At 41.8% G+C, this 113465-nt stretch overlaps 4 protein-coding genes across 18 annotated transcripts; 3 read left to right on the forward strand and 1 right to left on the reverse strand.

Annotated features, from left to right (window-relative positions):
• The first annotated feature begins 7128 nt into the window (after positions 1 to 7128).
• CTDSPL2 (CTD small phosphatase like 2) lies at positions 7129 to 53571 on the forward strand. Of its 6 annotated transcripts, none has more exons than XM_074837562.1 (13): positions 7129 to 7149; positions 28981 to 29189; positions 33102 to 33240; positions 35280 to 35429; positions 35888 to 36103; positions 37034 to 37112; positions 37389 to 37500; positions 38381 to 38467; positions 43818 to 43880; positions 43975 to 44054; positions 46306 to 46432; positions 47281 to 47376; positions 47900 to 53571. In XM_074837562.1, the coding sequence occupies exons 2-13, from the start codon at positions 28998 to 29000 to the stop codon at positions 47963 to 47965; spliced, it is 1407 nt and encodes a 468-aa protein (XP_074693663.1). In that variant the 5' UTR covers positions 7129 to 7149; positions 28981 to 28997; the 3' UTR covers positions 47966 to 53571. The 6 variants fall into 6 exon arrangements, with proteins under 6 accessions (XP_074693663.1, XP_074693666.1, XP_074693665.1 ...); XM_074837565.1 differs by lacking the exon at positions 7129 to 7149 and adding an exon at positions 8016 to 8235; XM_074837564.1 differs by lacking the exon at positions 7129 to 7149 and adding an exon at positions 8610 to 8619.
• A 2903-nt stretch (positions 53572 to 56474) lies between these two features.
• Positions 56475 to 66533, forward strand: EIF3J (eukaryotic translation initiation factor 3 subunit J). 2 transcript variants are annotated; one of them, XM_074837763.1, is made up of 8 exons: positions 56475 to 56604; positions 56683 to 56783; positions 61746 to 61803; positions 62052 to 62143; positions 62629 to 62743; positions 63749 to 63907; positions 64882 to 64955; positions 65515 to 66533. In XM_074837763.1, exons 1-8 carry the CDS (start codon positions 56568 to 56570, stop codon positions 65644 to 65646), a joined length of 768 nt encoding a protein of 255 aa, XP_074693864.1. In that variant the 5' UTR covers positions 56475 to 56567; the 3' UTR covers positions 65647 to 66533. The 2 variants fall into 2 exon arrangements, with proteins under 2 accessions (XP_074693864.1, XP_074693865.1); XM_074837764.1 differs by having other exon boundaries at positions 65518 to 66533.
• Positions 60959 to 103010, reverse strand: SPG11 (SPG11 vesicle trafficking associated, spatacsin). 6 transcript variants are annotated; one of them, XR_012624903.1, is made up of 41 exons: positions 102732 to 103010; positions 101519 to 101703; positions 100490 to 100717; positions 99504 to 99702; positions 98802 to 98939; positions 97584 to 98047; positions 97195 to 97340; positions 95963 to 96095; positions 95435 to 95590; positions 93992 to 94170; positions 93650 to 93826; positions 93119 to 93190; positions 92557 to 92684; positions 91707 to 91885; positions 91032 to 91239; positions 90302 to 90505; positions 89269 to 89375; positions 88341 to 88486; positions 87385 to 87546; positions 86563 to 86629; positions 85945 to 86110; positions 84799 to 85004; positions 83908 to 84016; positions 83234 to 83393; positions 81776 to 82033; positions 81367 to 81567; positions 80942 to 81049; positions 79662 to 79824; positions 79048 to 79262; positions 77944 to 78688; positions 76939 to 77081; positions 75319 to 75517; positions 74101 to 74238; positions 72309 to 72442; positions 71600 to 71707; positions 70841 to 71009; positions 70012 to 70100; positions 69437 to 69592; positions 68834 to 68985; positions 68208 to 68451; positions 60959 to 61145 (listed from the first exon to the last, which is right to left on the reverse strand). XR_012624903.1 is itself a non-coding variant. In XM_074837758.1 (40 exons), exons 1-40 carry the CDS (start codon positions 102941 to 102943, stop codon positions 68271 to 68273), a joined length of 7290 nt encoding a protein of 2429 aa, XP_074693859.1. In that variant the 5' UTR covers positions 102944 to 103010; the 3' UTR covers positions 67154 to 68270. The 6 variants fall into 6 exon arrangements, 4 of the variants coding, with proteins under 4 accessions (XP_074693859.1, XP_074693860.1, XP_074693861.1 ...); XM_074837758.1 differs by lacking the exon at positions 60959 to 61145 and having other exon boundaries at positions 67154 to 68451; XM_074837759.1 differs by lacking the exons at positions 60959 to 61145; positions 80942 to 81049 and having other exon boundaries at positions 67154 to 68451.
• Positions 103011 to 103654: 644 nt separating this feature from the next.
• CIAO2A (cytosolic iron-sulfur assembly component 2A) lies at positions 103655 to 113123 on the forward strand. Of its 4 annotated transcripts, XR_012624831.1 has the most exons (6): positions 103655 to 103890; positions 107763 to 107924; positions 108442 to 108509; positions 109675 to 109724; positions 111503 to 111548; positions 112650 to 112690. XR_012624831.1 is itself a non-coding variant. In XM_074837327.1 (5 exons), exons 1-5 carry the CDS (start codon positions 103764 to 103766, stop codon positions 112745 to 112747), a joined length of 486 nt encoding a protein of 161 aa, XP_074693428.1. In that variant the 5' UTR covers positions 103655 to 103763; the 3' UTR covers positions 112748 to 113123. The 4 variants fall into 4 exon arrangements, 2 of the variants coding, with proteins under 2 accessions (XP_074693428.1, XP_074693429.1); XR_012624832.1 differs by lacking the exon at positions 112650 to 112690 and having other exon boundaries at positions 107763 to 107927; positions 108452 to 108509; positions 111503 to 111520; XM_074837327.1 differs by lacking the exon at positions 108442 to 108509 and having other exon boundaries at positions 107763 to 107927; positions 112650 to 113123.
• The last annotated feature ends 342 nt before the right edge of the window (positions 113124 to 113465 follow it).

The following is a 113465-nucleotide window of genomic DNA, read 5'->3' on the forward strand; positions in this document are numbered from 1 at the left end:
TTTGAATTACCCAAATCATTTTGCAACACACCATAACACTGCAGAAGTTTTATTATGGGGTGGCCCAAAGACTTTACTCTCCCTTTCCTTCCCTACATTTAGTTTTTCAAACTGCTAATCAAAATCATACCGAGAGCAGCAGTAAAATGGAAAGGCAGTTGTTTGAGAACAGCAGGCAGGGGCAGAGGCGTGCAGGCAGGCAGCGGCGCTCAGCTCGTTCCTGGTGCGAAGGCTTCAGGCACTCGCCACGGGTCACCCGTGGAGGCTCCCATTATTCCGGGTTTCTTCCTCCGGTCCGTGGAAAGGAAGAGGCTCCTCCAAAGAGCTCCAGCTCCTCTTCTCCACGAACACGTGAGTGAGGGATCCCAACTGGGACGCTGAGGCTGAACGCAGTGCAGGACTGAGCCCGGGCGGGTCTTGCTCTAGGGAGATGGCTCCGTTGGGCCCAGGTTGTGACACCCTCAGTAAGGGCATCCAGCACACCAGCTCCCACCAAAGAACCGTTCACCTCCTTCGGAGAGGCGCAAGAAGTAGCTGTGTTCTGGACACGTAGGCACGGCTGGAAGTTTTCCCTGTAATTCAACCCTCTTCCACTTTCCTCTCGTGCTGTTTCAAAAGCCAAGTCCAGGAACTGCCGTTGCGGCTGCTGGGTCCCAGCCCACAGCATGGGCACCTCCATGCTGAGCTCAGGCCGGTGGCAACCAAGAAGGTTTTTTTGGGGGCAAAACCCATGTTCAGAAACACCTGCAGTCACACCGTTACCTGTCTGCAAAACCTAGGGGAACCATGAGAGGCGTGGGGTTAAACAAAGCGCCCAACTCTTTGAGGGGACAGGATGGCAGCACAGCAAGGGCTGGATGTCCCCCTTCCGTAGGAACAAGATGCAAACCCCAGATTCTGGCCTCCAGCGGAATCACGGGGTAATTAAAAATCCGATAGAGACTGCAGCAGCAGGGTTACTGGAAGAATTGCTTTGAACCTATTGTGAATTATCTGCACCCATTTAAACACGGTGATCTCTACCAATTTTTTAATTAAAGAGTAACAACACTTTACAGCTTCAAAGCACAGTACAGATAGAAAACTAATTCACATGTAACAACTGAGTGAGGAAGTTTAGGAAAATACTGAATTCCTCAAACACCGAGAGCTGATACCATATCAAAGACCAAGAAAATTCTTGCAGTTGTCCCATTTCCTAAAGATTTCAAATGCAAAGTTACAAGAGAACAAAACACCTATACACTTTGCATAAATAACCAAACTTTAAAAACCCTAATTATAGAAGGCTATACTTTAAAAGCACTCACAAGTCCATGTAAATGAACACTCTGATGCCAAAAATATTTTGCCCAAGGTTAAACTGGGAAAATACATCTTCCCAAGTCATTTTTGATCAGCAAGCGATTGCAGTACTTTGTTTTTATGCCCAGCCCTGAAGAGAAATCCGACTTGAAGAGACATTAGCATACAAATGGGATATGAACTTTCAAAGCTTATGCAACTGTTACTCCATTACAGACAGCTCAAATCAATTACGTTGTTAAAAATCAGAGAATAAATCTTTGTTTCAGTTTAAAATATGAGTACTCCCTTATACCTCAGAGACAGACATGAAATTTGAAGCTGGTAAAAATTCAGAGGAAGGGAAAAAAAACCCCAACCAGAATTGACTTCATGTTCTCTCTGCCACTGTTATTTTCCTCCCTCCCCTCCTCCTCGCTTCACTGTTCCTTTCTCTCTCTCCCCCCAAAAAAGGGATGGAGAGAAGGAGACTCGGTTTTCCTCTTAAGATGACTTGATTCAGTCTTCAAACCTCCTAAGTGTGAAATCAGGGGGGTGTTTATCCTGCTTGGTGGGAAAAACCTCAGCATAGCCATGACTACATAAATTCCAGGTACTTCTGTAACGAGCAGAAGAAAAACAATTAACAGTAAGCTGAAGACTTTGCAGCCAAGACTGAAGGATGATTTCAACAAGTATGAGATATGTAGACACCTACAATGAACAGTCAAAGAAATAACTCAATTTATTCCACGTAGCCCCGACTGTCCAATTCTGTAGGTTTTCAGTAAACAGGCTTTGCCAACGCTTTCCTAAAGTTACATGGATCCCACAAAAGCTCAGACTCACGGATGAACCTGTTTTAGTTTAAACATCAGGAAAACCAAACAGATGGGTGGTAGCTCGCCAAAAGGTAAAAAATGGCTCTGTATGAAACAGATTAAAAATAACCACATTTTTCAGAATTTTAATAGCTGCAAAGAGCATTCTGCTCAAAACACTCTGAAGGCTCAAGTGACGAGATGAAAACAGACTAAATAACTGCTGGGGTATGTATTTTATTAAATGTTATCATTTTACATTTTCATATAGGCAAAATCATAAACAGTGAAAAATCCAAAGCCTGCAGAGCAGGAGATCTCTTGTAAGCAAGTACTTGGCAACAGAACATTAAATGTTTTCGGTGAATCACAGCATGATTTGCCTGGAAAACACAAGGTTGACCAGACTTTACACACGTCGTCACGCCCTTCTGCTTCAGTTATACATTAATACGTGTGGCAGACCCTCTGCACAGGCAGTTTATGAAAGCTCAGTTATAAAACGTGCCATTAAATCTCCCCCCCAGTTCAACAGACAACCTGCCAGAGGCCAAACCAGTACTAAGGGAGGAAGAGGAGCCTGGTCTTTATTGGCCACTGCGTGGTACATCCACTCCCTGGGCTCTTTTCTGCACAGGGAGCTGGTCGCTGCTCACTTCAAACCCTCCTGTTCCCCAAACAAACACCCGGGTGGTGTGTGCGGGCGGCGCGGGGAGAACTCGCCTCCGCTCCACAAGTTCACTCTTCCCCGGGTATCTTACGGCAACTGAAGAATTCACATACTTGCACGTGCCCCAACGAAGCATGAAAAAAGTGATTTCTTCAACTTCCACATGCCACAAGAAAAGCCTGAATTTTATTTGAACTCATGACATTTTATCACCCTGGCGTGGTTTAACCCAGCCGGCAACTAAGCACCACGCAGCCGCTTGCTCGCTCCTCCCCACCCCCTGGGATGGGGAAAAGAATCGAAAACAAGTAAAACACGTGGGTTGAGATAAGAACAGTTTAATAATTGAAATAAAATACAAGAATAAATAATAATTGTAATGAAAAGGAAGATAACAAAAAGAGAGTGAAATAAAACCCAAGTCAGACACGTGATGCGCAGTGCAGTCGCTCACCACCCACTGACCGATGCCCCAGCAGGGATCTGCCCCTCCCGGCCAACTCCTCCCAGTTTCTATACTGGGCTTGGTGTCATATGGTCTGGAGTAGCCCTTTGTCTAGTTGGGGTCAGCTCTCCTGGCCATGCTCCCTCCCAGCTTTTTGTGCCGCTCCAGCTTTCTCGCTGCCAGGGCATGAGAGGCTAAAAAATCCTTGACTTAGTATAAACACTGCTGAGCACCGACTAAAAACATCGGTGCGTTATCAGCATTATTCTCACACTAAATCCAAAACAACACTGTACCAGCTACTAGGAAGAAAATGAAATCTATCCCAGCCAAAACCAGGACATACCCTAAAACTGTGTTTTTCAGGTAGCAACAGTAAAATTGTTAGCACACGCAGTCCCTTACTAAGCTTGCTCAAAACACGGGATGTTACCAACACTGCTCGTGCATCCTCAAAACAGTGAATCGACAAAACTGATTAACAGCAGCCAATGTTCTTACATGTTCCCAAGACAGAGAAATGTGTATAATGGAGCATGCAAAAGGTTTTCTTCCATATAAATATATTTAATACCACTCTTTTGTCTGCATATCGGAGAAAAGCTGGATTGAAAAATGCTATTTTACTTGAAGCAAGGTTTCTGAGGTCCCGAGTTCTTAGCAGAATCCATTCCACTGTTCAACACCAGCCTCTGAAGAAATTCTGTATCTGACAACTTTCTACTTGATCCGTATTACAGAGAATTTCAGCATGCCATAAATCTAGCTGTCAACTGCAATCCTTATTCCAGGACATATACGGAACTTCAAGTAACCTGTGACCCAAGTACGTAACTTTAAGTTAAAGCTTAAGTAACCTGGAGCCCTTCTTCGAGGAGAAAGACCAGAATATTTAATAGGATCAAAAAATCCTGCTGCAGTAAACTAGAAAATGTGAGGTTGGGTGCTTTATATCACTGTGGAGAAACAGCAGAGTGTTGTGCACTAGCTAGAGCCTTCTAGCTAATTCCAGGACTAAGGAGACGACCGTATTTCTCTAATGCAGCACTGGTTTAAATAAAATAGAAAACAAAACCAGCTGAGGGCATATATACCCTTTTCTGAGAATGCAGTGGAGTTTTCAAGCCAGCCAGAAACAGAGTAATGCTATTTATGCAAGAACTTCATGCCAGTATAGAAACCGTAATACTCCAATTCCTCAACCTGTATCACACTCCCCATGTCACCACGGGACCGTTAGCACCGGCACTCTACCGTTTAACTTCCTAAAACCGGACTTGACCACTCGTGGATGGGTATTTTTCTTCCCAGAGGACTGTTTCATGACAATCTTCAACAACACACCCCGCTAGATCAAACACACAAAAAGGTTCAGGGAAATCTGTGCTCGCCTTTGTTTCGGTGGGGGGGATACAGCACCATATGAATTCCCGTTGCTGTCAGCTGAAGTGTCAGCAGCGAGAACAGCAAGTCTATAGCTGCTCCTGGACAGACAGCTTGGATCACAGACGGCCAGGCGCCAAGGAGCAAGCGCAGCCTGGGAGCTGCTTCTCGTTTAAGCCAAGTGCATGGTTCTGTTTACCTGTTAAACAGAACTTCTTCCCTTCAGATAAGCAGAAGAAACAACAAATACTGGAAACAGGTAGTTTTAAAAATATAAACCCAAACAAGAATCATTTTGTTTATACAACAACTCTCTCTCAGTCATGTCACAGTTGTTTTCACTTTGGCAAAATAAACTAGATTGAACTGCTGTGCTCAGAGTACCAAGTGGCATCTGCAGGAAGGATGCTGAAATACCAGAGAGAACCGAGAGACCCTCACCCTCCCAAAATATCCAGGGAATTAGACCCTTTCCCCCTGAAAAAGCAAAGCCCGCAAGGCAAGATTTAGGATTTCAGCTTATGAAACAGAACTCTGAGGGATGACCCGATCCCTACACATGGGTCCTGCCACGTGGAAGAGGAACTCCAGCAGCTTTTGGATCTTCATGAGAAGCGCCGGACGCAACAGCTGGAAGTTAAACTCAACCCCCTAACTGCAGATACTTGAAAGAGCCTGCCAAGAGAACCTGGTGGACTCACCAGTGCTCGATCTCTACAACAAACAGGGAAGTCGCTCTAAAGCATGTCATTTTAAATGAACATATAAACACAAAGCTAATGGATCAGCAAGACTTAGAGAAAAAAAGAGCAGAGAGGAAATCATAAAATATGAAGAATGGCCTTTCAAATGAGCACTCAGAGTATACCATTTCAAGAATGTGCAACGTTCTGGCAACTATACATTTTTCTCCTTCAGTTCCTCTGTAAAGTGAAGAAAACACACACCTAGAATATCTCAGTCTGCCAGTGCCTGAAATCCACTGTCAGGGGAAAAACCCGCTGCTGCCAACACACGAGCCTTTTCTTTGAGCCGAACACACATTCAAAGCCTCTAATGCTTCATGTGTACGCAGGCGGACGCCGCATTATTCAGCATTTTTACATTTTACACACGCAGAGCTAATGCTCTTTTCACAGTATACACTAGAACATGGGGAACAGGTTACAGCAGGTGGACCTTTGAACTTCTGCCTTCACAGCAACATCAATTAGCAACATGATTTTACATTTTCCCACCTGACGTGTGGCAAAGCTCACAATCCTGCTGGTCCAATAGCCTCTCCCTGACACGGCTCAGAACCAGGGAACGTGAGGAGAGCACAAGACCACTGGGAAAGATGTATTTTAATATTCTGTAGCGCAGAAAAGTACAGTTCTCATTCCCATAAAGATTAGGTTGAACCCTGAGACATATGCTTTAACCTCTCTTCTAAATGTTTTTTTGGCTTTCGTTATAAATGCACTCAGCTGTTCTGGTATTCACACAAATATCTGCTCACTTCGAATCCTGCTGAATGACTTCCTCTGGCAGCTAGTTTCATTCTAATTACATGGTTTGAAAAAGTATTTCCACCTACCATTTTTCAAAACTCCCACTTTCTAAGTATCAGCAAACGTCCTTTTGGGTTTGTACTATGAGACATCACAAAGTTATCTTGTCATACTAGTTCTTCTTAATGGACTGACAAACTTAATTAAGTTTTAACATGTCCAAGCTAACCTTTTTCACAGCTGATCATACAAAAAATATTCAAGTGCTATGGTTAATGAGCGTGTTTAGAAATACTCTAGTGCTCTAAAGGAATAAGGCTACCTGTTCTGAACGAGGACTATGCTGTTTCCACTGCCTTTTTACCACAGTTTCTTAAGAAAAGAGGTAATAAAAATCAGCTTTACAATGTCTTCTGCTAAAGAATATTACAGTCCTGTGATAGAATTCTAAAACAAATCCTGGCTTCACAGCAGCAGATGTGGTTCAGTTTAACAAGCCAATAAATATTTTAAGTGACTAGAGAGCTGGGACTCTTATAATATGATCCAGGTTTAAAAGCTAAGAAGGGAGTCAACAGGTACTAGAAAAAGAAAACGCACAATACCTGTGTGGGTTTCTGCCTACAGCTAAATTAGAGAATGCGGACACCAGCTACTTTTGCAAAAGCATTCCACTTTGAGCAATACCTTGAGAAGTTATCCTAATGCCGAAACATGTTAACCTGAGGACTGAAGGTTTCTGTTTAAAAAGCTCAGTAAATAAAAGTGATCGTCGATAGAAAAATTAGATATACAAGTTCAGTAGGATGCAAATTACAACTCTAACCTGGCTACATCCTCTTAGACTTTACTGCACGAGATGGTCAAGCTGCTTCATCAAATCAAATACTAAAGCACGCGGCATCCTCAACATTTCACACTGAAAGAGGCTGCCTAAAAAAAAAAAAAAAAAAGAGAGAAAGTGGAAATAAAACTTCACGCTAGCCTCCGCAGGCGTCTTAAAACTGCGACTCAGACCACAAAACCAGCACTGCCCGTGCTCTGGAGGGGAAGGTAAAGCGCCATAAGCCGAGCGTCCAAGGGCAGGGCAGGATCGGAACTGGCAGCCGCCTCCGAGCGGCCACTGACCGGCCGGGGGGAACGTGTCGAGGCTGCCAGAAGGGACGCGCGGCCCCCGGGGCAGGGGAGGGGGCGGCCGGAGCAGCCACCGGCCCGCGGCGGGGACGGGGGGCGGCCTCCCCCGGGCTCCCGGCCGCTTGTCTGGGCGCCGGCCGCCCGCCCCTCCGGCTGCAGCGGTGGCCGCGCCGCTTCCTCTCCGGGGAGCGCAGGAAAACGCTACTCCCGCCCGCAACCGCTTCGCCGCTCCGCCGGGAATCCCTCCCGCCCGGCCGCACCGCCGCCTCCTCCGGAGCAAGGAGGCCGGGGGAAGGAGAACCGAGCCGGCCCGGGCGCCCGCTCCCCCGGGAAGGGCCGCCGCGACCCGGCCTCAGGGCGGCCAACGGCGGGGACCCCCCTCAGCCCGCGGCGGCGCCCCGACCGCTCCCGCCTCACAGCGCCCCCCCGCCTTCGCTCGCGCGTTCCCCCCTTCCCCTCACAGCTCGCCCCTCACCTCACCTCAGGGCGCGGCGGGCCGGGCCCCGGCGCCCAGCGAGCGAGGCGGCCGTTGCCCCCTCAGCCTCCCGCCCCCCGGCGCCTTGAGGCGCAGCCTCCGCCCTTCAGCGGCGGCTCCCGGCCCGGGGAAGCGGCGGCCGGGCCCCTTCTCCCGCCGCGCCACGGCCCGTCGCTCTCCGCCCTCCCCGCCGGGCCGGGCCCGCCGCCTCGGGGCGCCGCTCCCCGCGCCAGGCCGCGGCTTCCCTCCTTCCCGGCCTGCCCCGGCGCCGCCGGCCCCAGGCCCCCCTCCCCCGGCCGGGCTGCGCCTGCGCGGCGGCCCCTCTCCCCATCCGGGTCCCTCCGTGCGGTGTAGCAGGTCGGTAGGCGGGAAATGGCGACTGGCTGCTGAGCGGCTGCGGAGCGCGGAGCCCCGGCGGCGGTGTAAACACAGCGGCGCCCGCCCGGCCCGGCTCGGCCCGGCGCGGCCCGGCCCGGCCGCCGGGGACCCGGACCCCGGGGGCCCGCCTCCCCGGCACCCCGCACCCGCAGGTAAGCGAGGCGGCGGCTGAGCCAGCGCGGGGTCCCAGCCCGGGATCAGGTGGGAAGGGAAGGGGTGGCCGCTCCGGAGTGACCGGCGGGAGCCTCCCCTCAGGGCCTGCCCCGCGGCGGGCCCCTGCGCCCCGCGTCCCCGCCCGCCCGCCGGGCTCCGCGCCCCGCTGCCTGTGGAGACACCCCGTCCCTCCCTCCTTCCCTCCCTCCCCGCTCACCTCCCCTGGCCGGCCGCGGAGGCCAGCCGAGCCCCGGCCGCGCCGGAGCGGGGGGGGTGCTCAGCCCTCCCGGGCCAGCCCCCGGAGGAGCGGTCGGCGCGGCTGTCACCCCCGCGCTGACCCCCTCCCCCCCCCCCGCGCCTGCCCCTCTAGGCCGAGGCCTGCGGTGAGTCTCCGCCGCCCGTCCCGCCCGTCCCGTTCCCCGGGCGGCGGGGGGGGGGGGGGGCTGCGCGGTGCGCCCCGGGGAGGAGGGCGAGGGGGGCGGCGGGGGCGCGTCCCGGGCCGGCGGAGGGGGCGTAGCTCCGCGGGCTGCATCCCAGCCCCGGCTACACACGGGCGGGCCATGCCCGGCGCTGGCTGCCGCGGGGCGCAGGTCGCGCCTGTTGCTGGCTGCTGCTGCCGTTGTTGTTGTTGTTGTCGTCGTCGACGGGGTGGCAGCGCTGGACGTGCCTGTCACCGGCTGCGGGAGGTGGGGGGACACGGCCGGGGGGCTGCCGCCGCGCTGCCTCCTCTTCGGGTGCCAGGCACCGGCGCGACGCCGCGGGGCTCCCGGGCGGAGGTAGGCTGGTGCGGAGGGTGGCAGCGCGGCTGGGCAGAGGGGAAAACACCAACTTTCTGCTGTCACTTGCGAGGGCAGGAGGGGCGGGGGCGGCCGTGAGGTACCGGCCAGGAGGGTGCAGGACCACCGCCATCTCAACCCGCTGCCGCCTTCCCCGTCAGTCCTGGGCACGCAGCGTAAGGTATTAGCATGTTGCATACCACATTGATTATCTGCTCGCTTCTGTGTTACTAAAGAGTACTGTACAAGCCTGTTACTCAATTTTATGGTACTTAGGAGCACATGAGAGGACAGGTCTTATTTGTGGCTGTTTTGGTGAGCTCTAGCCTAGATCCGCCCGGGATATTTCTTCCTCTGGGAGGATGATTATGGCACTTGTTGTGATCCCAAACCTATTGTTTCTGGTAGGGTTTTTTCATAGTCTTCCAGGTGCTTATGGTGCATTTTTAAAAGTAATTTTGAGACTGTAATTATTGGCTTTGTCTTTCTTGATAAGTTTCCCCTGTTACAATACAGTAGTCCGTGAAGAGGATCTCCAAGTATAACTATTACTCTGTTGCCTTGGGCAAATCACAACCTCTTTTGCCATTTCTCCATCAGTAAAACGGGGATAATAATACCTCGGAGAGTTGTTACAAGAAGTAGTTAATGTTTGTAGAGGGCTTAAAAGACCTAAGTGTTATTAATTAAGCCCCATGACACATTAAGGTAAGAGTTAGTGAACCAGGTTTACACATGGATGAACCGAGGCAGGAAGAGATTATGATTTAGCCAGAGTAACATACTGGATCTGTGACAATAGCAGAAAACAAGTTGTAACTACTTCACGCTGTAGGCACAAGCGAACAGTTCTATATAACAGATATGTTTCCAAGATTATTTGCCCATCCCTCACCCCCTCCTTCCAGTTTCAAGCTTTTCTACTTCAGAAGGTTTTGCCTCCTGTGTGACTTCCAGTTGACTGGATAGCTCCAAGGACACTTGTGGCTTGCCCACTTAAAAGTGTTTCAGCAGTTTTCATAACAAGATATATGTTCTAGGATGCAAGCCAAGTCCAGACTTAAATTCCATAAAACATTCTCCACTTTTCCCCTGAAAACATTATGTGGAACTTAGTTAAGACTTGATCCTGTTCCAGTCAGTGGAGTATGCACTGAAGCTGACATTCCTGTTTCATCTGAGAAAGTTCTTTCATTAAAGAAAAAATTCTCTTGTCAGTCTGTCCCAAAGATTTAATGGTACAGTTAGATCATTTTTCTAAAGATGTAAACATTCCACATATGCTGGAGCTGTACATGCATTTTCATAATTTAAAGGTAATTTTCCATCTTCAGACTTCCACCACAAGTGTTGATAACTTCCTTCCACTGGGTTGATTCCCCAGCACACTGACGTGACACTATTGCAGGCTGAATAGCATTAAGCAGTTAAAAAAAAAAAAAGTCTACTGAATTAAAAAGGAAACTTAGTCTTCATCTTACGAAGTTTTTCCATACTGTATTGCCTTTTATTTTCTTTGATCACTTGTAATGCTGCTGAGGTTGACACCAACAAAAATAGTGTTTGCAGAAGACACTAAGAATCACATTTTCTCTCTGACAGTTTTCTATGCAAATATTTCATTCCCGTGGAAGAAACCTTTTCATAGGTGTAAGTGGAGTAATAACTTGGAGTACTTGCACATTTTGGTAAGAACCAGTGCTGAAAGTCAGACTGAACTATTTTGGCAAGACCTTGGGAGAGAAGCTTGAGCAGGGGCTTGGACAAGATGACCTCCAGAGTTCCCTCCAACCTCGACCATTCTGTGAGTGTGTGAGAGCAGCATGTATTAAGTAGGACTGGAATTTGGCAGAAATTTGAAGTTAATGTGCATTTCTGGATGTATGTATACTTTGACAGAAAGAAGCTTGAGATTTCTTGCCCTTCTGAAGGAGTAACTGGAAGCTCCAGCACATCATCATGATCATTTCAAGATCACCACTGAAGTCAGTGTAATTGTAGAACTCTAAAATTGCCTTTTCCAGTTTACGGGTTTGCAGCTTCTCCCTGTTCAAACCCTGTACAAGTTCTTCCCTACCCACGTGTTTTCAGCCTGGTCTCCCTAGGGGAGCCAGTTCCTCCGTATCGTGGGTTTTGGACTTTGATAATGTCAGCACAGGACTATTAGGATTATCCCAGATGTAAAGGCTGTTGTCTGCCCCTCACACTCCCCCTGTGACTGCGTCCTTACTCCGTACTTTCTTAGGAGCATTCCTCTCAGACAAGTGCCTTTCTCATTCATTACTGTGAGCAGATCAGATATGATGGTTCTTACTCTTATTAGCCCAGAAAGTAGAGGACTAAGTCTGAATGAAATTCTTTCATTCGCTGGCAGCTTACATTACCACTAAAGTGTTGGCCCCAATCTCTTGTAAATTTTAAATGGAAGATTGTTTTTCATCTGTTGTGTATGAAAAGTTCATTTGATGTTTATACATCCTGGATAAGTCTTCAAAAACTGCAAATATGCACCATAAATGCATAGTTGACTAATCAAATTCATAATGGATTACAATTTTAGGGGCAGACTATTTAAATTGAATCATGCCGCTCTGATCCGGTAAGGGAACAGTAAGCTCTTTACAAGCTTGTTTAAAAAGAGTAGCTGTCTCGGGTGGGGATTTTGACAGCGTCAGGCCTTGCAGCGTACTTTAAACACAGGTTAATTTGCAGAAGTGGTGTTAGTTGCAGTGCAGTCTATCTCTTCTGATTGCTTGGAGGAGAAACTCACATGCACTGAGATGCTTGAAAGCCAGTGTAACATGTTGTTTACATGTTGAGTTGCCTAGATGGCCATTATTTAGTATTTTAGAAAAATAAATATTTTACATTCACAGGTGAAGACATTTTCAACAGCACTTGAAAAATTAAGTGTGAAATCATCCACATCTAAAGCAATCAGTTTCAGAGGTTGGATAGTAGCTTCCCAGTTGGCAGTCTTAACTTTTTCTAAATAGATTACTTCCCAATCAGATCAGTTTCAGTAATTACTTTGATTAAGGTCCTCTTAACTATGGAAAATGAGAAGTTCTTTCATCATACCTCGTGATCCAAGGAAAACACTTGTCAGGACAATCTAGTGTAAGAAAATAATGAGTTGAGTATCAGCCTGAAGTGTCTTTTCACCTTTGCCAGGATGTGCGATCTGACATACATCCCTTGTTGCCTCGGTTTCCCTCTCTGATGGGTCAGTATTTATGGGAACACCGAGATCTGTGGACAAGCCAAAGGGAAGGAAACATGCAGCCGCTGGTGGACAGGATTAACTCAGCAGCCGCATTGATCTCTGCTGTATTGTGACATAAAAAATACAGCTCCCCGTGGGGAAAGTTTTATGAGAGTCCAGCCCCATCAATCAGATTTCTATGCATCCAGCTAAAAATAACCCTAAAGCCAACATTTAGGAAGCCGCGTGTCTGTTGCATTAGATCTAATGAGGATCCTCTGTCCACTCCGTGGCGTGGAAGCCAGAGTCATGTATAAAAGAGATGATGGAAATTGAAGTTATCCCTAACAGTCCAAACTCCTGCCTGAATTCAGGATTTCTTTTTTTGGGTGAGGAATCTAGTTAGAAGGCATGAAACGCTTCTAGATTTAAATCCATAATATTTATTGTAGCAGTGCAGGTTTAAGTGTAACATTATAATGAAGATAAGTTTAACTGAAAGGAGCTGTTAACTCCCCAGCATCTGGAAAACAAGCTATGCATACTGAAAGCAGCACAATGCTGAAGAATATATCCTATTCATTGCCAATATACCAAGTGTAAGTGGGAGAAAATCTCTAAAACGTTTGGATTGGAATTTACCTATAAATAAATTATTTTATATATATAAACACACACAGTGGCAACACAGCAGGAGTGCCATTATCAGCAGAGCGAGGCTGGGAAGGTGATACTGTAGGGCATGTTAGCATCCTTGGAGCCTCGTATGAAAGAAAAGGAACCTGTCCTTATTTAGGCTATGTTTAGGAATAGCTAATTTAAGTTAATAAATTAACAGGAACTCAGATCAGATCAGAGCAGTTGTTCTAAGCCATTTAGCTTTAGCTGCACTGATTCAGTCTAAATCATAACTCAGTTTACTTTGGGCCATTCTAAAACATGATTGCTTTGGTTCACCCTATGTTTTAGAAGGTGCTAATTAGAGGAAGGTAGGTAATTCAATCTAAGGATTAGACTATACCACAAGGACTTTACTGGCACAGCAATCCCAGCCTAGTTAGCAGTAAAACCCCTACACAAAGGGGTTCCTCTGGCCAGCACAAGTTGCGTTTGCACTTACTAGGAGGCTTGTTACCCTGGCTGTATTTGACTAGGGAAAAACAGTATTTCCCCTTCCTTTCACATTTCCATCAGGTGGTATTGTACTGGTAAAGATTCTGGTTTAGACATAGTCTAACATAGTTTTCCTTGGTCTAGACAGGGCTTCAAGGATACTCACTATCTTTGGCTTAGTATGCAGGGGCTGAAGGTGCCAGAGCAAAGAGTCTAATACAGGTGTATTTATTTCTTACCCTCTGTGGTGGGATTTTGCATCATCTGTTGTAGTTTCCTCTAGGCTCGCTCTTCTGCGGTTTACATCTCATAGCTGGTGTTTTCAGAGTATTTGCTATTTCAGGAAGGGGTGGGCTGGCTTGAGTTAACAGCTTGGCTACAGTCTCCTTTGTCCTTGCTTCATTTTCCAGTAGCCTTTTCAGATGTGATAGCACTACCCAAGTTGCTTCTCTTTTCTCCCTTTCCCAGGAACTTCTCTCATTTTACTATCCTAGGGGAGCTCATTTAGGTGCAGCAGGCTTCCTTTTATATGAAATAATGCCTTTGGGCTGTCGTGTGATGCCTGGTCACCTGATTCAAATCCATCACCTGGGAGGGAGATAAATCCTAGAGGTGAGAGCTGAGCTCCTTTGCTTTTGAAAATGTGGCTGTGGCACACTGCTTGTACTGCAGTTGTGTGTCTGAGAAATGATGAGAAAGAATGGCTGTCAGAAGTTAAGAAATAAATAAAGAGGATAAGAGAAAGCTAGTTACTAGTAGTATAGGGGCAACTGTTAGATTGTTTCTGTGTTTGCTAAAGAAAAGCATAATATGAACTGAAGTTTTAAGGTTTGCTTTCAGAGGGGGGGAAGTGTAGAAGAAGTAAAGGAGGTAATTTATAAACAGCAGGAATATCTTCAAGAACATTAAAGGTATTTATGGGCTTTGTGTATACTAGATTTAAATATAGTATATTTGATTGAATTACCTAGCTCAATATATTTGATGCCTTAAACTCGTCAAGACCAAGCAGCTGGAATTAAATCGATTTAAATATGTTTGGAAAACCTTGTTTATGTTGCTTATCAAGACAGAACTGATGAGTATTAAAAAAGAAAACAAAGAAGTTAGTGGAATCTTGATACTTTTAACTTATGTTCTTAAAAATACAGATTTGGAAGAAACTTTTGAAGACTTGAATGTAGCTAAAATGATATTCTCAAACAGCTGTAATGACTGGATTTAGAGTTCCTTAGTTTTGTATTGCTTAGGGACTAGAAAGCTTACCAGCACTCTTAGGAGAAAGTCTTTGAGAGTTCACTTGGAAAAATGGGCTGTATAGATACGGTTTTAGGTGAAGAGGTGTCATGCTTAATTGTTATGCTTAATTACCCTGTCGGACTTATTTGAAGATAATTCTGGTTTGATAGGAGACTGGTTTATTATATACCTGCAAAATGTTTCATCATGTTCAATCTCAAAGATTAATAGTTAATATAAAAATGTCCTGAGTCAATTAACATAATAGGGTTCCAAACCATAAAGTAGTTTAAGATTAGGAAATAAACATTTGTCATCAGTGGTCCATGCTTTCAAAATTAAAAAGTTATTTCAAGAAGATTGCTCTTTGCTCTTTCTCCTCTTTATGCATTTTCTGTCCCCTTTCAGTTTAGGTGCTGTAAGGTTAGAGGAGTAGGTGTAGCTGTTAATGTGCCATTTACTTTGTTGCTGGGAATTTGAAAGGCTCTGTGCCTTTCTGTGCTAGAATTACTAGGGTAAAGGGCTTTTTTTTTTGGTTTGTCTGATGGTTTAATTTTATTTTTAAACTAAAGTAACTGTGCTGATAAACCCGCTGCTGTTATATCAGCTTACTCTCAGAGTGTTGTCAGTCTTCATCTCTGTTGCTGAATAGTGCGATGCGGTAGGAACAGACCTGTGGAATGTGTCTGTTGGTGTTGAGGACTTGATGTCCATGTTGTTTGCATTTCATTTTAACTCGGTCTGGTTCCATGTCCTTTAGTGGTTGAAGTGTATCTTCCAGTTTTATTTCAGAGGACTCCAGTTGGTGTGCTCTGAGATGGCTTTGTCACGTGAACCGAAGCACTGTGACTGGGACGATGAGGAGATCTGTTTTAAAAACTCACACTAGATCCAAACTAAGAAACTGGTGCAGAATTATGATAAACAACATCTTGCCTTATGAGAAGGCAGAAGATGCTGTGTCACTTGCAAAGTTTTTGTTTGCGAAAGGAGAAGCACAGACAAACTGAAGAAGGGACAAATGTGATGTGAAAAGGCTGTAAAAGAGGGTTTAAAGCCTTCAGTCAACCATCACAGGATAGAAGCAAATCATGTAAAATCTGTGCAGAGTTTTCTAAATGTCTGAACAGATGCTTTTTCACCTGTTACTTGAGTGCCATAGCTCAGCTCTGCTCTTTTCCCTCTGGCTAGATGGACACTCCTCATCTCCTGCACAGGGTCTGCCGCGTTAACTCGGTTTGTAGTAGATGGTTGTTTAAACTCATCTGGGCGGACTTTGTTTATCCTCTGTGTTCAAAGAGAGTTAAAAAAACCTAATTTCTGATTTATAACATACATAATAGTGAAAGGATGAGAGAATGATTCCCCCCCCCCCCCCAACACACACACACTTTAATGTGCAGGTTTTTAAATATTCCTCTGTAGGAGTTTTGATCCACTGTAGTGCTCAGGGACAAAAGTTGTTAACCATTTACCTGAATGGTGTGCTTAGCATTTTTCTTCAAACTCTATTTCAGTTATTGTCATATTGTGTCATAAATGAGGATTCTTCTTAACGAACCACGAGCACAAGCTAAAATGATCTGGTTAGTTATATGTTGTTTCTTGAGCAACAGAATTAATAAGGTCTGTTTTCCCCCAGACTCTTATTCCTTTGTGCCTTCCAGCCCTCTCGTCTCCTGTAATACCTCCAGACTCTCTATCCACAGTATTTCAGGCATCCCCACCTCCAGTCAGAGTACCTCCTGGTGTCCAAGGTGCCTCCACTGGGTTTGCTTGCTGGTTGAGCTGGAAGCAGGATGCGGGGCTGTTCAGTCAGTGCCCTGTCTGCTCAGGAGCTGACCTTACTTTCAGAGGGGGGCTGCGAAAGGAGACAAGGTGGAGTGTGTCTGTGTGTAGCCAGAGTGGATGTGGAGTAAGGACTGAGCTGTGGCCATTTGTCGGTTATTGGGGATGCTGAAAGGGTCTCTTACCTACATAGCTTTTGATTTTTCAGAAAACTTGTAGGAACTTGGTATGTTTGAAGTTTTTCTCCCTCTGTGAAATTGGTTTGAGGTTGGTCAGTGGGTTCTGCATTTGCCAGAGGAGGACTGACAGACACACAGACAGTTACGGACAGTGCATAAGCCTTATTTTCTCTAGAAACAAAGCTGTAAAAAAAAATCAACTGTAATAGAAAAAGCTTATCAATGCTAAAGAATACAGCCCATCGAGAGTACAATAAGCAAATGAAACCCATGACATAAAATACTGTTGCTTTAAAAATTTGTGACCGGATGGTCTTTGTTAAAATAATGTGCCAGAAAATAAAAGGAAAAAGTAAAACCTGAATAGTTTCAGTGATCACATCGACACAAAGCCCCAGCCTCATGGCTGATACTGGAGCAGCTGCGGCTGTGGTTCCACAGCAACTTAGAACAGTCTCCTGGCTGCTGCAGTCCCACGGACCAGCCAGTGACGTGGGCCAGGACCCATCCCTCGGCCTTGAGAGCAAGCGGCGTGACACAGGTTGCATCCTCCCTGCTAAGCGCCCTTCCTCCAGCGCAGGGTGACCTCCTCTGCCCTGCCTGTGGGGAACGGCCCTCTCCTGTGGAGTGCTTTGAGCCCTTCCTGAGCACCGTCCGGGAGCGCGCTGATGCCTCAACGGTTGTGTTACGTTACATGGTTGTGCGTGGCTGGTCATGGATTGGTGCTGTAACCCTGTGGCCTGGGCTTGCTGGTTCACTACTACAGCTGTGCTTTCCCCTGCCAGGAGTTGTATGTTTTTATTCCACCCCTTGCTCCTATGATTCTGTGTCGAAACATTTCAGTTTACTAAGCTGGCCTAAAAATATGGCTAAGTGGAGGGTTAGCTAAGTGCCAAAGCTGCCTCGGGGAGGGTGCAGGAGGATGACGGCACTGAGATTGGCTCGGGCTGCCATGGAGCCACAGCCTGTCAGAGCAGCAAACTCTGTCATGCGGGTGGGAGTGAGCTGTGCCGGAGAAGGGGAGGCTGGAACTCCCTGTGCCAGCTGCTCGGCAAAAACCAGCGTCTTGCAACTACACGCTGAAAGGCAGCAAAGTCAAAGCTCCTTAAACTGACTTTGCTGTCAGAGAAAACATCACTGAACTGTAGGCTGCCTTTTCTTGCCCTCTCCCCCTACCTGCTCCCCCTTGGTCATGATACGCAATAAGGGATGTAGAGGAAGGAGGTATGGAAATCAGAAAGCATTCCTTCTATTTTTATTAAAACATTTATAAATATCAAGAATACTCTTCCATGATTTTGCTGAATTGTTTCTTCAGCACTTCTGGTGACAAGTATTGTGTACTCTGTCGGATTTACTATATGGCACAAAGGTGACAACTGACTTTCTTCCACATATTTGTTTGGTATTTAAGTTAACTTGCATTAAGTTTGGTATTTAAGTTCCATGAGGTCTCCTCAGTATCTGGAAAATTCTTCCAAATTATAATGTAACTGCTTTGTAATGTAACAAATTAACCACTGTCAAGAAGACTTGCATTGCTCTGGAACGTGGCACGGCCCTTTCTTACCCTTGGGATTCCTGTTGGGGAGGCCAGTTTTGCTCCCAACGCTGGGGAATGACTGGAAAAAATCCAACAACCGTGTAAGCTCATAGGTGGTAGCAGCACTTTTTGTTCTTGCAGGTTTCTCTGTTTTAAAATATACAGCTATAGATCTATGGGACGAGCGTGGAGATGAGTGGACTTGGGCCGCTTCAGTTCCATTCAGATTTACTAGCGTAGCATATGAATCCGTGCCCCGGGACACAGATGTGCAACCTCCTTTTTCTCTGACTCGCAAAGTCTCTCTGGGCGTACTAAAATGCTAGCTGGTTTTGCATGGTTTTTCTTAAGAATGTAAACCTGCACCATACAGCATCAGTAACAGCAGTATTAGTAGTTCTATAGCTCTTTCCTTTTTCTCAGACATAAACTTTCCAAAGTAAGACAAGACACCAGTAAGACTTTCCACTAGACAAACAGCATCTTCTCACTCAACAGAGCATTTCCCTGTTTGTTTACAGAGCCATATCTGCTACTTTACAGCCATAAAGTTATTATTTCATTACATAAAGTAGCAGAGATATGTTCACCAAACTGGAGGCAAATAGCTTGTGAAATAAATAAGTGAAATTCAGGGTAGAACCAAAGAAGAAAGGAAACATTATAGTGTGTATGCAGATCAGTTTTGGCTTACAAAACTTTTGTTGCTGTTGATAACTTGTGCTTATTGTACTTTATATTACTGGAATATTGACCAGAAACTTCCTGTAACTTTCTACTGCCAACGAGGTTTGTTTTTTCTTATGGATTTTTCACCCAAAATAGGGGGGAAAAAAATAATGAAAGAAATTAAAATGTGTAAAATAGCCTCGTTGTGATGGGATCAGACAGGTCCCTGAAACTCGTTTCAGTTAAGTTTTTGAAACTGAATGAGATTCAAGTTCATAACATCTCAATAATATGTTTTTAAGGTTGTATGTCAAAACATAATTTCACTCACAAATTAGTAAAGCTGTTAAAACTTTAGCACTTATTTTCATATCAGTCTTAACTTAGGTACATGCATGAATTAGCAAATTAATCTCAGAGACTGAAATTTATAAGAATGAAGTTTTCCATGCAAGAAATAGGCCAGAATGGGCTATGAAAAATTCAGGTTTAAATCAGCATGTAAGTGTAATGGAAAATGTTCAGTTTAAAATTTGTATGGACAGTGACTGATAAAAGTCTTGACTGTGATGGCATTTTCCCCATTTTTAATAACAGAGTTGGTTGATTTTTTTATTTTTAAATCAGGAAAGCCAGGTGTGAGAAGAGCATAATAGCAGCCCCTTACAAGGTAGAGAGCACAGTTTAAACTATTTTTAAAGGTTTTGAAGCTATACAGTGTGCCAAGGAAAAATGTTTTCCAGGGCAATAAGAATCATATTATCATTTAAAGAGTTTTTATCCTACAATAAAAATAGTCTGCTATTTTTAAGGCCAAAGGAGCAGCCAAAAACCTTATCTAGCCTTTTAAAAGATAGCAACCTGACAAAGGCCTGTGGAATATGTGATTGTGGTTCTGATCCCACAGGAAGATTAAGGTGAAGTTGAGCAAGGTTAGGTTTTCTGGAGCAAAATGCAACTCTCTTGTTTGTGTAGACCTTGCAAAAAATTACTAGCTTCTTGTAACAAACACAGGAGTTACTCCATGGCTTCCATAGTCCAACACAGACTTACTTGGGCTTATTAATACTCTTGATTTTTTTTTTTTGCCTTTTTTTTTTAATTAAGAAGATAACTAGTATGGATGAGATGAACAATTAAAAAAAGTAACTAATTAGGATTTTTTTTGTGGTCAGGCAACATCCTGGAAGGTCTGTTCAGGAAGTGTTTAGCAACTTGTCTATACCACGGGTTGTAACAAGAGGGAGATGACTTCCAAAAATAGGCTCCCTGTGTGCCTAGCAGCATGGATTAAATGTCCAGAGAGCCTAATATGTCTAAAGACAGCTGGTCTGTTCCAGAATCTCAACAGGAACAGTGCTGGTTCTAGTGGAATTTGTTATCAGCTCGTCTGAACTCAAGCACTGCAAACTTTTTTCAAAACATCTCAGCTATTGGTGAGCTTCACAGTATCTGAATATGACTGATGTAAAATTCTTGTCTTGGCAACATCAGAGATTGTAAATAGTATCTTTCTTCGGCAGCAGATTTTGGGGTTCTGTTCTGAGATTAACTCTTGTATGATTAACCCAGCTCTCCATTTTTCTCTGTTGGTTAGTAGTCTGACCCAAACCGAAAAGACTGAATTATTTCCAAGAGTGTACCCTCAGTCGCAAAGAGAAAAATATCTTGGCCAGGAGGGAATAAACTTTCAGTTCCAAATGCATATAGTATAATCAAAACAAAGCCTCACTAGCAAAGCAGTGGCAAAACAATGGTGCCTAGAAATATGATTGCTGGAGCAGAAAAAGTAACAGAAAATCTATATTTTTTGTTAAGGCCAGTTATAAAAAGCCGCCTTCATTCTTTGGCAAAATCTTTCTAAGAAAATGTTTCTTTAGGGGAGATGCTTAAGCTTTGGGAGCATAGAACTATGTATGTGAGCCCATGGCAGAGGCATTGAGGAATCGTGGTTAAAATGAGGGACTGAAGCCCAGGGGTTTCAAGAGTGATTTTATTTCAGATTGAAATGCCTTAGTAACCTGAAAGATGCCAAAGAGAAGAAAAAGTGCTTTCAGTGAAACAAGGAAAATTTAGAGGTGCCATTTGCATTGTGTCTTTGATAGTTACAATTGCTAGCTATTGTTTTGATGGAACTTTTGGTTTCTTTATACATTTATCCAGATTTCATAACCAAGCACCAACATTTGAATAGTACATGCTGTGTGTTTTGCTAGAATCAGTGTCGTCTTATTTTGCTTTTACCTACACTATACGAGCACTACTTCCAGACTTCTTTGGATCATGGTTTCCTAGTTAATAGTTGTCTTTCTAGGAGTCAGTTGCAGAAGAACACACTTGAAGATTTGAGGAGAGTGACGAGTAATACAGTATGTTGCAAAATATGAAATACATCAGCTGGAATAACATGAAATTGCTGTGATTTTCTAGGGAAGGAGAATAAGTTGGTTAAAGAAAGGCCAAGAGTCTTTGAGGGGGGAAAAGTCTCAACATCTTTGAACTAACAAAAGCATTTTCTTGAAGTTTGTAAAGTGCTTTGGGGCCTGTCTGGATGAAAGACTTTATCTCCAAGTCATTCTCCTTGGCTTTGTGGTGAGTCCAGACAGGTATATCGTTACACCTGGGTTATCGTTTGTCCCAGATTTCTCTCTCCCCACCAGCCATAGACTTACCAGCTTCCTGTCCATTTCCCAGTGACTTGGGCTTCTCGTACACCAGCACAGGATCTTACGTTTCTTGAAAGCATCACTAGCACCGTGTGAATGCATGTGAGCCAGCTCAGTGAACGCATCTTCTTGTTGGGATGTTTCTTCATACTTGAAAACTGGTTCGCGTCGCAGTGATGAAACGTGCTGGCAAACTATGATTGGTATTACTTGTTTAAAAGGAAATTGAAGAAAATATTTGTTCTTGGTTCCCCTTTCTGTGGATCTGCCCACTGTGATCCAGCTTGTATGTCCAGAAATATTGGAAAGGAATGAACACATTTTCTCAGCAGTGAGATCTGCATTATCTGAACTGGTTGATAGTGGGACACTGAACCTGCCACTGGGAGCTCACAAATTCAAACCCAGGCATCAGTTGTCACAGCTGTTAAATTTGGTGACAGTTCACAGCTCTGTGTGTGTTGGTCACGTATCCATCTGTATCTACAACGTAAACAGCATGCATTGACACTCTTGCTCAAAATCTAAAAAAAAAAAAAAAAAGTAAAAAAAATTTTACTGCCTTCTTGGCTTTGTGTAAAAGTGTTCCAAGAAATGCTGTGGAAGTAATGTGGGAAGAATATTGTGGTTGTTAAAATCTGATGTATTCCACAACATTTTTCAGTATGCTCTGTTTTGCAGTGTGAATTTTTCATACTCACTGGTCACCAGCTCCGTGATGGTAAAAACTAATGTATGGGCACAGTTACTCTGAGAGAAGGGAGCGTTTGTTGGCTTATTTCTGTCATTTGGAAGGGAGGTGTACTGTGGCAGCAGAAAAAAAAATACTGTTAACGTAGGCTGTGTGCACAATAGGAGGTTAATACAGTCTACAGAAGCAGAAGCTCTGTTGTGTAAAAAATGTTGAGGATCCCAACAAAGCTGACACAGGTTTCATCCTTTCCTCTTCTCTTACTACCTCACCTCTGAGGAGGAGCTCAGTCTCCCTCCTGCAAGCTCTCTTGCTCTGTACATCCCCTTTGGGGGTGCTGGGGAGCGCACGATACTCTCCAAGACCCAGTCAGGATTTGTAGCATCGCTCTGATCTGCCTGGGAAAGACCTGGGCATTACATTTGAATGCGAGAGAAACTGATGAGGTAGAAGAACAAATAAATAAACAAAAAAATTTCACCTGATGTGTTCCTGTCGCTCACCAAGCTACACTCCTGAAGTGCGTTCGGTTGCCTTACTCCTCTAGAGCTCTTCTGGTGTTCAGGCTTGGAATATCTAGTTTTCAGTGGTGGCAGCTCAGTGTTATTACTGAGTGCCGAACTGAATGTAGAAATCGTTCAACACTGTAATTTTAAATTTTCTTGTCAGTTATCTCTCCCTATTGTTCATCACTATTGTTCTTTTACCATCTTAAACTTTTTCCTGTATCAGAAAGCCTCAAACCCTGTAATTAGATGTGCCTTGCCTAATTTTTCTTTTAATAGTTTTGGGAAAAATAGATAAAACAGTAATACCATATGTGGTGGGAAAATAAATCATCCCTAACTGAAAATTTCATGGAGGTATGCTCTTATTTAGAAATATGAGTCATTCTCAGGAAGTTCTTTCCTGTAGGTACCCTGTACCTGTGCCATGGAATAACAACAGTGTTTACGTGGTAGTGAGCCTCACAACTTAGTGTGTGGGGACTCAGGAAAAGGGGAATTTATCGTACCTGTAGCTCATTCAGCTGCTGCTTTGTAATAGCTCCTTCATTTCTTATTTTCCTGTCTCACAAATTGTTTAATGAGAATTCCATTTAGTCCCTCTTTGCCATATATTTCTCTTCTGAAGAATGAGGTTTTTCTTTTTTCCTCACACTTTCTTGGTTTATTATAAATGTAGAAGGGATTCAAGAAAGAAGGGGTTTTTGAGACTTTAAAATATGACATGTATATAGTGCAGAAACATGCCTTGAGTCTTTAAATGTTCAGTATATTTGTTGTTAATGTATTTAGTTGACTTTGGGTTCATGATGTTGTGGTAATACTTCGGTATCAACTTTTTGTGATGAGAAGGAATTACACTATTCCACAGAGAGAGGATTTTGAGCTGCAAGCTCCTGAAAGAGAATCTGCTGAAAAGAGCATTAAAGTACAGAAATTGCTCGGGATTGTTTAGTGTAATCCCCCACGCAAGCGCCTGTGCGGTGGTTCAGCTCTGCTCTTAGCGCACCTCCTTGGCAGAGCCTTGCCCGAGCGTGGCTGGTACTGGCTTACTGAGTCAGGCAGTCGGGCTCTTCGCCCGTCGGCATGCTGCGGTGAGGTCCGAATTGTACGTGTTTGAGGAAGGAAATTCACCTGCATGTTTAGACTTGATTATTTTGACTGAGAGAGTGTGTTAAGTATCGTAGTCTGGTTTATGCTTGTTTCAGAAAAGAAACACAAATACAATTCAAGTAAAAACTGTCCACTGCCAAATGTATCAAGCATTAAGAAAGCAAACTTCTGTCATTGAGAGGATTGTAGGTAACTGTTGCTAAGTCCATTAGAGATATTTATAACCCCAGGCTTGATACCCAGGATGTGAAATGAGCCAAAGAGCTCTCAGGCAAGAGCGTACAGATGAGCTGAACGATTCCTTGCTGGATAAATACATACTCGCCACTGACAAACATTAAATTGGTTCATCTTTTGTCTGCCTAATATTTGTTTCAGTTCTAGAAAAATCAGGCAACTTGTAGTATAGCAAACGTTAAGTAATATTTCATTCACAAATTGGAATTTCACTAGTGTCAGTCTTCTTTGAGTGTTTTACAATTTTGTCTAATTCCTTTTTACACACATTTGTTTTTAGTATAGTCTTGTTTAATTCCTACTCAGGAAATGGCAGTCATCTTAGATTTCTCACCAGAATATTTTAAAAAACTGCTGTTCTATAAAGTCACATTGTAGGATGTTTTCCAGTTTCTCAAAATGTGTAAGTAACATTTTAATGAATGTGCTTTACATATTTGAATATATTAAATCCCATTATGTTTTAGTGTTCATTTACTTAATTCCTAATTCCCCCTGGTAAATGGTTATCCATTGTCAGTCAAAAACTTGAATTATTTCAGTGTAACTCTATTCTTACCTTTCAGAGTTTTTTGAACTAGGTAAATGAGAATGAAGACTCTCAATTGTGTATATGTTTATATACTCAACAGAAATGTTTTAGGAGTCCTGAGTATTTCAGTTCTGTGCAATATGCCCTTTCCAGAGAGTTCATAGCACAGGTGGTTGAAAATTGGTTTCTGTAATTGGGTTAACGTGAGACTGCAGTTAAGAGCGGGACAAACCCATTACTGTCTAGAAGAGGCTTAACAGCAGCAGTGCTCAGGCCCCAGCTTTGGTGTCTGGCTTAGGGGATTCTCCTCTTGTGCTCTACAGGGGGTCTGGGCAGATCAGATTGATAGGCGGAGGCCAACTCTATGAGGTTCAGCAAGGCTGAGTGCTTGGTCCAGCACCTGGGTCACAACAACCCCACAGCAGCGCTGCAGGCCTGGAGGAGAGCAGCTGGAAAGCTGCCCTGCGGAAAAGGGCCTGGGGGGGTGGTCAGCAGCCAGCTGAATATGAGCCAGCAGTGTGCCCAGGTGGCCAAGAAGGCCAACAGCATCCTGGCTTGTATCAGCAATAGCGTGGCCAGCAGGACTAGGGCAGGAATCGTCCCCCTGTACTGGGCACTGGTGAGGCCACACCTCGAATACCAGGTTCAGTTTTGGGCAAGACAGACATCGGGGGGCTCGAGCGCGTCCAGAGAACAAGGAAGCTGGTGCAGGGTCTGGAGCACAAATCCTGTGAGGGGTGACTGAGGGAACTGGGGCTGTTTAGCCTGGAGAAGAGGAGGCTGAGGGGAGACCTCATCGCCCTCTACAACTCTGGTTGGAGCGAGGTGGGGGTCGGTCTCTTTTCCCCAGTAACAAGTGATAGGACAAGAGGAAACGGCCCCAGGTTGTGCCCGGGGAGATTCAGATTGGATATTAGGGAAAATTTCTTCACCAAAAGGGTTGTCAAGTGTTGGAACGGGCTGCCCAGGGAAGGGGTGGAGTCACCATCCCAGGAAGGTATCTAAAAGACCTGTGGACGTGGTGCTCAGGGACGTGGGTTAGTGGTGGAGTTTGCAGTGTGAGGTTTATGGTTGGACTTGATGACCTTAAGGGTCTTTTGTGACCTCAGTGATTCTGTGATAGCATGGGCAGATGTCACGGAGATCAGGGAGCTCTTGGTGGGACTGCCTGCGCTCCTCACCACTTGCTGGGCTCTTGGCGTCACGCGCACGCTGCCCACCTGTTTGCCCCAAGACATCAGGGCCTCTCTGAACCTTGCGCTCTCTCACAGCGAGTGCTCTGGGAGCGGAGCCTCCAGGGACTCCCAGCGTCCTTCCGTCCACCTTCAGACCTCTGGCCTACTCGGCTCTCCAAAATACTCCATCTCAGCTGCGTGATGTCTGGCTGTGTTGCTCCCAAGGTGTGCTGTGTGTTCTCCAGCGCCTGCTCTGTTGCGTTACTCGGATGCCCGCTGATTCCCTTTATAAAGGGATTTAACTGGCATAAAAATGAAGTAATTTTTTTTTTTCCATGCTAGCTCAGTGAGCTAGCCTGGTCCCTGAGGAGGAGACAAACTCTGAAATGAGTGTGGGGAAGATGTGAGGAGGGAGCAGGAGCAAGCCACCTAGGTTCCCTCATGTCATCCTACCATACCTTGAAGTACCTTTGAGAAGTTTGCTCTGATGATTACAGATTCTTGCACCTTTTTTTCTACATCTTTCTGATTTTACTCCCCTTTATCACTTCTCAACTTCCCAGCATAAACGTGTTTCCTGTACCCAAGTGACCATCATGGGTATAGGCTCTGTTCCTGTGCCTGGCTTCCAGGGCTTCCTGGCAGGAAGGATTGCAAACAAAAATCCATTCAACCTGTTGAACACAAAAAAAGTGTGGTCAGTCGAAAGCTGGTGTGTCAGAGGCGTGCAGGAGCCCGGCACGCTGCGGCTGTCGATGTCCCCTTGAAACCGATGGCAGCTGGGGTAGCTGGAGTGCTTCTGACTCGGCACTCCTCTGCTCGGTTCTCTGTCCTGGAGATTGCTGTCTGGGATCTAATATGTGTCTCCTTGCAATCTACAGATGGAAGACTTCACAGAGTTATAATTCAACCAAATTAATTCTAAACAGGTTGATAATGCTGCTAATAAAATTCCCTTTTCAAAGCGTGGAAGGACTAGAGCTCCTTGGAGAGTTTTAAGAATATTTTTCACATGGCAAGGCAGTGTTGTTTTTCTCTAACTTCATTCCAACAAATTGCTAAGTATTTAACTTGAAACATTGATATATTTAAACTATTTGGTTTAAAAGTTTAATGGCCATTTTCTATCTCAGGCTGTATTTCCTGCTAGGGTTGTGAATTAGTTCATCTCCCACATACAAGAACACCGAGAAACCTTAAATGTAATTGTTCTTTTTTCAGCCGCCTAGGATAATATGATTTTGGTAAGTGATGCTAACTTAAAATACATAATTTAATCCACACAATGTTGATAAAAAAATAATGCTTTCTTCAATTTTTCTGAAGTGAAAATACATTACATGTCTTAAGGTATCTTTGGACCATCCTGTCCACTGATGTTTGATAATTTCTTCAATTTTATAATTAGGTCCTCCTGATTTGTACAGAAGTACAATAGGAGCATATGTCTATTGTTGTGGATCCTTCCCACTATAAATCATGCCCAAAAAATTAATCTGGCAGCAGTTTGTAAGAAAGAAATGTCGAGATGTAAGTTCTGATAACAGGCATATTTATTTTACATCTTTGTATAAGAATGTTATTTTTATCTTTTTATTTTTCTAGTGGCAAGGAGTAGGAACAGAAAATTGGATAAAATCTTTGGGGATTTTTTTTCATTATTTCTCTGCATTACTTTTTTCCACATACAGTAGATTCTTTTAAATGAAATGCAAATTTTATTGCAAATATTAATAACAAAAGGATACTCTCATGGACTCGGAGTTTTAATGCTTCTGCTACTAGAGGGTGCAAGATTATAAGGAACCAGTTTTTATAAATTTAGGTTACGGTTTCTGTTGTCTTCCCTTAAACCTCACATATCAGTCCCCTTTTGCTGTAGTTACTTCAGTTATTTAAGAATCTTGACCTGTCCTTTTCCCATCTGCTAACAGTTGTTGTATTAACTACTGATGGAAAATGCTGGACATGTACGTATAACAAAAGAAATTCCGTGTTTGCCCTCAGTTAAACCAAATCTGTAACTAAAATATGTCACTCCTGACAGTAGCAATTGCGTACTTTTTTTGCTAAGTCTTCTAAAAACAGTGTCAGTAGTTATGCTATTCTTCATTAGCTGGAACACCTTTCATTTGAGATTGAGATTTATCTGACTGTGAGCAAATGCAACTGTGTACAGTTTTTGACAAATACTATCACTGTGTTTCTGTGTCCATGAATCATACCAGTGCCACCATTGCCTCTTCCTCAACAAGATAGCTGTTCTGACATTGCTTCTGTTTTAAATACTATAGGTTATTTATTCTGTCCATTCAGCAACCAGATACATGCTAAATGAACTTCAGAAAAGCAGATACTGCTTCCTATCGTGATAAGCGTATGCTTTTCTTTTAAAAAAAGCTTTTTGTCATGACTTCAGCTTGCAAATGCATATAAACTTTCTTACCAGTATTTCTGTGCATTACAACTCAGATGGATTTCTTGCTACTTCTTTTTTTCTGCTCCTGATCCAGTATACGCATAATTTTAAGCACATGAGTAGTCCCATTCAAATCAACACGCGTACGAGCTCCAGTCAGCTGAAGAAGGCATATCCCTCCGTCCAGAAAGCAGTTATATTTATGCACAAATCTGACTATACCAGCAGTCCAATTGGAGGTTGGAGATAAATGGGCCACATTCCCTGGAATGGGCTTTTACTCTGCTTTAATAAATGTTGCCCTTGCATGAGTCTTCCTGTGGTCTAATCTTATTCCCAAATACAGCTGTATTGAAGATCAATCTCGGGTTCCTTTGTTGAGCTGCTATATCCTCACCCATACCGAATGCATAGTCTCATTTATGATTTCTTCTTCTGTGAACACTTGACACGAATTTAGATTTATGCCTCATCTCAAATTTAATGTAGAGACTTAAAATGAAGTATTGTGAGGAACACAGAGCTGGAAAGGACTGCCTAGGTCATTGAGTCTAGTCATTTGATGCTGAAGACACCAGACACCGTACAATCCTTGTCATCTTAAAAGCAGGTAGATTTTTTGTTCCTACTACTCGGATTGGAGGGTTATGCAAAACCCTCATTGATCTAATGGTTAGATGTATCCATAGCCAGATTATATGCATTTGTTCTTCTGCCAATGTTATGCTTTAACTTAAATAGCTCTTCTCTTTGATTTAAATTAAGCCATATATATGGATGTAAAAGCTCAGTGCATCAGAACACTGTCAGTGTTATATAATTTTTTGAAATCATGATCTGAAGCTTAATACATTTCTTCAATGACTAAGTATTCTTGTTTTTTCCTTTTATAGCTTTACATGTGGTACACATGAAAATGAGGCTGAGAACGCGGAAAGCTTCTCAGCAATCGAATCAAATTCACACACAACGTGCTTTGAGGGCAAAGAGGAAACATTCGGAAGTGGAGGAGAGCTTACCTGTTGGCGGAGGAAAACCACAGAAAAATGAAACTGGCTTGTTGTCTTCAATCAAAAAGTTTATTAAAGGAAGCACACCCAAGGTACAACATCAGTGGGTTTCTTCTTTTGTTTTTTAATTGGGTCATATTCAGTTAAATTTGATTTAAAACCATCTCTATTAAGAGTAATAAATAAATGTGTAATATTTTGGAAGCAAAACATTTCTATGAAGAATTGGAAGGCAAGAAGTACCTGTGATAGTCGTGTCAGGTAACAGATATTAAAAAAAAAAAAGCAGACTTTCAAACCCTACAGGAGTCAATTGTAGGCATATTTAAGACGATCCAATAAATCACAGGGTTTATTACCTAGGTATTTCTTTGTGAAAATGTTGACTAATAAATTCAGTAATAATTTCTGTTCTAAGGGTTCCTTGAATTTGGGAATTAACAGTAGTGGTAACTAAGAAAAGCAAGTCTGTAAGCATAAGTTTGCTGACTGTTTTTAGCATTTTTATCAAAATTGTTTAGGAGCCCATCAATCAATAAAGGTCAAACCTCACCAATTCAACTATCGTGAAATTGATACAACTACTCAGTGTATTACTGCAGTGAACGCTGCCCCCACTTAGTGAATCAAATTCAGACATTGTCAGGGCTAAACCACTAAATCTCATCTGTCTTGAGCCAGACAGAGATGTGAACTTGACTAATCTTCACACGTTAAAACCTGTTGCATGTATGTTTTGAGGGTGAATTATATAAATACAGATAAAAAATACTTTGATAGGCTGAATGTAACCTTGCAATTGCTTCAAAAACCTGTGGGGTTTTTTTCTTTATAAAAGGAGGCCAGTTAAAAAATTAACAAAGCTTCATTCGGTCCCAGCAATCCGGATATTGACATTATGTAGCTGTACATTTTAAAGAAGAGAAGCCAAGAAGTCATAACTAAATTAAAATGTATCCCGGATTAACTATATGATAAATAAAAATATGATAGAAATTGAGAAGTATTTTCTGGGTTTTGAACTAAGTGTTGAAACGATAATTTTGTAACAAGCTGAAGTTGAAATAATTTTAAAGTAACGGTATATTCTTAAATTGTCAAAAATATAGTGAAATATATTTCATGACATGTGCTAATTACCTATCATAGAAACATTGAGGTACCGACAAAGAAACATCTCAGTAAAAGTAAATGGTTAAGTCTGCTTGCATTTTGTTTTTCATTAAACCAGGATAATTAATCTATTTTACATTCAGCATCTATATTGTAGCTCAGTAGTGCAACATTTTGGCTGCAAAAGCACTGCAACAAAATGCTGAAATCTAAGCAAAACATTTTACATTGGAATTTTAAGATAAGGGAAGAATGCCTGGTTTCCCTTTCCTTTGTCTCTAAGGTTTTGTTAACTTTCTCTCTTCCCCTCTTCTCTTCCTCTCCCAAATCTTTGGATTACATTTCATTCTTTTTTTTCTTGACAGGTTTTTTAATATAAAATGTCCACATTTTTCTCCTGCTTCCTTTCATGTCCTCTCCTGTGCCTGTAGCAGGACTTGGAGTGGTTCCAGTGGCATTAGCATGGCATGATATTGATACTGCCGGGCTACCTTCCAAAGCGCTAATGACTTAACAAAGTAGTCTTGTGGCTGCCATGGAAACGTTATAACTCTTTGAGATAGTGCATGTGTACAACTTGCATAGTAGTTCGTTTATGGGTATGCTAAAATCTAAATCACCACTGAGGTTATGTGGATTTACAGCAATAAATGTCTTCATAACAAGGATTATCTTGACAATTTTGGTGATAGTCATAGGTCATTTATCTGGTATTGTAAAGATGTCTGATTAGAAATGCTCCTTAAACAAACAAAACCTGAAAAAACTTTATAGCTATTTGGGTAGAGAATCAGAGAGTAAACTGTGGCTCTTCGAATGTGGATGGTGGTAGGTCTCATCTCGAGGAATTTTGCCAACTCACAGCCCCCGTGCAAGTCGGCCGAGTGTACAATGGTGGTTGTCATTTACAAAATGACAAATTGATATACCCGAAAAACTGATACGTGTACAGGAAGTACTGTTAAAATTTTTAAATGTTAACATTGGAAATATTGTAGAACTTGCTGTTGCAAGTTTCTCTAACTTGTTTGGTTTGGGGGGTTCTAGTGCTGCCAGGAATGGCATTGACTTTGAATGTGTTGTCATTACTTCTGGTCTCGTTTTGGGCCATTCCTCAATGCGCTCATGGCTTCTGAAAACAACCTAAAAGCAAACAAAATGTTTATGTGGGTATGACATTGCCGTGTTCCTTTATGGCAGAATTATTGATAATGAGAGGTTATACTGAATTGAATAGATTGTAGAATTCAAATAGGCTGTTATATAGATACATATAAGTATATTTAATTCTATATCTGTGCAATAAAATTTTCAGTGTCTAAACCAAGTAGCACAACATTATATAATTTCACCTTTGGATTCTGTTAACTAGTAGAGCATGGGCACAGCAGTGTGAGCTTTCCCACCACACCACGATAGCTTCTCTTCTGGAGGATGAAACGGATCTCCAGATCCAGTGAAGTTTTTTATGCCTCTGCTGATACCGTCAGCCACATTTCCCATTTCTGATGTAACTTTTGTAATGTTTCTACACTTGTTTTCCATAAAGCAGAATGAGAGCACAACTCATTTTATGAAAGCCAGTGGATAGCTTTTAGAAGTCAATTAATTTATCTCATTTTTTCCCCAGTGTTGAACATTTGAACAAATGACCTAGAAGATGAGATGCCTTACTGTTCTTTTATCAGTTCAGTGAGCCATCCATTTTCTCTCATTATATGGATTTATGGTATATACAATATTATTAATTCTAAGTGGTAGTAATTCGCTTGTTCTCACCAAGGTTGTTGGTCAAGGATATTGCCAGTAGGAAGCTTTTGGGATCAGTGGTGTTCGCTTGTCTTCTGTTACGGATGTCAATACATTTCCATGTTTGTTAGCATTTCTTTTAGCTACTGTACTGTTAGCATGGGCTTTAGATTAATTTTTCTAAAAGATCTATTTACTTTTTTTTGGAGCACGCAAACTGTTTTTCTCTTTTCTTTTTAAAGATGTGAAACTGCTGCTCCAGAAAGGTAATACTGTAATTCTAAAATTGAAATTTTAATTAACTTCAATATGGTCTGTGGCCTTGTTATTTATTTTGATGTTTAATTCAATTTATTTTGCATTGTCTCACACCTTACATTTCAGTGTACTCTATATGGTCATGCTTTAGATTTCAGATTGCCATTTTATTAAGTTGTAGTAGGTGCTTTGGGGAAAAAGGGGAAGAAACCTGTCTTAAACATGTGTGCCTACGCATATACTCATGCACAGAAAATAGGCAAAAATGTTTGGTTCTATATCATTTGTATAAGTGCCTCAGGGAAGAACAGTCATTTACTTAGAGGTAAGAAGAGTCATTGGGTCATAACCCTGCTCACAACATTTCTAACTGCTAAGTTTTGCCATGTGCTATCTCATACGGAGTGAATAGCCGTGAGTTACAGACTCATGTACAATTTCACAAGTCACTATGTAGGGAGCATGGCGGAGGATTTCATACTGGATATTGTTGTGCACTTCCTCTATATTTAACAGGCAGAGAAATCAAGTTTCGGTTAATTTTAGTTGCCTTGTCTCTACATTTCCCAAATTCTATAGCACTTAAATATTTATAAATTGGCTATCCAGTGAAACAGTACTTAAAGACAGTGTTTCTACTACAGAACTTCCAAGTACAGTTTTCTTTCCCGATACTTTGCTATTTACCTTGAGTTGTGTCAGTTTAAATGAGTTTAAAATTCCAGCTGGCCAGATACATGTTGCATATTCTGCATCTGGAAGTGGAACAATAAATGGATCTTTTGTGACACTTTCTCTAACAGCTAACATTTTCTGGTAGTACTCAGTAGGGAAAAGAGGCACTATTCAGTATGTTTCTTTTTTTCCACCTTTTCTATTTTAAGGAAGAAAGAGAAAATCCTGCAAAAAGAAGTAGAATTGAACGGGATATAGATAACAACTTGATCACATCCACACCTCAAACAGGAGAAAAGCCTAATAAACAGATCTCTCGAGTACGACGGAAAAGTCAGATGAATGGAGGTTTGTAAATACTCTAATCGCTGTGATTCAATAGTCTGACAGCTGCTAACTGATACAGGACATTTCTTCAGTGGTGGAGGTGGTTAAGGGTTTTGTGATCGACTTCAGTGACAGCAAGGCTGAGCTGATAGTAGCAAAATAAGGTTTCTAAGACTGGAAGCAACAGTTCCTGCATTACCTCCCAGACACATCCATTGTATCTTTGTAAGAACGATTTGGATATGTGATCATGATCAGCTATTTTGGAACTAATTTAACTTTTAAAAAAAATTATTATTCTAAAAAGCCAATTATAATTATTTGATTTAGGTCTTCTCCCATTTTCTCACAAAAAAAGTGAAATGTGACTTCCCAGCTCATGACCTTTGTGGAAGTAACCAGATGTCCTTGTCAAACCCAGGCAGGTTTCTGTCATAGAATCGTGGGAGAATTTAGATGGGAAGGGACCTCTCACAGCAGCGAATCCAGCTTGAAGCCAGATCTGGCGCTGGAGTTAGACCAGTCTGCTCAGAGCCTTGTCAGTCAGGTTTTGAACATCTCTGAGGATGGAGATTCCACAACCCTGTTCCAGTCCGACCACCTCCTTGTGAAAATTGTTTCTTTTTGGATAACTCTTAATAACGACGTGATAAAATGGTTAATGACATTTAAATTATCAGCTGTGGTTCCAAACCTTTTTTAGACTTCTTTTCAAAGGAAACAAGACTTGGGTGATTGTGCTGCCTGTCAGTGTTCCTTCCTTCTCCCTTCCCCCAGTAACTTTGGAACCCGTTGTCTGGTTTCTGCCAAGTTTGTCAGCAAGGCAGAGGTCTCAGAGATTTCATAGTCCAACAAGGTTTGCAAAATCGGTAGCTAATTAGAGGCTAGAGCTCCAGATGACTGACTTCAGTGATGGGAAGGTTGCAGTGTGAGAGAATTACCTGTTTGGTTGTTGTCAGGTGTCGGTGTAACATGGCTTTAGGAGAAGCCCCTTTTTCCAGAAGTTACTGCTGTAATTAAGGTGTTTTGCCTCCTGGAGAGGTAACAGATATGCAGCCTCTCACAGTGTGATGCAGGCAGACAATGCCCAGTGAAAGAGAAACTACAGACTTAAGCGTTGTGAGATACACACATGGAGCGCACCGCGCCTGTGTCACCGTTACAGCGACGCGCGGTTCTGGGTTGAAATACCCATATTAGTGAAGGCGCTGAGTTGCAGCTGGCACACCCTCCGTTTTATATAGAAACGATAGGAAGTGTGAAGTACTTGTGCAGCTCCATCAGGCTCCGCTGACAAAAAGGTTCTCAGCTCATGTGCACAAAATGCATTTGCTTACTTCCATATGGACAGACATCTCTAAGACTTGTTACTGTGAAGTAAATAACTTCTCTTTCATTTCAGTCTCAGAACTGTGTCTTGGATCTCAGCCACGAGATGGCAATTTTTAGTTCTAGGATGTACTTTACTGTATGTGCACGTTTATAGAAAACCTGAATTGTTATGTGTTAGGTTTTGTAACGTGAAGATTGATTTAATTCTATGTCCTTGGTTACCTGTGATAACAACTAAAAACTATTTTGCTTCATAATAGTATTTATGCATATATGTGTGTGTGTGTGTATGTGGGGAATAACAAACCATGGCCTTGATCTTGTGAAGTTTGGAGGTTCAGCCACTGGAGTTCCACTGACACTTTCTCCTGTTTCCATCTAGTGGAGTCCCACTGATACTGACATCTCTTTGTTGTGGAAGGTGCACGTCTGTCTTCCATCATCAGGCCCATTTAAAGGACTTGAACTGCTATTATTTGTTAGTCTACAGCATGCTTTTATAAACAATGAGTGCTTCCTAATTTGAAGTGTTAAACTTAAGATGGTGTTCAAAATTGGCATTTCGTTTTTATGTCGATACTAAATTGCTATGCTAAATCTTTTGTTGACCAAGTTGAACCATGAGCAAATGGGGATCTTTCCTATAGTGAAAATAATTACAATAAAAGAGAGGATGTAACTGTGAAAAACAGAAGAGTGCTTTATAGCGCCTAACTTTTCTTTTACAGAAGCTGGAAGTTATGAAATGACAAACCAACATGTAAAGCAAAATGGAAAATTAGAAGATAATCCTACCACTGGCAGTCCTCCACGGACTACATTATTGGGAACCATATTTTCTCCTGTTTTCAATTTTTTTTCACCAGCAAATAAAAATGGTGAGTGTTATTTAAAAAGTCAATAGAATGATAGATTTTTTTAAAGAAAAAACTGTTTGAGCGGCAATACACCTTTCATTATGATTTACAGCCCAAGAGTTACTGCTATCAGATAAAGGGATCCTTAATCCTTAGAAGTGTTGATCATTAGTAAAGAAGCAATAAATTTATATCCATTAGAATATTTCTTTCATAGGTGTAAGTACCTAGCAGTGTACCTTTCATTTATTTAAAAAAAAAAAAAAAAAAAGAAAAAAATTGGTATTAAGTTCCTTGTCTCACACATAAAATGCATTTGTCCTGTCTTCATTTTGCTTATTTTTGTAACGTAAATCAAAGGCAGCCATCTTCAGTTATTCTGAAACTTTTGTGTGTGTGGTTAATAATGCCTATCAGTGTTCTGACAGAGAACTCAGCTTACAGATAATGACTATGAGTGTACTGAAATCTTAATTCAGGAACATCAGGATCAGATTCTCCAGGACAAGCTGTTGAGGCTGAAGAAATAGTCAAACAGCTTGATATGGAACAGGTAGATGAGATTACTACAAGTACCGCAACATCGACCAACGGAGCAGCTTACACTAGCCAGGCCGTGCAGGTCAGGTCTGCTGTCAACAACGGCTTAGAAGAGGTGGAGGAAACAAATGACCGTGACCTGCCGCCACTTACAGGTAAGAGAGGTGTGCTTGCCTCGGACTCGAGTACTCTTAGGGAAATCCTGGCACCTGCGTTTCGTGTAAATGACTATTTCACATTTGCTTAGGGCATGCAAACAGTATTAATACTGATTTTTATGTTCAATAGACAAATGTGATTTATGGACCAAAGACACAGTTTTGGCAAGTCTCATCTATTCCCGGTATAGCTCAGTTGACCTCACAACACTTCTTTAGATGAAAACAAAGAGCCCAGAAGAAAGGCATTTTTATTAATATTGAACCCTTCCCACCCTGGATTTGCTGCTCACAAAAGAGAATTTTGCAACATTTTGATTATATTAGAACAACCTGGCGAGGTGAATGAGAAACATATAGATTGTGTATTAATTTTCCACATTTTCTTCAAAAGACTCATCATACATCTTTTTTTGACAAAAATTGTGCCCATAAAATTCAGCTTCTCTTTGTGGAGGGCCAGCATCAGATTCTTAAGTCACCTACACCCTCCCTAGCCCCTCAGCTCGGCGGGCGTTCAGCAGTAGGGAGGTTTTGGAGGATTCCTTTAATCTGAGCCCTGGGCCTGCTCTCGGGAGGGCCCCTCGGCCTCGAGGGGAGGGGAGCTGCAGCCTGGCAGAGCTGAGCCGGCTGCTGGGCTGGAGCCTGCGCCCGGGTAGCTCAGGTCACCCGAGGCGTGCGAGTGCCGCGCGGTGTCACTTGGGCCAGGTCCCGGAGCCCTGGGTGGCTTCCTGAGGAGCTGCGCAGGCTGTTCCGGAGGAGAGACAGCCACTGGGAGGGCAGGGCTGAACGGAGACTTTCTTCAGTGTTGTCTGAGGCGCTTGTGTATCAGGTGCAAATTTTCACTTGTAAAAACTGCACTAATAAGACTAGCTCTTGTGGTTTTTTGTTTTATTTTTTGTTTTGGTCATTTTCGTTGAATTTTAGCACCAGTATCTCCAGACAGTGGCTACTCATCAGCTCATGCAGAAGCCACCTATGAAGAAGACTGGGAAGTCTTTGACCCGTAAGTGCTAATGTTTGTACTGAAAGTATTAAATTGATAATTTTGGGTATTGGATTAAGACGTTTTTATTTAAATTGAAACATTTTTAAATTATAGTAATGAATCCCAAAAGCTCTTAAGTTAAAAAAACAACTGTATATTGATGTGGGTTATTTTTCAACTTAAAATACTTACTTCTTGTACAGCCTTAAATATTTGAAATGTTCAGTTGGGCTACAACATTACCAGTCAAATAATGTATATACATTTCTACAGCAAAATCCATATTCTTTTCAGATATTATTTCATCAAACATGTTCCACCACTAACAGAAGAACAACTCAACAGGAAGCCAGCTCTTCCACTGAAAACAAGAAGCACACCAGAATTCTCATTAGTTCTAGACTTGGTAAATATCTTTATAAACACTTACCTGAAGCAGGGGATATGTAGCATTTAATTTATTTTGTTTGTTGCTGAAATTAGTAATGTTTGCTTTAAACAAAAAGGCCTTGTTGAATGTGACACAATTTTTAGTATTTTAGTTATAGTCTTCGTTAAAAAAAAATAATAGTGGCAAGAATAGAATGCTTGCTGTATTTGTTGAGTAGTTAACACCCTGTTCAAAAAATAAAAGCATTACGATGTTTATTGTCTCAAACAGTTATCTGTCCCCTTAAAGCTTTCCTAAATCCAATGTGGAAAGAAATGGGATGTAATAAATGGGAAAATTCAGCTTCATATGTCCTGCATCAAGATTGAGCAAGAATGAATCTTTCCGTTCTTAGAACATTCTTATTCTTAGAGGACACAAATCCACTTTTAAATATATTAATAGAAAATGTATTTGTCTTTATAATAATTTCTTTTAGTGTCTCTGTGTTGAAAGTTGTTTCAGACCCTGTTAATGACGTCAGGAGCATGATTTTATCATGAACAATATCAGCTGGCATGTCCTCTAGTGGTGGTATGAATGGATAGACTATTCAAGTTGACAGATGCACATTTGAACTGAATGACAGGATAGCCTACAAAATTAAAATATCATCTTATATTTATGCCCTTAGCACACAATTCAAAGTGAAATTTTTCAAAAACTGCAAGAATAATGAAATACGTAATTCATTCTAAAAATTCTTCTTCAATCTTGACAGCACTTTCACAAAAATAGATTTTCCAGGCTAAATAAACCTACCTTAAAGTGAGCATAAAAATCCAGAAAACGACTTCTATTTTCAGCATTCTTTTCACAATCTTTCTCTTATACCATCTTTTACTTTTTTTAATAGGATGAAACATTAGTGCACTGTAGTCTAAATGAATTAGAAGATGCTGCACTCACCTTTCCAGTTCTTTTTCAAGATGTCATTTACCAGGTAATTAGTGTGCATAGAAATACATACACCTTTTCCTTTTGCTTAACACATGAATCCTTGCTGTGTGTATTTGTTATCATCTTGTTTAAAGAGCGATAAGTGACTGTCTGGCATTTCCCAGCTGGGTTATAAACTGCAGGTGTCAGACTTTGGGAGGAGGGTTCTCCCGTGTCAGCAGTTCTGGGCAGCACCGCTCGTGGCTGCCGCAGCGCGGTAACACCGGTCCCGCACTCCGCTGTAGCGCCTGAGGGGTGGCTGTGGCAGCCATCTCAGCCCCCGTGGGCCGGCAGAGGCCGGGACGCCGGCGGTTCAGCCAGGGGCACGTCCCAGGTACCGCTTCTCGCCCGCTGTTAACGCTCTTCCCTTGGCAGGGAAATCCAGCCCACGCTGGCTGATCGTTCCTTTCTGTACAGAGGACATCTTCAGAGCCTGGCGTTAACGAGCTTCTCTCTCGGTCGTTGGTCTCGCTGTACACTTCGCCAGCGCCAGTTCTGCCTCTTGACTCCCAGAGAGAGTCTGCTGGGTCCTTAGAGCCGTTTTTGACTGTCTTGTGGAGACTGCTGGATGTAGGTTTTTGTTCTGCTTTAGGAGGTATTGTTAGCTGTGGGTGTTTTACGTGGACGTACCACAGAGGAGCGAGCATGGGAAGGAGGAACTCTCTTCCAGCAACGACCAGAGATGCTGCACTGACCCAGGCTGTTGTTCTCAGGTCCTTTTGTGTGATGTACCTGGGAGTAGCAACAGCTTCCCCACCATGTAGTTCGCACGATATTGGACCCCACTCTAGTATCTTTGGAGAATGAGCCAGTCATCAGGCACCTTAAAAGGACACTTGTCCAGGTATTTTTCCTGATTTTAAAAATGTTTTTCTTCGCTGTTTCATATTAAAACCCTCGGAATCTGAAAAGCTGAAATAATTTTCAAACATGGGTTTATCTTATCTCTTATTTGATGATGGCCATGCACAGTTTCCTCCAGGCTGAACTTGAGATGAGCCTTAGAATTAGTTCTTTGGAGGTTCTTGACACCGCTAACAGAATCAGGAAGACTGAAGCTTCATTTTTTCCCTTCCTTCTCTTAAAAGATCTCAGTGTGATTCGAGTATTTCCTGTCTATAACTGTGCTCCTTCTAGTGATTGTATGTTTATGCTGAGATCTAACTGGGACTTTGCCTTTAGGAAATGGAAGTCAACGGGAAGAGTGACTTACAGGATTTCTAAAGCTTTATTTAACGGCATCGTACACAGTACAGTTACTCTGTGGGTCCTGGATAAGTTTTCTCCCAGCTCTCTCTGGAGTCTAGCCTGGGTTTGCCAAGGAACAGCAGCTTCTTGCAGGCTTGCGAGAGTCGACCACTGTCTTTGAGCCCACTCTCCCCATCACCCTATTCTGTTTTGCTGGTTTTACGTCACACTAAACGCTGACGAAACATTGCCTTTTACTAGGTAACAGGCAATAAGCAAGATAAATATTTTAAGAATAGAATTAAGTTCATGTTTAACTAGGGTATAATATGCAAAAAGACAAATAATCTTCCCTTGTGCTAAAAGTTGAAAAGAAGTTTGTTGGTATTTCATGCCCTGCTTACCGTTTTTAGTCAATTAATAGCTATTTATGAGCATTCAAAATGTATTTCTTTGCTTGTCAATTTGACCATCACCTTTGACACAGTCCTGTATTAATTTCACATCTCCATATTTCATTCTGAAAGTCATTTCAGCTGGCAACAGAAGCGAAGCAGACACTAAGCTGTCTGAGCAAAGTGAAGTCAGCAAGTTACTATTTATAAAGTATTGCATAATATAACCCACTGAAAACAATGCTAGATGTGAAAGAGACATTTCTGAAGATTTTTTCCGTTAGTATCAAAATATGTACCACTTTCATGTAGGTTTTCCAGAATTATTAGACAATTATCTATTCATTATTTTTAAAGAAAGAGTAGAACCTAGCTGAGTGCTCCTTTTCCTGCTGAATATCTTCTCTTTCTCACCTTAAGTCTGACTAATACTGCAAATGTGAGCCTGGGTTCATAGCATTTCAATTTTCTTACCCATCTGAAGGCATCAAGCCAGTGCTCTTGCAGCAATCATGTGATGATAAACCAGGCACTTTCTCAAAAAGATGCTCCAGAACTGGCCATTGTAGGATACTACAGCAGCAAGAATCGGCTTGACTTGGGTTCTGGAAGGTCTGTTATAAAATACAGCTGAAGTCCCTTTGCCTGGGAGCCAAGCACAAGTTTCATGTCCAGGAACTCAGCTCTGTTGTTGCTTGTTTCAGTGATTGTAACTGACTGTTTGTTTTTTAAAGAAAGGTTTCTAAAAATAAGGGCTTGTTTGCTCCTATGTTATCTCCCACAACTTACCCAGAGTTATGCAGAAGAGAAGAACTATTTAATGTCAGAGCATAGAGCAGTGTTCTGCAAACGTAAAAGTTACCATGCAATTCCAGCACTGACGTGCAGGTTTTTTTAAACCTTTGGATGAGTCACACTCACTGATCTCTGTTTAAAAATAAAAAATAAAAAAAATAGAAAAATCTGTGAAATGGGTACAGTTGGGCTTACTTACTTCAGGCTTTTGAGACAATGAATTTGTGTTTTCTTGGTTGAAAAAAAATCTCTAAAAAGTTTTGGACTCAGTAAAAATAGAGTCTTTGCAAAGCTGAAGTTTTCTTAAATACCATATCTGTTAAGTGCTATCTTACATCTGACTAGAAATCAAAATTAAATGTTCAGCTCTTCAACTGTAGACTTTAGACTTTGTACTTGTATTACTTTACATAATAAGATAAGCAGCTTATCTTACGAAGAAGTTTATCTTTTTTTTTCTTGGTAAAGAGGTTTTGTTCTGTTGCTGGCTTCCAGTCCCAGACGTGAGATCATCTGGCCCTCTGCTCCCCTCAGAGGGCACCTTCCGTGCAGTAGCAGGCCATAGGCAAAAGGCAGATGTTTTCACTCAGTTGTTCAGTTGAAATGCATCTTTACTGATCTATCACCGAATAACTCTCTTTGATCTTTGTGATCCTTGAAAGACGTTCTGGAACTCCATAGGTCAGTTGTAGGTTATTGAATATAGTGTTACACGTATTCCATCTCGCTGTCGCCAGCACCGACTTAGATGCTTTACTTTGTCACTGCCGTGGAATGAGGCAAACAACGCTTGTGAATTCCAGCTCTCCCTCCTCATGAACTCCACTCTGTCTGTCTCTCAGAAATAAGAGAAGAGCCATCGAGCATTGGATCTGAAAGCCAGGAAGCTTTAGTGTATCTTGAGCAGCATCCACAAAGAAATCTGGTCTTGGGTTGGGAAGACTTAATTTTAGTTCAGTAGGAGCTGTAGAATTGCGGTTCTGCCCCTCGGAGAGCCATCAGCTACGCTGCCAGCAGTTCCGTCCGGTTACGAGATGGTCTTTGCAGTCACTTAAGACATGGTCCAGTCGGAAATGGGTCGGGCTTGTTTACCTGGAAAGTCCCTCCTGCTGCCGGGCCCGTGCAAGACCCGGCACAGTGCCTCGTGCGTGTCCCCTGCGGGCTGAGCTGGGGCTGGCCACACCTGCCCCTGGCCTCGCGGCAGGCTCTGGAGGCTCTGCGGGCGAGAGGAGCAGCTCTCAGGGCAGCCTGGCACTGGGTCCGCATGCCCCAGGCTCAGGCGGGGGCCGTGGACGTGGCGGGGCCACCGGGGGGGTCTTGCCGTGCTGGAGAGCGCTTGTCTTGGAAGCGCAGCGGGTAAGTGCAGCTTCACGGGGGCAGGTGGACTCGCCGGCCTCTTGTGCGGTGCTGGCGGACGCAGCGCGGTGGAGGCACGCTGCGGCGCCGCTGACCCGCATTACGGGAGGTTCAGAGGTACAACACGTGTCCTCTGGGGGGGTTCTTTAATGCAGGAAAGGAATATTGTTTCCTTCCTGTTCCACCTTCAAAGAGGTAAAGTCCTGTGTATTTTGCACAAGGAATACATTGAATGACAATTCTGATTTTGCACGTTTGGATTTTGTTGCCATTGAAATAACAGGATGTGATGATCATTTGGGGAAAAAATACCCCAACAAACAAAAAAACCCCACCAAAAAACGTTGAGGGGAGCTTTTCATAGGTGATACCATGTATCTCTGTTGACAAACTTTCAGCCATTAAAAATGGTGAAAATTATTATTAGACTTTTACCTGTATTTTCAAAAATGATCTTTCACGTTTGATCTACTCATCAGTGATGGAAGCTTTTTGTTCTGCTTTGGTCATCTGGAGTTCTGGGTCAGCTCATCATAACTGGGTGTAGTGGTGTGGTTGCCTGACGTGGTGCCAGTGTCACAAACCAGTGAAAACAGCCCAGTGAATCCACCATCGATGTGATTGTTAAATTATATCTGTCTGTGTGTAAGCGGTAATTAGAGATACATAGTCTAAAAAGAAATTATTTTCCCTGGATTTCTTGTTTGCATTCACATGTGAACTTCTTAGAGAAAGATTGATATTAAGATAGATGCCCACTTATAACTGTGTGGCAGCAATCTAAATTAGGAGACATTACAAAGATGTTGCAATTATCTACAGACTAAAAAAAAAAAAATTAAAAAATAAACCAGGAGTGTGCACACGTGAGGAACCCAGGCAGCCATAACTGTTCTCCGATCTTACTGAACGATTTTTAAAATTCTTTTAACGGGACATTGTGACCAATATAATTCAGTCCAGATTTTAAAGGAATAATAAATCATATAGAAAGTGCTTTTGTTTATATTTGTGGCCGTTGGAATATCGACAGATACCTTAGCTTACTGCTTTGGTTGCTGGGAGGGTTTGTAGAAGAGACAGTTTTGGGAGTGACATCTGTGTTTCTTCCGTAGCAGAGAATAAGCTTGTTCATGTGAAATCAAGCTCCTGAAGAAACCTTAGAACCAAATATCATCCTCTTTACCTGCCATTATTAGCAACTGTTACCTCGTGTGCAGTGAAAACATTAATATCCTTTCTGTGGCTGACTTCTTAGTTTTGAATAGAAATATTTAGGTCGCAATAAAGTAAATATTTACTCAGGAAGAATGACACAAACAGAATAATCCTTTTGGCACTTGCAAAGCAAAACTCACCTTCCCTTCAACTCTGGGTTACGACCAGGGAGGATGCGGGCTGTGCTGTGCAGATGCAGAGCAAAGCTCCCGAGGGAACGGTTTGCCCGAATTTACAGTCACAGAGAACCCAAATGTTATTTAGTGTCTGTAGGAAATTAATATTTGCTGTTTACTCTCTTTATAATGCTCATGTTGACCTAATCTTTACAAACTGATACTCAGAAGTGCAGGTGATAGCTGAAATATCCTGAATCTTTAATAAAGTCCATCTCTGCTTCAGGTTTATGTCCGGTTAAGGCCATTCTTCCGAGAATTCCTGGAACGTATGTCTCAGATTTATGAGGTAAAAACTATTAGACTTTACCTTTGAATTTCATTTTTAATTATATTCGCATACTTATATCTAAAATAATTCCTTTCTCCCCTTTAATCCATAGATCATTCTTTTTACTGCTTCTAAGAAGGTGTATGCAGACAAGTTATTGAACATACTAGACCCTAAAAAGCAACTGGTCAGGTAAAAATAAAAAATTGTGAATGTATCTGTTGTAAGCAAACTAAGTAGCATTTCCTAATGTATGTGATGAAGAAAGCGATGATGACATGTTCGTTATTGCAATGTGTCCCACTAAACTGATTCTCTGTGGGTTTTTCTGGTCTAAGAGTGAGAGAAGAATGAAATGAAGTGATTGAATTACTGCCTTGGTGATAAGATAGACCCAGGCAGCTTCACACTGCCCTCTGTGGCCAAAAACCAGGCCCATTCCTTCTCCGTAGCGAGTTGGGCTCGCTCACCAAAAATGACCTCCTGGGTATCAAAAATGTGCTTGAGCAGCTTTGGAAAACACATTATGAACAAAGAAAATGCTGAGTATTAAATTACTTTTTAACTATTCAAACTTGATGTTTTATTTATAAATAATGAATTGTATCGTGATCTTTACAATCAGCATGGTTTTATTTCTTATTCAATCACAAAATAATTTGTTTTCTGGGTTTTGTGTTAGAGTTGCTTTTCATTTCTCAATACTGAGCTTTGTTGGGAGGTGATTGGCATTTCCCAAGAACAGTTCCCTAAGGCATAAAGAAACTGCTGGATGAGACTCGTCCCGTTGTTCTCATCTGGAAGGTGAACTGTTACGTGAGGAAGTTGAAGCCAAAGCAGGTCTGCTCAGGGACTCACCCTCCATAGGGCGTCCCAAGCAAGGGGAGCGAACAACTGCGCGAACTGTATAAATCCTGTATGTGGGCCATCACGGCCAAGCGCTTCTCTGCATCATTTTCTTGTGATACTCTTCAGTGAAAACTTTATTTTCTTTACATGCATAATAAAATTACCATTTGGACAGAGACAGTGGTTGCATCCCTTGGTTGTTTAGGCACACTGGAACTCATTTTCCTTAAGAGCGTAAAGATAAACTCTTTGCTAGTTTTCATCCAGGAACAGTCATCTTACTGCTTGTTTTTATGCGGCACGCACAACAGAATCCCAGCTTGGTCCTGGTAAACTTACATGCCGCTGCATTTTGCACGGGCAGACAAAATGAGACTTTTAAATACATCCCAGACGGGCGTAGGAACAGGGTCTTTGCACTTACAGAAAATGAGTCTGAGTGTGTGTCCGTAACATTAAAAATCTTTCTCACAGAACTTAATACGTATGATTCAGGAGTGCAATTTTAACTGCGTTAGGAACAGGAAAAAGGTAATAAAATGTACAGCCAAACAGTATTCTAAGAATTTGCAGAAAGATTCATGTGATGCATGAATTTAGTTGTGATTCATGTGCCACTGGAAAGCTGACATCAAGGCATGATTAGTTTTGGCATTAGCCTAAAGGTAGACTTGTCAGGCACTCCACACGTGTGACTCAGAATCTATATATAAATTCATTCGCGGCCAAGGCACCGGCTTATTTTCCTCCATAGCAACATTCGGAACTCAGCCCCTTTATGAAATGAAGCACGCGATGTACAGCCTCTGAAAACTTCATTGAAAAACAGCAGCAGCCTTGAAGAAACTGCACTGTAATACGACTGTGTAAAACGCAAAATCTGTCTAGTTTACAGTTTATTTTTTAAATTATATTTACATTGATATTCCATGAAATGTGAGGTTTATTCCTGGTATTTTTTTAATCTGAGTCCTTTTAGTCTATCTGTAGTAAATTAAAAGGGAGTAGAGTAATTGGAAAGGAAGAAGTTGATGGAATGTTTTGGCCTCGAGGCTTTTTTCAAACTCTAATAACTGAAATAGGTTAATTGCCAACAGAGGTAACAAAAAAGAAAACATTTCTTCTGCTACTTTGTGTTCTAGCACGCAGGGACACAGGGTGGCCGCATGCTGTAACAGTTGGAACAAAATAAAGGGAACAAACCCCATAAACTGGCTCCTGTGCAGAACTAATCTCTGATCTTGGGGCCTTGCAAAAGCATTCCAGTATTTTGGGTCCCTTTGTCAATCCATCCGCAAAAATGGTTAGGAAGCAAAGACCCTGTTGACAAATATTTGTTACATCTGAGTTGAGCTTTTCTGCTTAGATACAAACAACCGCCTGCAGAACTGGGTTGATGTAAAATTACCTTAACTAGTAAATTTACCAGTAAAAAGCTCAAAAGAGAATGGAAAAAACAGGAACAATTCTTTAAAAGGAGCGAAGTAGATTAGAAGAGAAAAAAAACTGATAACATTTGGCAGAGTTAACTTTTCTTTTTCCATATGCAATGTAGATGTAATTTGTTTTAATTAGTATTTTACTTTAATCACAGGCATCGACTCTTCCGTGAGCATTGTGTTTGTGTACAAGGAAATTACATAAAGGATTTAAACATTCTTGGTAGAGATCTTTCAAAAACGATCATAATTGACAATTCACCGCAAGCCTTTGCTTATCAGGTAAGGGTGCTGCTGTCAGCCAACTCCCAGATGCAGCAGAAAGATTTGTGAAGGAAGACAGTGAAACTCTACATTTTGATTTAACTTCTTATTTTTGAGCTTAAGCTTGTGTTTAAGTCTACAAATGAAGCTGTAAGAAATCCCTCCGGCTTGCTTGCTTTTCTCTTCTTTTTATGAAGAGCCGAGCAAGTGCAAACTAAATGACTCCTCTTGTGAACAGACCATATAACCAGTCAGTTTTATTTCTCATCAGCCTGTCTAAACCACCAGTCCCGCCCAGTCTGTTGCTTGGCCTCTATTGTGGATTTAGTTTTTTAATGCCAGTGAAATGATAAAGAGCAAATTGCTGGTTGGAATGACGCGCAGCTGTGAAAATTGCTTATGCTTAAATGTTACAAAGTTACAGGCTGCAATTTAGATTCTCTCCAAAGTACGGTGTGTACCTGCTCTATGGATAAAGACGTGCAGAGTCTCAGCTTGAGCGTCTCACCTACATGAAAGAAGCAAAAAACCCCAAACCTGTTCGACTTAGCCTCATTTGCCGGTGCACTGTTAGTATCCATGTGTGTTTTAACATAAAATTTTCTCAAAATACCAAGGCTTTTCAGCTCAGCAGAACTTTTAGAGCTAGTTCTATTTCAGCTTTGATGTGGAAATTTCTGTAGCAATGTATGCAAAGGAAGGAGATATTTTGGAAGTGAATTTTAATACAAATTTTAGAGGAAGAATGCATATTATTAAACTCTAGCTTGGAAACGTTTTCCCCAAAAATGCTATTTCACAAGTCATATTTTTAGATAAATTAAGTATAAATCATGTGTTGATTTTTTTTTTTTTTTTAACTTTAGCTTTCAAATGGAATTCCTATAGAAAGCTGGTTCATGGATAAAAATGACAACGAACTCCTAAAATTGATTCCATTTCTGGAGAAACTTGTAGAGCTGGTAAGTGTTTCCTTTATTTGGCTCTTCCCCACCCCCTGCCCAAAAATGTTAGTTAACTCTTTTAAGTAGTTTCACATATTTTAAGATTGAATTGAGTCACTGAGATTTAGACTGCTAGAAGTCACGTATGTCTCTTGTTGGAAAGGATATTCCGGGCAGTATTTCAGAGCATGCACAAGGACGTATTTACAGAGCAGAAGAGAGACTGGCGTTATTTCTAACTGAGCTTTTAGGCAAGAAATGGGGAATTGTAACATCAATCATAATGAAATGGAGAATCTGTAGGCATTTAGATTAAATAATGCCTCTTGTTGGCCATGATGTGTGCCTTTATTCTTAAAACGCAAATAAATTACTCCTAAATTGTTGCTAGTGTTATGTAGTTATTTCTTTAAGTCTCTTGTAATTGCTTATATTTGGCTACATTAAAATAGCGATGTTAGAAAACTGACCCCGTTAAAATCTGATTTAACAGATGTGTTCGTTCTCCTAAAACCTGCACCTTTTTTTTCCCCTTCTACAGAACGAAGATGTCCGACCTCACATCAGAGACAGATTTCGCTTGCATGACTTGCTACCCCCAGATTAAAGCCTTTTGTCTAATTACTGAAGGGGGAGAAAATGCAGGACCCTTTTGGACTAAAACAAAACATTGCCATTACTGTTGAAATTTTGCATTTTTGTACCCCGTCTTGCTTTTCTTATCTTTGGTGCCCAACAATAATCAAGGGTTACAGAAAGAGACTTTCTATATCTGAGATTGAATACATTCAGTACAATACAGTACAACACAGTAGGTAGGCTAGAACAGAAAAGTCTTTAGAACTAGTGCAACTCCAATGAAATTTTTTTATGTACAGGACATCTGCAGTTTATAAAGAATTCTGTTTCTGCCACCAGCAGTTTGACCTGTAGAAACACAGGATTTTATGAAATAACAGAGATTGAAAATGGACTCTTATTTTCTCTCTGTTCGGTGCTCTAAGTGGGTTTGTAGCCACTTTTCTGTTACTTTTAAGATTCTCATTTCAACAGGAATGGCCAGTAAAAGTTGTTTTATTTTTCCTGTTAAGGTTTATAACCTTTTTACATTTTTGACCTGTATTAGATTAGAATTTCATTATGCATTCCTTTTAGTTGAGGCGCTTCATAGTTTTTTCTGGAAATAGCCAAATTTTCTTAGTTTTTTTATTAAACAGTTGGATGGCCGTTTTCCTGCTTCGTCTGCCTGCATACTGTATATTTGTTTAAAAATATTCTCTAGTTTTAGTCCATGTAAGTTTCATTTAGAAAGAAAAACCCTGCATTTATATTTTCTTTCTGTAATATTCTACTGTAGTTGAAATCTTTTCAAAAATCAAGAGACTGGCTAGATAAGAAGAATATAAGAATTACTAATATTCAGAATATTTTAAACCATTGTGATGGCATGTACTCTGGACAGATGATATCTTGCAGTGGCACAACCAACTGATGGACAAGGAATACCTCAGACTATGCTGTGCATGCAGATCTTGAAAGGAGAACTAGTCTGGTCACCTCTTAGGTTTGATGCAATTCAATTACTGCTGCCTTCTGTTTCCTCCAAGATTGAAGTATTCTGCACAGTGGCTCAGTATTTTAAGATGTTGTGCATGGGCTGATGGTACCCCTGTGACACTCGTCGTTACAATCAGTTTTACACCCGGTGTGACAGCGCAGGTACCTGGCAGTAACTATGCAGAATCCTGTGGTACAGACACTCCCGCGCCACCGACGCAGTCAGCCTGCTATCATAGTGGTTTTCTATGCTATATGGAAATAGTCTCTCAGCCTTGGTTCTCTAATGCAGCTACTCCAAGAGGTGGATATTTTTATAATGGTGTGTAATCTCCTTTTCAGGAGGCTTTTTATGGAAGGTATAATTTGTAAAAGTTAGGATGCTTTGCCTCTCGACTGCATTACCACGCCATAGGCTCAGACTGTTTTTGTGTAAAAGATGTCACAGAACGGCACTTTTTCTAAAGAGAAGTTTGATATTTTGTATGCTTGTTAAGAAAGTACAGTATTGGAAATTAAAGGTGGACAACTGATAATTGAGAAGTATGTCAATTAATTTTTTATGTATATTACCTGTTTACTTGTACAATTTTATTGTACAAATTACATGCAGCTTCATTTTCAAATGAGTCCTTAAAATAAGGAAAATCTTTTTAGGAAAACATTTAATTTTTGTATTTTTGATTTTAAAAGGCATGAGTTATGTCAACTTTTTCCAGTGTATTAATGAAGATTTTAACTTTTCATCAGGTTGAGTGTTTTCTTACTATATTATCTGTTGTGTATGTAGCTAGCACATTGTGTCACTGAACTGTTTAAAAAAATTAGCATGTAGAGCAAGCCTGTTTTGTGGAAAATCCTTATTCATTAAAAAAAAATCAACATGGCAGATTTTCTGCAAAAAAGTGAAAACATTTGCAATTCAGAATACTGATTTTTTTTGTATTTAAAGAAAGGTATTTTGCTTGCAGGAAAGAAATACTACAGATTCATTTTAATGAGAATCTTTTAAATGTATTTATCTTTAGGGCATCTGGGCATCTTTACGCTGTTTGTCTTATGTCTTTATTGAAATAAAATGTACATAACATTACCTTTATATATGCTTTTGCGCAGACGTGTGAACCCTGTAACCATCCCCCTTCCTTCCTGTTTTTATGTCGATAAGATGGTTCTGGAAATATTTATAGATTTTGAAAATGGTCAGCTTGTATTTGAATTGCTACATGGTTTGCCAACTATTTTTTAGTTGTTCGTTAAAATGTAAATCTAAATCTGAGATTAATTGGTTTAACGGTGAATCCTTGTTTAATGTGGAATTCTTCCAAATTTCTCCAAGTAATTGACAAAATAGAACTGCTTTAAAATTCACTAGCCTACCAGAATGAACTGATTTTTGTTAAGTAGTTCATTGCTTTTCTCTGACTGTAGAAAGAGATGATCATCTGTTCAAATAATGTCCTTAAACACCTGGGTCCTATCTTTGGCTAAAACCATTCTGAAAGTGCTTTCTTTAGTTAAGGAAACCAAAGCATACATTGCACTTTACAGCTGTATCTGTGTTGTGATGATCAGATCAGTGAGGGAAATCAAAATGTAAATTGAGGGATTTAGTTCTACATAGATGCACAACAAAAATAACAGAGACTGCTTAGTAAACATATTAAATATTAATATTTTAATGTGCTGCAAGTCTGGTATTTATCATTCTGAACTTTCTTTGCAGAATGAGTCTACCTTCTTCAAAATGTAAGCTCCTAAAAGTGTCAAACGCTTCTGGCATAAACGGTCTTTGCATGAAGCAGAGTTATAATCCATCAGGTTTTGTTTTATTTTTGTTTTATTAGTCTTGAGGGTGAGACTTACCTGTTTCTCTGACACGAGTCTGGATCAAACTGTGCACACCAAAACTGACACTGATAACCGGGGGAGTCTCAGCTACGCGCGTTACTCAAGTCTGGAATGTAGAATTGCACAACTGAAGCAGTTAATCTTGTAGCTGTATCATTTATTCCAATTTGATGTATTTTTAGAAAACACAACATCCTATTTTCAAAGTTCTTAATGATTTCATTTGTGGTCTTTTGCTTGATCGTGGTAATTGTGTGTTAATTTTACATGTCCATGTGTATTCTGTTCTAGGTTTGAGCGTTCTTGGTTCTGGCGGCAAAATAATGTCTTTCATACTTATTTTGGCAATACATGTTCAATTATTTTTTTTTTCCCCCTTAAGTTGCTGTGTAGCTAGGATAGCATTCACCTTGGTATTATTGGCTTCCTTTCCACCTTTGACTCATCTCACCTTCCCAATGTGTAGGAAAACATTTTTTCATTACTTTTGAAATATATCAGAAAGCCTGAATGTTTCAAGACCTGATTAAAAATCTCCCAAAACAAGAGTGGTATCACCCAAGGGCATGCTGAGGAGACACATCTGCTTTAAACAAAGCACCTCAATTATCACAAATCATCAGGTCTGCAAGTGCTGCGCTGAAGGAGAACTGGCTGTGGGAAGCAAGTGTCCCTTTTCGTAGCACATTATGCCCCCTCCCCAGCACATCACGTCTTGCCCGCGTCCCAGTTGGAGGGCAGTCGTACTGGTGGTTGGACTGGTGCAGCTGGAGAAGCATCGAGCCCCGAGCGGGAGAAGGACCAGGAGGGAGCGGATGAGGAGAAGGTGGAGTGGGTGGAAATCTCAGAAGAACAGTGAAACGGCCTTTAACAGTAGAGCTTGCGTGTCGGCAAGGAAAGCGGCCCAGAAACACAAAAGTACTGTGACTCTACTGAGTAAATACCCATATTCCTTTATTTTTCCTCCTGGTTCTGGCTTCCTTATAGCATGGCCTTGCAAATCGTACCCTTTATTCTGGTCTAAACTAACCTGAATCAACCACGTATCGTTTGTATATTCAAGTAGATGATGAGATTCGTAACTTTACAATTGATACGAGGGCTGAGGCGAGCCCATGCCTGCGGTAAGATGCTGTATCGCAGGGAATTGTGGCTACCGAATCAGCCGTGTGGCCCCTGCTGTTGTTCCTCTTGCTGCGGAGCGAGGGCTGAGTAGCGCTGAGTATGCCCAGGTGTGGGGAGCTGGAGCAGTGAACGGTGCCTTCTTCATGCCCGCGCTGTGCTGCGCTCCCGGCACGTTCCACCTGAAGGCCGCGGAGAGCATCTTCGCAAAGCTGAAAGGTCAATGTCAAATCACTGCTTGCGTGGCCGAAAGGAATCTGGTACAGGCAGCTCAGAACTTCAGAGAACTCGAGGAGTCAAGGCCAGACTGTAAACTTCCACAACCTATTGTCAATTAAAAAAATTTTTAAAACTGACAATACCTACTGGTATGACATCAGCTCAGTTGGACAAGTTTGTCCCAGCAGGTGCCAAAAGAAACTAATCACTTCTATTAAAATAATGTCTTCCACTCCGAGCAGAGCGTTCCGTCAGACAGGCAGCGTTCTTCTGGTGAAAGGACCCCTGCGGATCCCTGTGGCAAAGGCGCCAGATGGTACCTTTGGTCTGCAGCCACGCCAATTCCACGTTTCATGCCATTAAACTTCCTTAAACTCATTATCAGAGACTGATACAAGAAGAAATAAAGCAACCACGGGCACACAGGCAGCGCGGTGAGCGTCGGACCGCCGCACGCAGCTAATTGTTCATGGCCCTGGCCTCCCAGGAGCGAGGCAAATGTCTTCATTTTTAGAAGGCAAAGGCCTCTTTCAGGGAGGTGTTCCATCAGTATTTGCAGGCAAAAATATTGTTTTGAGGATTGTGGTTAAAAAGGACTTGAAAATCCATTCTGTGAACAGTGTAAAGTTGGAACGTGAAGCGACAAGAGCGGGGGTTGCAGCGGCGCTCCCCAGCGGCCTGGGCTGGGCCAAGGCTCGGAGTCTCTTTCCTGCCTTTCCTGCCCTCCCTGGGTCACGGGTGTTGCCCGCTTCCTCGTGCCAGCCTGTGCCAGGAGCTGACCCCGCCAAAAACTGACCACGGGAGAATAAAGGCAGAGGAAGATTTGAGATTGTGGCAACGAGGGCTCCAGGCCTTCAGTCAGTTAAAGCTGCTGGGGAGCAGAAGCCAAGCAGAGGTTCACGGGAAGGCAGTTTTTCTGGAAAAAATAATTGTCGCATTAAACTCGTTCAGCTGGAGAACAGTGTCGCTGTGTATCTTGAAGGCGCTGAAGGACTGCTCTCCGAGATTCACTTACACCAAACCCACCTCATTTCAGATTTGCTTCTTAGGTTCTTGATACATAAATCAAATCCTAAACAAGTTGATAAATGGCTGATAAGAAGTAGCATAGGTGCATCATTTTCTTAGGTAGTAGTCATAATTTTGTAAAAAAAATATAAAAAATTTAAAAAAAACTCAACCAAAACATTGGCAGCAAACGTTTTTGTTTGGAAGCAAGCAAGGATGGTCTGCTAAGGGTTAACCTGTATAGATTTTGTGAAGCACATCACTATTTTGGTTGTCTTGACTGTGTAATGTAATACTGTTTTGCTTTATTTTTTTGATACTTGGAAAAATGTCATTGTACTGATAGGCTGAATCTTGTAAAATACAATTGGAAGAGAACTCATGTTCTACAGATTTGTGTTTCTTCTGCAATCATTTCTAGTATATAGAATCATAAAGATTTATATTAAATATTTATGCTCTGGCTACTGTTTCTATGATTTTTAGCTGATATCCTTCATTGAAGACCGTTTTCTGTAAAGCAAGACATTTCTCATGTCAGTTTTCAGCCTTTAAAACGGAAGGAAAATAAGTGGTTTATGTGTTTTGAAAGCTAAGGATACTGGAGGCTGAACAAGAACAAAAATAGATGCGGTTTAGGTACTAAAATTGTTACAGCAGATTCTTTTAAGATGGTCTTGCTTTGAGTCTGATACGTGATACATACTCCAGTGGGTACCTTTTGTAAAATGACCACAAGGCCCAATCTATCTCATTTTTATTTGTATCTCCTCCTAAGCAGAAACCTTTAGACATCTCCAAAATGAGCTGTTTGGTTTCCTAGAAGGCAGTAGTTCCTCTGACTCAGAGCTGTGCTGAGGGTTGGTTGTGCCTCAGTTTCCTCATCCATACAATAGGAATAATGCTTCCCTGTTTTAAACCTGAGTCTGTCTGCAGCCTGAGGAGCGAGTGCTGTGTTTGTGGACACGACTCCTGTAGGTGATCTTTACACTTCTGCTCCCTTTGGTTAAGGTCAGCTGCTGCGTTTCAAGTTGTTAGTAAAGGCCTCGCCTATACTCTGGTGGTCACAAGGCCACGACCCCTCAGGGATCTGAGCTCAAAAATCACACCCTGAACAGCATCCTGGGGATAAATTGTGTATTCTGGCTGCTAGACTATCGCTAGTTGCTCTGCTGCAACCATGTCTGAAACCTGAAAGCTAGGAATGACTAGCAGAACCTACCTTTACTATAAGCTTATCTTATTATTTAGGGGATTAGGAGACACCTCATTGCAACATTCAACTCTCTTTTCTCCTCTCTCCCACTCACCCATATAATCATCCCATCAAATTACTCGCGTGAGGCGTTTCCAGGACTGCAAGAGGCGAGGGAATGCAGCCGCCCAACAGCCTCCCCCCACTACCAGGGGTTACTTCTTCCAACAAAGTATATTATTACAATCTGATCTAGTGGAAGGTGTCCCTGCCCATGGCAGGGGAGGTGGAACTAGATGATCTTTAAGGTCCCTTCCAACCCAAACCATTCCACAATTCAATGATTTAGATTATTTGCTGACAGGTCCAGTCAGTGTGAACGATGTTCAGACAACAGTATCGGAGGATGAACCCTTCCACATCCCACTCCCCAAGTCCTCTGAAGTGGAAACAGCTGAAGGCAGAGCAGTGTCCAGGCGGACACAAGCCTTGCTGGGTGAAACTTCTGGATTTGTGGCTCTTGCTTCTTGTCCGGTCTCCAATGTATCCATCAATTAGAAATTATTTGTGTTGCAACAGAAGCACGATGCTTCTAGGAAGAAGAAATCCAAGATGACACAATCGTGCTCTTGAGACAGCACTTGCAAGTCCCTCAGCAAGTTAAGAGAGATGCTGTCAAGGTACCTTAGTGGGATGATACTAATCTTCATGTTATTACTGCTAAACATTATTAAATAACACAGATCCCAGAATACTTTAAAATAGCCACATTCATAGAATCAAGCAATTCTGGACTGACTGAAAAGCAGCAAGCATTTAACTCATCAGTACTGCTGACATTTTAAGAAAGGAAAAGTAGAATCCGAGTCAGCTGAAGGAAAGTCAGCTAGGGAAGCTGAATGGTCAACAGTTGGGGTGTTTTCCTAGCCTTTGCCTTTTGCTCTGTTTGATTCATGCATTAATATTTTTAATGGGTAAAGGATCTTCAAAAGAGTGTGCTGCTTGCTTTTTCTCCCCTAAGGAAAAAAGGAGACATGGCAGGAAAGATAAGGGAATAAATTCAGACCAGATACAGGGGTAACTCCTAGATGAATTGCCTGATAGATACTTTAATAGGATTTTCTCCTTTTAAAAAACCCTTTATTTTCCCTTTGTCTATTACTTTATATTCCATTTTTGTGTCCGTTTCTTGCATATTTTTAGGAATCGATACCTAGAAACCAAGTTTCTGAATGAGACTTGATGTTTCTCTTACCATTGTAGATCAGCCTGTCTGCAGTATCAGAGGATGAAGCCTAAGCCACCAAGAACAGAATGGGGACAGCTGCTGAAGTGTCAGCTGGCAAAGTATGAGGCTAGTTTCTCAAAGCAGATACTTTTTTTTTGTGTGGTGTTAGACTGTTTAACTATTTAAGACTATTTTTTGTGGTGTTAAGACTATTTAAGACTATTTTTTTTTGTGGTGTTAAGACTATTAAATCCCTGCTATCTGCAGAGGGTGTGAGCAATCAGCCCAGACTGCCCCAAGCTTTGTCTTTACTGAGGAAAGTTTTCCACTTTGGGGCTGACTCCCCAAGGCTTTGTACAACAGTGGCGTGAGAAGAGTGTTTGAAAATCACCAGCTTCCTTGTGCAGAGCAGTTAGGCAGTATGGAATGTTACTGGTTTAACCTTACCTATGATTTGAAGTAGTAGCACGTGCCGAGTATAGGCATGGCTACTGTCACGTAAAAATTCTTACCGTAACACGGTTTATTCCCTCTTCAGAGGGAATAAACACCGGTCCCCAGAAAGAAGCGCTGTAGTTCAGCACACTCCCTGCTTCATTCCCTTGCGCGGGCACGTTCAACCTCTGTGAGGGCGCCTGGCCAGAGCCATCGCTCCTGGCGGGAGCGCTCAGCCGGCGGCTCCGACGCGCCGAGGCAGCGCGGGGGCGGCTCCCCTCACGCCCCAGCTGCCGCTCCGCCACAGCCCGGCAGAGCCCGCGGGGAAGGGGCTCTCCCGGAGAGAGCGGCGGGCCCAAGGGCCGCCGCGGGGCGCGGAAACGACAATGGCGCAGCCCCTCCCGTCATGGCGGCCCTGCCAACCCCTCAGGGTCCGCCCCGCCCCACGGTGGGCGGAGCTAGGCGGGATGGGCGGGGCGCGGTGCCGGCGAGTCCGCCGCTATCCCGGCGTGCCCCGCGCGCGGCGCTGGCTGGGGCCGCTCTGGCGCGGCCGCCTCACCGTGCCTGCTGCGAGCGCCGGCTCGGCGGGGGAAGATGGCGGCGGCGGAGATGGAGGCGGCTGATTCCTGGGGTAAGTGGCGGCCGCCGCGCCCCGCCCGCGTCTCCCACCCGCTCGCCCGCGCTCACCCGCTCTCCTCTCCCCCCACAGACGCCGACAGCTTCGAAGTGGTGGAGCCGGTGGCCAAGCGGCTGGTGCCGGGAGTGGCCGGGGACCGCTGGGCCGGCGAGGATGAGGAGGACGACGTGAAGGTGCGGCCGGGCGGGCCCTCGCCGGGTCCTCGCGGCGTGGCGCGGCCACGGGGCCGGTCCTCAGCGGCCGGCCGGGGCGCGGGGGCGGCGGGGAGCGGGCCGGGCCCGCCGCGGGCCGCTGCCATATGGTGCCGCGTGTGTGGGGGACGCGGGCCCGCGGCGGCGCGGCCCGGCCCGGGGCAGGGGCGGCGGGGGAGGAAGCCTCCGGCCGGGTGGGTCGGACTCGTCGGGCCGGCTGGATTCACGCGTCCGCGGTGGTGACGCGCTGGCCCGGGGCGAGGGGGAGCACCCGCGGCCGGGCCGGGCCCTCGGGGAGGCGGCGGTGGTCTCCCGGGGAGGCCCGGGCGGGTCTCGGCCTGTGTGGAAACGACTCCCGGGTGTCTGCGCCGCGAAAGGGCAGCGGTCGGTTACAGATGACGAGTCAAAATGCCAAGTGGAAAACGAGTCAGTCTCTGCCCGGCGCCCCTTAATCCCTGCTCAGAGCGGGCGTTTCTGCCCGAGGTTCGTTCCTCCTGCGTTGGGTCTGCCAGGGGAGACGAAGACAGACAGACGCTTCTCAAGCCTGAAGAGGCGTCTCCTGCTCCTTGGGGGATCCACCTGCTGCTTCCCAGCTGCTTGCCCAGGCTTCTGGGCGCTTTCCTGTGGCCGGCTAGTGTCCCCTTGCTTTCTGTAGCCTTTCAGATTCGTAGTTTTGAGTGTGGCATGCTGGGTGAGACGTGAGGATGGGATTGAATGGAAACGGTGCTGTATTCCTGCTTCTGCCGTTGACCAGAAACTTGGGTGTTGTGGCAGCATGTCTTTTCCACTCTTTTTTTTTTTTTTTTTTCTATTTCTTCACACACCACCCCCCTTCTCACCACCCCCCTTCTCCAGGCCCCATCGCCACAGTTGGAAAGTCCAGCAGCCTTACTGTGCAGTTTCAGATTTGGTAGTGCCCGGATCACTTAAAATATGCTTACTTAACGCACTATTTGAAATGGATTTTTACTGTGTTTCAAAGTGATGTCTGAATGGAATCGGTAATAAAATGTGCTGACGTTTATTTCTGATGCTTATGAAAGCAGATGTTCCTTAAAAGCTGGTTTTCTCCTACTTAGTTCCAGCTGCCCCTTAGCAAGCCGGGGTGACTGAGTGGCAGATGCCGCGGAAAGCTCAGTTTGCTCCGCGTTCGTACAGACAGTCAGCAAAGTGATACCAGGGAACGTACAAGGGTACAAGGGAAGTGCTGATGAATGTAAGGAATGGAAATAGGTCAACTGAAAAAGGCGTTTTTGTTTCAAATCAAGCTGCTCAGTTACTATAATAGACTCTTAGAGGTGGCTTGGTTGTTGTAGGGTCAGAGGTATGAAGCTCTTTTTTCTGGTGCTGCTTGCAGGGTGAGGACTTGTTGGGTTGGTTATTGAGGCTGCTGACTGCGTTACCAGAATCTTTGAAAAATACTGACACAGTTGTCCTTGGAGCTTAGGATGGTATTCTTTCTATAAATAGTATGAAAAAGGTAGTTCATAGTCTCTTTGGAAAAAAAAAAACCACAAAACACCCAACAAAAAAGCAAACAAATTTTTGTGAGTTACAGACTGTCCATTTTCCTTCTTAAATGTAATAACACCCACACCCTGTAGTTATCACAGCTGTCACATTACAGCAGGCGAAATAAGTGAAGGTATCTCTGTATACAGTAGCTACAGCCATTTGTAAGGAGTGTGGTTAGCAGGTAACCATACATATAATTTATATATGTGTATGTGTGTATATATACACCTGTATCTTAGACTCATTGTCTCTACGAAGCTGGCTTTTTGCTTTTCCTCCTTCCTTTGAAAGTGAGAAACTTTTCAGCTAGGGTGGAATGTCCAGAGAACTGGACTCTTAGCGTTATTCTCTTGAGGACACCTGTGCTTTCTGGGGCTGTTTTAATAAAGGAACAAAGTTTCCTCACATGTAGTAAGAATGCAAATACTTAACTCTTTCTGAAGGGTATGGTTTTAGTACTGGAGCTGCATCTAGAGAGAAGGACCGGTCCAGCAAAGCAATCTGTTATATTTTACTTTGATTTGCTCTCCCTGTAGAAACACTAAAGATCCCAGAACTGAGCCTGGGAGGTGGTTGCTTCAGCTCTAGATTCCTTGTTTGCAAGGGTCCACCCTGGGAAGTACCTGCGTAAGAAGAATGACATGGTCTAAAATAGAAGCAAAAGTGTTTTCTGACAATTATTTGTTTTAAGGTTGATATTTCACATTTTGGAATGTGTTTTATATATTCAGATTTTGTAGTTTATTTTGGAAGATTTTTTAGAATGAACTTAAAGTAACTGTTAAGGGAACTTCGACTTCCCCAGGTTAAAATTAGCACCTTCATCAGTAACAAAACTCCTCTCCAGTGTTCCCCCGAACACAAGTTTCCCAGAAGACAGGCCTCCTGCCAAGGCATTTTCATCTATTTACTCTTGGGCAATTCCGTGCTTAGCAAAGCCAAAACTGGGAAATGTGCCTCTTATCCCCCAGGCGACAGCCTTCGGCATGGTACTGCCACTGCCCTCTGACGCAGAGCGTTCCGCTTTAGCTGGGAGTCTAAATGTGCAGTACCTGTCACTTTGCCATCGTGTCTTCTGGTTTTTGGGGGGAATAATGTGCATTATCCTGTGTTTAAGGTACCTCCGATGGAACATATGAAATCGTAAGAGAGCTGCTCTCATTAGGAGTTTATTTACATGAAATGGAAGATGTTTTCAGTAACCTTATTTTAGATAAGTATGTGTAAATGAGTATTGTTGAAATACTTCAAAGTTTTAAGCTACTTTAGTGGATATATTCTGGAATAAAGATGTCCTCTTTGAATTACTTAGTGCTGTATCTTTCCAGTGATACTAAAACAATTTTCTTTTCCTCTGAGAAAGTTCACTGGAATTTATAAAACACAGAAATAGGTGTATGTTTGGATGCTCCCCCCACTCCCCCAATGTAAAAAATTTAAAAAAAAAAAAAGCAAAGCCTGCCTAATCTATTACTCATGTTCTATTGCTGTTTAAAAGGAAAAAAAAAAAAGCTTGAAGAGTGAGACAGTGTTGGGTGTAGCTGGGAGAGCTGCACATCTCAGCTGGGCCGGGGATGTCCGCAGGCTGCCCTGCCCAGGGCGCTCCCACCGTCGCGTGCTGTCCCCGCGCAGGCGGCGTCTGCTGTGGGCAAGGAGCATCTGTCCTCACGTGGAAGTCCTTGCCCACGTACCCTCTGTTCAGCATCCCAAACACACTGACGGCGCGCAGAGTTCCCTTCAGTGCTGAGTCCCTCGAGAGCGCGGGCAGGGCGCCCTTCCTCTGGGGTTGTGCCCCGTAAAATACTTGATTTTAAAATCTGTGAGGGACAGGACAAGGGATAAGGCAGCAAGCTATATACAGCAGTAATGAAAAGAGCTATTTAAGAAGTGGGTGTAACAAAACTCTTAATTAGGTAGGAGCTAAAATAATGCTGCTCCAAATTCAAGTCAGCTTCTTGGAATGTGGAAGGGAAACTGAAGCCCTTACAAGTGCCAATTAACTTGTGTGAGCTGGTAGATGAACTCGGGTGTCTTCCTTGCTTGGGTCAACACATTGCAGTGAAATACTGATTTCTTCCACCAATGTCTTTCATTTTGCCATGTCAGTAGCAACCCTTAGAAATTAATAAATAGCTTGCATGACTGCTCACATGAGTGTTGTGAGGTGGAAATCACAAAATTCAGGATTTATGGTTTTTAAGCTTAGCTCTGATGATGTACTGACAGTAGGTGTGAGTTTTGTGTAAACTAGGTCTTGGCAAATGGAATCTCCTGAGGTTACGAGTTAAGTTGAATCAGGTAACTAAAATTAGATTCCTGTGAGATTTGGCTTTAACTTCTGGTGTGTACATTGTGTGGTACTCGGCATGGAGCTTCAGGTCAGTTTTAGAGCATTGACTTCCACACAGAGGCCATCTGCTGGAATTTGGAGTTAAGATGAGAATATATATTCCCATAACCCTTACCCAGGGAACTGTCGGGAAGAAACTGCGGAATTGCTGCTGGCAGGGTCTGCAAATGGCATCAGCGAGTTGGTTCTGCAGAAAAGGGAACTTCCTCAGTGCTGGGTTGAACTGTGCAGTGTTTTGGTCGGTGGATCATCCCCCTGGGTGCAGGCCGGTGGCAGTGAGGCTGGGGAGACAGCAGCTCTGCAGGGAAGGAGGGCTGTGAGCGCTGGCTGGGGACCACCATGGATCTTGAATGTGCTGAGAGTGAAAACTGGAGGCAGTTACTGCAAACACCGCAGCTGAGCCCGCTGGAGAACGTGGTGGCTGTTGGAGAACATTTGAAGGATTTGTTTGTGGGAAGAGTCCTTTGGTAGCTCCTTTGCTTAGAGAAAAAACAGAGGTTTTTGGTCAAAAACGTGGTCTTGTGGCTGTTCCAAGTTGGTGTTCCTGCCTGAAGCTGGGCTTCCTGCATTCCCTTGCTCACTGCCGCTTTCCTCGTCCTCTGCGCGTTGTCAGCAGCAGGTCTGGGCTGGGGAGAGGGGCACACTGGTGTGTTTGGGTGCTGGTGACAGTGTGTTTTGGTGTAAAATGGTGTCAGCCAAGCTATGTGTGTGTATCACCCAGTGACATTCCAGTATCTTGTAGTGTGTAATACAAGAAATTACAATAAACTCATGTTTTACTGTGGGTATTGGTTTGACTGTTTGTAATCTTGCTTTTGTAAGTATATTGACATGAGTCTTCTGATCCTTTGAATAAAAGCTGCCTTTTTCATGGTAAGAATGGGACCTGAAACATCTTGGTCATCTCCCAAAAGCTGTGCCCTTGTGTACAGCTCTCCCCACTTCCTCACCCCACTACGTAAGATTAATGGATATGTGAGTGTTTAAAGAGGTTATATGTAAGCTGCTGTTCTTTGATTTGTAACCTACACAAGTAGAAAGTATCTGTAAAAGAATCATAATTAAAACTTATTTTGTAGGATAACTGGGATGATGAGGAGGAAGAGGAGGAAGTAAAGGAGACGGAGATAAAACAAGGTGAGACTTAAGTCGTACGTGGCTCTGCAGGCAACATCAGAACAGACACTGGTTTTGTCTTGAGTGTATCTGAAGAATCAAACCCACTTAATAGGCCTGGTCTTGTTTTTGACAAAGCCTGTCTTTTCACTCTGTGTTCAGGTTCCAGTAATTGAGCGCTGTGGCTTTCTCTTTGATTAGTGTTTCTATAGTTGCTGGGGAAAAAAAATCATGACCTCTTGAGAGCTGTATTGTTCAATGTTTTGCAGAACCAAAAGTTTCAGAAAAAAAGAAAATAGCAGAAAAAATAAAAGAAAAAGAAAAGCTACAGAAGAAAAAGCAGGAGGAGCTTAAAAAAAGGGTAACTCTTTATTTCTTCTGGGTACCATAAAATTTAGAGGGCAGGTTTAATTTTTTTTTTTTTGGTGAGGTTGAAGACTACCTGTAAAGATCTTGACTGGTCTGATAAAACAAACTTAAGTCTTGTACTTAATAGCATCTGGGGGATGTTAGCTTTAATTTCTCTGTAATTTAATCAGTTACTGAAATAATGCTTATCTCTGTTTCCTTTGCAATGCACCGCATGATAAAACATGCAGTTGTGAAACTCAGAACTAAGGTGTTTCTTCCCACTTCTTGTAAAATGAACAATTTCTTAAACAATGTGGCATTGTTACACTTCAGTGGGATGGGTTTCAGGTTTGTACACGCTTGAGGTGTGCTGAGTTCAGGCAGAAGTGAGCTATTGGGGTGGCACTGCAAAAAACGCCATTTCTTGTGATACCCTTGATCTCTGCTCAAGGGGAAGAAATATAACGTTCTCCCTATATATGCTTCTAAATTCAGTTAGAGGCACCAGAGGAACATAAAGAACTTACACCAGAAGAACAGTTAGCAGACAAACTACGACTAAAGAAATTACAAGAAGAGTCAGACCTTGAGTTAGCAAAAGAAACCTTTGGTAAGTGTGTCGCACCCAAGCCAAGCAAGGCACGAAAGCGCTGTGTCCTCTAAAGAAAACTGTGTGGTGTGGGGGGACCCTGCAGGATTTGTCTGTCAGGGCAGGTGCAGGTTGTGTTACTGAGAGGAGAGAGGGGTTTAAACTCAAACTGCTGGAGGCGTCTGCTGGCACTAAGGACTAATTGCAAGAACCACAAAAACATCTTCAGAATAGAAGGTGCTTTTTCTTAACATGTTGTGGTTATAGGAAAAAGATGGCTGACTAAATTTCCCAACATACCGGTACTTCTGGTAAAAAGATGAGTGTGCGAAAAGAAAGAATTGCTGTGTCTTAATGTTCTGGGGTGCTTCACAACACGGGTTTAATGCAGTAGACAAGCGTGGCACAGCGTGACTCGTGCGAGTGCTGCTTCAGGCGATTGGTGCAACGAGGCCGGTGTTGAGAACGCCGGTGAGGTCAGTGGGGTGAGCTCGTTCCCTGGCCTAGACGAAGCAGGCTTGAGCAGATCGTTCTGGTTTTGTGCTTCGATGGAACTAGCAAAGATCCTGATTCACAGCAGCATCCTTCAAACATGAAAGCGTGTTTCCTTGATGGTAGTGACTTACCCAGCTTATTACTCAGTGAAAATTCTGCTCTGAGCCTTCTGAGAGAGTACAGTGCCTTGGGGAGGGTGGGTGCATTGAACACGGCTGCAAAGAACCGACTGCATTTTGCACTTAGGAGCTCAAGACAGGAATTCTTTATTTAAGGGGAAAAGGGCTTCCTGTAGTGCATGTTGCTCTAGAAATAGCTGGTTCAAATTACTAAGTTCTGCAGCAAAATACCTCCCTGTACAGGCCAGTAACTGGGGCTGTTGGCTTTGGTGAGTGAGTAAACCTGGGCTTTGGCTTTGTAAAGCTTCGGTGGAGGTGAAGGAACCGAATGTGAATGTTACTTGTTCCTCTGGGGTTATCGTTGAGGGATCACAGCTAATGTTTCCTGTAATACCTCTGTCTTTTTGTGCAGGTGTAAATAACACTTGTGGAATAGATGCCATGAATCCCTCTTCAAAAGATGACTTTACGGAATTTGGCAAACTACTAAAAGAGAAAATCACACAGTATGAAAAATCATTACATTATGCCAGTTTTTTGGAAGCATTAGTTCGAGACGTATGTATTTCATGTAAGTTAAGTGAAAGACATCCTAGAATACATTGCCCCCAAAACTGTGATGGAGTTGAAGTTGAAAACATGCTGTTATAGTAAATATTAAATCCAGATTGATCGATGCAGTTTATACTAAATGAAGTACTTGTTTGTTTTGCTGACTAGGATCTGATTCCATTCCCACAAGCGTTTTTACGGATCGTGTGCTTGTACAAGAGTTACTCTTTCTGCATGTCAGTTAAAGATGGTCACTTTAGAGTGTGAATTTTTATGTTCATCTAAATCTTGCTTGGTTTTCTTAAAACCATTTCTAAAATAACAGTAAAAAATTCTCTGAGCCAGATAACTTGAGTAACTCATTTGTAAGGAAACTGTTATAAAATCGAGTTTATGTAATTCTGGTACCACAAAATAAATTGTTCTGGAATTCAGCAGGGAGCTATAGAGATAAAACTAACTGAACCTCGTCTTGTTCCACTGCTCTGGTGGGCTCAAGCACTCGGTGAGCGCATTGCTCGAGACCTTTCCCGTCCTGTACGCACGTTGTCCTTCACTGAAGGGGTAACTTGATGCTCTTTAGTGCCGTATAAATACGGGGATCATGAGCTGATGGGAGCTGGCAGCTTGTACTTCAAATGGACTCCAGGCCTTCCAGAGTGAGGGACTCGCAACTGCTCCGACCATTTATTGTTAATATTATTGTTAAGCCACTGCTCCTTTTGATATGTTTTACTGTTCAGGTGCCTTCTCATTAAGACTGTTGTGTTCACTGACTCCTTAATTTGCAAGTTTTACCTTGTGCTGCGCTCAGTCTGCCTGAAATAGTAACTGTGATCAGAAGTACCCTGTCTGTATTTTGCTGATTTAAATCAAGTAATCACCCGTACTTATTACTCATGTTTACTTCTAGTTTTTAGAGAATGTTGATGTTAATTAACTGCCTTGTAAGAACAATATTGATGAGGATTTTTTTTTTCCCCCCCGATGTAGTGGAAATTGATGATTTGAAAAAGATCACAAATACTTTGACAGTACTATGCAGTGAAAAACAAAAACAAGAAAAGGTAAGATTTCTGTGTGTTTCTGCAGCAATAATGGTACTTGCTAAGGGGGCCAGGCTGGAAAATGGCCATAGGTTTAACACTGACTCAAACTGCTGATTTCATTACAGGTAGTAGCAGGAGATTAAATTATAATCTTGGAGACTGGTTTAACGTTAAATTTTCTTTACTGTGTGAGGTGATCAGGAGTTGATTGAATCTAGAGATCGCAGGCAAAACCTTGACTAATTTATAGAAATGTTTCCTACATGTTAAGCTGGTTCCATTTTGTGCTGTCATGGAGTTAAAAGGCTCAGAGGATATCCTGAAGACAGAAGCTCATTTAGAGTTAAATGTCAGTAGAAAACCAGTCTATGGATGTGACTTAAATCTTTGCCAAAGTTTGAGATTTTTGATTAGCAGATAACTGGGATTTTTACACTGTCATGCAAACTAAAGGAGCAATAAGTGCATAGGCAAGTGCATATGTGAGTGCTTGTACCCAGAGACGTGTGGTGTTACTCTAATCTGAGTACAACAAATTGCTGTGGGTTTTAAAGTAAACATGCTCTTCCTATTTAAGCAGAATAAAGCCAAAAAGAAGAAAAAAGGTGTTGTTCCTGGAGGTGGTTTAAAGGCTACTATGAAAGATGACCTGGCTGATTACGGAGGATACGATGGAGAATACGTACAAGACTTTGAAGATTTCATGTGACGTTTATCTCCCCTTCTGTTGTCTTTCTGTTGCCCATAATCCCTTAAACATGTAGCACAACTTTTCTTCCTTTAAATTCTGCCAAATGCTACAATCAAAATTGCAGTATCTCTGTGCTGGTGGTTTAACTCTTGACGGTCTGTGCTGAAGCACTGGCCTTCCTGGTCTGTGGTCGGGGGTTAGAATGAAGACATTTAAAAGCTATGTAAATTGCAGTTAAAAAACCCAAAATTCTGATAATGGTCACTGTTGCTATTTGATTTTATAGTAACAGCTGCTAAATTGGAAAGGAATTTCAATGAGGCAAAGTACTATTACCAGCACAGTTCAGTGACATGGCCTTAACTGTACCCCCACGGGGGACCTGGTTGATGAACAGAAGCAGTTTGCAGCAAGGGCATGGTGTGCACTTAGTATTACAATTGCTTTGTCTTAAGTTAGAGCTTGAGGTTTTCAGTGTATTGTGAAGGGGAACTGCTAACTTCAGGGTGAGGATACTGCACCGGGGAACGCGCCGCTCGGGATACTCACGGGGTGGGTCACAACAAGGTGAGAGTTGCTTCTTTGAAAAAAATGACTTGAGTCTGGAGTATGAAGTTTAGTTTCCATTCATCTAAATTTCTACTAATGCAGCTGTATGGGTTGGATATTCTTTAACAGTTAATTGCCTGGTTTAAGTGTAAAAAAAACAAGACTTCCTTTTGGCCTCTCATGGGTTGTGGTAGATTTTTCACGACTCAGCCATTTTCTTTCATTTAAAAAAAAAAAACTTGCTTAGCAAACTGCAACAGTTACTACAGTTGGGCAAATTGTTATGTTAACAATTACGACATCTGCAATGTTTTATAAAGCAACTAATTTAATAAAAATCACTATTGAGGACTTCACTGCAGCTGCCTTTGGACCAGTTCTTTTAGTATCTTACCATAAAAATACTTGAAGTGGCGGAGTTGCAAAACTGAGATGTGTTGCTCGGTCTTGTCTTTGCTCTGACTTGCAGCTTAACTGGTGTTAGAGGGGCAGGATTTCCTTTATTTCTAAAATGGCTGTTTATGGTAAGACTCTTACAGATGCTGATGGTCAACAAAGGCCTTCCAGGACTGCTGCAATCCAGGTACTTCCATGGCCAACTTCAATCTTCCCTGTTGCCAGGCCTGCTGAGCTCAGTGCTTGTACTTGCACTTGCCTTGGGACTATTTCAGGGTCCCTTGGCAGTGGAAGGGGTTGTTTTACTCGACCGGGCAGGTGTTGTTGCTGTGCTCAGGTGGGATATGCGGGTGCTTCTGCCAGGCCAGCCTCATTCAAATTGTCCTCGGGTCAGCGGTGCCCAGGGATCAGGGCTGGTAGCTCTCAGGAGAGCTCAACGTTCTCCTTTCATGCCAGGAACTTCAAGCTAAAAGCTTGCTTGCCATCATTTACCTTAGACTGATCGCAGCCAGCTCAGACTCATTTGGTCTTAGACTGACTAGAAGTGGAATTTTAAATCAGGTTCCACTCAGGCACGATCCTCACTACATAAAATGTTTTATTTACCAAAGGAGCTGTGAGTTGCACTACACCTGTGACCAAGAATGCTCTGTGTGTAAATAACTGCTCACATGCAGCGGCTGCTGGTGTGAAAATGTTCAGCAAGCAGCAGGACTCTTAAGCTGTAAATCCAAGTCAGCATCTCTCTACTGATTACTGGGGTTGCTGTGGGAAGTGTATTTTTCTAAGGATAATGTTTAGATAGGATGTCATTGCTTAATTTTACTTCAAAGCTGTCTGTAACTGTCAGCCCCCCACCCCTCTTTTTTGGGCAGGAGGGAAGCTCTCGGCATTAGCTGGAAGCTCTGTGTTTATTTTGGGAGCGTACAGACTCCAAGCTGAAACTGGGCTTCTGCCTGAAGCCGTGGCCAGGTCCTGTCCCCCTCCCCAGTTAAATCAGATCTGATTTTGTGAACTTGTCAAGAGGTGGAAGCAGCAGAACATGCTGGCTGTGTCTCCATAACCAGCTCTGCAGGAAAGGAGTTAAAATTTAATAACCATAAGCATATGTTTGTACTTGATTACTTCTTTTACTCCAGGACAGTAGCCAATTAAGATAATGCTGTTTAGAGTTGTACAAGACTCTCACTTTATCACTGAGCTAGAAAACAAACCCAGCCTAATCAGACTGGAATCACAGAACAGATGATTCTAGTGCATAGCTGAAACTTCCCAAGGAGTTTACTAATTTTGCTTATTCTGTTGTCAGTGTACTGGATATTCTGCACCTTCCATTTCAGCCTGTTGTTGGTTTAGATGCAATTCCTGTGGTGATCCCTCACCCACACCCCTAATTTAAAGGGCTGCTGGATCTCTGTGGTTCTTCATCAGCTGTGCCTGCCTGTACGTGCTGGTTAGTTGAGTATTTTGTAAACAGTAAGATTTATTATACAAAACACAATTTTAGGTTAACACAGTCTCACCATTTTAAATATTTACAACCACCACCAGTTTTCTGGAGTAACTTTGACAGAGCAGGGTATCACTGTAAGCAGAAAATTGATAAAAATATCTGCTAAAGGGTGAGTACTAACCCTGCAAGAAGCTGTGGTGCTGGGGCTCATCAGAGCCAGGCTCTGCTTCCTGGAGGCTGGGGTCTAGTTGGATAACAGATCGTTAAGGCAACAGCCCGTCTGTGCATCCTTCAGGAGCGCGTTTACCACATCGTAGAACTTGTTATCGTAAGCCAGCCTGTAGTACGTGTAGATGTCCTCACAGTAAGTGAGCAATTTCTTCAGGTTTTTCAGAGCAACATCGGCAGGTGGGTGCTGTTTAACTCTGAAAATAATTGTACATGTAATTGAAATAGAAAGGCCTCACAGACACCAATTCTAAGACTGTCTTGCTGTAGAACTCTAAGAACTGTCTTTCTCAAAAAGAGGTTGTGCTCAACACGGACATTCAATTCATTTTTAAAGAGATTTGATCTGACCAGCCCTAAGGCACACCCTATTTATCCAGCTCAATAAAACTGGTAGATCCAGGCCTATTTCCACAATATGCTTAAGAAACTGAACACAGGTCTCAAGTCTGTGTACGACACTTTATCACATAAAAGGTTTTAACAGTACTAAGGCCCACATGCTGTTAAACACGCAGTAGCTCCTCTAAAAGCAGCCTGTGGAAAAGAAAGTTCCAATTTGACCATGGAACTACTCACTTCTTAGCAATCTCCTCAAATAGGCTGGGCTTCAGGGGTCTTTGTTGTTTAAATTCTTCTAAGTAAGTGAAGTCTCCCTTGGTGATCACTTGTTGATACAGAACTTCAGCCCAGTCTGGAACAAACTCGTAAGCCTCAGCCACAATAGCTGCCTGCAGGGAGAACAGATGCTGGAATTACTGAGCAGGAGTTTACTCTTGCACAGAAACATTCCTGTATTTAGAATACTTAAAATATTCTAGGTCTTCTGTTTGATGCTGTTCTTGAGAGCAGCTGTATTACAGAGAAATACAAGGGTAACAAAATGCTGCAAATAATTTTCCTTAACCCCTAAACAAGGTGTCAGAGGGCAGTCATTTGTTCTCTTCAAAAAGCCCTTTTCTCACTTATTTCTGAATTTACAAATACCACCGTCTATTAGATTTGAGGGCTCTAGCGTGGATTCAGGCCTGCACTGACGTTTCCAAGCTTGCTCCCGCCTGCAGCAATACCAAGGGACAACAGTGGAAGAGCTGAGCCTTCCGCTCCCAGGAGCAGAGTGTACAGGTACCTGCTGTTTCAATCATTTTCAGAAAAAATAACCGGTGATGAAGCCAGGCTTACCTGGTAGAATCTAGGCAAGGACAGGATGGAGTCCATCAGGCTCTGTCTGCTCAGGTTGATCAGCATCGTGCTCTGCCCAGTGTTGAGGAAGTGCAGCTGGAGCGTTATCAGCTTCGTTAGCCGGCTGCAGCGCAAGGACTGGCGGACGCAGGAGTCCTGTTTAATAAATCAGAGACAAATGCAAGCTTCTGAAGCATGTTTCTAGAGGAAAGGAATAAAATATTCCTGAGAGCAACAATGAGTTCAGAGCTGTCCAGTATTTCATCTTTTAGATCACTGCAGTTTTATCATTGATCATGTTCCATTACTTTTAAATGAAGCTTCACTCACCACAAATACAAATGTCATCATAATCACACCAGTTTTTGAACAGTTTGTATCGCTCTATTCTTGCTAGTTAAGTTCATGGTCACCCCTCTAAAACTGGGGAACCGATTTTAGATACCACCGAGCTGAGAGAGCAGGAGATTCCTCTGCTGGGGCAGGATCCTGCACACCCTCCCGAGAGCAGCTCTGCTCACTCCTTGGATGCTCCCAATGCTGTACAGCAGTCATACAATTCCACCTCATTTTACCTTGGAATAACTTTCTGCTGCATCAATAAAGAGAGTAAGAGCTTTCATCAGCAGTTTCTTTAAGTTTGCAACATCCTGAAGAGACTCCTCTGAAATGGGGAAAAAAAATGAATAACCAATTATTTATAAAGGTGACAAAGCAAGTTACAGAAATACCTCCTGGTACCAAATCTGTCCCTAGTGGTGTTTCAGAAAGCAACAAAAGACAAAAAATCTTGTATTAAAAAAGTGCAAAGAAACAGTAATGCCTGTTCAGTTAATGGACCAAAGCCATTGCTGGAACCTATTCGAGTGACACAAGAACTGAAGGGAAATCCCAATCCTACATTTGTGGTAGATACAAGCACTGGCTATCACCAGATAAATTCAGAAACCATCTGGCACAGCTGCTGTTTTAGCTGCTGTGATGGTCCTGGCTAACTGCTCTGTAGCGAGCTCTCTGTGTGCTCCCCGGCGTTCTCCCAGCTGCACAGAAGTCACCAAGTTTAGATGTTAACAAACATAAAACCCCAACACTTTATAGATACACTCTCTATAAAAAACCACGGTCTCACATCCTATTAAGTGAGGACAGCATGTGTGTGTCCTTACCTCCCCCCGTGCATGGCACCACAGGAACATACGTTACGGTAAGAGCCAAAAATCTCAACTCTGAAAAATACCAGAGCAGCCAGATAAGCTGCTAAGTACAAGAATACCCCAAACAGGACCCTCCTTCCAGACAGTGGAAGTTTAACGGACGTTACCAGGACAACCCAGGCAATCAAAACTACATTTACCTATCGCGTCTTCCTTCTTAAACCTGCTTGTTTCTGCAGCTTCCACTCACCCCATGGCTGAGAGTCGATGAGTTTAAGCTGGATACAGGCAGCAGCCTCGTGATTCTCCCCAATTTCTCGGCACATGCTGAAGCAGAGGGCTATCATGTTGTGCTTCTCGCTGTCCCCGGGGCGACAACGCTTGATGTAATCCAGCAGAGCTGTCTTCAGTGTCCCGCTCTGGGCAGATGAAGGAGTACCAGATTAAGATCTGAAGAGCCTTTTCTTAATTCACATTTTGGTACCCACAAGCAAATCTGTTGCGGTACAATTTTCCAAAAAGTGATCATTACACTCTTTGAGGTTTCTCCATGGTACTTTAAAACATAATGGCAATATTGTGCTTAACTACATTATGTTAGGTAAGAAAATCCAGCACCATTTATTTATTTATATACAAATGTCAAAACTGACATTTGTTTATAACTATTTATGTTACGAGAAAGCTATAAATATTTATGATTTTTAAAAACCCATGAAACTCTTAACTGGAAGTAAAACCAAAGCAGGACATGAAAACTCTTAAGTGACATTCTCAAGCCTGAAGTTTCAACACTGCTCTCATTGCAGCACTGAATTAATTAGACAAATCAGCCAAACTAAAACCAGAATAAAGCCCAGAATTTATTACTACGAAACTTGACTTCACACTTCCTACACTCCAGTAATTAAAATCCCTAGATAATTCCACCTTGTTGTGTAAATATTGGTTTCTGATGTAGCCACACAGTTCTCTGAATGTTTTCTCCCCTTTATCCCCCTCCACTTACCGGGTCCAATTTCTTTCTCATGAGCACTTCAAAATAGTGTTTCTCATGCAGCAGTTCAAATATGTAGGTCATTTCATTGTATCTGCCAATTCCAGTGAGAAGACGAACCTGTGGAAATAACAGTATAAGTACGAAGCTCAAAGCAGAGCGGAGAAACCCCTTCCTGACGGCATCGGTGCTGTGGTGGGGAAAAGGCTGCTCGCTGACACCGCTACACGGCACAGTGAGGTGCATTCCCTCAGAGCCACGGAGGGTTTATTTTTAAACCAACCTACTGCATCTTTCTTACTGCGAGGTGAAAGGACATCATTTTACCAAATAAAAATACGCAGTGAATCTTTTAGCAATGTCACCATTACCCTGGGCACGTCCCAGACTCCAGGACTCAGAGACACGTGACGGCCCGCTGAGACAAACTACCCCGTTTTACCCGGAGCTGAATAACTTGGACATCGCCATTCTGATTCACCACACTGTTGCCACCTCACCGTTCCACGATCTACCCCTCTATTTTTCCAGGGAAGTCTTCTAAGAGCCTCTGTGACATAAAAAATCATCACCTGCACGCATCAGACCAAGCTCCCACTTTGAGCTTCAAAGCTGACAAGAGGGGAGAGGCTGTACCCCATGCCCCTCCCTGCTCCCCCAGTGCACGTGGAGCCCTTTGTACAGCGTCGGGATGAACACGGACGGCACCAAGGACACGTACCACAAGCCCATACTCTTCATTAGGTGCCAAATGTTCATCCGTGAGAAGCCGGGCTGCTTGGAGGACTCTGGTGATCCCTTCCATGTGGCAAGTCAAACTAAAGCAATTATGGGCCAAAATCAGCAATTCTGTAACTGAAGAACAGAAGAGCTCAGGTATTTCAGTTAGTCAGCTGAGGAAGTTAATTTATTATGCCTCTCTCCAGAAGCAAAGACGTCTCTGCAGAGGACACACAACCCTTCCAGTTACAAACAGCGGAACTGGATTAGAAAGTTGAGCTATTACAGTTCTGTCCTACGCAGTTTTAAGAAGTAGCAGTTGCTATAACAGCACGCGTTCAGTCTGGCTGCTCAATCTGTGGGGAAGTCTGGGTTTTCTGGATCATTTTCTGAGACGTTATTTTATTCCACACACAAAACTTCCAACCTCCTCCACCAAAAGCTGATTGACAAATGTATAACAACACATCAGCACTCCACTATTACCAGCCAGCTCTGCATCTGAAAAAGGCAGGCCATGAGTTTTGCATCTGGCTTTGAAAAATCATTCATAAATTCCATACACTAAATAAATGAGTTAAACCAGCACATCTTAGCATACTCCATTTTCTGTGGAAGGCCTGACCCAATCCTGTAAAGCAATCATGACACGGTTGAGTCCCGGGACTTACTCTCAGCACCATGCAATTAACTTCAGCACAGTAGCAGTATATGAAGTGGTACACATCATATTTAAAAATGCAGATTTTTAAAAGAACACAGTTAATGTCATAAACCTATACAACATATTTTGAAACAAACCAATTATACCTCTACCTGTAAAAAGGTGCTGTAGCAGAGACTCCATTCAAAGAGAGGTAGAGTCCTCCAGCACGATTTGGTAATTCCCAACATTGTTTCCTCAGACTCTTGTCCTTACTTTAGTCAGCCATACATGAAAATACTAATAGTCATCCTTATATTACTTAACTTGACAAAATAAGGGGTAAGCTAAGATCTGACAGCAGGACAAATGTGTTAGGGACATAAAGATTACATGGAACATGATATTTTTAATTACTTATTTTCTCACAAAGGTTTTCTGAATTTCCAATATTACAGCTGGATTCTAACGGAACAGTTTCATCCTTAACTTCAGCCATGCCTTTGCTGCTGCTCGTTCCTCACCACTCTGGGCAAAACAGCACTGGAAGTTCTGCCCATGTTAATACTCACGAGACAACTCACACCAAAATCTTACTCTCATTTGTTTTCCTCACAGGTGAACTGTCCACAATAAATCTTTTTTAAGAACAGTCTGAACTAGCAGTTTACCACTGCTGGTTAGCAGTGGCAAAATGGTACTGATGGTTAATAAAGTCAGTGACAACATCTCCATGGTACATAAAGCTGCGAAGTGTAGAATGGACTTCAGTAACAAAAGATCTAGAAAGTCCGTTTAACAAAGGGATCAAGAAAGCAATTTCTAATTGTGATTAATATGAAGAAAGTCATAATACCCTCCTGCAACATATAACTACAAAAGTTCAGGTAACTCACTGACTGTACTTCCCAGCCATTGGCACAAAAAAACCCCTCTGTATTTTGTTTGGAAAGTAAACTGATGCAACACTTAAGCAACATGCTTATTTACTGTGCATATACCAGATCTATTAATTTAATATCAAATTTGAGATAGGTAGTAGAGGCTTCCATCCGCATTGCTTTTACTCTTTGTGATGTGATGTTGAAGCAGGCAGTGCCATGTTTAGCAATGCCCTTGTTACATCAAGGATTATTTGCCATTTACTTACTGCATGACAGTTCCCCATGCGGCACAGAGGAAATTTTATCCAACAACTTCATGCCAACCAATGTATGATCCTGGCAGAGCTTCGCAAGCTGCAGGAATGCCTGACCCTCAGCTGCAGGGTTCCAAACCTGTTTCTGTCCTGTGCCCACAGAGAGAGAGAGAGAGAGAGTTAGGTCAGCAGTGCCAATTGTTCAGGAGAGATCAGCTACGTGAATAGAAAAAACTCCAAACAAACCAATATAACTTCATCCAGACTGACTTGGGACTTGGAACTACAATTCTAAAGACACTTTTGATCTTCCTCCTTAAATCTAAGAATTCTTTGCCAGTTCAATCCAATGAAATCCTACTGAACAAGCATACTGCTACTCTAATTACACCTATAATTTCACAAATCCAGTAGGCTGCTGCTGCTGCTGAAAAAAACATTTTCCTCTTCCTTACACGACACAGTTCTAACCCATCCCTTGCAGTGGCTCTGATTCATACTCTTCCACGAACCAGTTCAACTCATGAACTCAACAGAAAACTCTTCTGTACTTGTCTTCTGCTGGGTGAGTTGACTCCTCCAAAGGAGGGGCACCTAATCCTCTGAGCTAACCAAGAGAACCGGTACAAGAGAGCTGCAAGCCTAAGGGGTGGCGGAGTGGAAGACAGGAGGAACAGAGGAGAGCACACCCGGGCTCACGAATCTCCATCTGATGGCTCGCTGTTTCTCATGGAACTCTGTCGTTAATGTTGTGGCAAAGTAGAAGTGACTCAAACAGAAAAGTCCCCCCAGTAAATTCCTGCTGTTTTGAGGAACATCCCTCATTTCACAAAGTGAAAAAAAAAGGGAAAATCTTCTGGCCATGCCAGAAAGACATGAACATGAGTCTTTCCAAGTCAGCTAATGTGGGGCTGAAAAGATCATGACTAAAAAACCCAAACAACCCTTTTTTTTTTTTTTTTTTTTAAACCATTAGATTTACATCCATAGGAAATAAAACCTTAACTACTGCAACACCACACTGGACACAAAAATAACTAAAAATAAACATTTGTATAAAACTTTATATAAGGTATACAAGGTTTACAAACCTTACACAAGAGCTGCCCAAACATTACTGACTATAATTAGCACTCTGATATCTCCAGAGCAAGGACTGTTTTTCAGATACACAAATACCACACCTAAAAACCAAACCGGCTAAAATACAAGCGCAAGCCTCTTTACTACCTTTCCCTTCTGAAGATGCCAATAATTCCTGCATGATTTCTTCAGCCACCAGCTCTGCCACAGTTTCAGGCTGGAGACCCTGCGTGGTGATGAATGCCTGAGCTTTCCTGCATCTGTCTGGCTGATGGGAGGACAGAATTGCTCGAAGCACTTTTTCAGGGTCGTGGGCTGACATTTCACTGTAGGAGCAGTTCAATTCCTAAGAAACACACATAACACTTAGAAGATTCTCCACAGCAAAAATTCCAGTCCGGAACATATATTGACCTGCAGTACATCTTAATAATGAACTGATGCAAGAGCGGAGTGCTGGAGAAGCAGACAAAACTCATTTTCAAAAAATGCAAACATAATCTGTCCTTGTATCAGTTAACAGTGCCTTCACCTCCGTATCTTCAGTACTCATGTTCTCCAGACCAGCATAGCAGGTAAGTACTTTGTATTTGAAGTTTAACTCACAGAGCTCTGCCATGGACAGAGATGCTTTCCTGAACCCAATATAAACCTTAACACTTAAAATACCTAGAAGAAAGGCAGGAATATTTCCTCCCAAAGGAAGAACTGTGTTTTACTGCGTAAGTTTTACTTATGAGGTTCCTTTTCCTCTTCTCTACATACCACAAACTCTAAGTGAAAAAGATATACTAGTTCTTACATTTTCTACAGTTGGAAGAGGAGCTGATGAGGCTCTGTAAATACTCTGCCCTAACATATTACAACTTTACAAATTTAAAAATCAAAAAATGTACCTCAGAAATTATCAACTCTTAATTCAAAAGTATGGACATCCAGCTTCAGGCAAGAAGTATAAGGATGGTATCAAAGGAAACAAGCCAGTCATAGGACTACTTCTTAGTAGCTCAAACCTAAAGCACTCACTCTGAATATCTGAGGCAAGAAAAATTCTGTAGGAAAATCTAAGAACCTCTGTGCTAAAACCAATACTAATATTTTCAGCATGCTGCTGTTTTTATTCAGAAAAAACTAATGTTACATTCCAAAAATACCATGGAAAGGGGTTCTGTACCCTGAAGAAGCGTTCAGCAGCACCCTCTGGAGAAGCAGAGGTGGGCTGCTGGCAGTCATGAGGGTCAAGGAGCAGAGAGGCAGCAAACAACAACCGGCGGCTACTCCTATCACTGCCTGGGTCAAACCACTTGGAACTTATTAGCCACTCCTCAGAGCAGCCTCTGGGCACAGAGCTGCCACTGTGTGGAGCCTGCAGAGCACTCCTCTGCTAAAACTTTTAAGGCAGCTGCTATCTGTGTGTCTACTTCTGGGTCGGTATTGATTATGAAGGCATCCCACAACAAAGGCCTAAAGCAAAGTGCTAGATGAACAACATATGCTTGAAAGAGTGTAAAAAAGGCACATCAAAGAGGCTGAAATCTGGCTTAGTGGAGCCAGGGGTAGGGGCCTGGGGTGTCTGGGACCTGAGTTCATTTCAACACTTCATGCCTAGGAAGCATCTGGCCATTTTTCCACACAACGGCTTGGTCATTTCACCTCTGAAGCTTGTTTCAGGCACCTGATGAGTACTTTCACCACTCTATCCTTTCCTTCCACAGCACAGCTTGATATGAACCACTTGTTTCTTCAATAATGTTACTAGACACATACCTTAGAAAGCTCATATAAACAGAGAACCTGTCTGCAGTAGTTTCTCCCATGGACACATTCATCTATGAGGGCCTTCAGACTGCAAACAACTTGATCATCTAGAGATGGAGCCACAATGTGTGTCCAGTCTTCTAAGCCTGATGCTGGAAACAGAAATACTATAAATTCCTTTCTCATAAAGACAGGTAACACCAACAAGCCTTATACTTGGAGCAAGACTCCAGAAATATGTAGTAGCAAATACATAATACTTTCTCAGTCTTTGAAAACTGAACTCTTGATACCTGTGATTTTTTCTTTTTGTTAAGTTGTAGGGTACAAACAATATGACAGAACACAAGCGAGCCAAAATATCCACAATACTATCTCAGATGTAGAATTCCTAAGCATGAGAGCATAAGGATTCAGCCTCTTTCTGATGGCTTAGGCTTCATTTATTCTATTTCTATTAAGCTTTATACATATTAGTATTAGAAAGTATTATTAGAAAGTAATGTTCCAGCTGTTCAAACTTCATAAATACACACAGAGTATTTTACATATAAACATTATCAGTCTTAGCCTTGCCATTAATAAGAAACACTGAACCCTTTATAATGTACAAAGAATTAAGAGAAATATTAATTAAAGCATTTCCTTGTTTCAGCTCCAGAAACACACTCAAGATTTACCAGGGTGTGTATCCCAAAAGCAGGAACGTAGGTGAAGTTCAGTGCTACTTTACTGGAACAGAACTCTTAACTATAAAAAATGAACAGTTAAGAGACTACAGAAACTGTATACAGAAACACCCTGCCTGCAGCACATACAAGCAACATATATTACAAGGCTTCAAATTCCTTTCACTAGGATTTATGAACCAAGGAGATAACGCACTGTCACGAAAACCTTCTTTCCTGCAGAAATATTTGGGGAAATGAACACTGTACCAAAAGAGGAAGAATCCAGTGGAAGCCCAGCAATGGTATTACTTGTCAAGTGGCCGAAATGGTTAGTGCTCCTTACCGCCTGGGCCTCTGCCCTGCTGAGACGCACTGCTCTCAGGTGTCCTCTCTCTTGCCACCAGGAGAGTCTGAACATCCATGTGTAATCTGTCCAGATCAGTCTCCCCTGAGGCCAGAGCTCTGCAATGCAATACCAGTGAAACATCTCTGCTGTAGAAATGGAAATACTGACAGACACGGCTGGCTTCGTGCACGTTTCCTTCATCAAGAAGGCATCCAATCAGAAACTTGAGTGATTCCTCCTCATCGTTACTCAGGGTCTGTTGAGACTCTCTGAATGCAAGACCCTCTAGTTTTAAGTACTTTGGTGTGTTCAGAGCAGGTAGCTTTGAAAAAGAAAACTCCTTAGCCAGGTTATCAAAGGTAAGATCCCTGTTCACTAAAACATGGGAGGAAAATCTCGACTTGCCCAACCCCTCATCTGTGGATAACATCTGTTGTGTGATGCGACAAATCCAGATCTGCTTCTCTATCTCTTCTAATTTGTGCAGTGACACTGAGTCATCCTTGGCTAGCCAATGGCCAGCTAGGGTAAGCAACAAATGTCTCTCCATAATGCTGTTTATCTTCTCACGAGCTGAAGACTCAAATACTGTGTTTGCCTGATCCAAAAAAAAATCGGATGCAGCTTTGCTGGAGATTGAATTTTTCATGAAGTTGTCATTACATTTTTTCCAGAACTCAATTCTTGTCTGGTTTTGGTGCCACTGTCCAATGTCTTTTAAACGATGTAGATCTCTTAGAACCTGCAAAATTCAAAGAGGTTTTAAACAACTATCTTTCCAAAGAAGAAGAATCACACTGGATGGCCAGCACACCGAAAAACTCGATTTAAATTAAGCGTCTCAATATGCCATGAATCCATCTATTTTTCTCACCAAATGAAACTGACTGCACAGCAAGTAAAAATAGTAAGAAAATAAGGAAAGCTATACCGTCCTTTTCAGCTCAGCGCTTATAGCTACTTGTTTGGTGTACTTGTAGTTAAAATAAAAAGTGATTTGAAGAAAAATTTGTGTTTTGGGAAGGCTGAGAAGTAACATTCTCAATACTGCCAGTAACAGGAGTGTTAAGAGGTGAATATCATTATTTAACTAGACTGTACCTCTTGCGTCACTACGTTGTCCATGGGCAGCTCAGCTCGTGCTGCGACCTCCCGAGCCAGTGAGAACATTCCCTTCTCTTGTAGCTGCTCCAGAATTGCTCTGCACTCATTCTGAAATGTCTCCATACTGTAACTCGTTAGGATGGAGCGATTAATCGATATGGAGGAATCCTTCAGGGTCTCACTGAGTGCACAGAGTTTTTTCACATAAGGGCCTGTTTTAAAAGAGCATAAACAACTAAAGGCTTTAAAGGTTTTTAAACCTGAGGAAATTCTGCTACTTATTTCAGCTTGCAACCCTGCCACAGAAGCACAGATTTTACACTCTAAAGCTTTCACAGGACTGAAAATAAGCTCTAAATCCATAACTAAAATACTTCTGCAGATAATCTGTGCACTCCTCATCAACACTTGCACATAATCATTCTCCCAAACAGACTTGCACACAGTTACATTTTCACCACTGCAATTCACCATAAGGGCCAAGTCTGATTATATAAATTCTCATACAAAAATAAAACAGTATGAATACATGTAAAGGAAAGGTTTTCAGTCACTCCAAAAACATTGTATGGGGTCTTTAGATATCATCTAACACAGGAAGCTGTATTTACCATCGAGTAGCAGATTCTCTGCTGCAGCAAACAGCTGTAAGAGCTTTCCTAATTCATATTCCGTTCTACACTGCTGCAGCATCAACTCAAGAAGAAACACTGCTTGTGATTCCAACCATGGCACGGGTAATTCTGAAGCTGCTGGTTCATCTTCAGTTTTAAGCTGTGTAGATAAAGATTTTTAAGTGTTGGGCAGGTTTTTTTTGCAAATATAGTCTGCATTTTGGTGGGAATCGCCCTGGCAAGGGAAGGTGTACCAGGTCTACCTCCATCTTCAACAAACAATGAACTGCCACTCCCAAGGGGGCACTGATCCATTACTGATGTATGTTTGACTTTGATCTGGAAGTAGTGAATTTTATGGCACCAATTACTCCTGATAATCACAGAAGAGGTAAAAGATGTAAGAAGGATCAAAAATGGATAGGTAAAATAAATTGCTAGATTAATAGCTCCTGTCAAACTGCTCTATACTTTATAAGCATATCCGCTATGTGCGTGGCGCACAGGGAAAGGAAGCTGATCCAGTCTTAGCTTGAATTGCAGGAAGGAAAACAGCTAATGACAGGGAATGTTAGTTACCAAGATATTCGGGGAACTAGAAAATTGTGATGGAAAGGAAAGAACTGAAATAATTTGTGAAAACATCTGTATGTGGCAAAGAAGGAACACTGCAGGAAAACACTTTGGTCCTCTTAAAACCAACTGCTAAATCAGTGTTTTAATCAAAGGGTGTAATTCAGTTCACTGAGTCATTTTCAAAGAAAAGTCTACGCAACTACCAAAACTAAAGCAATATCACAGACTTTTTCAGAAACTTTGAAACGTATTCAAAAGAGTTGTCTTTCTTAAATAGATATTGCCTGTAAGTCACTGGCTTATCAGCTCAGTATTGACTTGCCCTGGTCAATACAGAATAGAGAATATTCCACACTTACCACTAATAATTCAATTTACCAACAGTGGCCCTGTCAGTGTCAACCTTCAAATAGTAAACTGCTCACACAAGGAGGACGACATTGTATTTCAATCAGCCCATATCAACTTAAAACAAAATGATTTAGAAGAATGCATTGCGGGTTTTGAATTGTCAAAACCATTTTTCCATCAACTGCCAGCAATAAAAAGAATCTGCTGAAACCTACGGCTTCACAAATGGGCTCCTAGATCATTCCAAACATATCCTTTTTAATTATTTTCACACAGGACATCAGATGCCTGTCACATTCTAATAAGGGAAGACCTAGGCAATGACATTTAGAGAAAATGAATTTGCTTACTTTTATGAGACTTTCCTGAAACTTGTCCAGTTTGGTTTTGGCTTCACTGTATTTTTTACAGTTCATACATAGCTCATACATCTCCAGTATATACAGTAAAGGGGAATCCTTTAAAACACAAAACCAGGTTATAATTCCTCTCTAAAAGTACCTCACTAAACATAGAATTTATCTTCCTTAGTATCAGAACAATAAAGTTCTCATTTATTAAAATTATATGCAAGGTTGATATATGCTCTGCAAATGTGTAATAATTGGAAAAACTTCCATTCAAACATCTTCTTACCTAACTAGGATTTTCAGTGGATTACACCCAGGTTATCTAGGCCACAAATAGCAAGACAGAGGGGGAATCTATAGGGCACCTCCTCACGAAGATGATTTGAGATACACTCAAGTATACCACTAAAAAGACACTACCTTACCTTTAAAAAGAGCTGGAAGCCATTTAGAAGTGGTTTACTTTTTTGCTTTCTTAAAAAGACTTTCCAGATAACTGAGAGGTCATGAAGATCCCATTCGTGATTTTCTGCTGAGCTTTGGATGTGGTTTGTTGCTTCAGCTCTGGTAGTATCATCCCCAGTGGTAATTATCCAAACACAGAGACAATGAATAATGTTTGCATCCTGTCAAATGACAAAAATGATGGTTTTTGTAATAACCAGAGACAAACATCACCTCATTATATATCACTTGGTGAAACATGTCATAATATTCACAACTACTACAAAAACTGAGAAAAAAACCTCGGTATCCGCCATTTAACATAATTATGCCCAATGATCACTTTATTACTTACTCGTCTAAAAGATAAATAACTTTGTCAATACTTACTTGAAAACAAGCTGCTAAAACACTGAGAATGGGAGCGTGCTCTCTCAATCCTTCAGTCAAAAGGTAATGTGAAGGGTTCGAGTTCCCCTGGCACTGAAGAAGGATTTGGAAGAGACTATCTGCATATTTGCTCTTAAATGCACTGGCAGCACCGTTTTCAGGACTCCTGGCATCGGGACACAAAAATGGTAACTTCTCCAGCGCCAGCATCAAGTGATCTTGTAAAATGGGAGTGAAATCTTGAAGGATAGAAATGACCTAGGAAAACAGAATGAAAGCATCTATACAGAGTGAGATCCAAAGAGAACAAGGGGGAAGGACTGAAGCATTAAATATGCAGAAAAGACAAATAAAACATTCTTCAAAACATTAAAACATTGTTTGGAGACCTAGAGAGGAAATTGTTCTGTAGGTGTGAATGATTCTAATAAAATATTGAAGCTCATCCTTTTACATGAAGCTAAAATGCCTCTTAGAGACACTTATTTTTGGCATTATCTCTCATACTGCTAACAGCATATCATGAAAAGTGTCTAGTTAAGTGGCTGTTGTGTAATTTCATATTTCTTCTTTTCAAGACAACCACAAAGAGATCCCAGTTAAAATCCTAGGCCTAATAAGTGTCATCTCACCTGAAATTTTCCAGTTTGCATCCTCACATTACTTTTCCCAAATTGCTTTTAATTATTACATACTGGTAATGCTTTATTCATTTTTAAATTACATTCAAAACAAAAAATGGAAGATTCAGATTCCCAAAAGCTTAAGTATCTTTACACAAAAATCAATGCAAGTTTTGAAAGGAAAGATGAGTGGCTTTATTAAAACTTACATTGACTATATGGTAACTCTCCAGTAAAAAAACCAGTAACTAGATTACTTTAAAAACCAATTGAAAACCTACAAACAGTATGAGTATTTCATAACTTCGACTAAATCTAAAATGAAAATTAAGTCCCTTCTTGGCAAACACTTTTGTGTGCAATTCACTTCAAAGAGACACTCAAATCACTCCTCTCTGAAAATGTTTTTCTCCACTACTGATAAATAACATCACATAAGATTTTTCCAACAGGGAAATTTTTCCTAATCTTCTCCTTTCATAGTTAGCTTTCATGCTCTTAGAAGCATATTATTATATCTGCTGAACAGTCAGCTCCCTCTGGAGTCAGTTTCCTTTGTCCTGGTTAGCTTTCCACATAGCAAGAGAGACAGAAAAGTAGAAAAGTTGGGAAATTCAGCTGTAAGAAAAGAGCTGTCATAATCAGAGGATATTGAGCATCCTGAGACAGCTTCTAACTCCCTGGAAACAGATGAGGCTTCCATTTTATGTTGTCCCCACATGTGATATTCTCTTGTTCGAATCAATTTTTTTCCTTCCTTTTTTTGAACACCACAGACAAAAGAACATTCTTGACAAACTCTATCTTCACTTAAAACCACACACAGACAGCTCACCTCATCCGGCTGGTAGCTGTACAGCTGGGTTTGGATGATGAACTGCAGCCAGTCGTTGGATTTGGCACACTCCTTCAGGTAAGATGTACTCAGTCCGATATTATGGAGTTTACAGAACTGCATTACCAAAGACCACTGCCTTCTAGAGTCACTAGATGTCCTGCGTGGGATTTAAAGAGCTTCAGCTGTAATAAACTGGTATTTATACCAGATGCTAACAATGTATAAACTCCTCATGTGGCCTGAGATCCATTGCCTGCAAATGCCAACACCAGTACTTCATCAACTTCCCTACAGCTCAGGTCACATTCCACTGTGGGAGCTTCCACACCTTCCCTGTGGATGTTCCCACCCCCCAAGGCAGGTATTGTACTGTATTGACAATGCAGGCTTTGAAAAGAAGTCAACAATCTTCACTCCTAAGCGTGCTGCAAGAGCCCTGTGGGGCACCGAGTCTGACATGCAGACTGCACCTCCTTATTCTTGCCAACAGACACCTGTTATTTCTACTATTTGAAATACCAGGACTATATTCTAAATTCAAATCTTGTTGTTCAGTTTACTGCAATAAAACACACACAGATCTCTTTAATATTATCTGAATGTACAAATGGCAAAATTCAGTGCTCAATCTCAATCTGCCAGCATAATCCCTTAAATCATGTATTACTCACTTCTTTATTCCCTGACGCTCCACTGCATCCCAAAAGGCTTCTTCTAAGGAGATAAGCACTTCTGCTGCTGCTGCTTTTTCACCATCAGCCAATTTTGTTAATTTTTCAACTGTTTAAAAGAAGGTATTACTATTTCTGAGATGCTATTTGGGATTAGAGCAATATTTTCAAAAGTACTACAATCAACAAGCAGAACAAATCCTATTAATGTAAATGTTTCAGTAACTACATGTCTGGCACCAAAGTGGCTACAAGATTTTTGAAACTTCAACTTTCAAATCACATAACCTTTTTTTTTTTTCAAATAAGCTCTACCTATAGTTTTAAGTAACATACATGTTTCTGGAATGATCAGGAAAATATAAATAAATGCCAGTAGTCTCCTAGTTGAGACAAAAAGACACCTGTGGACCTATAGCTAGAAATTCAACTTTCTGAAGTTATTCCTAGAATAAATTTAATTTCCTTACAGCTTTGAACATCTGATCTCACTGCACCTGTAAGATAGTTTTAAAGTACAACAGAGAAAAGAGATTTGGTAATGTCCCTTTGTTTAATCCTCTAGTTATCTTATTACAACATCAGGTTGAACCTTACTAAATATGACACTGAGCCTTAGGCAGCTCTTTGACAGTGTCTCTTGGATACTCCTGCAATTCTGGCTGCATGTCATATTACAGTCTTCCTGCCTTGCTTGGTACACAAGGTTCAAAATGCACCTTCAGAATTAGTATGAAGCAGGAACAAAATGAGAGCAAAATTCTTAGCTCTTCAAAGGACAGGATGTTTTTTCTGCATTCCTGAGAAGTTAGGCACCACCTTTCAATCCCTCTCTGCTTCTCTTCCCAAGAAATACATAGTACATTATTTTAAAACAAAAGACACCCTTACCCAAAGACTCTCTTATTTGATTGTGCTGAGATTCTTCATTCCTAGTTCTGTAACTGAAAATTATGTTCGCGACTTTAATATCAACCCTGAGTTTGAGGCTGTCGAGACCGAGCAATTCTAGAAAACACACACAGGCTGCTCCTACTGAAGGCAGAGTGAAGAAAGAAAGAGCTAAAACATAGGCTTCATTTCCCACCTGCTGAATCCTGAAACAAAAGGAACAGCAGTTAACACACAGGATTTTAAACCAATTTTCAAACATGAGTATTCCCCACATAAATACCTACAAGGTTTACTAAACTCAGACTTTATTAGCATGAAAGATATTTACAAACCAGAAGTTTCCTATTTATAAAAAAATGCAGGGAGGAGAATAAAGCCTCGCACATGATAAGCAAAGAGGTCGTAACTTAATAAACTAACAAAAACTAAAGCCAATGCATTTGATGATATAATTAATAAAAAACACTTGTCAGCAGTTTTAGTGCATTAATGCATGTTTTCTTTTTTGCCCAAATCTTAGCTGTTTACACAAGAGAAACTGATCTGTATAGAAATGATGAAAAGAAACACATAGTGACTAATACACAAACAAGACATTCTAGAAACAAAATGATTTGTTCTGAGGTAACGCCTACTAATATACCTAATAGTAAATTTAATATATTGAAGCAAGATGTTTAATTTGACTGTATCCTTTTGAACACATGATTTTGAAGCTTCAGCCAGAAAATTTAATTCCTTCAATCTCTAGTACATTATTTGTCTTATTAATTTAACTAAAGAAGTGTCACCCTTAGGAAATGTCAAAGAAAAAGGGCATCTTCTTTTCTACAAAGTGATCTAGAGGCTCAGGTCCCCAGAAGAAAAGCCTACCCGTGGCTGGTATGACTGGAATATTTTTCATTCCTTGCTTTCATTGTGCAGATTTTATTTAGATAATTCAAAATAAAGCTCACCACCTTTTAGGTGACACCTGATTTCTACCCTACTCGATGCTAGACTGAATAAATTCCCAGGACACCGACAATTTCAAGTGATGCAATGCACACCACTTGTTTGCTAGTGGGAAGGATTCATGTTACTCCATGAGCTAGATTATAACTTCAAAAGAACTATCTGACTGTCAGTTTTAAGAAGACTTACAACTGTTTGGGGGATTTGCTCTTTACTAACTGCTGGACCAAAAATGTACCAAAAGCAAATGATGGACGTCCACGGTGCAAATAGTACAAAAAATCCAGTCGTTCCATTATAGCATATTTGTTCACCAGGTCAGGAGACGAAAAATGAGGAAAGTCACTTGATGCATCTAGAAAGAATATCATCATTATGAGCTGATAAACAGCTGAATTAAACATAGAAAATGGCTTTCAGCTACAAAACATGAGATTACAATCAATACCTCTCCTCTTGTTCTAATTCAAATCTCAGCATACCCAAACCCCACTGAAATTCCAACTCTCATGGTAAAATCTGAACTCTAGATCACTTCTTAGGCCCTCAATTTGCTTTTAAAAAATACTGCTTTTCTATCCCATAATATATTTAGGAAAAAATCTGTCTATGAAGAGCTTAATGAAAAAAGGAAACCTATCTAGGATTTAATTGCAAAACCAAATTTTAGGAAATTACACTATTTTTTTTGTAAAAGAAATGGCCTTTTCAATATACGGCCTTTATCTGCCAAATCATTCCACTGGAAGGTACTTTATCCTAGGTACTCAGGCTAGAAAAGCCTATAAAACATGAAAAATAACATACCTGATACAGCAAGAGTATTTGTTGACTGCCAGCCAAATAATTTAGTGGGATCAAAGGGCACTAATGACTGAAAAAAAAAAAAATATTGAGATAGCTGCAGATTTTTACATCAGACCAGACTACAGAATATTTTAGGGAGCTACAGCAGCAGACAATCAGGAGTGGCCTGTGCTGCTATCAAGCAGTGATGGATCTTGTGCAGCTCTCTCTCAAAGGTACATATTCACCTACTCGGTGGGATCAGAATGCAGACAAGTGCAGGGAAAGGCTTAGACTTTGGTCTAAGGAAATAGGGAAAAAACACAATCAAGTATTTTGCTAAACTGTCATCTTAGCAAAGTTAACACTTTCCTAATAATGAGTAATTCGTAGCATTTCTTCCAACTTTCAGTTTATCTCATACCACAGATCCGAAAAGGCATTTGCCCAGAAATGTGTCTTGACATTCCATGAGACACTATCTTTTAATTCCAAATTTCAGTTTCCTTTAGACAATTAAAAACATTTTAATTTTTATAATACTAAACAACCTGCCCACTGAACACTGCAAGAATGCCACTTCTCTGACATTCCAGGACTGCAGAAGTTAAACACTGCAGATGTCTTTACACGTCTGGGGGAGGCAGGGGGGAAGCCAGACTCACAGGATTTAGATACCATTTTAAAAAACCGTTCAGAATGAAGCTGTGAGCTTTAGCTGCAAACTAAGGATTCCAAGGCAACGACATATGGTGCCCACCCTCCAGGCTTTAGCTGAAAACAAGCTTCTCTTAGTTGACTTTTGTTCTGCCTAAAAGCACTGCCGAGAAGCATTTTGTGTACCTGAACAAGATGGTAAAGAGAGATGTCAGGTGGCAAAATTCCATGAGAAGTACACGGGGGAAAGAGACTGGCTTTGATTTTGGGGTAAGGAGTCAGTGCCATTTTTAAGAGCTGTGGATCAACTTTCTTTAGAGGTTTTTCCATATCTTCATTCTGAAGAACCTACATTGCAAGGAAGCAAAATGATTTCATTAGGAAGAAGAAACTGCATTGAGATAATAATAAAACAATCTCTGAATGCGCCAAACTACCTCATGGGAATCGGACATATGGTGACAACTCAGAAAGTCTGTTTTTTTCCTGTAAATTCCTTTTAAGTTATATTACACATATCTTCAACACTACCTGATGTTTTAGGTTACTGTGCTATGTATCAAAAGATATCTGCATTCATAAATTCTATTCCAACATGTGGTACACCGAGCACTTTTCTTTTAAAAGTGTAATTGCTTATGATGTGCTTTTTGATCTCTACAGCACAATGCAACTAGTAACACAATGTAACGAGTCAGCTGAAGTCTTTTTAAAAATCTGCACATACCAAAAAAACTCCAAGCAGAAAAGCAGTCCAGTTATCCATTACTTCATTTCCTTAAAAACTACAAATGACTGCAAAAGGAGGTAGTTGCCTAACAAATACAGGCACACTATTTTAAAAGGTTTTTTTGAAAATATTTTCCAAACTAAAATTATTTGAGGAACACAAGTGCCTACAAACACTCCTGGCTGTAACTGTTACAAAGGAGTTAAATACTCCAACTCACAGCCACTGTGTCTTTTCTAAACCATGGAACTTCAAACTGCTCTACTCACTTTATCTGGTCAGCTAACACTGAAACACAGAACACTGAAAACAGGTTTTTGTATGAGAAGAAACTATATGATGGCATATTTATTAACGTAATCCTTTGAGTTTTCAACACCATGTGAGAGCAGTAACGTGGTGCACACAGTACCTGATCAATACCTCCAGGTGCGTACATTGTGGTAGCGAGCGCTAGCAGTGTACGTCCTTCCAGCAGCATGCTGCTCACACTGGCTTGATTACTAGGAATCAAGATCTGAGCATTTGCTAGACTAGCCTGGAAAATCATCTTTGGATCTTAAAATTAAAAAAGTGAGATTTAATTTCATGCAAAACCAATATTAAATCATTACATCTTCCATTAAAACACTTCTATGACTATGAAAAATGCTGAATTTCCTATCTTTTGTTGTTAATAGTGACTTTTCTCAATTTACTTACAAATACAGATAGGCTGTTCCAAATTTTACCAAGATTTCCCCAATTTCATACCACAGTTTTACCTACACAGACTGATTTGGATTGAGTCCCACAATTCAGCATTGCATTGGTTTAATTCTTTATCCTCTACTGATCACACTTTCTGAAACAGCCATCTTATTTTTATAATTTGTTAACCCGTGACTCTATGAAATGTTTTTTAAAAAGTGGAGTTAAAGGCACAAATTCCTCTGATTTTCAATGACAATAACAACAAAAAGCAAACACATAGTCCAAGGGGCAGAGAAATCAAAATGCACCAGAAGCACTAGAGGAAACTTTGATTTTAATAGTATATGCATTTTCTTATGAATTCTCCTTCTGTTGAAACTGTTGAGAATACAATCAAATTGGAGGTAATGATGGTCATATACAGAATAATTCTCATGTATCTACAGCCTCCAAATCTTTATGTACAGTTTAAGTAGGAAATATAATCTACATTTTAGAGATGAGGAGCTGATGCACAGGTAAATGATCTGCCAGGGTCAAAAAAAAGTTTGCAGCAGAGCAGAGAATTAAACCCAGCTACGCCAAATACCCAGTGAGCAGCATGAAGGTGGCAGTAACTCCCGAGCAAGGCCAGGCCAGGCTCCTACCTCGTGGATTGCTGGCGACCCCGCGACACTGCACAAGGAATTCAAACCAGGGATGTGCTTCATGCAACTCCTTGTTATCCAAAATAGGGCAATTTGAAGGAGTTAAACTGGAAATAAGATGAGTAGCAGCACAGTGAAAATACAGTATTTGTAACCATCCCCTGCCCCAGTATAACACCGCACTAAAAATTAAAAGCATCTGACTTGGTGTTACAGGGACTTATTTCATCCATTCTCATGAAGGAGTCAAATCACATCACCCCTCTCTACAAGATGTACAGCTTTAGCTGACAGGGCATCTCTGACAGTCCCTTCTTTAAGATTATGTTTCTGTGCTTGCTTGTTTCGTAAATCAAAGTAATAGTTTCCAGCCCTGACAACCCCAAACACTTTGCAAAGAAGGGTCTTGACTCATAAATATTACTCTGCATAGACTAAATATTTTATGCAAACTAAAATTGATTATACAAACAATCAAAGATTTGTTGGCTTTTTTTCTGGTCACTTTTACCTCATTAATAATTACACTGTTAGACTGGAGTTACAGCTAAGAAATTTTAATTGCAAAGTATTCATTAAGTGGAAAGTATTCATATAGTTCCAATACTTAATGTTGCTTTCTCCTTCAAGTTCCAACTAATCATAATTTAGATGGAAACCGGCAATTTCTTTATTCGTGAATGTATCAAGCATGAACTCATACTTGTGCTCAAGTGAGAGAGATTCTGAAGAACCAGTTGTCTTGGCTCATTTAAGACTGTATCGCTTATAACATTATACTAATTACAACTATAATTGTTTCCTTTGATGACTGGCACGCAAATATTGACAAGACAACCTGAATAAAGCTTTACAATACAACATGAAACCTAACACACTGCCCCACGGTTTTTCATTAAATGACACTGCTGTGACCCAGGTAGTCTTCCTCACCAAACAGGAAGGGTCGAGGAAAACTCTCACTGCCAGCTATTAAAATAGTGTTTCATCATTTAAATCTGCATGAGATTTGAGGGGTGAAAAGCATTCATACCTGTAATAGTCTAAGTAAGTGTATAACAGATACTGCAAATTATGTTCTAAACAGTGAAGGACAAAACGAGCATGGAAGTCCAAACCGCCTGCAGCACTGTATTTCGGAACAGGGTGAGGATTTTGCAGTACTCCCCCAAGGTGAGACACTCTTTGGAGCAGAAGTTCAAAATCTTCCAACTCAGAACAGACAAAAATTCCATTTCTATCAGAAAAGATAAAAAGCATAGGCACTGATTAGACAGTTATCTTTTTAACAAGTTCTGAAGGGTGTTTTCAGTTCAAAATGATAAAGCAGACCTTTCCTTCTAGGGGATTTCTTCACGACTGAGCCAAACACAACATGCCAAAAGATGTCTGATAGTGCTCAAACAATATCGTAGTTACTACAGTTCTCTGCAGAGAACGAGGCGTGAGGAGGGAAATGCTATGTGTTTAGAATTTTCTCCCTTGCATTAAAAAGGGCATCAGAAATATCACTATGAAAGATCGAAGGGCTGACAGAAGATTTCTATTGCTCTCATGTTTCTTACTGTTTTCAGATAACAGAAAGTGCAAGTACAAGACTAAAATTAAATTTATTAATGGATTTGTGCTGCTTCAAAAAAGGGCACTAAATACAATATAAAGATTAATATGTATCAAAGATTTTATTAACATGTACATGTATAACTATCTGATTTTAGCTTCATGTAAGATAGAAAGTAGCATAATGCATTAAGGGCACATACCTAGCCAGCTTGTTTAATATATCATTTCTCATATAGCTACTACATAACATGTTCCGGTCAATGATGTCTGGAGTGAGAGGGGGCCAGTTAGCTTGTCCATACAAAGTCTGGTTGGGCTCACATTCTTCAATCCATGAACAAATATTAAGCCAATCATGCCGGGCTGTCAAGTGCATCCAAAGAACCTCAGGATTACACGTCTTGAGTTCTGTGTTTCAAAAAGGCAAACTGATGAAACCAGCACAAACAAACACTGCTTTGGGAAATAGCGACATTTCTTTCTACATGTACATATTTTGAATGAATGGTTGCAATATGATGCTGAGATTAAGCATACTGCTACAGCTTGTTAAGAGTTTTATGTTGGAAAAGCTAAATGTAATACTACAGTGTAATAAGTGTTACAGAATGTAGCAGATCACGACACCTACACCAAGTGGCCATGCACTAGACAAGTGTCTTTCAGCTAGTTCCAAATTTTTCTCTACAGGAAAAACACAGATCCCGGTCAGAACAACAGGATGAAAACACATAGTTTACCCATTTTCACTGACAAAACGTAAGGGACATAGTTCAGTTATATCAGTGCCACTCCTACACAACTGCAACATACTACGTCAGAGACAGACTTTTAATTCACAATTTCTTGTAAGCCCTTAGCACTGGAATACTTGCCTTGGCGTGGTTTTCTGGGGAGAAGCATCATTTCCTGAGTAAGCTCATCCCACCACCTAGCCCAGTTAAACATCACTCTGACTCTCCTATTGTGAACCCGACGTCTATCACAACCCAGCAGTGAGTCTAGAACAGCTGTATTGCTGGAAGAGTCTTGTTCCTTTCTCCAGGTCTTGAAGCTGCAATGAAGGACTGCATTAGGAGGTTTTCTAGTACTCTTTTAAAAAAATAGTCCACAATTTAACAAATAGAAGATGATGAAAGGGTCAACAAATTTTGCTAGTCCATTTTGAAGAGAGTTCTGGAAGTGGTAGAGGGACTTACTTCAGCTAAAAGCTTGAGAGTGCATAGGAGAGCAATGAGCAAAGAATTACCTCATTTTTCCAAAACTGACATAGCAAATAATAAGTATTGTAACATTTTCACAATTAGTTAACTGTAAAATGATTTTTCTAGGTTACTTAAGTTTGCTATATTATGAATATCATAGATCAAAACCAGAGCAAACATTCCACCTGAATATATTTCATCTGATTAATAAATGTAGTAAGACCATTTGTTATTAAAAGTACTTCATTTATGGTGATGATGACATGAACAGAAGACCTCTGTTACACCGACAATAGTACATCATGACAGTCTGGAAAGAACACGACAGCAATTGTTACATTAATGAGAACAGTAATCAGTTCCCACACTGTCTCTTATTTCTGCAATCAAAGACCAGTGTGAAGTTAATGAAATTACAGGAGACTGTTAGCGCAGTAAATCATATGGAATGTAGAAGCTAGCATAGTTTAAATCCTATTAACGTTATGAATTAATAATTAAAACTGATAACCCACATTACCTGGAAAGAGATTGAATCTCTTTATTTTCTTGGAAGGATTCCGAGTAAAAGCTTTCAACCTGATGCACAAAGTCTATCATTTTCTTCTCTTTTTCAGAAAAATAATTTTCTTCTTGTAAAACTTTCACCTTTAATTCAAATTAAAGTATTACCTCCAATTACATTTTTTTTATCTACTCATAATATATTAAAGTTGTAAATGATCCTGCAAGTGTAAAGAGTTAACCAACTGTAGGAAAAAACGGTGGAAACATTGAGGTCAATACACTTAAATTACAAGAGGGCCAGGAGTTCACACTGTGTGCAAGCAGATGAGAACTAGACCAGAGCCAGCACTAAGAGATGACATTTTAACCCGTTTTTACTTTAACTGCAAATACAAAAGAACATTGGCATGTCAATGACATGTTTCAGCAACTGCATTGCAAGGATGCAGGGACAAAGCCTGCTTGGTCCCATTCTGAGGGTCTGTGCAATACAATGCTTTCTCTCAGCGTAAATACACATCAGACTTCAGACCTAAGAGGATCAGCTAGACAAAAAAAGCCTTTTCTACACTTACCAACAAATCTCGTACATGTTTATCAACTGTGTAGAAACATATCTTATGCAATTCCTCCTTCACATCAAAGCCCTAACAGAAAAGAAGATACTCATTGTATGCAAACAGTACAAATGCAGCTGTACATTGATAGAACAAATGCACCTGCTTTCTTCCCAAAGCACACAACCTTTTACAAGCGTGCTCGTCATATTCACTTCACCAGCTACTACAGATGTCATAATAACCCAGGGATCTGTGTGATGTCTCCATATAATATCTGCACCCTTTAATAACCGACTTGCCAGAATCATCATTACACTCTGCTGATCATGACATCAGCCAATACACATTCATAACGAGGCTCCCTCAGCATTCTGAATCAAAGCAGCTCTTTAAAACAAGTTCATTTTCACCGTAATACATGTATGTGGTAGAATCGACACATCTGTCAAGACACCTAAATGCTCCCCATACTCCTACCATTCATTTATTGCGTTAGTCATAAAGAAGTGCTAAGAACTATCAGCATGTTTACTGAACACCTCTCACCATATTTCGTAGAAGTTCTGAGGCCTCTCTGGTATTGTCCTTCAGAAGACGGTCATAGACCAGATTCAAACCTGTTTGGATAAACTCTTGAAGACTTTGAGCAGGATGCTGATGCATTCGGAAGAAAGCCTGGGCCTCTGGCATTTTGTTGCTTAAGATGGCCTCAGCAATGACTTCCTAGAAGGGGGGAAAAAATGAAACAAACTGATCTCAGTAATCTTCAGTGTTACTATCTTTATAACCCTTATATTGATTTCTTCCCCCAATAAAGACATTTGCATATTAATAATTTCCTTAAATATATTTCATAGGAATAGAACAAAATGGATTACTCATTTTTACCTCTGGTGTCAGTTTTTCCCACATGTGGCTTTCTTCTAATGAAGGTAGGTCTTCATCAAGATCACTATCTGTGTGTACCGTGTTTATTTGTGGTCGAGGATATCTTCTCAGAAATTTTCTAAGTTTAATAATGTAATCAGTTAAAATATCTGCACTCTTCTGCAGGAATTCATCAGGTTCTGTCAAGAGAATACAAGGTATCAGTTAAACACAAATTAACAATACAGCATCTTCAGCGTTGAATTTCAATGTTGAATGAATTCTCCTAATAAACAGAACATCAGCTCTGTATTGCACTTTGACGTGTACAGGTACTGATACTGTCCACCACTGCCAGCAAACTGTCAGGATGTAGTCACAATCCTACCAGTGCTCCACAGAGGTTCCCCTGTCCTCACTGATGTGCTTTCCCCTTCATGGACAAGTAAATGAGAACTGAAATTTTTTATTAATCCAACCAATCATTAGTCAGGTAAGTTGCATTTAAAATGCAGGGGCCTTTAAACATAATATTCATGTAGTAAGAAACAAAGACTACTAAAAATCATGTGGAATAAAATGATTAAGAATAACAGTTAATGGTCTGCACCTTTTACCATCAGAACGTGCATGGCCTGTTGGTCCACAGACTAAAAACCACCACCGAGAGCAATTCAGACCCACGCGGCAGGACAGCACACTGAACGTTGGGACACGTCACCCCACTCTCCACAGTTTTCTCTAGCAAAACAAAATTGTCCTCTGGAATTCTGTCATTTTAATACTTCACTAGTATTCCAGCTCTTACTCTATTCTTGTACCTTTTAGGCTGTAGTTCAAAGGGCAATATTCCAGGACCTTTGCCAGCGTACACAGTCACGCACTCCCACACCCAGTCTGCAGCCCCCATCAGACACCGCTTTTTGCTTCTGTGCCACCCCTCGTGTTATACTGGGATGGTGACTGTGTCACCACACAGTAGATCGGACTGGGAAGTGCTCCAGATGAAAAATAATCTGGCAGGTTATTTTTTCAGCTGTATCAGTTTCTTAAACTAGTCTATTCCATTTCACAACCACACAAATATTTGTGCCGGAATATTTCAAGTGGCAGCACTGAGAAAAGAACAAGCAGCTGAGGGCTCAACTCAAGCCACTTTACTGCACAACCACCAAGTGTCCGGCAATAGCCTGCAAGTCCCATTCTGCCATTCCTATGCATCCCAGAATGATCCTGTCGACAGGATCCCGTCTGATCTGACAGCCTGACCATAGCTGTCTGAGCTAACACAGATACTGTATTCAGATTAATTTCTCATGTTTCCCCTTAAATAACATCTTTCATTCAGTTAACTCTAGCACTTTTTTTGTTAATTATAGGCTTTTAATTAAAAGAATTAGTTGTTACTTACCTAAACAACGACACATTACTTTACTACCTACAATTCAAAATGAGTAATCTTACCCTCTGTGTGTACAAAAATCTCTTCAAGTTGCTTGCTAAGAAAAGTCAACGTCAGGTTTAGCAGTTGCTCAGAAAAGTGTTTACTGTGAGGCTCCATATCATTTTCTTTGATTGCTGAGCAAAGCAAGTTTAAAGCTGGCCTCAGCTCTTCCAAATCTGCAATATTTACAGTAAAAGTTAAACTGTCTGCATTCTACCAAATGACTGATCACATAAATTTAAAGTTTACATTAAAAGTTATAAAGTATGCTACAAAAATCTTCTAAAATGTGTCAAGCAATATACATAACATGCTTTGCCTTCACATCAAAATGCTTAAAATAGGTATGCCAATATCAGAACACAACAAAAAACCCCACACATCATGCATCATTTCTCTCTTACTTTCCAGAAGTAGAGAAGATGCAATATAGCATCATCCAAACATACAAGACCACAGGCAATTCAATCTGTTTTTACAAGCACAAAGCCCTCAACAGAAAGGCAATTAAATTTAAACCTCCACATAGCTGAAAGTATTTTACTTACTTTTCAGGTAAGACTGGGATGCACTATCAGTAGACTCTTCAGGTCCAGAGCAGGGTGCAGACAGATTGAAAAGACTTTCTTTGCTTTTTAAAAATAAGTCTACTGTGTCTAGCTGACGATTTTCCAAGCCTGCCTAGACAGACATGCAGTAGAACAATTATGCATGTATTCTAAAAATAGATATTGTATGCTTACTGCGAATATTTTTACTTCATACTCAGTAACAAAGTACACATGCAGAAAAAAAAGAAAAAAGTACAAAGTACACATGCAGAAAAAAAGAAGAAATTTAATCTATGTCTGTAACACCTGTAGCCTGAAAAAACAAGGTGACCTGTTCAGTACCTGCCATGCTCCTTTAACAGGCTTTGCAGAAACCCTGCCCTGTATCTTCAGATGTTAATTCAGCAATTTATTAGAGTTTGATTTGGGATATAACATAAGTACTGTGAGAATCAGGATTTTGAATAAGCTTACAGCAACTGAAAATTGCTGTGACCCTCCCTCCCATCAATTCACTTTCCACCACACCCTTCAAATAAAACCAAAAGAACCCTACTAAATGTCTTCATCGAAGCTCCCTCCTTCCAAACACAACAGAAAACACAGACTGAGTGTACCGAATGGACAGACTGTTACAGAGTCCCACACTTCCGGAACAGTATTTTTTTTTTTAAACAAGGATCTCTGCCATCTAAAAGTAGAACTAGAGCACTGGAAAACTGCAGAGACACAAGGAGATTTGTTTTGTGATCTGGTACATTAAAAATATTTTATCACCTATTGTTAAGGGATACCAAGCAACATTTGGTAGTTTTAGTGTCTCCTCTTGGCTTTACAAGAGTGGGATGATAAAAACAAAAATCTAGTTCCAAGGATTTATTTTGATATTTGACATTTTGCAAGAGGACAAAAACTGCAGTGGGAATTGGCAAGAATGCTTTTGGGTCCAATTAAGAGGGAGCTTTGAGCACTGCTTAGTTTAAAATTTATTTATTTGTTTTTTAAAATGTGTGTTAACTTTGTTGCTGTATTTCTTCTTTTGGGTTACTCACCTGGGTTATCTGGATTTCCTATTGGTTATTTAATACCTAAACCACTACTTTTTGCCCCTAGGTTACTGAGCCACATTCTTACTTGTGTCTAAGAACACCATTAACATTGCTAAACTGCAGTAATTACTTTAAAGAAGTATTTTTGTTATCTGTAAGACATGAAACAGATTCCTTTACCTCTAGCGCGTGTATCGGAATTGAACATCGTTCCCATCCATTGAGATGACAAACAGAATCTACAACTCCAGCGCTGCCATAAATCATCAATCTATTCAAAAACTCTTCTTGAGTTAAACCAAACAGAACTAAGGAGAGACCGTGCTCTAAACAAAAGAATAAAACCATAATTAAAAATATATAAGGAAGTTGCAACACAGCAACATTTCCATCCGCTGTCTCTCATCCAAAATAACGACGTAAAGCTGCACTGGCTCCGTTTGAATTTCACCTCAGCAAGAATGCATTAGAAACGAGCCAACAGCAGCCAGGCAGACAGGAAAGAACACTACCAAAAAAAAGTTTTTTCAGAAAGCTACATCAGAACAATTATATAAACCCCCCCTCACCTGTCAAAAGTAGACACAATGGCACCTCTTCACTGCAATCCACATAAACACTGTTTTTGCCAAAGTGGTAATATGTCACATCTTGCGACTCAAAATCCCAGAGAGCAAGAGTCAATCCTTTGTCATTTGTTAGTACCACAAACAGGGCTTTAACACCAGTCACCAGTTTACACTCCAGTTTCACCACTTCCTGTGGTGCTTCTAAGGGGATTTGTTTCCATTGCTGTCCTGCATTGCTGAGGTTTGTACCATCGCTTTGTGACGGTTTGGAAGGGACCCACGTAACAGCCCGTGGAACAAAAGCCACCATCTTCTCAGAATTTTCATAGATTTCAGGATCATGATTTTCAAGATGAGTGAAAAACTGATACCAAGGTAAATTCAAGTCATTCACCAAATCTGGAGAACCTGGTCGTCTTCTCCTTACTCTATCACACAGCGAGGATAAGTGTGCCTTCCAGGACCTGGGTGAAGAAAGAAGTTACCTGTAATACCAGGTATTACTCCAAGAACAATGCAGATAAATAAATTTTTTAGGTTTCCTCAATTAAATAATATGCATTTTAAGCTTACAGATTCCACCCAGCATCTTGCATTTTAACCTTAACATGGCCTGTTTATTTCTATTTAATACTGTTTGTAGCCAAGTTGAATGATCACAGCTGCACTAGCTGACAATGTCCATGAAGCTGAGCATTTTTAGTAGGAAATCTTCTTTTCCTTACAGAAAATGCCCCCATCAATTTAAAAAAAGGTAGAATGAAATGAATTCCAGAATTATTTATTACATTTACATCAAGTTATAATTAGCATATTTTATTAGTATTAACACCTTAGTATTAATACCTCTAATACTAAGGGTCACAACACAATTAAAATGTTTTACATGAACACAAAATATTTTGAAATCTAAATGCACTCATCTGCACGAAACACACAACAAACTGTACAGTACTTGAACACAAAAATCTGTCAGTACTGCTTCAAACTAAAGGTAACACCCTAAACACTAATTACTATTTGGAAGCTGTTCAATGACATGTAAAGTTGTCTCAGCCCATTTCCTAACATCATCCTAATAATCAAAAGATTTAAAGCAGAATGAGCTGATTTTACCTGCCACAACTACAATTTAAAAAATCCAAACAGCAGTTTATTAATCAATGATCTAAAGGAGACAAAACCCAGCCTGTTTTAGAAAGTGTTTGCATTATGTACCTGTCTGTGCGGAAAGGCAGTGACAAAAGCTCCATGCTATAGTCAGAACTAGCAAGGTCATCCTCATCGAGTCCTTCAGGAGGCTTCACCGGAAGATTTTCAGAATCTCGCTTACAGAGCAAATGCCCGGGGAACTGTCTGTAAAGAAATAAATATTAAATTTCACCTCCCTCAGATGATTTAAGACTTTTTTCCTCCATGTTTAACTCCTCCAGGAGCCATCAGGGAAGCAGCTTTCTCCCAGATTAACAGCATTCACAAAAACGTATCCAGGTAAGTCACCAAAACCCAACGCTATTTCCTTTGTGGTGAACAACACCTCTAATTACAACCCAGTCCTAATTTATCAAGCAAAATCAATAAGATTGTATCAGAATATTTAACAATCCTATACCCTACAGTATTTCTAAAAGGTGCTACCACCACTGGCACTAATTGGCAGCACGTCTTCCTAGGAAAAAAAAAAAAAAAGAAGTTCAATACAAACTTTTTCTATTTGTTAACGTGACAGAGCATCAACTGGAGCAAATAATAATGAATGATCTTTAAACAAATATGAAATTTCCGCTCTACCACAGAGCCAGAACTCCAAATAAAAAGCTGACAGCATCTAAAGTATTATAGGACCAAGATTAGGCACTTTTTAATGTTAGTTGTACTCCAAAGGAAGGTTGTTTTTTTTTAATTCTGCTGCAAACATACCTGAAGTACATGTTCAGATCCACAGCGATGGCATAGTTGGAAGAACTGATGATCACAGCAACACTGAGGTCATGCGACACCTTCACCGCCGTGAGTGGCGATGTGATAGCTGGACTCCTGTCCCCGTCCTGCACCTCTCCCTGGCAGAGCGCCATGCTGACGTTTGCCAGATTCGCACCATCAAAAGTGTCAAATATGTCTTTAAACAGCATCAAAGAAAACACCAGGCCTCAGACTGTCCAAACACCAAGAAATTACACACAAGGGAAAGATGGTGACTTCCTGTTAATTTTGTGGTCCAAGCCAATCTCTGCACAACAAAACATTTAGAATTATTTTACAAGAGCATTCTAAGCTCGGCTAGGATCAAGGGTGAACTGTGCTAGGTGCTGTACCAACACGCAGCTTGTGCCATCTCAGAAGAGGTAATGTATACTTAGAAGCAAACTGGGACAAATATATATTGGCAGTTATATAATTAAGAGGAAAAAGTAACCTGACTTAATTGCATTTTTTTACATATGTGTCAGAAAAAATTGACAAAGAGTAGGCTAAAGTTGAGCCCCTTGCGGAACAGTCTGCCAGGTCTGAGCTCCTGTTCATCACACCACAGAAGACAGCTATCTGGTTTCCAAGCTGTGATTCCCTGCACAGCTGTAGATAATTTCTAAAGGATCTAATTAAGAAAGACTAGTGACAGTAGACTTAAGCCTGTTATACACGGACCCATATATCAAAACCAGTGAAAACCATTACTTCTGTGTGAAACAGATTTCCAGTGGCATGTTGAGAATCTGCATTTGATACACAACTATGGCATTTTTTTCTACATTAATTAGCATTTTGCTACACAACCCCTTTATTGAAAGCATCTCCAGAACAGACACTTGATGTCTTTCAAGACATTTCTGGTTAACCCTGACAGAAAATGACTTTGTTCTTCCAGATCATTTACACTGAGAGCTTGCCTCTACTGCAAAGGATACAAATCCAGCCAGAACTATCTAACAGAAACAGGATCCCCCTGCAGAAGTGTGTATCCATTATTCTTTCCAAAACTTGCGGAGGCAAATCAAGGGTAAAGCAGTCACAGGTCTCTAAGGGCGAATCATTTCCAGGAAAGGTAAGATGCACAACAACAAACTTATTGAGCAGAAGTATGCATTTGTTGTTTCCAAAGGACAGTATCCTCAAAGAGAAAATTGAAGACAGACCTGTAAATTTAAAGATATTTTAGGATTATAGCAATCTGGTACTTTTGATGTGTAAAGATATCTCAAGAAAATTACAGCTCAAATTCATTGCCTCTGCTATCATCTTAATAAAAGTTGGGATTGGGGGAGGGGGGGGGCTTGTTTTGTTTTAAATCTCACTTCCTATGTCAGGAGCACCGATTTCAGAACAGTTGCCTAAAACAGTGCAGGCTTTTTAAGTGGACAATACTATGAAGAACACAAAAAAATCATCACAAAATAGTATTTCAGTCAGCACTGAAAATAAAAGCTACAATCTTTTGAAATAAAAATACTTTAGCAATGGAGACTGTTTAAGAACATGTAGAACATCAAAGGTCTGGGTGCTGCACAGACTGTGCATTCTACGTACGCTACATTTGCTAATTATAGAACATAAGGTTAAACACATAATTAGTCCTTGCAGGATTAGTGAGGAGCCCTACCATGTTGTCTTCCCATCAGCTCCAATATTAAAGGGATAGTCTGAGATAGCAGGGTTGCATGAATATGTTTTATTAAAGTTTATTTTTAACTTTGTATCATCCAAACACCTTACCCTACAACAGTTTAATTCCCTCTCACAATATCATGTTCGAACACAGAAATGTCACTATTATTTTTCAAGTTCATTAACAGTGCTACTGATCACTTTAAATCAGTGTAAAAGTATTTGATGCTTCCCTAGTGTTCAATCCCACTGCCTCGATTTGTTTCACCAGGTGAAGCAGAATTAAACCCATAATAATTTAAAATATGGAATACACATTGAAATTTACTCACTAATGTTTTTAGCTTCAACAAGCTGTTTAAGTGTATCTTCCTTACAACTGTGCAGGGAAATCGGGTTGTATTTTCCATCTTCTATAGTCAATTCATAGACAAACAGTTCATGACTTTTACTAAGAGCCAGTATTTTTGTCTTGTCTGCTTGCAGATCACCATCTTCTGTGTTCTCCCACACAAAGCTGAAGATACACAATCAGTATGTTTATTGACCTTATTCTCTTTCCACATTTCACACACTGAACAATTCTGGAAGTGTACCAATGACAGACAGTATAATTTAATCTTTTGCAGTAAAGATTCTGATGCTGCCCTGTCCCTCCCCAATTCTAGAACATATTTCATCCCTAACAAGAGACTGCAACGCAAGACAGCACTTAAGGAATCCCTACTTCTCTTCCTCTCAATACAGGGGTTTTCTAGCCTTGTGTTTCTTCCCTTTAGTCATCCATGACACGTGCCATGTCAGCGATCCTCTGCGTCAGGGCTTCTTTTTGGAAGAGGAACATCTGCACTGTGAGCTAGGGAGAAGCAGAGTATATTGCCCATTTCTGTATGTTTTGCCTTCCTGTTGCTCAGGCTGAGAAACTCTTCAGGTGTCCGTCCCCACGCATGCTCTGGCATGGAGGGGGAGTAGGCAGAGGAGACAGCTAGAAGGCCACTTGGGAGGGTGCAGAGTGAAACATGAGACCAGAGCACCATAACAGCATTGGTTCTGCTTGACACTGCAGAGTGCTGGTTTTGACTCAGTATTAAAAGCTACTAAAGGAGATGAAAAACGTCTTGTGATTGCTGAACGTCATGCACAAGAGCTCACCCCTGACCAGCAGACAAGGAAGTCAAGCAGTCAGAGCACTACAAAATTTTAAGACAGCAACTCGATAAAACTAGGCAAGTTTTCTGGTTTTCTTGTTTGTTTCTTGATCTGCTGTAACGAATGCACCCACAACTACACAAATAAGCAGATAAAAGTCAACGTTCCCTCTGGCAATGGGATTTAAAGTGGAGAGGATCCCATTTCAAGTCAGGGTTTGAAAGTCCCCCTCAGTCTCCTGCAGCTTTCAGGGCCTGCCCTCGCCTGTGCACGACTGCTGCCTTTCGGGGAGCCCCTTCAGCCCCTGGGGCCCGCCCGGCGCCTCTCACCAAAGCAGAGCGACGCCGGGGGTCCCCTCCCGGCCTCCCCTTCCTCTGCTCGCCCCCCGCCACTTACTCAGCCCAGGCTCCCGGGAGGACGCTGCCCCGGGCCCGGCCGCCTCCGCCCGGCACCAGGGACTCCAGGTAGATCCCACCAGGGGCCAGGAGGCTGCCCAGAGCGTCCTGGCCCCTGCTCAGCCGGACCCAGGCTGCGTCCCGCAGGGAGCCCTGCGCCTCCCCCGAGAGGGCCGCCAGCAGTACGCGCAGCTCCCGCTTCGTCCCCGCCATCCTCCTCAGAGAGGGCCGCCACCCCCGGCCTAGCAGCCGCCCGCGCCCCGGCCCGCCGCCATCTTGGGCGGGGCGGCTCTTCCTTCCGGTCAGCTGACAGCGCTGACTAGTGCCCTGGCGCGACTACAACTCCCAGCAGGCCGCGCGGCCAGGCGCAATGCACGCCGGGAGCTGGAGTCTCCGTGACCAGCGGCGGCGGGCGGGGACCGGGCGGACGGCACCTCCGCTCCCCGCGGCCGGTGAGACCGAGGTAGGGGACAGCCTCGGGGGGGGCCTGTTCTGTTTATCTGAGCCCCTGAGGACACGGTTCTGCGCTCAGCCGAACCGTCTGAAGAAGCTCAAAACCTACAGCAAACCTACACCTCATTCCCATCATCCAACCCGCGCCTCATCCTATTAAACCTTGCAGCTCTAGCTTGGAAAGTGAAGCGTCACGGCTCCCTCCCCCACTCTCCTTTAGACGCTTAGTTCCTACCGTTACTTGGAAAATGTGGGGTTTTTTGGGGCAAAGCCCGGCAGAGCGGGGGTGTCTGTGTGTGCGCGGCCGGGCCTACCGGCGCCATGGGAGCTCCGCAGAGACCCCGCGCAGCAGCAGCGAAATCCCGCCAAAGCTGAGGAAACAATTAACCACCCCCCGCCCCTCTCCGGGGCGGAGCATCCGCCACACGACCCCGCCCGCAAACCAGCCGCAACCTGTCCCCGCCTCTGGGCGGAGCTTCGGCCACCTTGGCCCCGCCCCGCGAGGAAGTTCCCGCTGGCGGCGGCGGCGGACGGTGGCCGCGAGGGTCCCGTTCGCGCTCTCCCATGGCGGAGCGGGAGGATGTCGCTGGTGTTGGGGCTGCTGTCGCACACGCTGAGCAGGGTGCTGTGGTACTCCGGGCTGCGTAGGGGCTGCCATGCCCCCCGGAACCAGGCCATGGAGCAGGACAAGGCGCTCGAGGTTTACGGTGACTGGCGTGGGGCTGGTTGGGGGTTCAAGGGTCGTCCCTCGGGGAGGCCTGGGCTCGGGGGTCCGTGGGGCGAGGGCGGTGAGGGGCCTGCGAGGGCCTGTGGGGCGGGGTTGTGAGGGAGCGTGGGGCGGGGGCTCTGTGAGGGGCCCTGGGGGCCGTTGGTGCTGTGCCCTTGGGGTGGTGGGGGGAGCCAGGCCCTGCCCAGCCGTTGTGGGGTGCGAGAGCAGTGTCCTGGGGTTGAGTGTGTGGGAACATCCCTCCCTGAAGGGCTGCAGTGAGGATGGCTGCTCTCGGTGTGGGGCAGGAAGGAAATATATTTGGCTTCCTTGAGAAGGGGAGTCGCTGCCAGGGGTGTGGGGCAGGGAGGGGTTACCTTGGGATGCTGGAGAGTCCAGGAAGTGTTGAGGGAAGGGTGAGGGCCTGTCCTGGGTGCCTCCTAGCTTCCCCCAACCCCACCGCCAGCCCCAGGCTGTGTCTAGAGGTGGGGTGGATGCTGTGACCTTGGGATGGGGCGTGTGCCATGGGCACTGTTAGGATCCTGAGCAAGGAGTGTGCTGAGAGAACTGTCTTAACACACCCCTTGACTGGGGGATGCTGCTGCTTCCCAGCTCCCGAGTGTGGGAAAGGGGCTGGGCTGCTGCTGGGCTTACTCAGTCCCTGCCTTGGGGGAGTTACCTTAGTGTTTCATCACCTTAGAAGAGGAGCTGGACACCTGGAAAGGCAAGTAATTCCAGAAAGGTCAGCCAGTTAGTCCAGCAAAATGGAGATTTCTGTTACTGAATGAATTTTTTGTAAAATGTGAAGAGGTTTCACCTCTGCATGTGCTGCATGTAGCATCTTAGAGGATTCCAAAAACATTGTCAAGCTTCAAGGCACTGTTATTTTGTGGGCAGTTAGGAGTAGTGTGAGGATTTTATGCAGGACTGCACACAGTTTTATTTAAAAAGAATAAAAGAGGAAACGATGTCAAACAAACTCAATTTTAAAACTTGAGTGATGTTTAAATATAGGTACTTCAAAACATCAGTGGTTCTAAGTAATAATTTAGGTTATGAACCTCGAGTATGTAAGTAGTCCTGCTGATTTCAGTTCATAAGTTATGCTTGTGCGTGATCTTTGCTGAATGAAAGCATCTGTCTGTGTAAAATTTAGATTTAAAAGACCAGAGGCATCCATGAAGAACTGCTGAACTAATATCAACTTCAGTGTTCCTCTCGCTGCTTGGTGAAGTGATTGATTTCCTCGAGGGCCTTTTCACATAGAGGAGAAAATTTAAAAGTAGAGGAAGAAATGTATCAGAAATTACAAGGAAATGTGTATGTGAAGATACTTGCGTTGTATGTATATGTGAAGTAGTTTCTTGTTTGGCTAGACTTCAGCAGGTGGCTAAGACTTTAGACAAAAAGTGATACTAGAACCAGAACAATGGAAAAAAGGTGAAAATAGTTTTTACTGGTCTGATGAGACAATCTGTTTGCTGGTAAACATCTATTAAAGCTAGACAGTTTGCTTGTTACCATCGGGGTTGGACTCGATGATCCCAAGGGTCTTTTCCAACCTGAATGATTCTGTGATAATGATCTTTAATGTAATTGAGGGAACAGTTATCAGTTCTTTGGGAACACAGAACAAACATGGAATGGGCTGCCCAGGGAGGTGGTGGAGTCCCCATCCCTGGAGGTGTTTAAGAGTAGGGTCGACATAGCGCTGAGAGATATGGTGTAGATGGGAACTGGCAGTGCTAGGTTAATGGTTGGACTAGATGATCTTCAAGGTCCTTTCCAACCTAGTTGATTCTGTGATTCTGTAAAACAGCCTTGTGACATCTACTGTGTCTTGTAGGTTTGTAACTCAGCAGCATCACATCCTTATGATGTAGATGGAGAAAGAGAAGCTGATGCAAGCAGTTGTCTGCTTCCCTGGAAGTCAGGGAATGGGGCTCAGTTCTCTCATTAATCCTCAGTTTTGTGTTAGGGTATGAGTGATGACAGCTTACTTTGGAAAACGTTTCCCAGCCCTGCTGAAAGGATTGCGTAGGTCTTGAGAGCAATGTGAGTAGCCCTTGCAGGAGGGGAGAGGTTCTGCGAAGGTGAGGTGAGTACCAGGAGTGAAAGCTTGTACAACTGTACAAATACAAGTCTTATCCTTGCTCACGGGTCAGAGGCTTTAGGGAATGGCTGTGACTTCAGGCATACCCTTCTCGGACGGATGGAGTCCAGACAGACACGAACAACTGTTCCTGCCCGCTGGCTGCCTGCTTCCTTCCTGCCTGGAGTAATGTGGCCATGGGAGTGCCCTGTGGTGCGATGCCTGTGATCCCCGCAGAGGCCGGGCCTATCAGCTTAGTGGCAGGAATGCCCCGAAAGCGGCTTTGCAGCTCCCAAGAGCTGGGTGGGTCTGTCTGTACCTGAAGATAGACTGAAGTAGTTTGTGGTGGTGAAGGCTGGTGTCACATTTGCTTTAGCAATACAGTTAGCTATTGTAGTAGAGCTACTGGTAGGGCTACACTAAAAATAAAATTGCTGTAGCTAACTAAAAATACCTAGCTATTCTTTCTTTTAACCTGTTTTTTTCTTAAACTGATCTTAACCTGTATCCCTTTAGTTACCTTATTTATACCAGAAATGCTTGTACTTGCATTTCTAAGAGGCAAACAACTGCATACAAGGCAGAAGTGAGTGTGAGGCGACAGCTGGGAACTTCCTAGGTTTGACCTTTGCTGTCAGAATTAGTGTTTCTTCAAGTTATGCTGCGTACGTGGCACCGATGTGAATGGGCTAGAGATCTCATTGCAGAGAGTCACAGAGTGGGTTGGGTTGGAAGGGACCTTAAAGCCCATCCACTGCCACCCTCCTGCCCCGGGCAGGGACACCTTCCACTAGCCCAGGTTGCCCAAGGCCCCGTCCAACCTGGCCTTGAACACTGCCAGGGAGGGGGCAGCCACAGCTTCTCTGGGCAACCTGTGCCAGTGTCTGACCACCCTCATTTGCCTCATTGCCTTTCCTTCTGTGCTGCATCACTCAGCAAACACACTGAAATGCAGAGACTTATTTTTTTCAGGCTCTTAAGAAATTTACTGAATTCAGATACTCTATTGTGCATTATTTTTGGGTGTCCTGTAATCAAATATTGTAGCTTTTGAATACTACTTTAAAACCTTTTGCTCTATGAAAAAGCAACAATAACTGTAACTCTGTTTCATTGTATGGTGGAAGCTCCTTAAGCTAATCCAGAGCACAGTGCTGCTATAAAAGGCAATGCTGCTTATCATTTTCTGTACAGCTATATTAAACCTAGTTGATCCCCACATTTTACAAGCGAAGGAGGTGACCATTGATACAGATAAATATGGACTAGTGTGTTATTTTTGTATTGGCTTTCCTTAAGGTGGCTTCAGAATCTTATCTGTGAGGCCCAGGCTGGGAAGTGGAGAGAAGATGAGAAGGAAATCTGTCTTGTCTTGTTAATAAGTTAGATTTTGAAAAACCCAAAAGGCGAGCAAACCTATCCGAAATACTACATCAACGTGTATCTTTTGGATAGGCTAATATTAAATGACCTGTAGTTCTGAAGGTAATACATATCCTTCAATAGGCATGTTTTGATTTCTATTTATTATGATGGGATTGTAAAGATAATAGCAAGTTTAGAACTGGAATGTGAAAAATATGTGCACAGTGAACAACAAACGCCTCAGCTTGCCTAGTTCTGAAGCAACTCGTGAGATAATGTATCACTGATATTTACAGCTCTGTCTTTTCTGAAGAGGGGCAAAATAAACAGTGCTGGGAAGATGGATTGTAATAAAAGTACCTTTTATTAAATTCAGGAAAGCTACTTTATTGTTGGCCACTTGTCTTCTGCTTTAGATATAATCCGTACTATCCGGGACCCAGAGAAACCTAATACTTTAGAAGAACTGGAAGTGGTAACGGAAAGCTGTGTTGAAGTGCAAGAGATAGGTGAAGATGAATATCTGGTCATCATCAGGTTTACACCAACAGTACCTCATTGCTCTTTGGCTACTCTCATTGGTAAGATTTCTATTTCGTCTGTAACAATGAGTGTCAAGTTAGGTTTAGGTTGTCTGAGTAACACCAGTCTTAGTTAAAATTCAGTATTGCTTTGACAGCAGTTTGACTGGGAGTTTAATCTTGAGAACCCTACTGGCAATGCAAACAAACAAAACCCAGAAGAAATGTGGGGACATCCATCTGTTTTTATCAAGTTAGGGAAACTCTTCAAAGAGAAGCTCTGAAAAATCTACTGGGAAGTGGTACAGAATTCCTTCTTTATACTCTCCAGCTTATTTTAGTAATGTTAAATTGAAAATTTGTCAGGTCTTAAATTAAAAAAAAATGTTAAAACTCTGATTGTCTCCCTTATCTTTCCCTTACCGTATGGGCTGTTCTTCATTCCCACACGCGTTCAAAAAACCCCACGTGCAATCTAAGAATACCAAAAAAAGTTCTGAACTGTTAGGAGTTTGAAAGCAATTAAGTTGAATGAGAATCTACACTGGCTTATTTTGCTTTTTTTTTTCATTATTTGTGGTGAGATTCCATCTGAAAAATCACGTCTGAGATCTCTGAAATGATTTGTTTAAATCTACCAAGGTTAGCAACCCTTACCATTATGTATCAATACTAACATTTCTCAGTCTGTTTTAAAGATTTAAGGGAAAATAAGTCTTTAATTTAATTTAATGAAGAAGTACATGTATTTATGCCCAAAAAAAGCTTTGGAGCTTTATGTAGAAAGTAAAGTATAGGTAGTAAAGCATTAGCATGCCAAACAGTAATGATTTGTGGTTTGACCCTGTTAGGAACATCAGTGGGTTAAGGCTCAGACCTGAGGATCAGTGATGTACAGGTCAAATCTTAAACTTCCTGCTAATCATGTTCTCAGCACTTAAATGTCAGCCAGGTCTTTGATCTCTGATTGTGCGGTCGTTATCAGTATTGTGTGACCCCGAAGCACAGTTCCTCAGGCTCTTACAGGAAAGGGTTATGGTAACTGTTCTAAATAGTTGGGTAGTATATGTAAGAATATAGTAAACAGGTCGTTTTTTTCCAGACTTCGTTGTCTGTACAGAGTACTCCAAGCTGGTAGTTCTTCTGGGGAGTATTTTCTGTTGCTGGCTCTTCCCACTGCTGCTGGCTCAGCCTGAGGACGACCTGGGGCTGCAGTATGGCTTTGTCCGCGCGTAGCTCATCGCAAAGCCAGGCCTTGTGGGGAAACCGTGATGGGCTAGTGGTGGGGGTGTCCCCAAACTTGGATCTCGCTCCCAGAGATGAACCACAACGCTCCTCTGCTCAGGCTGTACGTTACGCATTAAATAGTGAAGTTATGAGCTTGAATCGCCCCCGAGTCATTGCAGGCTTGTGCTCTTCAAGCAATTTATGTTGTTATGTTAGAAAACAAACCAAGCATTCTTATCAGTGCAGATGCAGCCACAGTGACAGCTGGGAAGCACTATCAAAAATATAGAAGAAAGCTGGAAATGGAGGAATTTGTCTGTATTTAATGTTTCTAGGAGGTGTTTAGAGACCAGAGACCTCCTAAACTCATAAGGCAGGTATGAGCTTAAGTGAGAAGCTACGTCCAAAGGGTCAAGCCACACATTATTTAGTCTCCTCCGTGGCTTGTGCTGCTCAGAATACAAAAGGAGAAGGTTGTCAATTATACTGGTGTTTTTTGATTGTTAAATATGGATTCTCTGGAAAATGCACCTCAAACCTTGAATTTTACAAGGAAATCTTCTCTGTTTTCTTTAAACAGGCCTTTGTTTAAGAATAAAACTTCAGAGGTGTTTGCCTTTTAGACATAAGGTAAAGTATCTGTTCTGGAACTTGCTCTAAACTACACGAATGTATGCCCCGTTCTCTCTAAAAGAGTCTGTGCTGCAGGATCAAGTAACTTGCAAGCTGAGATTAAGAATGGAATCTTTTTAAAGCTTTGCCTATGGAGGGAGTGAATGTTGCAGTACAGCGTAGCACCCGAAGGGGTCTGTGCATAACTGTGGGTCTTCCTTTCCTTTACAAAAGACCATGTTTTGCGACACTTCCGAAATACTCTGTTTCAAGGGATTTCCTCACCAGCTGTCATTTGGGTTCTGGCTTGGTGGAAGAGAGGGTGTTCTCAAATCCGGTGTTACAAAGAATCGAGGTCATACTCTTGCCTCGAGGAAAATGAATTTGGCCTTCTGCAATATTTCAATATATCTAAGCATCATAAATATAAAATATTAATAGTTACTGACTCTGTACCATTTGGAATATCTGAGAGTTGTCACCCTCTGTGAGTGAGCAGCCCTGCAAGCAACAGAACTTCTCTGCTGTCCGTTAGAAACCGATTAAGGGAAGTTCCACTACTTTATGCAGGCATCATCTAGGAAGTAAAAGCTTCAGAAGAAGTTCATTAGAGTTTAGAAGAACTGCAGAATTCAAAACTGGAACTGCATTGAGGAAATCTCTTTATGACCTGTGCCTTAGGGGCTGTGGTAAAGATGGCATATGGGCCTGGCCCTGGTCAATATACTGTCCCTGACAGGCGTCAGCCCTGACTGTGCTGCTGGAATGTAAGAAACTACATAGGAAACAGGGGGTTAATATATCCTGAAAGTAAGTTGTTTGGGTCTTATCAGGAACTAAGAGTAGACCTTTAATGTCAAACACAGTCTTTTATAGACCTGTAGAAACTTGCCCAAAATAATTTAAAGTATGAATTAATTAACTGTGGATTTCTGGTGTTGATTTTGTTGTTTTGTTTTTATAGTTGCTAGCTTCATCTTTCCAGTAAAACAGTGTAAAGTGAGACTTGTGTTTCTAGAAGATTAGGTAGGCAGTGATTTGTTATGCTGGACACATGGTAACAAACAGGTTTAGCTTCAGCAAGGTAAGGTAAAAGGCATAGGATTTGTTTACTTGGTTTTCCTTTGGTACATCAGTTTTATGAGATCTCCTTGCAGTTCAGTGGGTGTGAGGGTTTTGTTGTTTTTCCCAGGCCTGTTAAATGCATGAAGGTGATTTAGGTCTGTTTAGGTTCTAGTCTTACAACCTGTTCCTATGCAGCAAATAGGTACAGCATTACACTACCATTTTCAAATAGAATGTATGTGGTTCTCATCATTGAGGAAAACTTTTTAGGAATATCTTATTAGGAATCTCTTCCTAAGGATGTCTTTTCAAGAGTGCTTAGCTTTTGAAAGTGACACTTGCAATTCTGGTGGCTTTTAAACAAATTGTTCCTGAATTGTGGCCTGCAGAGAACTTGTTGAGAAAGTAGTGCCAATTCTCCAGTGCCAGTTAGTAGCCTAACTGCAATTAGTTTTTCACAAGAGCAGTTGATATTTGTGGGGAATGAATGCCTCCACAATTTTGAAGAAAGATTACTGGGGCCTCCTGAAATGGAGGAGGAGACTGTCTTGCGATGGTGTTGCAGTGATGTCTAAGATCAGCTCTTGTCATTGATCTCTTTTCTTGTCTGTGAACGTTTTTAGAAGTATGAATTACACACGTTGTATATGTACTGTACAATGTTTTTCTTCCAGTAATGAATATATTCAAGTGATGATGTATGCATTTAACATTAATGATCTCTCCTCTAGCTGGAAATCTACATATCTGAAGGCACACATTCCACTGAAGAAGACAGTAAGTAGAGCTTATGAACGAGTGCTGCTTCAGACTGTGTGCTTGTGTTCTTTTGAGAAGTCCTTTCCTTCCCCTGCCTTACTGTCCGTTTTCAGAAATGAATACACCGTTAAACCTTTAAAATGAAACATGCAGTTGAGGCTGTTTCAAAAGCTGTATTGGTACTGTGAACATATGCTGCTGCTGCTTGTTGGTTTGTTTTTTTAAACAACAGAAAAACCCCAGGGTTCTTGCAGGTGTTGTGTTTAGTGTTAAGTTGTGTTTATAACAAAAGAAGTTGTTACTGTGCTGCTGAATAATTAACATGAAGTTCATGACTGGTTGATCTCACTACCTTAACATCATCATAACAAAAATATATGTTTCTCAGTCAAAGTTTAAAATAAAACTTGCAGGACATGGAAATTCTTCCAGAGCTACAGCCAGTCACTCTCTTAAACAGCTGTCAAAGCCTTTGTCCAGGCACTGTCCCAGGTTTTTTTGTTCTTAAGCATCAGGTTCCTTTGTATGGGGAAAATCAGTTCTTTTGATTAAATGACTAGAAGTTGAACCTGGATAACTTGGGCTACTAATTTGACACAAATCTCACACTTGATTTTTAAGACATGTCATTAGAGCACCTTACATTCTTTTCCTAAACTAGAAAAGGAACAAAAATGTTTGGTTTCTGATGGTTGGTTTTTGTGACTGAGCTTTCATTTGCTCTCTTCCCCATTTTCTATTAATCCTCTGCCCTTTGACTGCTGGCTCTTGAGCACCCTTGTATTCTTCTTGTCTTGTCCTTCTATTGTGTCTGGCACAACCTCCTTATTCCAGGCCATGCAGCTTAAATGTCTGCCTGTGCAGTGCTTTATCAGCTATTGTACAGATGGCAGCTTTGGATATTATGCAAATAATATCTTCCACCTAAAGAGAAAACTGAAAAGTTGGCACAATGTGCTGTTACTGTAGGTTTTCTCAGTCTTTGAGCTGGCCATTCGGGAGGTTTGGAAGATCTTTGCTGCACTGTGATAACTTGCATTTGTGGTGTTACTGATGCAGTATGTGTGAAGTACCGCTGAAAACTCCTTCTGACTTTACTTTTGGTGTGATGTTTTGCAGTCAACAAGCAAATCAATGACAAAGAGAGAGTAGCAGCTGCGATGGAGAATCCAAACTTGCGTGAAATTGTGGAGCAGTGTGTTATGGAGCCTGACTAGTAGCTAAAATACCCACAGAGTTATCATTTTGATACATTTCTTAAAATATCTTTGTTTAAAAAAAAGAAAATAATAATAATCAAGGCCTTGGGTTTAATACTTGAGTTCTTTTTATCTTCCACATGTTTTTTAAAGGAAATTGTTTATAAAATAGATTTAAATTATGATTAATTAGTCTCTAAAATAAAGTGAGGTGTATAGTGTTAAGAGTTTGTAATTTCTGGTGTCCAGAGAAATATTTTATGATTAAAATCAAAACAATGCATACATATTGCCTTCTGATAGACATTGTGATATGAATTCAGTTTTGCAAGTTAAATTTCTACATTGTTTCAATCACTGCACTGTAAAAATAAAACAGATTCTTGTATTGAAATGCTGCTTTCTGAGTTCAGAAATTTTCTCTTTTTTTTCTCCTTTAAGCTTAGGTTTAGATTTCTGTTAGAGAAGGAAATGGTTCATTCAACTTCTTTGTTGTGATAAACACATTAAAGCTGAAATGAATTCAGAAAAAGAATTCAGAACCAAGGGACTGGACTAGAACAAGGTAGATTTTTTTTTTTTTTTTTTTTTTTTTTTTTTTACTGGGACACTATTCCTGCTAAATATTTGCACTTTTTTTCCCTGTTAAGTAGATGGTTTCTGATTCTGGAGGCTTTGCTTTGTAATTACCCCGAGGGTAAGATTTTCCTATGGACAAGATCTCTCCAGTTTGATG

Source organism: Strix aluco, chromosome 12, assembly GCF_031877795.1.
Source record: "Strix aluco isolate bStrAlu1 chromosome 12, bStrAlu1.hap1, whole genome shotgun sequence".
NCBI lineage: Eukaryota > Metazoa > Chordata > Aves > Strigiformes > Strigidae > Strix > Strix aluco.

Coding starts and splice junctions, on each gene's coding strand:
- CTDSPL2 (XM_074837562.1), top strand. CDS start 28,998: ATGAAAATGAGGCTGAGAACGCGGAAAGCTTCTCAGCAATCGAATCAA. Junction 38,468..43,817: donor TTCAAGATGTCATTTACCAG/GTAATTAGTGTG, acceptor TCTCTGCTTCAG/GTTTATGTCCGGTTAAGGCC. Junction 44,055..46,305: donor CCTAAAAAGCAACTGGTCAG/GTAAAAATAAAA, acceptor CTTTAATCACAG/GCATCGACTCTTCCGTGAGC.
- EIF3J (XM_074837763.1), top strand. CDS start 56,568: ATGGCGGCGGCGGAGATGGAGGCGGCTGATTCCTGGG. Junction 62,744..63,748: donor GTTAGCAAAAGAAACCTTTG/GTAAGTGTGTCG, acceptor CTTTTTGTGCAG/GTGTAAATAACACTTGTGGA. Junction 63,908..64,881: donor TCGAGACGTATGTATTTCAT/GTAAGTTAAGTG, acceptor CCCCCGATGTAG/TGGAAATTGATGATTTGAAA.
- SPG11 (XM_074837758.1), bottom strand. CDS start 102,943: ATGGCGGGGACGAAGCGGGAGCTGCGCGTACTGCTGGCGGCCCTCTCG. Junction 94,171..95,434: donor GATTTTTGTACACACAGAGG/GTAAGATTACTC, acceptor TTCTCTTGACAG/AACCTGATGAATTCCTGCAG. Junction 89,376..90,301: donor ACTTACTTAGACTATTACAG/GTATGAATGCTT, acceptor TCTTATTTCCAG/TTTAACTCCTTCAAATTGCC.
- CIAO2A (XM_074837327.1), top strand. CDS start 103,764: ATGTCGCTGGTGTTGGGGCTGCTGTCGCACACGCTGAGCAGGGTGCTG. Junction 103,891..107,762: donor CAAGGCGCTCGAGGTTTACG/GTGACTGGCGTG, acceptor CTTCTGCTTTAG/ATATAATCCGTACTATCCGG. Junction 109,725..111,502: donor GTTTGCCTTTTAGACATAAG/GTAAAGTATCTG, acceptor TCTCTCCTCTAG/CTGGAAATCTACATATCTGA.